Raw genomic sequence first — 144,179 nt, 5'->3', positions numbered from 1 at the left:
CCGCCTCAGCTGGAGAGGCGTCCCAATTGCCCTGCCAAGCCTCGAGGAGAATCCCGAGTTATCCCTTGCAACTAGGCCGGAGTCCTGACGTCGCTGAACAAACACGTGTGTGGAAGGGAAATCCCCGTCGTAACTCGAGAATATACCCCAGGTTCCAGCCGCAACTCGAGAAAAACCATGAGACTTCCCCATCGACGCGAGATCAGGCCCGATTCCCCTGCACTGCGTGCAGAGCAATGCCGTGTTGCACATCACACAGGAAAGGAGCCTTGATTTCCTTGATGACACTCCAGAGAATGCCCAAGAACACTGTTTCAAGGCTAGAGGGATCCTGAGGTCACTGTAGCAACACGAAAGAGCTCCGTGGACCAAAAATCAACTCGAGATGAGAGGTTAGTCCCTGGCTTCGACTCCAGAGGAATACCACCTTACCACAAGCACCTCAAGAGGAGGCTTCTCTCAGCTCTAGGTATGTGAGAGGCACCCTGAGTTTGCGGCCTCAAGTGGAATGGACACTGCGATGCTCTGACTCGAAATAAGGCCTGATACCCCTGCAGTGACTTGAATGCAGGCTCGTCTTGCATCTCCCAATACGAAAGGATGTCTGAATCCCCTGTGGAGACCACAGAGAAAGACCTAGTTCTCCACCTCATCCCGACCGGAGGCCTCACATTCTTTGAAAACCCCAGAGGTATGCGTAGATCAGTGCCTCCAAAGGAGACGATGCCTGACTCCTTGTGAAACTTGATAGGAGTCCCAGGATTCCTGTGGCACGTGGAAAGGGACACTTGCTCTCTGGCCTCAGCTGAAGAGGGGTCCCAATTGCCCTGCAAAGCCTCGAGGAGAATCCCGAGTTGTCCCTCGCAACTAGGCAGGAGTCCTGATGTCGCTGAACAAACACGTGCGAGGAAGGGCCACCCCGGCGTAACTCTAGAATATACCACAGGTTCCCGCCGCAACTCGAGAAAAACCAGGAGACTTCCCCCTCGCCGCGAGATGAGGCCCGATTCCCCTGCACTGCGTGCAGAGCAATGCCGTGTTGCACATCACACAGGAAAGGAGCCTTGATTTCCTTGATGGCACTCCAGAGAAAGCCCAAGAACACTGTTTCAAGGCTAGAGGGATCCTGAGGTCACTGTAGCAACACGAAAGAGCTCCGTGGACCAAAAATCAACTCGAGATGAGAGGTTAGTCAGTGGCTTCGACTCCAGAGGAATACCACCTTACCACAAGCACCTCAAAAGGAGGCTTCTCTCAGCTCTAGGTATGTGAGAGGGACCCTGAGTTTGCGGCCTCAAGTGGAATGGACACCATGATGCCCTGACTCGAAATAAGGCCGGATATGCCTCCAGTGACTTGAATGCAGGCTCGTCTTGCATCTCCCAAGACGAAAGGATGTCTGAATCCCCTGTGGAGACCACAGAGAAAGACCTAGTTCCCCACCTCATCGCGACCGGAAGCCTCACATCCTTTGAAAACTCCAGAGGGACGCGGAGATCAGTGCCTCCAAAGGAGACGATGCCTGACTCCTCGTGAAACTTGATAGGAGTCCCAGGATTCCTGTGGCACGTGGAAAGGGACCCTTGGTCTCCCGCCTCAGCTGGAGAGCCGTCCCAATTGCCCTGCCAAGCCTCGAGGAGAATCCCGAGTTGTCCCTCGCAACTAGGCAGGAGTCCTGACGTCGCTGAACAAACACGTGTGTGGAAGGGCCATCCCCGTCGTAACTCCAGAATATACCCCAGGTTCCCGCCGCAACTCGAGAAAAACCATGAGACTTCCCCCTCGCCGCGAGATGAGGCCCGATTCCCCTGCACTGCGTGCAGAGCAATGCCGTGTTGCACATCACACAGGAAAGGAGCCTTGATTTCCTTGATGGCACTCCAGAGAACGCCCAAGAACACTGTTTCAAGGCTAGAGGGATCCTGACGTCACTGTAGCAACAAGAAAGAGCTCCGTGGACCACAAATCAACTCGAGATGAGAGGTTAGTCCCTGGCTTCGACTCCAGAGAAATACCACCTTACCGCAAGCACCTCAAGAGGAGGCTTCTCTCAGTTCTAGGTATGTGAGAGGGACCCTGAGTTTACAGCCTCAAGTGGATTGGACACCACGATGCCCTGACTTGAAATAAGGCCGGCTATGCCTGCAGTGACTTGAATGCAGGCTCGTCTTGCATCTCCCAAGACGAAAGGATGTCTGAATCCCCTGTGGAGACCACAGAGAAAGACCTAGTTCCCCACCTCATCGCGATAGGAGGCCTCACATTCTTTGAAAACTCCAGAGGGACGCAGAGATCAGTGCCTCCAAAGGAGACGATGCCTGACTCCTCGTGAAACTTGATAGGAGTCCCAGGATTCCTGTGGCACGTGGAAAGGGACCCTTGGTCTCCCGCCTCAGCTGGAGAGGCGTCCCAATTACCCTGCCAAGCCTCGAGGAGAATCACGAGTTGTCCCTCGCAACTAGGCAGAAGTCCTGACGTCGCTGAACAAACACGTGTGTGGAAGGGCATCCCCGTCGTAACTCGAGAATATACCCCAGGTTCCCGCCGCAACTCGAGAAAAACCATGAGACTTCCCCCTCGCCACGAGATGAGGCCCGATTCCCCTGCACTGCGTGCAGAGCAATGCCGTGTTGCGCATCACACAGGAAAGGCGCCTTGATTTCCTTGATGGCACTCCAGAGAAACCCCATGAACACTGTTTCAAGGCTAGAGGGATCCTGAGGTCACTGTAGCAAGACGAAAAAGCTCCGTGGATCACAAATCAACTCGAGATGAGAGGTTAGTCCCTGGCTTCGACTCCAGAGGAATACCACCTTACCACAAGCACCTCAAGAGGAGGCTTCTCTCAGCTCTAGGTATGTGAGAGGGACCCTGAGTTTGCGGCCTCAAGTGGAATGGACACCGCGATGCACTGACTCGAAATAAGGACGGATATCCCTGCAGTGACGTGAATGCAGGCTCGTCTTGCATCTCCCAAGAAGAAAGGATGTCTGAATCCCCTGTGGAGACCACAGAGAAAGACCTAGTTCCCCACCACATCGCGACCGGAGGCCTCACACCCTTTGAAAACTCCAGAGGGAAGCGGAGATCAGTGCCTCCAAAGGAGACGATGCCTGACTCCTCGAGAAACTTGATAGGAGTCCCAGGATTCCTGTGGCACGTGGAAAGGGACCCTTGGTCTCCCGACTCAGCTGGAGAGCCGTCCCAATTGCCCTGCCAAGCCTCGAGGAGAATCCCGAGTTGTCCCTTGCAACTAGGCAGGAGTCCTGACGTCGCTGAACAAACACGTGTGTGGAAGGGCCATCCCCGTCGTAACTCGAGAATATACCCCAGGTTCCCGCCGCAACTCGAGAAAAACCATGAGACTTCCCCCTCGCCGCGAGATGAGGCCCGATTCCCCTGCACTGCGTGCAGAGCAATGCGTGTTGCACATCACACAGGAAAGGAGCCTTGATTTCCTTGATGGCACTCCAGAGAAACCCCAAGAACACTGTTTCAAGGCTAGAGGGATCCTGAGGTGACTGAAGCAACACGAAAAAGCTCCGTGGACCAAAAATTAACTCGAGATGAGAGGTTAGTCCCTGGCTTCGACTCCAGAGGAATACCACCTTACCACAAGCACCTCAAGAGGAGGCTTCTCTCAGCTCTAGGTATGTGAGAGGGACCCTGTGTTTACAGCCTCAAGTGGAATGGACACCGAGATGGCCTGACTCGAAATAAGGCCGGCTATGCCTGCAGTGACTTGAATGCAGGCTCGTCGTGCATCTCCCAAGACGAAAGGATGTCTGAATCCCCTGTGGAGACCACAGAGAAAGACCTAGTTCCCCACCTCATCGCGACCGGAGGCCTCACATCTTTTCAAAGTTCCAGAGGGACGCGGAGATCAGTGCCTCCAAAGGAGACGATGCCTGACTCCTCGAGAAACTTGATAGGAGTCCCAGGATTCCTGTGGCACGTGGAAAGGGACCCTTGGTCTCCCGCCTCAGCTGGAGAGGGGTCCCAATTGCCCTGCCAAGCCTCGAGGAGAATCCCGAGTTGTCCCTCGCAACTAGGCAGGAGTCCTGACGTCGCTGAACAAACACGTGTGTGGAAGGGCCATCCCCGTCGTAACTCGAGAATATACCCCAGGTTCCCGCCGCAACTCGAGAAAAACCATGAGACTTCCCCCTCGCCGCGAGATGAGGCCCGATTCCCCTGCACTGCGTGCAGAGCAATGCGTGTTGCACATCACACAGGAAAGGAGCCTTGATTTCCTTGATGGCACTCCAGAGAAACCCCAAGAACACTGTTTCAAGGCTAGAGGGATCCTGAGGTGACTGAAGCAACAAGAAAAAGCTCCGTGGACCAAAAATTAACTCGAGATGAGAGGTTAGTCCCTGGCTTCGACTCCAGAGGAATACCACCTTACCACAAGCACCTCAAGAGGAGGCTTCTCTCAGCTCTAGGTATGTGAGAGGGACCCTGTGTTTACAGCCTCAAGTGGAATGGACACCGAGATGCCCTGACTCGAAATAAGGCCGGCTATGCCTGCAGTGACTTGAATGCAGGCTCGTCGTGCATCTCCCAAGACGAAAGGATGTCTGAATCCCCTGTGGAGACCACAGAGAAAGACCTAGTTCCCCACCTCATCGCGACCGGAGGCCTCACATTTTTTCAAAGTTCCAGAGGGACGCGGAGATCAGTGCCTCCAAAGGAGACGATGCCTGACTCCTCGTGAACCTTGATAGGAGTCCCAGGATTCCTGTGGCACGTGGAAAGGGACCCTTGGTCTCCCGCCTCAGCTGGAGAGGCGTCCCAATTGCCCTGCCAAGCCTCGAGGAGAATCCCGAGTTGTCCCTTGCAACTAGGCCGGAGTCCTGACGTCGCTGAACAAACACGTGTGTGGAAGGGAAATCCCCGTCGTAACTCGAGAATATACCCCAGGTTCCCGCCGCAACTCGAGAAAAACCATGAGACTTCCCCCTCGACGCGAGATCAGGCCCGATTCCCCTGCACTGCGTGCAGAGCAATGCCGTGTTGCACATCACACAGGAAAAGAGCCTTGATTTCCTTGATGGCACTCCAGAGAAACCCCAAGAACACTGTTTCAAGGCTAGAGGGATCCTGAAGTGACTGAAGCAACAAGAAAAAGCTCCGTGGACCAAAAATTAACTCGAGATGAGAGGTTAGTCCCTGGCTTCGACTCCAGAGGAATACCACCTTACCACAAGCACCTCAAGAGGAGGCTTCTCTCAGCTCTAGGTATGTGAGAGGCACCCTGAGTTTGCGGCCTCAAGTGGAATGGACACTGCGATGCCCTGACTCGAAATAAGGCCTGATACCCCTGCAGTGACTTGAATGCAGGCTCGTCTTGCATCTCCCAATACGAAAGGATGTCTGAATCCCCTGTGGAGACCACAGAGAAAGACCTAGTTCCCCACCTCATCCCGACCGGAGGCCTCACATCCTTTGAAAACCCCAGAGGTATGCGTAGATCAGTGCCTCCAAAGGAGACGATGCCTGACTCCTCGTGAAACTTGATAGGAGTCCCAGGATTCCTGTGGCACGTGGAAAGGGACACTTGCTCTCTGGCCTCAGCTGGAGAGGGATCCCAATTGCCCTGCAAAGCCTCGAGGAGAATCCCGAGTTGTCCCTCGAAACTAGGCAGGAGTCCTGATGTCGCTGAACAAACACGTGCGAGGAAGGGCCGTCCCCGTCGTAACTCGAGAATATACCCCAGGTTCCCGCCGCAACTCGAGATAAACCATGAGACTTCCCCCTCGACGCGAGATGAGGCCCGATTCCCCTGCACTGCGTGCAGAGCAATGCCGTGTTGCACATCACACAGGAAAGGAGCCTTGATTTCCTTGATGGCACTCCAGAGAAACCCCAAGAACACTGTTTCAAGGCTAGAGGGATCCTGAGGTCACTGTAGCAACACGAAAGAGCTCCGTGGACCACAAATCAACTCGAGATGAGAGGTTAGTCCCTGGCTTCGACTCCAGAGGAATACCACCTTACCACAAGCACCTCAAAAGGAGGCTTCTCTCAGCTCTAGGTATGAGAGAGGGACCCTGAGTTTGCGGCCTCAAGTGGAATGGACACCATGATGCCCTGACTCGAAATAAGACCGGATATGCCTCCAGTGACTTGAATGCAGGCTCGTCTTGCATCTCCCAAGACGAAAGGATGTCTGAATCCCCTGTGGAGACCACAGAGAAAGACCTAGTTCCCCACCTCATCGCGACCGGATGCCTCACATCCTTGGAAAACTAAAGAGGGATGCGGAGATCAGTGCCTCCAAAGGAGACGATGCCTGACTCCTCGTGAAACTTGATAGGAGTCCCAGGATTCCTGTGGCACGTGGAAAGGGACCCTTGGTCTCCCGCCTCAGCTGGAGAGGCGTCCGAATTGCCCTGCCAAGCCTCGAGGAAAATCCCGATTTGTCCCTCGCAACTAGGCAGAAGTCCTCACGTCGCTGAACAAACACGTGTGTGGAAGGGCCATCCCCGTCGTAACTCGAGAATATACCCGAGGTTCCCGCCGCAACTCGAGAGAAACCATGAGACTTCCCCCTCGCCGCGAGATGAGGCCCGATTCCCCTGCACTGCATGCAGAGCAATGCCGTGTTGCACATCACACAGGAAAGGAGCCTTGATTTCCTTGATGGCACTCCAGTGAAAGCCCAAGAACACTGTTTCAAGGCTAGAGGGATCCTGAGGTCACTGTAGCAAGACGAAAAAGCTCCGTGGACCACAAATCAACTCGAGATGAGAGGTTAGTCCCTGGCTTTGACTCCAGAGGAATACCACCTTACCACAAGGACCTCAACAGGAGGCTTCTCTCAGCTCTATGTATGTGAGAGTGACCCTGAGTTTGCGGCCTCAAGTGGAATGGACACCGCGATGCCCTGACTCGAAATAAGGCCGGATATCCCAGCAGTGACTTGAATGCAGGCTCGTCTTGCTACTCCCAAGATGAAAGGTTGTCTGAATCCCCTGTGGAGACCACAGAGAAAGACCTAGTTCCCCACCTCATTGCAACCGGAAGCCTCACATCCTTTGAAAACTCCAGAGGGACGCGGAGATCAGTGCCTCCAAAGGAGACGATGCCTGACTCCTCGAGAAACTTGATAGGAGTCCCAGGATTCCTGTGGCACGTGGAAAGGGACCCTTGGTCTCCCGCCTCAGCTGGAGAGCCGTCCCAATTGCCCTGCCAAGCCTCGAGGAGAATCCCGAGTTGTCCCTCGCAACTAGGCAGGAGTCCTGATGTCGCTGAACAAACACGTGCGAGGAAGGGCCACCCCGGCGTAACTTTAGAATATACCCCAGGTTCCCGCTGCAACTCGTGAAAAACCATGAGACTTCCCCCTCGCCGCGAGATGAGGCCCGATTCCCCTGCACTGCGTGCAGAGCAATGCCGTGTTGCACATCACACAGTAAAGGAGCCTTGATTTCCTTGATGGCACTCCAGAGAAACCCCATGAACACTGTTTCAAGGCTAGAGGGATCCTGAGGTCACTGTAGCAACACGAAAAAGCTCCGTGGACCACAAATCAACTCGAGATGAGAGGTTAGTCCCTGGCTTCGACTCCAGAGGAATACCACCTTACCACAAGCACCTCAAGAGGAGGCTTCTCTCAGCTCTAGGTGTGTGAGAGGGACCCTGAGTTTGCGGCCTCAAGTGGAATGGACACCGCGATGCACTGACTCGAAATAAGGCCGGATATCCCTGCAGTGACGTGAATGCAGGCTCGTCTTGCATCTCCCAAGACGAAAGGATGTCTGAATCCCCTGTGGAGACCACAGAGAAAGACCTAGTTCCCCACCACATCGCGACCGGAGGCCTCACACCCTTTGAAAACTCCAGAGGGAAGCGGAGATCAGTGCCTCCAAAGGAGATGATGCCTGACTCCTCGAGAAACTTGATAGGAGTCCCAGGATTCCTGTGGCACGTGGAAAGGGACTCTTGGTCTCCCGCCTCAGCTGGAGAGGGGTCCCAATTGCCCTGCCAAGCCTCGAGGAGAATCCCGAGTTGTCCCTCGCAACTAGGCAGGAGTCCTGACGTCGCTGAACAAACACGTGTGTGGAAGGGCCATCCCCGTCGTAACTCGAGAATATACCCCAGGTTCCCGCCGCAACTCGAGAAAAACCATGAGACTTCCCCCTCGCCGCGAGATGAGGCCCGATTCCCCTGCACTGCGTGCAGAGCAATGCGTGTTGCACATCACACAGGAAAGGAGCCTTGATTTCCTTGATGGCACTCCAGAGAAACCCCAAGAACACTGTTTCAAGGCTAGAGGGATCCTGAAGTGACTGAAGCAACACGAAAAAGCTCCATGGACCAAAAATTAACTCGAGATGAGTGGTTAGTCCCTGGCTTCGACTCCAGAGGAATACCACCTTACCACAAGCACCTCAAGAGGAGGCTTCTCTGAGCTCTAGGTATGTGAGAGGGACCCTGAGTTTACAGCCTCAAGTGTAATGGACACCGAGATGCCCTGACTCGAAATAAGGCCGGCTATGCCTGCAGTGACTTGAATGCAGGGTGGTCGTGCATCTCCCAAGACGAAAGGATGTCTGAATCCCCTGTGGAGACCACAGAGAAAGACCTAGTTCCCCACCTCATCCCGACCGGAGGCCTCACATCTTTTCAAAATTCCAGAGGGACGCAGAGATCAGTGCCTCCAAAGGAGACGATGCCTGACTCCTCGCGAAACTTGATAGGAGTCCCAGGATTCCTGTGGCACGTGGAAAGGGACCCTTGGTCTCCCGCCTCAGCTGGAGAGGCGTCCCAATTGCCCTGCCAAGCCTCGAGGAGAATCGCGAGTTATCCCTTGCAACTAGGCCGGAGTCCTGACGTCGCTGAACAAACACGTGTGTGGAAGGGAAATCCCCGTCGTAACTCGAGAATATACCCCAGGTTCCAGCCGCAACTCGAGAAAAACCATGAGACTTCCCCCTCGACGCGAGATCAGGCCCGATTCCCCTGCACTGCGTGCAGAGCAATGCCGTGTTGCACATCACACAGGAAAGGAGCCTTGATTTCCTTGATGGCACTCCAGAGAATGCCCAAGAACACTGTTTCAAGGCTAGAGGGATCCTGAGGTCACTGTAGCAACACGAAAGAGCTCCGTGGACCACAAATCAACTCGAGATGAGAGGTTAGTCCCTGGCTTCGACTCCAGAGGAATACCACCTTACCACAAGCACCTCAAGAGGAGGCTTCTCTCAGCTCTAGGTATGTGAGAGGCAGCCTGAGTTTGCGGCCTCAAGTGGAATGGACACTGCGATGCTCTGACTCGAAATAAGGCCTGATACCCCTGCAGTGACTTGAATGCAGGCTCGTCTTGCATCTCCCAATACGAAAGGATGTCTGAATACCCTGTGGAGACCACAGAGAAAGACCTAGTTCCCCACCTCATCCCGACCGGAGGCCTCACATTCTTTGAAAACCCCAGAGGTATGCGTAGATCAGTGCCTCCAAAGGAGACGATGCCTGACTCCTCGTGAAACTTGATAGGAGTCCCAGGATTCCTGTGGCACGTGGAAAGGGACACTTGCTCTCTGGCCTCAGCTGGAGAGGGATCCCAATTGCCCTGCAAAGCCTCGAGGAGAATCCCGAGTTGTCCCTCGCAACTAGGCAGGAGTCCTGATGTCGCTGAAGAAACACGTGCGAGGAAGGGCCGTCCCCGTCGTAACTCGAGAATATACCCCAAGTTCCCGCCGCAACTCGAGATAAACCATGAGACTTCCCCCTCGCCGCGAGATGAGGCCCGATTCCCCTGCACTGCGTGCAGAGCAATGCCGTGTTGCACATCACACAGGAAAGGAGCCTTGATTTCCTTGATGGCACTCCAGAGAAACCCCAAGAACACTGTTTCAAGGCTAGAGGGATCCTGAGGTCACTGTAGCAACACGAAAGAGCTCCGTGGACCACAAATCAACTCGAGATGAGAGGTTAGTCCCTGGCTTCGACTCCAGAGGAATACCACCTTACCACAAGCACCTGAAAAGGAGACTTCTCTCAGCTCTAGCTATGTGAGAGGGACCCTGAGTTTGCGGCCTCAAGTGGAATGGACACCATGATGCCCTGACTCGAAATAAGACCGGATATGCCTCCAGTGACTTGAATGCAGGCTCGTCTTGCATCTCCCAAGACGAAAGGATGTCTGAATCCCCTGTGAAGACCAGAGAGAAAGACCTAGTTCCCCACCTCATCGCGACCGGAGGCCTCACATCCTTTGAAAACTAAAGAGGGACGCGGAGATCAGTGCCTCCAAAGGAGACGATGCCTGACTCCTCGTGAAACTTGATAGGAGTCCCATGATTCCTGTGGCACGTGGAAAGGGACCCTTGGTCTCCCGCCTCAGCTGGAGAGCCGTCCCAATTGCCCTGCCAAGCCTCGAGGAGAATCCCGAGTTGTCCCTCGCAACTAGGCCGGAGTCCTGACGTCGCTGAACAAACACGTGTGTGGAAGGGCCATCCCCGTCGTAACTCGAGAATATACCCCAGGTTCCCGCCGCAACTCGAGAAAAACCATGAGACTTCCCCCTCACCGCGAGATGAGGCCCGATTCCCCTGCACTGCGTGCAGAGCAATGCGTGTTGCACATCACACAGGAAAGGAGCCTTGATTTCCTTAATGGCACTCCAGAGAAACCCCAAGAACACTGTTTCAAGGCTAGAGGGATCCTGAAGTGACTGAAGCAACACGAAAAAGCTCCATGGACCAAAAATTAACTCGAGATGAGAGGTTAGTCCCTGGCTTCGACTCCAGAGGAATACCACCTTACCACAAGCACCTCAAGAGGAGGCTTCTCTCAGCTCTAGGTATGTGAGAGGGACCCTGAGTTTACAGCCTCAAGTGTAATGGACACCGAGATGCCCTGACTCGAAATAAGGCCGGCTATGCCTGCAGTGACTTGAATGCAGGCTCGTCGTGCATCTCCCAAGACGAAAGGATGTCTGAATCCCCTGTGGAGACCACAGAGAAAGACCTAGTTCCCCACCTCATCGCGACCGGAGGCCTCACATCTTTTCAAAATTCCAGAGGGACGCGGAGATCAGTGCCTCCAAAGGAGACGATGCCTGACTCCTCGTGAAACTTGATAGGAGTCCCAGGATTCCTGTGGCACGTGGAAAGGGACCCTTGGTCTCCCGCCTCAGCTGGAGAGGCGTCCCAATTGCCCTGCCAAGCCTCGAGGAGAATCCCGAGTTATCCCTTGCAACTAGGCCGGAGTCCTGACGTCCCTGAACAAACACGTGTGTGGAAGGGAAATCCCCTTCGTAACTCGAGAATATACCCCAGGTTCCAGCCGCAACTCGAGAAAAACCATGAGACTTCCCCTCGACGCGAGATCAGGCCCGATTCCCCAGCACTGCGTGCAGAGCAATGCCGTGCTGCACATCACACAGGAAAGGAGCCTTGATTTCCTTGATGGCACTCCAGAGAATGCCCAAGAACACTGTTTCAAGGCTAGAGGGATCCTGAGGTCACTGTAGCAACACGAAAGAGCTCCGTGGACCACAAATCAACTCGAGATGAGAGGTTAGTCCCTGGCTTCGACTCCAGAGGAATACCACCTTACCACAAGCACCTCAAGAGGAGGCTTCTCTCAGCTCTAGGTATGTGAGAGGCACCCTGAGTTTGCGGCCTCAAGTGGAATGGACACTGCGATGCTCTGACTCGAAATAAGGCCTGATACCCCTGCAGTGACTTGAATGCAGGCTCGTCTTGCATCTCCCAATACGAAAGGATGTCTGAATCCCCTGTGGAGACCACAGAGAAAGACCTAGTTCCCCACCTCATCGCTACCGAAGGAATCACATCATTTGAAAACTCCAGAGGGACGTGGAGATCAGTGCCTCCAAAGGAGACGATGCCTGACTCCTCGTGAAACTTGATAGGAGTCCCAGGATTCCTGTGGCACGTGGAAAGGGACCCTTGGTCTCCCGCCTCAGCTGGAGATGCGTCCCAATTGCCCTGCCAAGCCTCGAGGAGAATCCCGAGTTGTCCCTCGCAACTAGGCAGGAGTCCTGACGTCGCTGAACAAACACGTGTGTGGAACGGCCATCCACGTCGTAACTCGAGAATATACCCCAGGTTCCCGCCGCAACTCGAGAAAAACCATGAGACTTCCCCCTCGCCGCGAGATGAGGCCCGATTCCCCTGCAGTGCGTGCAGAGCAATGCCGTGTTGCACATCACACAGGAAAGGAGCATTGATTTCCTTGATGGCACTCCAGAGAAAGCCCAAGAATACTGTTTCAAGGCTAGAGGGACCCTGAGGTCACTGTAGCAACACGAAAGAGCTCCGTGGACCACAAATCAACTCGAGATGAGAGGTTAGTCCCTGGCTTCGACTCCAGAGGAATACCACCTTACCACAAGCACCTCAACAGGAGGCTTCTCTCAGTCCTTGGTATGTGAGAGGGACCCTGAGTTTGCGGCCTCAAGTTGAATGGACACCGCGATGCCCTGACTCGAAATAAGGCCGGATATGCCTGCAGTGACTTGAATGCAGGCTCGTCTTGCATCTCCCAAGACGAAAGGATGTCTGAATCCCCTGTGGAGACCACAGAAAAAGACCTAGTTCCCCACCTCATCGCGACCGGAGGCCTCACATCCTTTGAAAACTCCAGAGGGACGCGGAGATCATTGCCTCCAAAGGAGACGATGCCTGACTCCTCGTGAAACTTGATAGGAGTCCAAGGATTCCTGTGGCACGTGGAAAGGGACTCTTGGTCTCCCGCCTCAGCTGGAGAGGCGTCCCAATTGCCCTGCCAAGCCTCGAGGAGAATCCCGAGTTGTCCCTCGCAACTAGGCCGGAGTCCTGACGTCGCTGAACAAACACGTGTGTGGAAGGGCCATCTCCGTCGTAACTCGAGAATATACCCCAGGTTCCCGCCGCAACTCGAGAAAAACCATGAGACTTCCCCCTCGCCGCGAGATGAGGCCCGATTTCCCTGCACTGCGTGCAGAATAATACCGTGTTGCACATCACACAGGAAAGGAGCATTGATTTCCTTGATGGCACTCCAGAGAAACCCCAAGAACACTGTTTCAAGGCTAGAGGGATCCTGAGGTCACTGTAGCAACACGAAAGAGCTCCGTGGACCAAAAATCAACTCGAGATGAGAGGTTAGTCCCTGGCTTCGACTCCAGAGGAATACCACCTTACCACAAGCACCTCAAGAGGTGGCTTCTCTCAGCTCTAGGTATGTGAGAGGGACCCTGAGTTTGCGGCCTCAAGTGGAATGGACACCATGATGCCCTGACTCGAAATAAGGCCGGCTATGCCTGCAGTGACTTGAATGCAGGCTCGCCTTGCATCTCCCAAGACGAAAGGATGTCTGAATCCCCTGTGGAGACCACAGAGAAAGACCTAGTTCCCCACCTCATCGCGATCGGAGGCCTCACATCCTTTGAAAACTCCAGAGGTACGCGGAGATCAGTGCCTCCAAAGGAGACGATGCCTGACTCCTCGTGAAACTTGATAGGAGTCCCAGGATTCCTGTGGCACGTGGAAAGGGACCCTTGGTCTCCCGCCTCAGCTGGAGAGGCGTCCCAATTGCCCTGCCAAGCCTCGAGGAGAATCCCGAGTTGTCCCTCGCAACTAGGCAGGAGTCCTGACGTCGCTGAACAAACACGTGTGTCGAAGGGCCATTCCCGTCGTAAATCGAGAATATACCACAGGTTCCCGCCGCAACTCGAGAAAAACCATGAGACTTCCCCCTCGCCACGAGATGAGGCCCGATTCCCCTGCACTGCGTGCAGAGCAATGCCGTGTGGCACATCACACAGGAAAGGAGCCTTGATTTCCTTGATGGCACTCCAGAGAAAGCCCAAGAACACTGTTTCAAGGCTAGAGGGATCCTGAGGTCATTGTAGCAACACGAAAGAGCTCTGTGGACCACAAATCAACTCGACATGAGAGGTTAGTCCCTGGCTTCGACTCCAGAGGAATACCACGTTACCACAAGCACCTCAAGAGGAGGCTTCTCTCAGCTCTAGGTATGTGAGAGGGACCCTGAGTTTGCGGCCTCAAGTGGAATGTACACCGCGATGCCCTGACTCGAAATCAGGCCAGATATGCCTGCAGTGACTTGAATGCAGGCTCGTTTTGCATCTCTAAAGACGAAAGGATGTCTGAATCCCCTGTGGAGACCACAGAGAAAGACCTAGTTCCCCACCTCATCGCGACCGGAGGCCTCACATCCTTTGAAAACTCCAGAGGGACGCGGAGATCAGTGCCTCCAAAGGAGACGATGCCTGACTCCTCGAGAAACTTGATACGAGTCCCAGGATTCCTGTGGCACGTGGAAAGGGACCCTTGGTCTCCCGCCTCAGCTGGAGAGGGGTCCCAATTGCCCTGCCAAGCCTCGAGGAGAATCCCGAGTTGTCCCTCGCAACTAGGCAGGAGTCCTGACGTCGCTGAACAAACACGTGTGTGGAAGGGCCATCCCCGTCGTAACTCGAGAATATACCCCAGGTTCCCACCGCAACTCGAGAAAAACCACGAGACTTCCCCTTCGGCGCGAGATGAGGCCCGATTCCCCTGCACTGCGTGAAGAGCAATTCACTGTTCCACATCACACAGGAAAGGAGCCTTGATTTCCTTGATGGCACTCCAGAGAAACCCCAGAACACTGTTTCAAGGCTAGAGGGATCCTGAGGTCACTGTAGCAACACGAAAGAGCTCCGTGGACCAAAAATCAACTCGAGATGAGAGGTTAGTCCCTGGCTTCGACTCCAGAGGAATACCACCTTACCAAAAGCACCTCAAGAGGAGGCTTCTCTCAGCTCTAGGTATGTGAGAGGGACCCTGAGTTTGCGGCCTCAAGTGGAATGGACACCGCGATGCCCTGACTCGAAACAAGGCCGGATATCCCAGCAGTGACTTGAATGCAGGCTCGTCTTGCATCTCCCAAGATGAAAGGATGTCTGAATCCCCTGTGGAGACCACAGAGAAAGACCTAGTTCCCCACCTCATCGCAACCGAAGGAATCACATCATTTGAAAACTCCAGAGGGACGTGGAGATCAGTGCCTCCAAAGGAGACGATGCCTGACTCCTCGTGAAACTTGATAGGAGTCCCAGGATTCCTGTGGCACGTGGAAAGGGACCCTTGGTCTCCCGCCTCAGCTGGAGATGCGTCCCAATTGCCCTGCCAAGCCTCGAGGAGAATCCCGAGTTGTCCCTCGCAACTAGGCAGGAGTCCTGACGTCGCTGAACAAACACGTGTGTGGAACGGCCATCCCCATCCTAACTCGAGAATATGCCCCAGGTTCCCGCCGCAACTCGAGAAAAACCATGAGACTTCCCCCTCGCCGCGAGATGAGGCCCGATTCCCCTGCAGTGCGTGCAGAGTAATACCGTGTTGCACATCACACAGGAAAGGAGCCTTGATTTCCTTAATGGCACTCCAGAGAAAGCCCAAGAATACTGTTTCAAGGCTAGAGGGACCCTGAGGTCACTGTAGCAACACGAAAGAGCTCCGTGGACCACAAATCAACTCGAGATGAGAGGTTAGTCCCTGGCTTCGACTCCAGAGGAATACCACCTTACCACAAGCACCTCCAGAGGAGGCTTCTCTCAGTCCTTGGTATGTGAGAGGGACCCTGAGTTTGCGGCCTCAAGTGGAATGGACACCGGGATGCCCTGACTCGAAATAAGGCCGGATATGCCTGCAGTGACTTGAATGCAGGCTCGTCTTGCATCTCCCAAGACGAAAGGATGTCTGAATCCCCTGTGGAGACCACAGAAAAAGACCTAGTTCCCCACCTCATCGCGACCGGAGGCCTCACATCCTTTGAAAACTCCAGAGGGACGCGGAGATCATTGCCTCCAAAGGAGACGATGCCTGACTCTTCGTGAAACTTGATAGGAGTCCAAGGATTCCTGTGGCACGTGGAAAGGGACTCTTGGTCTCCCGCCTCAGCTGGAGAGGCGTCCCAATTGCCCTGCCAAGCCTCGAGGAGAATCCCGAGTTGTCCCTCGCAACTAGGCCGGAGTCCTGACGTCGCTGAACAAACACGTGTCTGGAAGGGCCATCTCCGTCGTAACTCGAGAATATACCCCAGGTTCCCGCCGCAACTCGAGAAAAACCATGAGACTTCCCCCTCGCCGCGAGATGAGGCCCGATTTCCCTGCACTGCGTGCAGAGTAATACCGTGTTGCACATCACACAGGAAAGGAGCATTGATTTCCTTGATGGCACTCCAGAGAAACCCCAAGAACACTGTTTCAAGGCTAGAGGGATCCTGAGGTCACTGTAGCAACACGAAAGAGCTCCGTGGACCACAAATCAACTCGAGATGAGAGGTTAGTCCCTGGCTTCGACTCCAGAGGAATACCACCTTACCACAAGCACCTCAAGAGGAGGCTTCTCTCAGCTCTAGGTATGTGAGAGGGACCCTGAGTTTGCGGCCTCAAGTGGAATGGACACCATGATGCCCTGACTCGAAATAAGGCCGGCTATGCCTGCAGTGACTTGAATGCAGGCTCGCCTTGCATCTCCCAAGACGAAAGGATGTCTGAATCCCCTGTGGAGACCACAGAGAAAGACCTAGTTCCCCACCTCATCGCGATCGGAGGCCTCACATCCTTTGAAAACTCCAGAGGGACGCGGAGATCAGTGCCTCCAAAGGAGACGATGCCTGACTCCTCGTGAAACTTGATAGGAGTCCCAGGATTCCTGTGGCACGTGGAAAGGGACCCTTGGTCTCCCGCCTCAGCTGGAGAGGCGTCCCAATTGCCCTGCCAAGCCTCGAGGAGAATCCCGAGTTGTCCCTCGCAACTAGGCAGGAGTCCTGATGTCGCTGAAGAAACACGTGCGAGGAAGGGCCGTCCCCGTCGTAACTCGAGAATATACCCCAAGTTCCCGCCGCAACTCGAGATAAACCATGAGACTTCCCCCTCGCCGCGAGATGAGGCCCGATTCCCCTGCACTGCGTGCAGAGCAATGCCGTGTTGCACATCACACAGGAAAGGAGCCTTGATTTCCTTGATGGCACTCCAGAGAAACCCCAAGAACACTGTTTCAAGGCTAGAGGGATCCTGAGGTCACTGTAGCAACACGAAAGAGCTCCGTGGACCACAAATCAACTCGAGATGAGAGGTTAGTCCCTGGCTTCGACTCCAGAGGAATACCACCTTACCACAAGCACCTCAAAAGGAGACTTCTCTCAGCTCTAGCTATGTGAGAGGGACCCTGAGTTTGCGGCCTCAAGTGGAATGGACACCATGATGCCCTGACTCGAAATAAGACCGGATATGCCTCCAGTGACTTGAATGCAGGCTCGTCTTGCATCTCCCAAGACGAAAGGATGTCTGAATCCCCTGTGAAGACCAGAGAGAAAGACCTAGTTCCCCACCTCATCGCGACCGGAGGCCTCACATCCTTTGAAAACTAAAGAGGGACGCGGAGATCAGTGCCTCCAAAGGAGACGATGCCTGACTCCTCGTGAAACTTGATAGGAGTCCCATGATTCCTGTGGCACGTGGAAAGGGACCCTTGGTCTCCCGCCTCAGCTGGAGAGCCGTCCCAATTGCCCTGCCAAGCCTCGAGGAGAATCCCGAGTTGTCCCTCGCAACTAGGCCGGAGTCCTGACGTCGCTGAACAAACACGTGTGTGGAAGGGCCATCCCCGTCGTAACTCGAGAATATACCCGAGGTTCCCGCCGCAACTCGAGAAAAACCATGAGATTTCCCCTCGCCGCGAGATGAGGCCCGATTCCCCTGCACTGCATGCAGAGCAATGCCGTGTTGCACATCACACAGGAAAGGAGCCTTGATTTCCTTTATGGCACTCCAGAGAAACCCCATGAACACTGTTTCAAGGCTAGAGGGATCCTGAGGTCACTGTTGCAAGACGAAAAAGCTCCGTGGACCACAAATCAACTCGAGATGAGAGTTTAGTCCCTGGCTTCGACTCCAGAGGAATACCACCTTACCACAAGCACCTCAAGAGGAGGCTTCTCTCAGCTCTAGGTATGTGAGAGGGACCCTGAGTTTGCGGCCTCAAGTGGAATGGACACCGCGATGCACTGACTCGAAATAAGGCCGGATATCCCTGCAGTGACGTGAATGCAGACTCGTCTTGCATCTCCCAAGACGAAAGGATGTCTGAATACCCTGTGGAGACCACAGAGAAAGACCTAGTTCCCCACCACATCGCGACCGGAGGCCTCACACCCTTTGAAAACTCCAGAGGGAAGCGGAGATCAGTGCCTCCAAAGGAGATGATGCCTGACTCCTCGAGAAACTTTATAGGAGTCCCAGGATTCCTGTGGCACGTGGAAAGGGACTCTTGGTCTCCCGCCTCAGCTGGAGAGGGGTCCCAATTGCCCTGCCAAGCCTCGAGGAGAATCCCGAGTTGTCCCTCGCAACTAGGCAGGAGTCCTGACGTCGCTGAACAAACACGTGTGTGGAAGGGCCATCCCCGTCGTAACTCGAGAATATACCCCAGGTTCCCGCCGCAACTCGAGAAAAACCATGAGACTTCCCCCTCACCGCGAGATGAGGCCCGATTCCCCTGCACTGCGTGCAGAGCAATGCGTGTTGCACATCACACAGGAAAGGAGCCTTGATTTCCTTAATGGCACTCCAGAGAAACCCCAAGAACACTGTTTCAAGGCTAGAGGGATCCTGAAGTGACTGAAGCAACACGAAAAAGCTCCATGGACCAAAAATTAACTCGAGATGAGAGGTTAGTCCCTGGCTTCGACTCCAGAGGAATACCACCTTACCACAAGCACCTCAAGAGGAGGCTTCTCTCAGCTCTAGGTATGTGAGAGGGACCCTGAGTTTACAGCCTCAAGTGTAATGGACACCGAGATGCCCTGACTCGAAATAAGGCCGGCTATGCCTGCAGTGACTTGAATGCAGGCTCGTCGTGCATCTCCCAAGACGAAAGGATGTCTGAATCCCCTGTGGAGACCACAGAGAAAGACCTAGTTCCCCACCTCATCGCGACCGGAGGCCTCACATCTTTTCAAAATTCCAGAGGGACGCGGAGATCAGTGCCTCCAAAGGAGACGATGCCTGACTCCTCGTGAAACTTGATAGGAGTCCCAGGATTCCTGTGGCACGTGGAAAGGGACCCTTGGTCTCCCGCCTCAGCTGGAGAGGCGTCCCAATTGCCCTGCCAAGCCTCGAGGAGAATCCCGAGTTATCCCTTGCAACTAGGCCGGAGTCCTGACGTCGCTGAACAAACACGTGTGTGGAAGGGAAATCCCCTTCGTAACTCGAGAATATACCCCAGGTTCCAGCCGCAACTCGAGAAAAACCATGAGACTTCCCCTCGACGCGAGATCAGGCCCGATTCCCCAGCACTGCGTGCAGAGCAATGCCGTGCTGCACATCACACAGGAAAGGAGCCTTGATTTCCTTGATGGCACTCCAGAGAATGCCCAAGAACACTGTTTCAAGGCTAGAGGGATCCTGAGGTCACTGTAGCAACACGAAAGAGCTCCGTGGACCACAAATCAACTCGAGATGAGAGGTTAGTCCCTGGCTTCGACTCCAGAGGAATACCACCTTACCACAAGCACCTCAAGAGGAGGCTTCTCTCAGCTCTAGGTATGTGAGAGGCACCCTGAGTTTGCGGCCTCAAGTGGAATGGACACTGCGATGCTCTGACTCGAAATAAGGCCTGATACCCCTGCAGTGACTTGAATGCAGGCTCGTCTTGCATCTCCCAATACGAAAGGATGTCTGAATCCCCTGTGGAGACCACAGAGAAAGACCTAGTTCCCCACCTCATCGCTACCGAAGGAATCACATCATTTGAAAACTCCAGAGGGATGTGGAGATCAGTGCCTCCAAAGGAGACGATGCCTGACTCCTCGTGAAACTTGATAGGAGTCCCAGGATTCCTGTGGCACGTGGAAAGGGACCCTTGGTCTCCCGCCTCAGCTGGAGATGCGTCCCAATTGCCCTGCCAAGCCTCGAGGAGAATCCCGAGTTGTCCCTCGCAACTAGGCAGGAGTCCTGACGTCGCTGAACAAACACGTGTGTGGAACGGCCATCCACGTCGTAACTCGAGAATATACCCCAGGTTCCCGCCGCAACTCGAGAAAAACCATGAGACTTCCCCCTCGCCGCGAGATGAGGCCCGATTCCCCTGCAGTGCGTGCAGAGCAATGCCGTGTTGCACATCACACAGGAAAGGAGCATTGATTTCCTTGATGGCACTCCAGAGAAAGCCCAAGAATACTGTTTCAAGGCTAGAGGGACCCTGAGGTCACTGTAGCAACACGAAAGAGCTCCGTGGACCACAAATCAACTCGAGATGAGAGGTTAGTCCCTGGCTTCGACTCCAGAGGAATACCACCTTACCACAAGCACCTCAACAGGAGGCTTCTCTCAGTCCTTGGTATGTGAGAGGGACCCTGAGTTTGCGGCCTCAAGTTGAATGGACACCGCGATGCCCTGACTCGAAATAAGGCCGGATATGCCTGCAGTGACTTGAATGCAGGCTCGTCTTGCATCTCCCAAGACGAAAGGATGTCTGAATCCCCTGTGGAGACCACAGAAAAAGACCTAGTTCCCCACCTCATCGCGACCGGAGGCCTCACATCCTTTGAAAACTCCAGAGGGACGCGGAGATCATTGCCTCCAAAGGAGACGATGCCTGACTCCTCGTGAAACTTGATAGGAGTCCAAGGATTCCTGTGGCACGTGGAAAGGGACTCTTGGTCTCCCGCCTCAGCTGGAGAGGCGTCCCAATTGCCCTGCCAAGCCTCGAGGAGAATCCCGAGTTGTCCCTCGCAACTAGGCCGGAGTCCTGACGTCGCTGAACAAACACGTGTGTGGAAGGGCCATCTCCGTCGTAACTCGAGAATATACCCCAGGTTCCCGCCGCAACTCGAGAAAAACCATGAGACTTCCCCCTCGCCGCGAGATGAGGCCCGATTTCCCTGCACTGCGTGCAGAGTAATACCGTGTTGCACATCACACAGGAAAGGAGCATTGATTTCCTTGATGGCACTCCAGAGAAACCCCAAGAACACTGTTTCAAGGCTAGAGGGATCCTGAGGTCACTGTAGCAACACGAAAGAGCTCCGTGGACCAAAAATCAACTCGAGATGAGAGGTTAGTCCCTGGCTTCGACTCCAGAGGAATACCACCTTACCACAAGCACCTCAAGAGGTGGCTTCTCTCAGCTCTAGGTATGTGAGAGGGACCCTGAGTTTGCGGCCTCAAGTGGAATGGACACCATGATGCCCTGACTCGAAATAAGGCCGGCTATGCCTGCAGTGACTTGAATGCAGGCTCGCCTTGCATCTCCCAAGACGAAAGGATGTCTGAATCCCCTGTGGAGACCACAGAGAAAGACCTAGTTCCCCACCTCATCGCGATCGGAGGCCTCACATCCTTTGAAAACTCCAGAGGTACGCGGAGATCAGTGCCTCCAAAGGAGACGATGCCTGACTCCTCGTGAAACTTGATAGGAGTCCCAGGATTCCTGTGGCACGTGGAAAGGGACCCTTGGTCTCCCGCCTCAGCTGGAGAGGCGTCCCAATTGCCCTGCCAAGCCTCGAGGAGAATCCCGAGTTGTCCCTCGCAACTAGGCAGGAGTCCTGACGTCGCTGAACAAACACGTGTGTCGAAGGGCCATCCCCGTCGTAAATCGAGAATATACCACAGGTTCCCGCCGCAACTCGAGAAAAACCATGAGACTTCCCCCTCGCCACGAGATGAGGCCCGATTCCCCTGCACTGCGTGCAGAGCAATGCCGTGTGGCACATCACACAGGAAAGGAGCCTTGATTTCCTTGATGGCACTCCAGAGAAAGCCCAAGAACACTGTTTCAAGGCTAGAGGGATCCTGAGGTCATTGTAGCAACACGAAAGAGCTCTGTGGACCACAAATCAACTCGACATGAGAGGTTAGTCCCTGGCTTCGACTCCAGAGGAATACCACGTTACCAGAAGCACCTCAAGAGGAGGCTTCTCTCAGCTCTAGGTATGTGAGAGGGACCCTGAGTTTGCGGCCTCAAGTGGAATGTACACCGCGATGCCCTGACTCGAAATAAGGCCAGATATGCCTGCAGTGACTTGAATGCAGGCTCGTTTTGCATCTCTAAAGACGAAAGGATGTCTGAATCCCCTGTGGAGACCACAGAGAAAGACCTAGTTCCCCACCTCATCGCGACCGGAGGCCTCACATCCTTTGAAAACTCCAGAGGGACGCGGAGATCAGTGCCTCCAAAGGAGACGATGCCTGACTCCTCGAGAAACTTGATACGAGTCCCAGGATTCCTGTGGCACGTGGAAAGGGACCCTTGGTCTCCCGCCTCAGCTGGAGAGGGGTCCCAATTGCCCTGCCAAGCCTCGAGGAGAATCCCGAGTTGTCCCTCGCAACTAGGCAGGAGTCCTGACGTCGCTGAACAAACACGTGTGTGGAAGGGCCATCCCCGTCGTAACTCGAGAATATACCCCAGGTTCCCACCGCAACTCGAGAAAAACCACGAGACTTCCCCTTCGGCGCGAGATGAGGCCCGATTCCCCTGCACTGCGTGAAGAGCAATTCACTGTTCCACATCACACAGGAAAGGAGCCTTGATTTCCTTGATGGCACTCCAGAGAAACCCCAGAACACTGTTTCAAGGCTAGAGGGATCCTGAGGTCACTGTAGCAACACGAAAGAGCTCCGTGGACCAAAAATCAACTCGAGATGAGAGGTTAGTCCCTGGCTTCGACTCCAGAGGAATACCACCTTACCAAAAGCACCTCAAGAGGAGGCTTCTCTCAGCTCTAGGTATGTGAGAGGGACCCTGAGTTTGCGGCCTCAAGTGGAATGGACACCGCGATGCCCTGACTCGAAACAAGGCCGGATATCCCAGCAGTGACTTGAATGCAGGCTCGTCTTGCATCTCCCAAGATGAAAGGATGTCTGAATCCCCTGTGGAGACCACAGAGAAAGACCTAGTTCCCCACCTCATCGCAACCGAAGGAATGACATCATTTGAAAACTCCAGAGGGACGTGGAGATCAGTGCCTCCAAAGGAGACGATGCCTGACTCCTCGTGAAACTTGATAGGAGTCCCAGGATTCCTGTGGCACGTGGAAAGGGACCCTTGGTCTCCCGCCTCAGCTGGAGATGCGTCCCAATTGCCCTGCCAAGCCTCGAGGAGAATCCCGAGTTGTCCCTCGCAACTAGGCAGGAGTCCTGACGTCGCTGAACAAACACGTGTGTGGAACGGCCATCCCCGTCGTAACTCGAGAATATGCCCCAGGTTCCCGCCGCAACTCGAGAAAAACCATGAGACTTCCCCCTCGCCGCGAGATGAGGCCCGATTCCCCTGCAGTGCGTGCAGAGTAATACCGTGTTGCACATCACACAGGAAAGGAGCCTTGATTTCCTTAATGGCACTCCAGAGAAAGCCCAAGAATACTGTTTCAAGGCTAGAGGGACCCTGAGGTCACTGTAGCAACACGAAAGAGCTCCGTGGACCACAAATCAACTCGAGATGAGAGGTTAGTCCCTGGCTTCGACTCCAGAGGAATACCACCTTACCACAAGCACCTCCAGAGGAGGCTTCTCTCAGTCCTTGGTATGTGAGAGGGACCCTGAGTTTGCGGCCTCAAGTGGAATGGACACCGGGATGCCCTGACTCGAAATAAGGCCGGATATGCCTGCAGTGACTTGAATGCAGGCTCGTCTTGCATCTCCCAAGACGAAAGGATGTCTGAATCCCCTGTGGAGACCACAGAAAAAGACCTAGTTCCCCACCTCATCGCGACCGGAGGCCTCACATCCTTTGAAAACTCCAGAGGGACGCGGAGATCATTGCCTCCAAAGGAGACGATGCCTGACTCCTCGTGAAACTTGATAGGAGTCCAAGGATTCCTGTGGCACGTGGAAAGGGACTCTTGGTCTCCCGCCTCAGCTGGAGAGGCGTCCCAATTGCCCTGCCAAGCCTCGAGGAGAATCCCGAGTTGTCCCTCGCAACTAGGCCGGAGTCCTGACGTCGCTGAACAAACACGTGTCTGGAAGGGCCATCTCCGTCGTAACTCGAGAATATACCCCAGGTTCCCGCCGCAACTCGAGAAAAACCATGAGACTTCCCCCTCGCCGCGAGATGAGGCCCGATTTCCCTGCACTGCGTGCAGAGTAATACCGTGTTGCACATCACACAGGAAAGGAGCATTGATTTCCTTGATGGCACTCCAGAGAAACCCCAAGAACACTGTTTCAAGGCTAGAGGGATCCTGAGGTCACTGTAGCAACACGAAAGAGCTCCGTGGACCAAAAATCAACTCGAGATGAGAGGTTAGTCCCTGGCTTCGACTCCAGAGGAATACCACCTTACCACAAGCACCTCAAGAGGAGGCTTCTCTCAGCTCTAGGTATGTGAGAGGGACCCTGAGTTTGCGGCCTCAAGTGGAATGGACACCATGATGCCCTGACTCGAAATAAGGCCGGCTATGCCTGCAGTGACTTGAATGCAGGCTCGCCTTGCATCTCCCAAGACGAAAGGATGTCTGAATCCCCTGTGGAGACCACAGAGAAAGACCTAGTTCCCCACCTCATCGCGATCGGAGGCCTCACATCCTTTGAAAACTCCAGAGGGACGCGGAGATCAGTGCCTCCAAAGGAGACGATGCCTGACTCCTCGTGAAACTTGATAGGAGTCCCAGGATTCCTGTGGCACGTGGAAAGGGACCCTTGGTCTCCCGCCTCAGCTGGAGAGGCGTCCCAATTGCCCTGCCAAGCCTCGAGGAGAATCCCGAGTTGTCCCTCGCAACTAGGCAGGAGTCCTGACGTCGCTGAACAAACACGTGTGTCGAAGGGCCATCCCCGTCGTAAATCGAGAATATACCCCAGGTTCCCGCCGCAACTCGAGAAAAACCATGAGACTTCCCCCTCGCCGCGAGATGAGGCCCGATTCCCCTGCACTGCGTGCAGAGCAATGCGCGTTGCACATCACACAGGAAAGGAGCCTTGATTTCCTTGATGGCACTCCAGAGAAAGCCCAAGAACACTGTTTCAAGGCTAGAGGGATCCTGAGGTGACTGTAGCAACACGAAAAAGCTCCGTGGACCAAAAATCAACTCGAGATGAGAGGTTAGTCCCTGGCTTCGACTCCAGAGGAATACCACCTTACCACAAGCACCTCAAGAGGAGGCTTCTCTGAGCTCTAGGTATGTGAGAGGGACCCTGAGTTTACAGCCTCAAGTGGAATGGACACCGCGATGCCCTGACTCGAAATAAGGCCGGCTATGCCTGCAGTGACTTGAATGCAGGCTCGTCTTGCATCTCCCAAGACGAAAGGATGTCTGAATCCCCTGTGGAGACCACAGAGAAAGACCTAGTTCCCCACCTCTTCGCGACCGGAAGCCTCACATCCTTTGAAAACTCCAGAGGGACGCGGAGATCAGTGCCTCCAAAGGAGACGATGCCTGACTCCTCGTGAAACTTGATAGGAGTCCCAGGATTCCTGTGGCACGTGGAAAGGGACCCTTGGTCTCCCGCCTCAGCTGGAGAGGCGTCCCAATTGCCCTGCCAAGCCTCGAGGAGAATCCCGAGTTGTCCCTCGCAACTAGGCAGGAGTCCTGACGTCGCTGAACAAACACGTGTGTCGAAGGGCCATCCCCGTCGTAAATCGAGAATATACCCCAGGTTCCCGCCGCAACTCGAGAAAAACCATGAGACTTCCCCCTCGCCGCGAGATGAGGCCCGATTCCCCTGCACTGCGTGCAGAGCAATGCGCGTTGCACATCACACAGGAAAGGAGCCTTGATTTCCTTGATGGCACTCCAGAGAAAGCCCAAGAACACTGTTTCAAGGCTAGAGGGATCCTGAGGTGACTGTAGCAACACGAAAAAGCTCCGTGGACCAAAAATCAACTCGAGATGAGAGGTTAGTCCCTGGCTTCGATTCCAGAGGAATACCACCTTACCACAAGCACCTCAAGAGGAGGCTTCTCTCAGCTCTAGGTATGTGAGAGGGACCCTGAGTTTACAGCCTCAAGTGGAATGGACACCGCGATGCCCTGACTCGAAATAAGGCCGGCTATGCCTGCAGTGACTTGAATGCAGGCTCGTCTTGCATCTCCCAAGACGAAAGGATGTCTGAATCCCCTGTTTAGACCACAGAGAAAGACCTAGTTCCCCACCTCTTCGCGACCGGAAGCCTCACATCCTTTGAAAACTCCAGAGGGACGCGGAGATCAGTGCCTCCAAAGGAGACGATGCCTGACTCCTCGTGAAACTTGATAGGAGTCCCAGGATTCCTGTGGCACGTGGAAAGGGACCCTTGGTCTCCCGCCTCGGCTGGAGAGGCGTCCCAATTGCCATGCCAAGCCTCGAGGAGAATCCCGAGTTGTCCCTCGCAACTAGGCAGGAGTCCTGCCATCGCTGAACAAACACGTGTGTGGAAGGGCCATCCCCATCGTAAGTCGAGAATATACCCCAGGTTCCCGCCGCAACTCGAGAAAAACCATGAGACTTCCCCCTCGCCGCGAGATGAGGCCCGATTCCCCTGCACTGCGTGCAGAGCAATGCGCGTTGCACATCACACAGGAAAGGAGCCTTGATTTCCTTGATGGCACTCCAGAGAAAGCCCAAGAACACTGTTTCAAGGCTAGAGGGATCCTGAGGTGACTGTAGCAACACGAAAAAGCTCCGTGGACCAAAAATCAACTCGAGATGAGAGGTTAGTCCCTGGCTTCGACTCCAGAGGAATACCACCTTACCACAAGCACCTCAAGAGGAGGCTTCTCTGAGCTCTAGGTATGTGAGACGGACCCTGAGTTTGCGGCCTCAAGTGGAATGGACACCGCGATGCCCTGACTCGAAATAAGGCCGGATATGCCTGCAGTGACTTGAATGCAGGCTCGTCTTGCATCTCCCAAGACGAAAGGATGTCTGAATCCCCTGTGGAGACCACAGAAAAAGACCTAGTTCCCCACCTCATCGCGACCGGAGGCCTCACATCCTTTGAAAACTCCAGAGGGACGCGGAGATCATTGCCTCCAAAGGAGACGATGCCTGACTCCTCGTGAAACTTGATAGGAGTCCAAGGATTCCTGTGGCACGTGGAAAGGGACTCTTGGTCTCCCGCCTCAGCTGGAGAGGCGTCCCAATTGCCCTGCCAAGCCTCGAGGAGAATCCCGAGTTGTCCCTCGCAACTAGGCCGGAGTCCTGACGTCGCTGAACAAACACGTGTCTGGAAGGGCCATCTCCGTCGTAACTCGAGAATATACCCCAGGTTCCCGCCGCAACTCGAGAAAAACCATGAGACTTCCCCCTCGCCGCGAGATGAGGCCCGATTTCCCTGCACTGCGTGCAGAGTAATACCGTGTTGCACATCACACAGGAAAGGAGCATTGATTTCCTTGATGGCACTCCAGAGAAACCCCAAGAACACTGTTTCAAGGCTAGAGGGATCCTGAGGTCACTGTAGCAACACGAAAGACCTCCGTGGACCAAAAATCAACTCGAGATGAGAGGTTAGTCCCTGGCTTCGACTCCAGAGGAATACCACCTTACCACAAGCACCTCAAGAGGAGGCTTCTCTCAGCTCTAGGTATGTGAGAGGGACCCTGAGTTTGCGGCCTCAAGTGGAATGGACACCATGATGCCCTGACTCGAAATAAGGCCGGCTATGCCTGCAGTGACTTGAATGCAGGCTCGCCTTGCATCTCCCAAGACGAAAGGATGTCTGAATCCCCTGTGGAGACCACAGAGAAAGACCTAGTTCCCCACCTCATCGCGATCGGAGGCCTCACATCCTTTGAAAACTCCAGAGGGACGCGGAGATCAGTGCCTCCAAAGGAGACGATGCCTGACTCCTCGTGAAACTTGATAGGAGTCCCAGGATTCCTGTGGCACGTGGAAAGGGACCCTTGGTCTCCCGCCTCAGCTGGAGAGGCGTCCCAATTGCCCTGCCAAGCCTCGAGGAGAATCCCGAGTTGTCCCTCGCAACAAGGCAGGAGTCCTGACGTCGCTGAACAAACACGTGTGTCGAAGGGCCATCCCCGTCGTAAATCGAGAATATACCCCAGGTTCCCGCCGCAACTCGAGAAAAACCATGAGACTTCCCCCTCGCCGCGAGATGAGGCCCGATTCCCCTGCACTGCGTGCAGAGCAATGCGCGTTGCACATCACACAGGAAAGGAGCCTTGATTTCCTTGATGGCACTCCAGAGAAAGCCCAAGAACACTGTTTCAAGGCTAGAGGGATCCTGAGGTGACTGTAGCAACACGAAAAAGCTCCGTGGACCAAAAATCAACTCGAGATGAGAGGTTAGTCCCTGGCTTCGACTCCAGAGGAATACCACCTTACCACAAGCACCTCAAGAGGAGGCTTCTCTGAGCTCTAGGTATGTGAGAGGGACCCTGAGTTTACAGCCTCAAGTGGAATGGACACCGCGATGCCCTGACTCGAAATAAGGCCGGCTATGCCTGCAGTGACTTGAATGCAGGCTCGTCTTGCATCTCCCAAGACGAAAGGATGTCTGAATCCCCTGTTTAGACCACAGAGAAAGACCTAGTTCCCCACCTCTTCGCGACCGGAAGCCTCACATCCTTTGAAAACTCCAGAGGGACGCGGAGATCAGTGCCTCCAAAGGAGACGATGCCTGACTCCTCGTGAAACTTGATAGGAGTCCCAGGATTCCTGTGGCACGTGGAAAGGGACCCTTGGTCTCCCGCCTCAGCTGGAGAGGCGTCCCAATTGCCCTGCCAAGCCTCGAGGAGAATCCCGAGTTGTCCCTCGCAACTAGGCAGGAGTCCTGACGTCGCTGAACAAACACGTGTGTCGAAGGGCCATCCCCGTCGTAAATCGAGAATATACCCCAGGTTCCCGCCGCAACTCGAGAAAAACCATGAGACTTCCCCCTCGCCGCGAGATGAGGCCCGATTCCCCTGCACTGCGTGCAGAGCAATGCGCGTTGCACATCACACAGGAAAGGAGCCTTGATTTCCTTGATGGCACTCCAGAGAAAGCCCAAGAACACTGTTTCAAGGCTAGAGGGATCCTGAGGTGACTGTAGCAACACGAAAAAGCTCCGTGGACCAAAAATCAACTCGAGATGAGAGGTTAGTCCCTGGCTTCGATTCCAGAGGAATACCACCTTACCACAAGCACCTCAAGAGGAGGCTTCTCTCAGCTCTAGGTATGTGAGAGGGACCCTGAGTTTACAGCCTCAAGTGGAATGGACACCGCGATGCCCTGACTCGAAATAAGGCCGGCTATGCCTGCAGTGACTTGAATGCAGGCTCGTCTTGCATCTCCCAAGACGAAAGGATGTCTGAATCCCCTGTTTAGACCACAGAGAAAGACCTAGTTCCCCACCTCTTCGCGACCGGAAGCCTCACATCCTTTGAAAACTCCAGAGGGACGCGGAGATCAGTGCCTCCAAAGGAGACGATGCCTGACTCCTCGTGAAACTTGATAGGAGTCCCAGGATTCCTGTGGCACGTGGAAAGGGACCCTTGGTCTCCCGCCTCGGCTGGAGAGGCGTCCCAATTGCCATGCCAAGCCTCGAGGAGAATCCCGAGTTGTCCCTCGCAACTAAGCAGGAGTCCTGCCATCGCTGAACAAACACGTGTGTGGAAGGGCCATCCCCATCGTAAGTCGAGAATATACCCCAGGTTCCCGCCGCAACTCGAGAAAAACCATGAGACTTCCCCCTCGCCGCGAGATGAGGCCCGATTCCCCTGCACTGCGTGCAGAGCAATGCCGTGTTGCACATGACACAGGAAAGGACCCTTGATTTCCTTGATGGCACTCCAGAGAAAGCCCAAGAACACTGTTTCAAGGCTAGAGGGATCCTGAGGTCACTGTAGCAACACGAAAGAGCTCCGTGGACCAAAAATCAACTCGAGATGAGAGGTTAGTCCCTGGCTTCGACTCCAGAGGAATACCACCTTACCACAAGCACCTCAAGAGGAGGCTTCTCTCAGCTCTAGGTATGTGAGAGGGACCCTGAGTTTGCGGCCTCAAGTGGAATGGACACCGCGATGCCCTGACTCGAAATAAGGCCGGATATCCCTGCAGTGACTTGAATGCAGGCTCGTCTTGCATCTCCCAAGATGAAAGGTTGTCTGAATCCCCTGTGGAGACCACAGAGAAAGACCTAGTTCCCCACCTCATCCCGACCGGAGGCCTCACATCCTTTGAAAACTCCAGAGGGATGCGGAGATCACTGCCTCCAAAGGAGACGATGTCTGACTCCTCGTGAAACTTGATAGGAGTCCCAGGATTCCTGTGGCACGTGGAAAGGGACCCTTGGTCTCCCGCCTCAGCTGGAGAGGCGTCCCAATTGCCCTGCCAAGCCTCGAGGAGAATCCCGAGTTGTCCCTCGCAACTAGGCAGGAGTCCTGACGTCGCTGAACAAACACGTGTGTGGAAGGGCCATCCCCGTCGTAACTCGAGAATATACACCAGGTTCCCGCCGCAACTCGAGAAAAACCATGAGACTTCCCCCTCGCCGCGAGATGAGGCCCGATTCCCCTGCACTGCGTGCAGAGCAATGCGCGTTGCACATCACACAGGAAAGGAGCCTTGATTTCCTTGATGGCACTCCAGAGAAAGCCCAAGAACACTGTTTCAAGGCTAGAGGGATCCTGAGGTGACTGTAGCAACACGAAAAAGCTCCGTGGACCAAAAATCAACTCGAGATGAGAGGTTAGTCCCTGGCTTCGACTCCAGAGGAATACCACCTTACCACAAGCACCTCAAGAGGAGGCTTCTCTGAGCTCTAGGTATGTGAGAGGGACCCTGAGTTTACAGCCTCAAGTGGAATGGACACCGCGATGCCCTGACTCGAAATAAGGCCGGCTATGCCTGCAGTGACTTGAATGCAGGCTCGTCTTGCATCTCCCAAGACGAAAGGATGTCTGAATCCCCTGTGGAGACCACAGAGAAAGACTTAGTTCCCAACCTCTTCGCGACCGGAAGCCTCACATCCTTTGAAAACGCCAGAGGGACGCGGAGATCAGTGCCTCCAAAGGAGACGATGCCTGACTCCTCGTGAAACTTGATAGGAGTCCCAGGATTCCTGTGGCACGTGGAAAGGGACCCTTGGTCTCCCGCCTCGGCTGGAGAGGCGTCACAATTGCCATGTCAAGCCTCGAGGAGAATCCCGAGTTGTCCCTCGCAACTAGGCAGGAGTCCTGCCATCGCTGAACAAACACGTGTGTGGAAGGGCCATCCCCATCGTAAGTCGAGAATATACCCCAGGTTACCGCCGCAACTCGAGAAAAACCATGAGACTTCCCCCTCGCCGCGAGATGAGGCCCGATTCCCCTGCACTGCGTGCAGAGCAATGCCGTGTTGCACATCACACAGGAAAGGAGCCTTGATTTCCTTGATGGCACTCCAGAGAAAGCCCAAGAACACTGTTTCAAGGCTAGAGGGATCCTGACGTCACTGTAGCAACACGAAAGAGCTCCGTGGACCAAAAATCAACTCGAGATGAGAGGTTAGTCCCTGGCTTCGACTCCAGAGGAATACCACCTTACCACAAGCACCTCAAGAGGAGGCTTCTCTCAGCTCTAGGTATGTGAGAGGGACCCTGAGTTTGCGGCCTCAAGTGGAATGGACACCGCGATGCCCTGACTCGAAATAAGGCCGGATATCCCTGCAGTGACTTGAATGCAGGCTCGTCTTGCATCTCCCAAGATGAAAGGTTGTCTGAATCCCCTGTGGAGACCACAGAGAAAGACCTAGTTCCCCACCTCATTGCAACAGGAAGCGTCACATCCTTTGAAAACTCCAGAGGGATGCGGAGATCACTGCCTCCAAAGGAGACGATGCCTGACTCCTCGTGAAACTTGATAGGAGTCCCAGGATTCCTGTGGCACGTGGAAAGGGACCCTTGGTCACCAGCCTCAGCTGGAGAGGCGTCCCAATTGCCCTGCCAAGCCTCGAGGAGAATCCCGAGTTGTCCCTCGCAACTAGGCAGGAGTCCTGACGTCGCTGAACAAACACGTGTGTGGAAGGGCCATCCCCGTCGTAACTCGAGAATATACCCCAGGTTCCCGCCGCAACTCGAGAAAAACCATGAGACTTCCCCCTCGCCGCGAGATGAGGCCCGATTCCCCTGCACTGCGTGCAGAGCAATGCGTGCTGTACATCACACAGGAAAGGAGCTTTGATTTCCTTGATGGCACTCCAGAGAAACCCCAAGAACACTGTTTCAAGGCTAGAGGGATTCTGAGGTGACTGTAGCAACACGAAAAAGCTCCGTGGACCAAAAATCAACTCGAGATGAGAGGTTAGTCCCTGGCTTCGACTCCAGAGGAATACCACCTTACCACAAGCACCTCAAGAGGAGGCTTCTCTCAGCTCTAGGTATGTGAGAGGGACCCTGAGTTTACAGCCTCAAGTGGAATGGACACCGCGATGCCCTGACTCGAAATAAGGCCGGCTATGCCTGCAGTGACTTGAATGCAGGCTCGTCTTGCATGTCCCAAGACGAAAGGATGTCTGAAACCCCTGTTTAGACCACAGAGAAAGACCTAGTTCCGCATCTCATCGCGACCGGAAGCCTCACATCCTTTGAAAACTCCAGAGGGACGCGGGGATCAGTGCCTCCAAAGGAGACGATGCCTGACTCCTCGTGAAACTTGATAGGAGTCCCAGGATTCCTGTGGCACGTGGAAAGGGACCCTTGGTCTCCCGCCTCAGCTGGAGAGCCGTCCCAATTGCCCTGCCAAGCCTCGAGGAGAATCCCGAGTTGTCCCTCGCAACTAGGCAGGAGTCCTGACGTCGCTGAACAAACACGTGTGTGGAAGGGCCATCCCCGTCGTAACTCGAGAATATACCCCAGGTTCCCGCCGCAACTCGAGAAAAACCATGAGACTTCCCCCTCGCCGCGAGATGAGGCCCGATTCCCCTTCACTGCGTGCAGAGCAATGCCGTGTTGCACATCACACAGGAAAGGAGCCTTGATTTCCTTGATGGCACTCCAGAGAAAGCCCAAGAACACTGTTTCAAGGCTAGAGGGATCCTGAGGTCACTGTAGCAACACGAAAGAGCTCCATGGACGAAAAATCAATTCGAGATGAGAGGTTAGTCCCTGGCTTCGACTCCAGAGGAATACCACCTTACCACAAGCACCTCAAGAGGAGGCTTCTCTCAGCTCTAGGTATGTGAGAGGGACCCTGAGTTTGCGGCCTCAAGTGGAATGGACACCGCGATGCCCTGACTCGAAATAAGGCCGGATATGCCTGCAGTGACTTGAATGCAGGCTCGTCTTGCATCTACCAAGATGAAAGGTTGTCTGAATCCCCTGTGGAGACCACAGAGAAAGACCTAGTTCCCCACCTCATCGCGACCGGAGGCCTCACATCCTTTGAAAACTCCAGAGGGATGCGGAGATCAGTGCCTCCAAAGGAGACGATGCCTGACTCCTCGTGAAACTTGATAGGAGTCCCAGGATTCCTGTGGCACGTGGAAAGATACCCTTGGTCTCCCGCCTCAGCTGGAGAGGCGTCCCCATTGCCCTGCCAAGCCTCGAGGAGAATCCCGAATTGTCCCTCGCAATTAGGCAGGAGTCCTGACGTCGCTGAAAAAACACGTGTGTGGAAGGGCCATCCCCGTCGTAACTCGAGAATATACCAGAGGTTCCCGCCGCAACTCGAGAAAAACCATGAGACTTCCCCCTCGCCGCGAGATGAGGCCCGATTTCCCTGCACTGCGTGCAGAGTAATACCGTGTTGCACATCACACAGGAAAGGAGCCTTGATTTCCTTGATGGCACTCCAGAGAAACCCCAAGAACACTGTTTCAAGGCTAGAGGGATCCTGAGGTCACTGTAGCAACACGAAAGAGCTCCGTGGACCACAAATCAACTCGAGATGAGAGGTTAGTCCCTGGCTTCGACTCCAGAGGAATACCACCTTACCACAAGCACCTCAAGAGGAGGCTTCTCTCAGCCCTAGGTATGTGACAGGGACCCTGAGTTTGCGGCCTCAAGTGGAATGGACACCGCGATGCCCTGGCTCGAAATAAGGCCGGATATGCCTCCAGTGACTTGAATGCAGGCTCGTCTTGCATCTCCCAAGACGAAAGGTTGTCTGAATCCCCTGTGGAGACCACAGAGAAAGACCTAGTTCCCCACCTCATCGCGACCGGAGGCCTCACATCCTTTGAAAACTCCAGAGGGTCGTGGAGATCAGTGCCTCCAAAGGAGACGATGCCTGACTCCACGTGAAACGTGATAGGATTCCCAGGATTGCTGTGGCACGTGGAAAGGGACCCTTGGTCTCCCGCCTCAGCTGGAGAGGCGTCCCAATTGCCCTGCCAAGCATCGAGGAGAATCCCGAGTTGTCCCTCGCAACTAGGCAGGAGTCCTGACGTCGCTGAACAAACACGTGTGTGGAAGGGCCATCCCCGTCGTAACTCGAGAATATACCCCAGGTTCCCGCGCAACTCGAGAAAAACCACGAGACTTCCCCGTCGCCGCGAGATGAGGCCCGATTCCCCTGCACTGCGTGCAGAGCAATGCCTTGTTGCACATCACACAGGAAAGGAGCCTTGATTTCCTTGATGGCACTCCAGAGAAACCCCAAGAACACTGTTTCAAGGCTAGAGGGATCCTGAGGTCACTGTAGCAAGACGAAAGAGCTCCGTGGACCACAAATCAACTCGAGATGAGAGGTTAGTCCCTGGCTTCGACTCCAGAGGAATACCACCTTACCACAAGCACCTCAAGAGGAGGCTTCTCTCAGCTCTAGGTATGTGAGAGGGACCCTGAGTTTGCGGCCTCAAGTGGAATGGACACCGCGATGCCCTGACTCGAAATAAGGCCAGATATGCCTGCAGTGACCTGAATGCAGGCTCGTCTTGCATCTCTAAAGACGAAAGGATGTCTGAATCCCCTTTGGATACCACAGAGAAAGACCTAGTTCCCCAACTCATCGCGACCGGAGGCCTCACATCCTTTGAAAACTCCAGAGGGACACGGAGATCAGTGCTTCCAAAGGAGACGATGCCTGACTCCTCGTGAAACTTGATAGGAGTCCCAGCATTCCTGTGGCACGTGGAAAGGGACCCTTGGTCTCCCGCCTCAGCTGGAGAGGCGTCCCAATTGCCCTGCCAAGCCTCGAGGAGAATCCCGAGTTGTCCCTCACAACTAGGCAGGAGTCCTGACGTCGCTGAACAAACACGTGTGTGGAAGGGCCATCCCCGTCGTAACTCGAGAATATACCCCAGGTTCCCGCCGCAACTCGAGAAAAACCACGAGACTTCCCCTTCGGCGCGAGATGAGGCCCGATTCCCCTGCACTGCGTGCAGAGCAATTCCGTGTTGCACATCACACAGGAAAGGAGCCTTGATTTCCTTGATGGCACTCCAGAGAAACCCCAGAACACTGTTTCAAGGCTAGAGGGATCCTGAGGTCACTGTAGCAACACGAAAGAGCTCCATGGACCACAAATCAACTCGAGATGAGAGGTTAGTCCCTGGCTTTGACTCCAGAGGAATACCACCTTACCAAAAGCACCTCAAGAGGAGGCTTCTCTCAGCTCTAGGTATGTGAGAGGGACCCTGAGTTTGCGGCCTCAAGTGGAATGGACACCGCGATGCCCTGACTCGAAATAAGGCCGGATATCCCAGCAGTGACTTGAATGCAGGCTCGTCTTGCATCTCCCAAGATGAAAGGATGTCTGAATCCCCTGTGGAGACCACAGAGAAAGACCTAGTTCCCCACCTCATCGCGACCGGAAACCTCACATCCTTTGAAAACTCCAGAGGGACGTGGAGATCAGTGCCTCCAAAGGAGACGATGCCTGACTCCTTGTGAAACTTGATAGGAGTCCCAGGATTCCTGTGGCACGTGGAAAGGGACCCTTGGTCTCCCGCCTCAGCTGGAGAGGGGTCCCAATTGCCCTGCCAAGCCTCGAGGAGAATCCCGAGTTGTCCCTCGCAACTAGGCAGGAGTCCTGACGTCGCTGAACAAACACGTGTGTGGAAGGGCCATCCCCGTCGTAACTCGAGAATATACCCCAGGTTCTTGCCGCAACTCGAGAAAAACCATGAGACTTCCCCCTCACCGCGAGATGAGGCCCGATTCCCCTGCACTGCGTGCAGAGCAATGCCGTGTTGCACATCACACAGGAAAGGAGACTTGATTTCCTTGATGACACTCCAGAGAAAGCCCAAGAACACTGTTTCAAGGCTAGAGGGATCCTGAGGTCACTGTAGCAACACGAAAGAGCTCCGTGGACCACAAATCAACTCAAGATGAGAGGTTAGTCCCTGGCTTCGACTCCAGAGGAATACCACCTTACCACAAGCACCTCAACAGGAGGCTTCTCTCAGTCCTTGGTATGTGAGAGGGACCCTGAGTTTGCGGCCTCAAGTGGAATGGACACCGCGATGCCCTGACTCGAAATAAGGCCGGATATGCCTGCAGTGACTTGAATGCAGGCTCGTCTTGCATCTCTAAAGACGAAAGGGTGTCTGAATCCCCTGTGGAGACCACAGAGAAAGACCTAGTTCCCCACCTCATCGCGACCGGAAACCTCACATCCTTTGAAAACTCCAGAGGGACGCGGAGATCAGTGCCTCCAAAGGAGACGATGCCTGACTCCTCGAGAAACTTGATAGGAGTCCCAGGATTCCTGTGGCACGTGGAAAGCGACCCTTGGTCTCCCGCCTCAGCTGGAGAGCCGTCCCAATTGCCCTGCCAAGCCTCGAGGAGAATCCCGAGTTGTCCCTCGCAACTAGGCAGGAGTCCTGACGTCGCTGAACAAACACGTGTGTGGAAGGGCCATCCCCGTCGTAACTCGAGAATATACCCCAGGTTCCCGCCGCAACTCGAGAAAAACCATGAGACTTCCCCCTCGCCGCGAGATGAGGCCCGATTCCCCTGCACTGCGTGCAGAGCAATGCCGTGTTGCACATCACACAGGAAAGGAGCCTTGATTTCCTTGATGGCACTCCAGAGAAAGCCCAAGAACACTGTTTCAAGGCTAGAGTGATCCTGAGGTCACTGTAGCAACACGAAAGAGCTCCATGGACGAAAAATCAATTCGAGATGAGAGGTTAGTCCCTGGCTTCGACTCCAGAGGAATACCACCTTACCACAAGCACCTCAAGAGGAGGCTTCTCTCAGCTCTAGGTATGTGAGAGGGACCCTGAGTTTGCGGCCTCAAGTGGAATGGACACCGCGATGCCCTGACTCGAAATAAGGCCGGATATGCCTGCAGTGACTTGAATGCAGGCTCGTCTTGCATCTCTAAAGACGAAAGGATGTCTGAATCCCCTGTGGAGACCACAGAGAAAGACCTAGTTCCCTACCTCATCGCGACCGGAAACCTCACATCCTTTGAAAACTCCAGAGGGACGCGGAGATCAGTGCCTCCAAAGGAGACGATGCCTGACTCCTCGAGAAACTTGATAGGAGTCCCAGGATTCCTGTGGCACGTGGAAAGCGACCCTTGGTCTCCCGCCTCAGCTGGAGAGCCGTCCCAATTGCCCTGCCAAGCCTCGAGGAGAATCCCGAGTTGTCCCTCGCAACTAGGCAGGAGTCCTGACGTCGCTGAACAAACACGTGTGTGGAAGGGCCATCCCCGTCGTAACTCGAGAATATACCCCAGGTTCCCGCCGCAACTCGAGAAAAACCATGAGACTTCCCCCTCGCCGCGAGATGAGGCCCGATTCCCCTGCACTGCGTGCAGAGCAATGCCGTGTTGCACATCACACAGGAAAGGAGCCTTGATTTCCTTGATGGCACTCCAGAGAAAGCCCAAGAACACTGTTTCAAGGCTAGAGGGATCCTGAGGTCACTGTAGCAACACGAAAGAGCTCCATGGACGAAAAATCAATTCGAGATGAGAGGTTAGTCCTTGGCTTCGACTCCAGAGGAATACCACCTTACCACAAGCACCTCAAGAGGAGGCTTCTCTCAGCTCTAGGTATGTGAGAGGGACCCTGAGTTTGCGGCCTCAAGTGGAATGGACACCGCGATGCCCTGACTCGAAATAAGGCCGGATATCCCAGCAGTGACTTGAATGCAGGCTCGTCTTGCATCTCCCAAGACGAAAGCTTGTCTGAATCCCCTGTGGAGACCACAGAGAAAGACCTAGTTCCCCACCTCATCGCGACCGGAGGCCTCACATCCTTTGAAAACTCCAGAGGGACGCGGAGATCAGTGCCTCCAAAGGAGACGATGCCTGACTCCTCGTGAAACTTGATAGGAGTCCCAGGATTCCTGTGGCACGTGGAAAGGGACCCTTGGTCTCCCGCCTCAGCTGGAGAGGCGTCCCAATTGCCCTGCCAAGCCTCGAGGAGAATCCCGAGTTGTCCCTCGCAACTAGGCAGGAGTCCTGACGTCGCTGAACAAACACGTGTGTGGAAGGGCCATCCCCGTCGTAACTCGAGAATATACCCCAGGTTACCGCCGCAACTCGAGAAAAACCCCGAGACGTCCCCTTTGGCGCGAGATGAGGCCCGATTCCCCTGCACTGCATGCAGAGCAATTCACTGTTCCACATCACACAGGAAAGGAGCCTTGATTTCCTTGATGGCACTCCAGAGAAACCCCAGAACACTGTTTCCAGGCTAGAGGGATCCTGAGGTCAATGTAGCAACACGAAAGAGCTCTGTGGACCACAAATCAACTCGAGATGAGAGGTTAGTCCCTGGCTTCGACTCCAGAGGAATACCACCTTACCAAAAGCACCTCAAGTGGAGGCTTCTCTCAGCTCTAGGTATGTGAGAGGGACCCTGAGTTTGCGGCCTCAAGTGGAATGGACACCGCGATGCCCTGACTCGAAATAAGGCCGCATATCCCAGCAGTGACTTGAATGCAGGCTCGTCTTGCATCTCCCAAGACGAAAGCTTGTCTGAATCCCCTTTGGAGAGCACAGAGAAAGACCTAGTTCCCCACCTCATCGCGACCGGAGGCCTCACATCCTTTGAAAACTCCAGAGGGACGCGGTGATCAGTGCCTCCAAAGGAGACGATGCCTGACTCCTCGAGAAACTTGATAGGAGTCCCAGAATTCCTGTGGCACGTGGAAAGGGACCCTTGGTCTCCCGCCTCAGCTGGAGAGGGGTCCCAATTGCCCTGCCAAGCCTCGAGGAGAATCCCGAGTTGTCCCTCGCAACTAGGCAGGAGTCCTGACGTCGCTGAACAAACACGTGTGTGGAAGGGCCATCCCTGTCGTAACTCGAGAATATACCCCAGGTTCCCGCCGCAACTCGAGAAAAACCACGAGACTTCCCCTTCGGCGCGAGATGAGGCCCGATTCCCCTGCACTGCATGCAGAGCAATTCACTGTTCCACATCACACAGGAAAGGAGCCTTGATTTCCTTGATGGCACTCCAGAGAAACCCCATGAACACTGTTTCAAGGCTAGAGGGATCCTGAGGTCACTGTAGCAACATGAAAGAGCTCCGTGGACCAAAAATCAACTCGAGATGAGAGGTTAGTCCCTGGCTTCGACTCCAGAGGAATACCACCTTACCAAAAGCACCTCAAGAGGAGGCTTCTCTCAGCTCTAGGTATGTGAGACGGACCCTGAGTTTGCGGCCTCAAGTGGAATGGACACCGCGATGCCCTGACTCGAAATAAGGCCGGATATCCCTGCAGTGACTTGAGCGCAGGCTCATCTTGCATCTCTCAAGATGAAAGGATGACTGAATCCCCTGTGGAGACCTCAGGGAAAGACCTAGTTCCCCACCTCATCGCAACCGAAGGAATCACATCATTTGAAAACTCCAGAGGGACGTGGAGATCAGTGCCTCTAAAGGAGACGATGCCTGACTCCTCGTGAAACTTGATAGGAGTCCCAGGATTCCTGTGGCACGTGGAAAGGGACCCTTGGTCTCCCGCCTCAGCTGGAGATGCGTCCCAATTGCCCTGCCAAGCCTCGAGGAGAATCCCGAGTTGTCCCTCGCAACTAGGCAGGAGTCCTGACGTCGCTGAACAAACAAGTGTGTGGAACGGCCATCCCCATCGTAACTCGAGAATATACCCCAGGTTCCCGCCGCAACTCGAGAAAAACCATGAGACTTCCCCCTCGCCGCGAGATGAGGCCCGATTCCCCTGTACAGCGTGCAGAGCAATGCCGTGTTGCACATCACACAGGAAAGGAGCCTTGATTTCCTTGATGGCACTCCAGAGAAACCCCAAGAACACTGTTTCAAGGCTAGACGGATCCTGAGGTCACTGTAGCAACACGAAAGAGCTCCGTGGACCAAAAGTCAACTCGAGATGAGAGGTTAGTCTCTGGCTTCGACTCCAGAGGAATACCACCTTACCTCGAGCACCTCACGCGGAGGCTTCTCTAAGCTCTAGGTATGTGAGAGGGACCCTGCGTTTGCGGCCTCAAGTGGAATGGAGACCGCGATGCCCTGACTCGAAATAAGGCCGGATATGTCTGCAGTGACTTGAATGCAGGGTCGTCTTGCATCTCCCAAGACGAAAGGATGTCTGAATCCCCTGTGGAGACCACAGAGAAAGACCTAGTTCCCCACCTCATCGCGACCGGAGGCCTCACATCCTTTGAAAACTCCAGAGGGACATGGAGATCAGTGCCTCCAAAGGAGACGATGCCTGACTCCTCGTGAAACTTGATAGGAGTCCCAGGATTCCTGTGGCACGTGGAAAGGGACTCTTGGTCTCCCGCCTCAGCTGGAGATGCGTCCCAATTGCCCTGCCAAACTTCGAGGAGAATCCCGAATTGTCCCTCGCAACTAGGCAGGAGTCCTGACGTCGCTGAACAAACACGTGTGTGGAAGGGCCATCCCCGTCGTAACTCGAGAATATACCCCAGCTTCCCGCCGCAACTCGAGAAAAACCATGAGACTTCCCCCTCGCCGCGAGATGAGGCCCGATTCCCCTGCACTGCGTGCAGAGCAATGCCGTGTTGCACATCACACAGGAAAGGAGCCTTGATTTCCTTGATGGCACTCCAGAGAAACCCCAAGAACACTGTTTCAAGGCTAGAGGGATCCTGAGGTCACTGTAGCCACACGAAAGAGCTCCGTGGACCCCAAATCAACTCGACATGAGAGGTTAGTCCCTGGCTTCGACTCCAGAGGAATACCACCTTACCACAAGCACCTCAAGACGAGGCTTCTCTCAGCTCTGGGTATGTGAGAGGGACCTTGAGTTTGCGGCCTCAAGTGGAATGGACACGGCGATGCCCTGACTCGAAATAAGGCCGTATATGCCTCCAGTGACTTGAATGCAGGCTCGTCTTGCATCTCCCAAGACGGAAGGATGTCTGAATCCCCTGTTTAGACCACAGAGAAAGACCTAGTTCCCCACATCATCGCGACCGGAAGCCTCACATCCTTTGAAAACTCCAGAGGGACGCGGAGACCAGTGCCTCCAAAGGAGACGATGCCTGACTCCTCGTGAAACTTGATAGGAGTCCCAGGATTCCTGTGGCACGTGGAAAGGGACCCTTGGTCTCCCGCCTCAGCTGGAGAGGCGTCCCAATTGCCCTGCCAAGCCTCGAGGAGAATCCCGAGTTGTCCCTCGCAACAAGGCAGGAGTCCTGACGTCGCTGAACAAACACATGTGTGGAAGGGTCATCCCCGTCGTAACTCGAGAATATACCCCAGCTTCCCACCGCAACTCTAGAAAAACCATGAGACTTCCCCCTCGCCGCGAGATGAGGCCCGATTCCCCTGCACTGCGTGCAGAGCAATGCCGTGTTGCACATCACACAGGAAAGGAGCCTTGATTTCCTTGATGGCACTCCAGAGAAACCCCAAGAACACTGTTTCAAGGCTAGAGGGATCCTGAGGTCACTGTAGCCACACGAAAGAGCTCCGTGGACCCCAAATCAACTCGACATGAGAGGTTAGTCCCTGGTTTCGACTCCAGAGGAATACCACCTTACCACAAGCACCTCAAGAAGAGGCTTCTCTCAGCTCTAGGTATGTGAGAGGGACCCTGAGTTTGCGGCCTCAAGTGGAATGGACACCGCGATGCCCTGACTCTAAATAAGGCCGGATATGCCTGCAGGGACTTGAATGCAGGCTCGTCTTGCATCTCCCAAGACGAAAGGATGTCTGAATCCCCTGTGGAGACCACAGAGAGAGACTTCGTTCCCCACCTCATCGCGACCGGAGGCCTCACATCCTTTGAAAACTCCAGAGGGACGCGGGGATCAGTGCCTCCAAAGGAGACGATGCCTGACTCCTCGTGAAACTTGATAGGAGTCCCAGGATTCCTGTGGCACGTGGAAAGGGACCCTTGGTCTCCCGCCTCAGCTGGAGAGGCGTCCCAATTGCCCTGCCAAGCCTCGAGGAGAACCCCGAGTTGTCCCTCATAACTAGGCAAGAGTCCTGACGTCGCTGAACAAACACGTTTTTGGAAGGGCCATCCCCGTCGTAACTCGAAATATACCCCAGGTTCCCGCCACAACTCGAGAAAAACCATGAGACTTCCCCCTCGCCGCGTGATGAGGCCCGATTCCCCTGCACTGCATGCAGAGCAATGCCGTGTTGCACATCACACAGGAAAGTAGCCTTGATTTCCTTGATGGCACTACAGAGAAAGCCCTAGAACACTGTTTCAAGGCTAGAGGGATCCTGAGGTCACTGTAGCAACACAAAAGAGCTCCGTGGACCAATAATCAACTCGAGATGAGAGGTTAGTCCCTGGCTTCGACTCCAGAGGAATACCACCTTACCACAAGCACCTCAAGAGGAGGCTTCTCTCAGCTCTTGGTATGTGAGAGGGACCCTGAGTTTGCGGCCTCAAGTGGAATGGACACCGCGATGCCCTGACTCGAAATAAGGCCGGATATGCCCTGCAGTGACTTGAATTCAGGCTCGTCTTGCATCTCCCAAGATGAAAGGATGTCTGAATACCCTCTGGAGACCACAGAGAAAGACCTAGTTCCCCACCTCATCGCGACCGGAGGCCTCACATCCTTGGAAAACTCCAGAGGGACGCGGAGATCAGTGCCTCCAAAGGAGACGATGCCTGACTCCTCGTGAAAGTTGATAGGAGTCCCAGGATTCCTGTGGCATGTGGAAAGGGACCCTTGGTGTCCCGCCTCAGCTGGAGAGGCGTCCCAATTGCCCTGCCAAGGTTCGAGGAGAATCCGGATTTGTCCCTCGCAACTAGGCAGGAGTCCTGACGTCGCTGAACAAACACGTGTGTGGAAGGGCCATCCCCGTCGTAACTCGAGAATATACCCCAGGTTCCCGCCGCAACTCGAGAAAAACCATGAGATTTCCCCCTCGCCGCGAGATGAGGGCCGATTCCCCTGCACTGCGTGCAGAGCAATGCCGTGTTGCACATCACACAGGAAAGGAGCCTTGATTTCCTTGATGGCACTCCAGAGAAACCCCAAGAACACTGTTTCAAGGTTAGAGGGATCCTGAGGTCACAGTAGCAACACGAAAGAGCTCCGTGGACCACAAATAATCTCGAGATAAGAGGTTAGTCCCTCTCTTCGACTCCAGAGGAATACCACCTTACCACAAGCACCTCAAGAGGAGGCTTCTCTTACCTCTAGGTATGTGAGAGGTACCCTAAGTTTGCGGCCTCAAGTGGAATGGACACCGCGATGCCCTGACTCGAAATAAGGCCGGATATCCCTGCAGTGACTTGAATGCAGGCTCGTCTTGCATCTCCCAAGATGAAAGGATGTCTGAATCCCCTGTGGAGACCACAGAGAAAGACCTAGTTCCCCACCTCATCGCGACCGGAGGCCTCACATCCTTTGAAAACTCCAGAGGGACGCGGAGATCAGTGCCTCCAAAGGAGACGATGCCTGACTCCTCGTGAAACTTGATAGGAGTCCCAGGATTCCTGTGGAACGTCGAAAGGGACACTTTGTCTCCCGCCTCAGCGCATCCCAATTTCCCTGCCAAGCCTCGAGGAGAATCCCGAGTTGTCCCTCGCAACTTGGCAGGAGTCCTGACGTCGCTGAAAAAAGACATGTGTCGAAGGGTCATCCCCGTCGTAACTCGAAAATATACCCCAGGTTCCCGCCGCAACTCGAGAAAAACCATGAGACTTCCCCCTCGCCGCGAGATGAGGCCCGATTCCCCTGCACTGCGTGCAGAGCAATGCGTGTTGCACATCACACAGGAAAGGAGCCTTGATTTCCTTGATGGCACTCCAGAGAATGCCCAAGAACACTGTTTCAAGGCTAGAGGGATCCTGAGGTCACTGTAGCAACACAAAATAGCTCCGTTCGCCAATAATCAACTCGAGATGCGAGGTTAGTCCCTGGCTTCGACTCCAGAGGAATACCACCTTACCACAAGCACCTCAAGAGGAGGCTTCTCTCAGCTCTAGGTATGTGAGAGGGACCCTGAGTTTGCGGCCTCAAGTGGAATGGACACCGCGATGCCCTGACTCGAAATAAGGCCGGATATCCCTGCAGTGACTAGAATGCAGGCTCGTCTTGCATCTCCCAAGACGAAAGAATGTCTGAATCCCTTGTGGAGACCACAGAGAAAGACCTAGTTCCCCATCTCATCGCGACCGGAGGCCTCACATCCTTTGAAAACTCCAGAGAGACGCGGAGATCAGTGCCTCCAACGGAGATGATGCCTGACTCCTCGTGAAACTTGATAGGAGTCCCAGGATTCCTGTGGCACGTGGAAAGGGACCCTTGGTCTCCCGCCTCAGCTGGAGAGGCGTCCCAATTGCCCTGCCAAGCCTCGAGGAGAATCCCGAGTTGTCCCTCATAACTAGGCAGGAGTCCTGACGTCGCTGAACAAACACGTGTGTGGAAGGGCCATCCCCGTCGTAACTCGAGAATATACCCCAGGTTCCCGCCGCAACTCGAGAAAAACCATGAGACTTCCCCCTCGCCGTGAGATGAGGCCCGATTCCCCTGCACTGCGTGCAGAGCAATGCCGTGTTGCACATCACACAGGAAAGGAGCCTTGATTTCCTTGATGGCACTCCAGAGAAACCCCAAGAACACTGTTTCAAGGCTGGAGGGATCCTGAGGTCACTGTAGCAACACGAAAGAGCTCCGTGGACCAAAAATCAACTCGAGATGAGAGGCTAGTCCCTGGCTTTGACTCCAGAGGAATACCACCTTACCACAAGCACCTCAAGAGGAGGCGTCTGTGCGCACTAGGTATGTGAGAGGGACCCTGAGTTTGTGGCCGCAAGTGGAATGGACACCGCGATGCCCTGACTCGAAATAAGGCCGAATATGCCTGCAGTGACTTGAATGCAGGCTCGTCTTGCATCTCCCAAGATGAAAGGATGTCTGAATCCCCTGTGGAGGCCACAGAGAAAGACCTAGTTCCCCACCTCATCGCGACCGGAGGCCTCACATCCTTTGAAAATTCCAGAGAGACGCGGAGATCAGTGCCTCCAAAGGAGACGATGCCTGACTCCTCGTGAAACTTGATAGGAGTCCCAGGATTCCTGTGGCACGTGGAAAGGGACCCTTGGTCTCCCGCCTCAGCTGGAGAGGCGTCCCAATTGCCCTGCCAAGCCTCGAGGAGAATCCCGAGTTGTCCCTCGCAACCAGGCAGGAGTCCTGACTCGCTGAATAAACACGTGTGTTGAAGAGCCATACCCGTCGTAACTCGAGAATATACCCCAGGTTCCCGCCGCAACTCGAGAAAAACCATGAGACTTCCCCCTCGCCGTGAGATGAGGCCCGATTCCCCTGCACTGCGTGCAGAGCAATGCCGTGTTGCACATCACACAGGAAAGGAGCCTTGATTTCCTTGATGGCACTCCAGATAAACCCCAAGAACACTGTTTCAAGGCTGGAGGGATCCTGAGGTCACTGTAGCAACACGAAAGAGCTCCGTGGACCAAAAATCAACTCGAGATGAGAGGCTAGTCCCTGGCTTTGACTCCAGAGGAATACCACCTTACCACAAGCACCTCAAGAGGAGGCGTCTCTGCGCACTAGGTATGTGAGAGGGACCCTGAGTTTGTGGCCGCAAGTGGAATGGACACCGCGATGCCCTGACTCGAAATAAGGCCGAATATGCCTGCAGTGACTTGAATGCAGGCTCGTCTTGCATCTCCCAAGACGAAAGGATGTCTGAATCCCCTGTGGAGGCCACAGAGAAAGACCTAGTTCCCCACCTCATCGCGACCGGAGGCCTCACATCCTTTGAAAATTACAGAGATACGCGGAGATCAGTGCCTCCAAAGGAGACGATGCCTGACTCCTCGTGAAACTTGATAGGAGTCCCAGGATTCCTGTGGCACGTGGAAAGGGACCCTTGGTCTCCCGCCTCAGCTGGAGAGGCGTCCCAATTGCCCTGCCAAGCCTCGAGGAGAATCCCGAGTTGTCCCTCGCAACCAGGCAGGAGTCCTGCCGTCGCTGAACTAACACGTGTGTTGAAGGGGCATCCCCGACGTAACTCGAGAATATACCCCAGGTTCCCGCCGCAACTCGAGAAAAACCATGAGACTTCCCCCTCGCCGCGAGATGAGGCCCGATTCCCCTGCCCTGCGTGCAGAGCAATGCCGTGTTGCACATCACACAGGAAAGGAGCCTTGATTTCCTTGATGGCACTCCAGAGAAAGCCCAAGTACACTGTTTCAAGGCTAGAGGGATCCTGAGGTCACTGTAGCAACAACAAAGAGCTCCGTGGACCACAAATCATCTCGAGATAAGAGGTTAGTCCTTGGGTTCGACTCCAGAGGAATACCACCTTACCACAAGCACCTCAAGAGGAGGCTTCTCTCAGCTCTAGGTATGTGAGAGGGACCCTGAGTTTGCGGCCTCAAGTGGAATGGACACCGCGATGGCCTGACTCGAAATAAGGCCGGATATGCCTGCAGTGACTTGAATGCAGACTCGTCTTGCATCTCCCAAGATGAAAGGATGTCTGAATCCCCTGTGGAGACCACAGAGAAAGACCTAGTTCCCCACCTCATCGCGACCGCAGGCCTCACATCCTTTGAAAACTCCAGAGGGCCGCGGAGATCAGTTCCTCCAAAGGACACGATGCCTGACTCCTCGTGAAACTTGATAGGAGTCCCAGGATTCCTGTGGCACGTGGAAAGGGACCCTTGGTCTCCCGCCTCAGCTGGAGAGGCGTCCCAATTGCCCTGTCAAGCCTCGAGGAGAATCCCGAGTTGTCCATCGCAACCAGGCAGGAGTCCTGACTCGCTGAATAAACACGTGTGTTGAAGGGCCATCCCCGACGTAACTCGAGAATATACCCCAGGTTCCCGCCGCAACTCGAGAAAAACCAAGAGACTTCCCCCTCCCCGCGAGATGAGGCCCGATTCCCCTGCCCTGCGTGCAGAGCAATGCCGTGTTGCACATCACACAGGAAAGGAGCCTTGATTTCCTTGATGGCACTCCAGAGAAAGCCCAAGTACACTGTTTCAAGGCTAGAGGGATCCTGAGGTCACTGTAGCAACAACAAAGAGCTCCGTGGACCACAAATCATCTCGAGATAAGAGGTTAGTCCTTGGGTTCGACTCCAGAGGAATACCACCTTACAACAAGCACCTCAAGAGGAGGCTTCTCTCAGCTCTAGGTATGAGAGAGGGACCCTGAGTTTGCGGCCTCAAGTGGAATGGACACCGCGATGCCCTGACTCGAAATAAGGCCGGATATGCCTGCAGTGACTTGAATGCAGACTCGTCTTGCATCTCCCAAGACGAAAGGATGTCTGAATCCCCTGTGGAGACCACAGAGAAAGACCTAGTTCCCCACCTCATCGCGACCGGAGGCCTCACATCCTTTGAAAACTCCAGAGGGACGCGGGGATCAGTGCCTCCAAAGGAGACGATGCCTGACTCCTCGTGAAACTTGATAGGAGTCCCAGGATTCCTGTGGCACGTGGAAAGGGACACTTGGTCTCCCGTCTCAGCTGAAGAGGCGTCCTAACTGCCCTGCCAAGCCTCGAGGAGAATCCCGAGTTGTCCCTCGCAACTAGGCATGAGTCCAGACGTCGCTGAACGAACACTTGGGTGGAAGGGCCATCCCCGTCGTAACTCGAGAATATACCCCAGGTTCCCGCCGCAACTCGAGAAAAACCATGAGACTTCCCCCTCGCAGTGAGATGAGGCCCGATTCCCCTGCACTGCGTGCAGAGCAATGCCGTGTTGCACATCACACAGGAAAGGAGCCTTGATTTCCTTGATGGCACTGAAGAGAAACCCCAAAAACACTGTTTCAAGGCTAGAGGTATCCTGAGGTCACTGTAGCAACAAGAAAGAGTTCCGGGGACCAAAAATCAACTCGAGATGAGAGGTTAGTCCCTGGCTTCGACTCCAGAGGAATACCACCTTACCACAAGCACCTCAAGAGGAGGCTTCTCTCACCTCTAGGTATGTGAGAGGGACCCTGAGTTTGCGGCCTCAAGTGGAATGGACACCGCGATGCCCTGACTCGAAATAAGGCCGGATATGCCTGCAGTGACTTGAATGCAGGCTCGTCTTGCATCTCCCAAGATGAAAGGATGTCTGAATCCCCTGTGGAGACCACAGAGAAAAACCTAGTTCCCCACCTCATCGCGACCGGAGGCCTCACATCCTTTGAAAACTCCAGAGGGACGAGGAGATCAGTGCCTCCAAAGGAGACGATGCCTGACTCCTCGTGAAACTTGATAGGAGTCCCAGTATTCCTGTGGCACGTGGAAAGGGACCCTTGGTCTCCCGCCTCAGCTGGAGAGGCGTCCCAATTGCCCTGCCAAGCCTCGAGGAGAATCCCGAGTTGTCCCTCGCAACTAGGCAGGAGTCCTGACGTCGCTGAAAAAACACATGTGTGAAGGGTCATCCCCGTCGTAACTCGAGAATATACCCCAGGTTCCCGCCGCAACTCGAGAAAAACCATGAGACTTCCCCCTCGCCGCGAGATGAGGCCCGATTCCCCTGCACTGCGTGCAGAGCAATGCCGTGTTGCACATCACACAGGAAAGGAGCCTTGATTTCCTTGATGGCACTCCAGAGAATGCCCAAGAACACTGTTTCAAGGCTAGAGGGATCCTGAGGTCACTGTAGCAACACGAAAGAGCTCCGTGGACCACAAATCAACTCGACATGAGAGGTTAGTCCCTGGCTTCGACTCCAGAGGAATACCACCTTACCACAAGCACCTCAAGAGGAGGCTTCTCTCAGCTCTAGGTATGTGAGAGGGACCCTGAGTTTGCGGCCTCAAGTGGAATGGACACCGCGATGCCCTGACTCGAAATAAGGCCGGATATCCCTGCAGTGACTTGAATGCAGGCTCGTCTTGCATCTCCCAAGACGAAAGGATGTCTGAATCTCCTGTGGAGACCACAGAGAAAGACCTAGTTCCGCACCTCATCGCGACCGGAGGCCTCACATCCTTTGAAAACTCCAGCGGGACGCGGAGATCAGTGCCTCCAAAGGAGACGATGCCTGACTCCTCGTGAGACTTGATAGGAGTCCCAGGATTCCTGTGGCACGTGGAAAGGGACCCTTGGTCTCCCGCCTCAGCTGGACAGGCTTCCCAATTGCCCTGCCAAGCCTCGAGGAGAATCCCGAGTTGTCCCTCGCAACTAGGCAGGAGTCTTGACGTCGCTGAACAAACACGTGTGTGGAAGGTTCATACTCCTCGTAACTCGAGAATATACCACAGGTTCCCGCCGCAACTCCAGAAAAACCATGAGACTTCCCCCTCGCCGTGAGATGAGGCCCGATTCCCCTGCACTGCGTGCAGAGCAATTCCGTGTTGCACATCACACATGAAAGGAGCCTTGATTTCCTTGATGGCACTCCAGAGAAACCCCAAGAACACTGTTTCATGGCTAGAGGGATCCTGAGGTCCCTGTAGCAACAGTAAAGAGCTCCGTGGACCACAAATCAACTCGAGATGAGAGGTTAGTCCCTGGCTTCGACTCCAGAGGAATACCACCTTACCACAAGCACCTCAAGAGGAGGCTTCTCTCAGCTCTAGGTATGTGAGAGTGACCCTGAGTTTGCGGCCTCAAGTGGAATGGACACCGCGATGCCCTGACTCGAAATAAGGCCGGATATCCCTGCAGTGACTTGAATGCAGGCTCGTCTTGCATCTCCCAAGACGAAAGGATGTCTGAATCCCCTGTGGAGACCACAGAGAAAGACCTAGTTCCCCACCTCATCGCGACCGGAGGCCTCACATCCTTTGAAAAATCCAGAGGGACGCAGAGATCAGTGCCTCCAAAGGAGAAGATGCCTGACTCCTCGTGAAAATTGATAGGAGTCCCAGGATTCCTGTGGCACGTGGAAAGGGACCCTTGGTCTCCCGCCTCAGCTGGAGAGGGGTCCCAATTGCCCTGCCAAGCCTCGAGGAGAATCCCGAGTTATCCCTCGCAACTAAGCAGGAGTCCTGACGTCGCTGAACAAACACGTGTGTGGAAGAACCATCCATGTCGTAACTCGAGAATATACCCCATGTTCCCGCCGCAACTCGAGAAAAACCATGAGACTTCCCCCTCGCCGCGAGATGAGGCCCGATTCCCCTGCACTGCGTGCAGAGCAATGCCGTGTTGCACATCACACAGGAAAGGAGCCTTGATTTCCTTGATGGCACTCCACAGAAACCGCAAGAACACTGTTTCAAGGCTCGAGGGATCCTGAGGTCACTGTAGCAACACGAAAGAGCTTCGTGGACCAAAAATCAACTCGAGATGAGAGGATAGACCCTGGCTTCGACTCCAGAGTAATAGCACCTTACCACAAGCACCTCAAGAGGAGGCTTCTCTCAGCTCTAGGTATGTGAGAGGGACCCTGAGTTTGCGGCCCCAAGTGGAATGGACACCGCGATGCTATGACTCGAAATAAATCCGGATATCCCTGCAGTGACTTGAATGCAGGCTCGTCTTGCATCTCCCAAGACGAAAGGATGTCTGAATCCCCTGTGGAGGCCACAGAGAAAGACCTAGTTCCCCACCTCATTGCGACCTGAGGCCTCACATCCTTTGAAAATTCCAGAGGGACGCGGAGATCAGTGCCTCCAAAGGAGACGATGCCTGACTCCTCGTGAAACTTGATAGGAGTCCCAGAATTCCTGTGGCACGTGGAAAGGGAAACTTGGTCTCCCAACTCAGCTGGAGAGGCGTCCCATTTGCCCTGCCAAGCCTCGAGGAGAATCCCGAGTTGTCCCTCACAACTAGGCAGGAGTCCTGACGTCGCTGAAGAAACACGTGTGTGGAAGGGCCATCCCCGTCGTAACTCGAGAATATACTCCAGGTTCCCGGCGCAACTCGAGAAAAACCATGAGACTTCCCCCTCGCTGCGAGATGAGGCCCGATTCCCCTGTACTGCGTGCAGAGCATTGCCGTGTTGCACCTTACACAGGAAAGGAGCCTTGATTTCATTGATGGCACTCCAGAGAAACCCCAAGAACACTGTTTCAATGCTAGAGTGATCCTGAGGTCACTGTAGCAACACGAAAGAGCTCCGTGGACCAAAAATCAACTCGAGATGAGAGGTTAGTCCCTGGCTTCGACTCCAGAGGAATACCACCTTACCACAAGCACCTCAAGAGGAGGCTTCTCTCAGCTCTAGGTATGTGAGAGGGACCCTGAGTTTGCGGCCTCAAGTGGAATGGACACCGCGATGCCCTGACTCGAAATAAGGCCGGATATCCCTGCAGTGACTTGAATGAAGGCTCGTCTTGCATCTCCCAAGACGAAAGGATGTCTGAATCCCCTGTGGAGACCACAGAGAAAGACCTAGTTCCCCACCTCATCGCGGCCGGATGCCTCACATAGTTTGAAAATTCCAGAGGTACGGGGAGATCAGTGCCTCCAAAGGAGACGATGCCTGACTCCTCGTGAAACTTGACAGGAGTCCCAGGATTCCTGTGGCACTTGGAAAGGGACCCTTGGTCTCCCGCCTCAGCTGGAGAGGCGTCCCAATTGCCCTGCCAAGCCTCCTAGAGAATCCCGAGTTGTCCCTCGCAACTAGGCAGGAGTCCTGACGTCGCTGAACAAACACGTGTGTGGAAGGGCCATCCCCGTCGTAACTCGAGAATATACCCCAGGTTCCCGCCGCAACTCGAGAAAAACCATGAGACTTCCCCCTCGCCACGAGATGAGGCCCGATTCCCCTGCACTGCGTGCAGAGCAATGGGGTGTTGCACAACACACAGGAAAGGAGCCTTGATTTCCTTGATGGCACTCCAGAGAAACCCCAAGAACACTGTTTCAAGGCTAGAGGGATCCTGAGGTCACTGTAGCAACACGCAAGTGCTCCGTGGCCAAAAATTAACTCGAGATGAAAAGTTAGTCCCTGGCTTCGACTCCAGAGGAATACCACCTTACCAGAAGCACCTCAAGAGGAGGCTTCTCTCAGCTCTAGGTATGTGAGAGGGACCCTGATTTTGCGGCCTCAAGTGGAATGGACACCGCGATGCCCTGACTCGAAATAAGGCCGGATATCCCTGCAGTGACTTGAATGCAGGCTCGTCTTGCATCTCCCAAGACGAAAGGATGTCTGAATCTCCTGTGGAGACCACAGAGAAAGACCTAGTTCCGCACCTCATCGCGACCGGAGGCCTCACATCCTTTGAAAACTCCAGCGGGACGCGGAGATCAGTGCCTCCAAAGGAGACGATGCCTGACTCCTCCTGAGACTTGATAGGAGTCCCAGGATTCCTGTGGCACGTGGAAAGGGACCCTTGGTCTCCCGCCTCAGCTGGACAGGCTTCCCAATTGCCCTGCCGAGCCTCGAGGAGAATCCCGAGTTGTCCCTCGCAACTAGGCAGGAGTCCTGACGTCGCTGAACAAACACGTGTGTGGAAGGTTCATACTCCTCGTAACTCGAGAATATACCACAGGTTCCCGCCGCAACTCGAGAAAAACCATGAGACTTCCCCCTCGCCGCGAGATGAGGCCCGATTCCCCTGCACTGCGTGCAGAGCAATGCCGTGTTGCACATCACACATGAAAGGAGCGTTGATTTCCTTGATGGCACTCCAGAGAAACCCCAAGAACACTGTTTCAAGGCTAGAGGGATCCTGAGGTCACGGTAGCAAGACGAAAGATCTCCGTGGACCAAAAATCAACTCGAGATGAGAGGTTAGTCCCTGGCTTCGACTCCAGAGGAATACCACCTTACCACAAGCACCTCAAAAGGAGGCTTCTCTCAGCTCTAGGTATGTGAGAGGGACCCTGAGTTTGCGGCCTCAAGTGGAATGGACACCGCGATGCCCTGACTCGAAACAAGGCCGGATATGCCTGCAGTGACTTGAATGCAGGCTCGTCTTGCATCTCCCAAGACGAAAGGATGTCTGAATCCCCTGTGAAGACCACAGAGAAAGAGCTAGTTCCCCACCTCATCGCGACCGGAGGCCTCACATCCTTGGGAAACTCCAGAGGGACGCAGAGATCAGTGCCTCCAAAGGAGACGATGCCTGACTCCTCGTGAAACTTGATAGGAGTCCCAGGATTCCTGTGGCACGTGGAAAGGGACCCTTGGTCTCCCGCCTCAGCTGGAGAGGCGTCCCAATTGCCCTGCCAAGCCTCGAGGAGAATCCGTAGTTGTCCCTCGCAACTAGGCAGGAGTCCTGACGTTGCTGAACAAACACGTGTGTGGAAGGGCCATCCCCGTCGTAACTCGAGAATATACCCCAGGTTTCCAAATCAACTCGAGAAAAACCATGAGACTTCCCCCTCGCCGCGAGATGAGGCCCGATTCCCCTGCACTGCATGCAGAGCAATGCCGTGTTGCACATCACACAGGAAAGGAGCCTTGATTTCCCTGATGGCACTCCAGAGAAACCCCAAGAACACTGTTACAAGGCTAGAGGGATCCTGAGGTCACTGTATCAACATGAAAGAGCTCCGTGGACCAAAAATCAACTCGAGATGAGAGGTTATTCCCTGGCTTCGACTCCAGAGGAATACCACCTTACCACAAGTACCTCAAGAGGAGGCTTCTCTCAGCTCTAGGTATGTGAGAGGGACCCTGAGTTTGCGGCCTCAAGTGGAATGGACACCGCGATGCCCTGACTTGAAATAAGGCCGGATATCCCTGCAGTGACTTGAATGCAGGCTCGTCTTGCATCTCCCAAGACGAAAGGATGTCTGAATCCCCTGTGGAGACCACAGAGAAAGACCTAGTTCCCCAACTCATCGCGACCGGAGGCCTCACATCCTTTGAAAACTCGACAGGGACGTGAAGATCAGTGCCTCCAAAGGAGATGATGCCTGATTCCTCGTGAAACTTGATAGGAGTACCAGGATTCCTGTGGCACGTGGAAAGGGACCCTTGGTCTCCCGCCTCAGCTGGAGAGGAGTCCCATTTGCCCTGCCAAGCGTCGAGGAGAATCCCGAGTTGTCCCTCGCAACTAGGCAGGAGTCCTGACGTCGCTGAACAAACACGTGTGTGGAAGGGCCATCCCCGTAGTAACTCGAGAATATACCCCAGGTTCCCGCCGCAACTCGAGAAAAACCATGTGACTTCCCCCTCGCCGCGAGATAAGGCCCGATACACTGCACTGCGTGCAGATCAATTCCGTGTTGCACATCACACATGAAAGGTGCCTTGATTTCCTTGATGGCACTCCAGTGAAACCCCAAGAACACTGTTTCAAGGCTAGAGGGATCCTGAGGTCACTGGAGCAACACGAAAGAGCTCCGTGGACCAAAAATCAACTCGAGATGAGAGGTTAGTCCCTGGCTTCGACTCCAGAAGAATACCACCTTACCACAAGCACCTCAAGAGAAGGCTTCTCTCAGCTCTATGTATGTGAGAGGGACCCTGAGTGTGCGGCCTCAAGTGGAATGGACACCGCGATGCCCTCACTCGAAATAAGGCCGGATATGCCTGCAGTGACTTGAATGCAGGCTCGTCTTGCATCTCCCAATATGAAAGGATGTCTGAATCCCCTGTGGAGACCACAGAGAAAGACCTAGTTCCCCACCTCATCGCCACCGGAGGCCTCACATCCTTTGAAAACTCCAGAGGGACGCGGAGATCAGTGCCTCCAACGGAGACGATGCCTGACTCCTCGTGAAACTTGATAGGAGTCCCAAGATTCCTGTGGCACTTGGAAAGGGACCCTTGGTCTCCTGCCTCAGCTGGAGAGGCGTCCCAATTGCCCTGCCAAGCCTCGAGGAGAATCCCGAGTTGTCCCTCCCAACTAGGCAGGAGTCCTGACGTCGCTGAACAAACACGTGTGTGGAAGGGCCATCCCCGTCGTAACTCGAGAATATACCCCAGGTTCCCACCGCAACTCGAGAAAAACCATGAGACTTCCCCCTCGCCGCGAGATGAGGCCCGATTCCCCTGCACTGCGTGCAGAGCAATGCCGTGTTGCACATCACACATGAAAGGAGCCTTGATTTCCTTGATGGCACTCCAGAGAAACCCCAAGAACACTGTTTCAAGGCTAGAGGGATCCTGAGGTCACTGTAGCAAGACGAAAGATCTCCGTGGACCAAAAAAAACTCGAGATGAGAGGTTAGTCCCTGGCTTCGACTCCAGAGGAATACCACCTTACCACAAGCACCTCAAGAGGAGGCTTCTCTCAGCTCTAGGTATGTGGGAGGGACCCTGAGTTTGCGGCCTCAAGTGGAATGGACACCGCGATGCCCTGACTCGAAATAAGGCCGGATATGCCTGCAGTGACTTGAATGCAGGCTCGTCTTGCATCTCCCAAGACGAAAGGATGTCTGAATCCCCTGTGGAGACCACAGAGAAAGAGCTAGTTCCCCACCTCATCGCGACCGGAGGCCTCACATCCTTGGAAAACTCCAGAGGGACGCGGAGATCAGTGCCTCCAAAGGAGACGATGCCTGACTCCTCGTGAAACTTGATAGGAGTCCCAGGATTCCTGTGGCACGTGGAAAGGGACACTTGGTCTCCCGCCTCAGCTGGAGAGGCGTCCCAATTGACCTGCCAAGCCTCGAGGAGAATCCCGAGTTGTCCCTCGCAACTAGGCAGGAGTCCTGACGTCGCTGAACAAACACGTGTCTGTAAGGGCCATCCCCGTGGTAACTCGAGATTATACCCTGGTTCCCGCCGCAACTCGAGAAAAACCATGAGACTTCCCCCTCGCCGCGAGATGAGGCCCGATTCCCCTGCACTGCGTGCAGAGCAATGCCGTGTTGCACATCACACAGGAAAGAAGCCTTGATTTCCTTGATGGCACTCCAGAGAAACCCCAAGAACACTGTTTCAAGGATAGAGGGATCCTGAGGTCACTGTAGCAACAGGAAAGAGCTCCGTGAACCGAAAGTCAAGTCGAGATGAGAGGTTAGTCCCTGGCTTCGACTCCAGAGGAATACCACCTTACCACAAGCACCTCCAGAGGAGGCTTCTCTCAGCTCTAGGTATGTGAGAGGGACCCTGAGTTTGCGGCCTCAAGTGGAATGGACACCGCGATGCCCTGACTCGAAATAAGGCCGGATATGCCTGCAGTGACTTAAATGCAGGCTCTTCTTGCATCTCCCAAGACGAAAGGATGTCTGAATCCCCTGTGGAGACCACAGAGAAAGACCTAGTTCCCCACCTCATCGCGACCGGAGGCCTCACATCCTTTGAAAACTCCAGAAGGACGCGGAGATCAGTGCCTCCGAAGGAGACGATGCCTGACTCCTCGTGAAACTTGATAGGAGTCCCAGGATTCCTGTGGCACGTGGAAAGGGACGCTTGGTCTCCCGCCTCAGCTGGAGAGGCGTCCCAATTGCCCTGCCAAGCCTCGAGGAGAATCCGTAGTTGTCCCTCGCAACTAGGCAGGAGTCCTGACGTCGCTGAACAAACACGTGTGTGGAAGGGCCATCCCCGTCGTAACTCGAGAATATACCCCAGGTTTCCAAATCAACTCGAGAAAAACCATGAGACTTCCCCCTCGCCGCGAGATGAGGCCCGATTCCCCTGCACTGCATGCAGAGCAATGCCGTGTTGCACATCACACAGGAAAGGAACCTTGATTTCCTTGATGGCACTCCAGAGAAACCCCAAGAACACTGTTTCAAGGCTAGAGGGATCCTGAGGTCACTGTATCAACATGAAAGAGCTCCGTGGACCAAAAATCAACTCGAGATGAGAGGTTATTCCCTGGCTTCGACTCCAGAGGAATACCACCTTACCACAAGTACCTCAAGAGGAGGCTTCTCTCAGCTCTAGGTATGTGAGAGGGACCCTGAGTTTGCGGCCTCAAGTGGAATGGACACCGCGATGCCCTGACTTGAAATAAGGCCGGATATCCCTGCAGTGACTTGAATGCAGGCTCGTCTTGCATCTCCCAAGACGAAAGGATGTCTGAATCCCCTGTGGAGACCACAGAGAAAGACCTAGTTCCCCACCTCATCGCGACCGGAGGCCTCACATCCTTTGAAAACTCCACAGGGACGTGAAGATCAGTGCCTCCAAAGGAGATGATGCCTGATTCCTCGTTAAACTTGATAGGAGTACCAGGATTCCTGTGGCACGTGGAAAGGGACTCTTGGTCTCCCGCCTCAGCTGGAGAGGCGTCCCAATTGCCCTGCCAAGCCTCGAGGAGAATCCCGAGTTGTCCCTCGCAACTAGGCAGGAGTCCTGACGTCGCTGAACAAACACGTGTGTGGAAGGGCCATCCCCGTCGTAACTCGAGAATATACCCCAGGTTCCCGCTGCAACTCGAGAAAAACCATGAGACTTCCCCCTCGCCACGAGATGAGGCCCGATTCCCCTGCACTGCGTGCAGAGCAATGGGGTGTTGCACAACACACAGGAAAGGAGCCTTGATTTCCTTGATGGCACTCCAGAGAAACCCCAAGAACACTGTTTCAAGGCTAGAGGGATCCTGAGGTCACTGTAGCAACACGCAAGTGCTCCGTGGCCAAAAATTAACTCGAGATGAAAATTTATTCCCTGGCTTCGACTCCAGAGGAATACCACCTTACCAGAAGCACCTCAAGAGGAGGCTTCTCTCAGCTCTAGGTATGTGAGAGGGACCCTGATTTTGCGGCCTCAAGTGGAATGGACACCGCGATGCCCTGACTCGAAATAAGACCGGATATCCCTGCAGTGACTTGAATGCAGGCTCGTCTTGCATCTCCCAAGACGAAAGGATGTCTGAATCTCCTGTGGAGACCACAGAGAAAGACCTAGTTCCGCACCTCATCGCGACCGGAGGCCTCACATCCTTTGAAAACTGCAGCGGGATGCGGAGATCAGTGCCTCCAAAGGAGACGATGCCTGACTCCTCGTGAGACTTGATAGGAGTCCCAGGATTCCTGTGGCAAGTGGAAAGGGACCCTTGGTCTCCCGCCTCAGCTGGACAGGCTTCCCAATTGCCCTGCCAAGCCTCGAGGAGAATCCCGAGTTGTCCCTCGCAACTAGGCAGGAGTCCTGACGTCGCTGAACAAACACGTGTGTGGAAGGTTCATACTCCTCGTAACTCGAGAATATACCACAGGTTCCCGCCGCAACTCCAGAAAAACCATGAGACTTCCCCCTCGCCGCGAGATGAGGCCCGATTCCCCTGCACTGCGTGCAGAGCAATTCCGTGTTGCACATCACACATGAAAGGAGCCTTGATTTCCTTGATGGCACTCCAGAGAAACCCCAAGAACACTGTTTCATGGCTAGAGGGATCCTGAGGTCCCTGTAGCAACAGTAAAGAGCTCCGTGGACCACAAATCAACTCGAGATGAGAGGTTAGTCCCTGGCTTCGACTCCAGAGGAATACCACCTTACCACAAGCACCTCAAGAGGAGGCTTCTCTCAGCTCTAGGTATGTGAGAGTGACCCTGAGTTTGCGGCCTCAAGTGGAATGGACACCGCGATGCCCTGACTCGAAATAAGGCCGGATATCCCTGCAGTGACTTGAATGCAGGCTCGTCTTGCATCTCCCAAGACGAAAGGATGTCTGAATCCCCTGTGGAGACCACAGAGAAAGACCTAGTTCCCCACCTCATCGCGACCGGAGGCCTCACATCCTTTGAAAAATCCAGAGGGACGCAGAGATCAGTGCCTCCAAAGGAGAAGATGCCTGACTCCTCGTGAAAATTGATAGGAGTCCCAGGATTCCTGTGGCACGTGGAAAGGGACCCTTGGTCTCCCGCCTCAGCTGGAGAGGGGTCCCAATGGCCCTGCCAAGCCTCGAGGAGAATCCCGAGTTATCCCTCGCAACTAAGCAGGAGTCCTGACGTCGCTGAACAAACACGTGTGTGGAAGAACCATCCATGTCGTAACTCGAGAATATACCCCATGTTCCCGCCGCAACTCGAGAAAACCCATGAGACTTCCCCCTCGCCGCGAGATGAGGCCCGATTCCCCTGCACTGCGTGCAGAGCAATGCCGTGTTGCACATCACACAGGAAAGGAGCCTTGATTTCCTTGATGGCACTCCACAGAAACCCCAAGGACACTGTTTCAAGGCTCGAGGGATCCTGAGGTCACTGTAGCAACACGAAAGAGCTTCGTGGACCAAAAATCAACTCGAGATGAGAGGTTAGACCCTGGCTTCGACTCCAGAGTAATAGCACCTTACCACAAGCACCTCAAGAGGAGGCTTCTCTCAGCTCTAGGTATGTGAGAGGGACCCTGAGTTTGCGGCCCCAAGTGGAATGGACACCGCGATGCTATGACTCGAAATAAATCCGGATATCCCTGCAGTGACTTGAATGCAGGCTCGTCTTGCATCTCCCAAGACGAAAGGATGTCTGAATCCCCTGTGGAGGCCACAGAGAAAGACCTAGTTCCCCACCTCATTGCGACCTGAGGCCTCACATCCTTTGAAAATTCCAGAGGTACGCGGAGATCAGTGCCTCCAAAGGAGACGATGCCTGACTCCTCGTGAAACTTGATAGGAGTCCCAGAATTCCTGTGGCACGTGGAAAGGGAAACTTGGTCTCCCAACTCAGCTGGAGAGGCGTCCCATTTGCCCTGCCAAGCCTCGAGGAGAATCCCGAGTTGTCCCTCACAACTAGGCAGGAGTCCTGACGTCGCTGAAGAAACACGTGTGTGGAAGGGCCATCCCCGTCGTAACTCGAGAATATACTCCAGGTTCCCGGCGCAACTCGAGAAAAACCATGAGACTTCCCCCTCGCTGCGAGATGAGGCCCGATTCCCCTGTACTGCGTGCAGAGCATTGCCGTGTTGCACCTTACACAGGAAAGGAGCCTTGATTTCATTGATGGCACTCCAGAGAAACCCCAAGAACACTGTTTCAATGCTAGAGTGATCCTGAGGTCACTGTAGCAACACGAAAGAGCTCCGTGGACCAAAAATCAACTCGAGATGAGAGGTTAGTCCCTGGCTTCGACTCCAGAGGAATACCACCTTACCACAAGCACCTCAAGAGGAGGCTTCTCTCAGCTCTAGGTATGTGAGAGGGACCCAGAGTTTGCGGCCTCAAGTGGAATGGACACTGCGATGCCCTGACTCGAAATAAGGCCGGATATCCCTGCAGTGACTTGAATGAAGGCTCGTCTTGCATCTCCCAAGACGAAAGGATGTCTGAATCCCCTGTGGAGACCACAGAGAAAGACCTAGTTCCCCACCTCATCGCGGCCGGATGCCTCACATCGTTTGAAAATTCCAGAGGTACGGGGAGATCAGTGCCTCCAAAGGAGACGATGCTTGACTCCTCGTGAAACTTGACAGGAGTCCCAGGATTCCTGTGGCACTTGGAAAGGGACCCTTGGTCTCCCGCCTCAGCTGGAGAGGCGTCCCAATTGCCCTGCCAAGCCTCCTAGAGAATCCCGAGTTGTCCCTCGCAACTAGGCAGGAGTCCTGACGTCGCTGAACAAACACGTGTGTGGAAGGGCCATCCCCGTCGTAACTCGAGAATATACCCCAGGTTCCCGCCGCAACTCGAGAAAAACCATGAGACTTCCCCCTCGCGACGAGATGAGGCCCGATTCCCCTGCACTGCGTGCAGAGCAATGGGGTGTTGCACAACACACAGGAAAGGAGCCTTGATTTCCTTGATGGCACTCCAGAGAAACCCCAAGAACACTGTTTCAAGGCTAGAGGGATCCTGAGGTCACTGTAGCAACACGCAAGTGCTCCGTGGCCAAAAATTAACTCGAGATGTAAAGTTAGTCCCTGGCTTCGACTCCAGAGGAATACCACCTTACCAGAAGCACCTCAAGAGGAGGCTTCTCTCAGCTCTAGGTATGTGAGAGGGACCCTGATTTTGCGGCCTCAAGTGGAATGGACACCGCGATGCCCTGACTCGAAATCAGGCCGGATATCCCTGCAGTGACTTGAATGCAGGCTCGTCTTGCATCTCCCAAGACGAAAGGATGTCTGAATCTCCTGTGGAGACCACAGAGAAAGACCTAGTTCCGCACCTCATCGCGACCGGAGGCCTCACATCCTTTGAAAACTGCAGCGGGACGCAGAGATCAGTGCCTCCAAAGGAGACGATGCCTGACTCCTCGTGAGACTTGATAGGAGTCCCAGGATTCCTGTGGCACGTGGAAAGGGACCCTTGGTCTCCCGCCTCAGCTGGACAGGCTTCCCAATTGCCCTGCCAAGCCTCGAGGAGAATCCCGAGTTGTCCCTCGCAACTAGGCAGGAGTCCTGACGTCGCTGAACAAACACGTGTGTGGAAGGTTCATACTCCTCGTAACTCGAGAATATACCACACGTTCCCGCCGCAACTCCAGAAAAACCATGAGACTTCCCCCTCGCCGCGAGATGAGGCCCGATTCCCCTGCACTGCGTGCAGAGCAATTCCGTGTTGCACATCACACATGAAAGGAGCCTTGATTTCCTTGATGGCACTCCAGAGAAACCCCAAGAACACTGTTTCATGGCTAGAGGGATCCTGAGGTCCCTGTAGCAACAGTAAAGAGCTCCGTGGACCACAAATCAACTCGAGATGAGAGGTTAGTCCCTGGCTTCGACTCCAGAGGAATACCACCTTACCACAAGCACCTCAAGAGGAGGCTTCTCTCAGCTCTAGGTATGTGAGAGGGACCCTGAGTTTGCGGCCTCAAGTGGAATGGACACCGCGATGCCCTGACTCGAAATAAGGCCGGATATCCCTGCAGTGACTTGAATGCAGGCTCGTCTTGCATCTCCCAAGACGAAAGGATGTCTGAATCCCCTGTGGAGACCACAGAGAAAGACCTAGTTCCCCACCTCATCGCGACCGGAGGCCTCACATCCTTTGAAAAATCCAGAGGGACGCAGAGATCAGTGCATCCAAAGGAGAAGATGCCTGACTCCTCGTGAAAATTGATAGGAGTCCCAGGATTCCTGTGGCACGTGGAAAGGGACCCTTGGTCTCCCGCCTCAGCTGGAGAGGGGTCCCAATGGCCCTGCCAAGCCTCGAGGAGAATCCCGAGTTATCCCTCGCAACTAAGCAGGAGTCCTGACGTCGCTGAACAAACACGTGTGTGGAAGAACCATCCATGTCGTAACTCGAGAATATACCCCATGTTCCCGCCGCAACTCGAGAAAAACCATGAGACTTCCCCCTCGCCGCGAGATGAGGCCCGATTCCCCTGCACTGCGTGCAGAGCAATGCCGTGTTGCACATCACACAGGAAAGGAGCCTTGATTTCCTTGATGGCACTCCACAGAAACCGCAAGAACACTGTTTCAAGGTTCGAGGGATCCTGAGGTCACTGTAGCAACACGAAAGAGCTTCGTGGACCAAAAATCAACTCGAGATGAGAGGTTAGACCCTGGCTTCGACTCCAGAGTAATAGCACCTTACCACAAGCACCTCAAGAGGAGGCTTCTCTCAGCTCTAGGTATGTGAGAGGGACCCTGAGTTTGCGGCCCCAAGTGGAATGGACACTGCGATGCTATGACTCGAAATAAATCCGGATATCCCTGCAGTGACTTGAATGCAGGCTCGTCTTGCATCTCCCAAGACGAAAGGATGTCTGAATCCCCTGTGGAGGCCACAGAGAAAGACCTAGTTCCCCACCTCATTGCGACCTGAGGCCTCACATCCTTTGAAAATTCCAGAGGGACGCGGAGATCAGTGCCTCCAAAGGAGACGATGCCTGACTCCTCGTGAAACTTGAGAGGAGTCCCAGGATTCCTGTGGCACGTGGAAAGGGACCCTTGGTCTCCCACCTCAGCTGGAGAGGCGTCGCAATTGCCCTGCCAAGCCTCGAGGAGAATCCCGAGTTGTCCCTCGCACATAGGCAGGAGTCCTGACGTCGCTGAACAAACAGGTGTGTGGAAGGGCCATCCCCGTCGTAACTCGAGAATATACCCCAGGTTCCCGCCGCAACTCCAGAAAAACCATGAGACTTTACCCTTGCCGCGAGATGAGGCCCGATTCCCCTGCAATGCGTGCAGAGCAATGCCGTGTTGCACATCACACATGAAAGGAGCGTTGATTTCCTTGATGGCACTCCAGAGAAACCCCAAGAACACTGTTTCAAGGCTAGAGGGATCCTGAGGTCACTGTAGCAAGACGAAAGAGCTCCGTGGACCAAAAATCAACTCGAGATGAGAGGCTAGTCCCTGGCTTCGACTCCAGAGGAATACCACCTTACCACAAGCACCTCAAAAGGAGGCTTCTCTCAGCTCTAGGTATGTGAGAGGGACCCTGAGTTTGCGGCCTCAAGTGGAATGGACACCGCGATGCCCTGACTCGAAATAAGGCCGGATATGCCTGCAGTGACTTGAATGCAGGCTCGTCTTGCATCTCCCAAGACGAAAGGATGTCTGAATCCCCTGTGAAGACCACAGAGAAAGAGCTAGTTCCCCACCTCATCGCGACCGGAGGCCTCACATCCTTGGGAAACTCCAGAGGGACGCAGAGATCAGTGCCTCCAAAGGAGACGATGCCTGACTCCTCGTGAAACTTGATAGGAGTCCCAGGATTCCTGTGGCACGTGGAAAGGGACCCTTGGTCTCCCGCCTCAGCTGGAGAGGCGTCCCAATTGCCCTGCCAAGCCTCGAGGAGAATCCGTAGTTGTCCCTCGCAACTAGGCAGGAGTCCTGACGTTGCTGAACAAACACGTGTGTGGAAGGGCCATCCCCGTCGTAACTCGAGAATATACCCCAGGTTTCCAAATCAACTCGAGAAAAACCATGAGACTTCCCCCTCGCCGCGAGATGAGGCCCGATTCCCCTGCACTGCATGCAGAGCAATGCCGTGTTGCACATCACACAGGAAAGGAGCCTTGATTTCCTTGATGGCACTCCAGAGAAACCCCAAGAACACTGTTACAAGGCTAGAGGGATCCTGAGGTCACTGTATCAACATGAAAGAGCTCCGTGGACCAAAAATCAACTCGAGATGAGAGGTTATTCCCTGGCTTCGACTCCAGAGGAATACCACCTTACCACAAGTACCTCAAGAGGAGGCTTCTCTCAGCTCTAGGTATGTGAGAGGGACCCTGAGTTTGCGGCCTCAAGTGGAATGGACACCGCGATGCCCTGACTTGAAATAAGGCCGGATATCCCTGCAGTGACTTGAATGCAGGCTCGTCTTGCATCTCCCAAGACGAAAGGATGTCTGAATCCCCTGTGGAGACCACAAGAAAGACCTAGTTCCCCACCTCATCGCGACCGGAGGCCTCACATCCTTTGAAAACTCCACAGGGACGTGAAGATCAGTGCCTCCAAAGGAGATGATGCCTGATTCCTCGTGAAACTTGATAGGAGTACCAGGATTCCTGTGGCACGTGGAAAGGGACCCTTGGTCTCCCGCCTCAGCTGGAGAGGCGTCCCATTTGCCCTGCCAAGCGTCGAGGAGAATCCCGAGTTGTCCCTCGCAACTAGGCAGGAGTCCTGACGTCGCTGAACAAACACGTGTGTGGAAGGGCCATCCCCGTCGTAACTCGAGAATATTCCCCAGGTTCCCGCCGCAACTCGAGAAAAACCATGAGACTTCCCCCTCGCCGCGAGATGAGGCCCGATTCCCTGCACTGCGTGCAGAGCAATGCCGTGTTGCACATCACACAGGAAAGGAGCCTTGATTTCCTTGATGGCACTCCAGTGAAACCCCAAGAACACTGTTTCAAGGCTAGAGGGATCCTGAGGTCACTGGAGCAACATGAAAGAGCTCCGTGGACAAAAAGTCAACTCGAGATGAGAGGTTAGTCCCTGGCTTCCACTCCAGAGGATTACCACCTTACCACAAGCACCTCAAGAGGAGGCTTCTCTCAGCTCTAGGTATGTGAGAGGGACCCTGAGTTTGCGGCCTCAAGTGGAATGGACACCGCGATGCCCTGACTCGAAATAAGGCCGGATATCCCTGCAGTGACTTGAATGCAGGCTCGCCTTACATCTCCGAAGACGAAAGGATGTCTGAATGCCCTGTGGAGACCACAGAGAAAGACCTAGTTCCCCACCTCATCGCGACCGGAGGCCTCACATCCTTTGAAAACTCCAGAGGGACGCGGAGATCAATGCCTCCAAAGGAGACGATGCCTGACTCCTCGTCAAACTTGATAGGAGTCCCAGGATTCCTGTGGCACGTGGAAAGGGACCCTTGGTCTCCCGCCTCAGCTGGAGAGGCGTCCCAATTGCCCTGCCAAGCCTCGAGGAGAATCCCGAGTTGTCCCTCGCAACTAGGCAGGAGTCCTGACGTCGGTGAACAAACAGGTGTGTGGAAGGGCCATCCCCGTCGTAACTCGAGAATATACCCCAGGTTCCAGGCGCAACTCGAGAAAAACCATGAGACTTCCCCCTCGCCGCGAGATGAGGCCCGATTCCCCTGCACTGCGTGCAGAGCAATGCCGTGTTGCACATCACACAGGAAAGGAGCCTTGATTTCCTTGATGGCAATCCAGAGAAAGCCAAAGAACACTGTTTCAAGGCCAGAGGGATCCTGAGGTCACTGTAGCAACACGAAAGAGCTCCGTGGACCAAAAATCAACTCGAGATGAGAGGTTAGTACCTGGCTTCGACTCCAGAAGAATACCACCTTACCACAAGCACCTCAAGAGAAGGCTTCTCTCAGCTCTATGTATGTGAGAGGGACCCTGAGTGTGCGGCCTTAAGTGGAATGGACACCGCGATGCCCTCACTCGAAATAAGGCCGGATATGCCTGCAGTGACTTGAATGCAGGCTCGTCTTGCATCTCCCAATATGAAAGGATGTCTGAATCCCCTGCGGAGACCACAGAGAAAGACCTAGTTCCCCACCTCATCGCCACCGGAGGCCTCACATCCTTTGAAAACTCCAGAGGGACGCGGAGATCAGTGCCTCCAACGGAGACGATGCCTGACTCCTCGTGAAACTTGATAGGAGTCCCAAGATTCCTGTGGCACTTGGAAAGGGACCCTTGGTCTCCTGCCTCAGCTGGAGAGGCGTCGCAATTGCCCTGCCAAGCCTCGAGGAGAATCCCGAGTTGTCCCTCGCACATAGGCAGGAGTCCTGACGTCGCTGAACAAACAGGTGTGTGGAAGGGCCATCCCCGTCGTAACTCGAGAATATACCCCAGGTTCCCCGCCGCAACTCGAGAAAAACCATGAGACTTTACCCTTGCCAGGAGATGAGGCCCGATTCCCCTGCAATGCGTGCAGAGCAATGCCGTGTTGCACATCACACATGAAAGGAGCGTTGATTTCCTTGATGGCACTCCAGAGAAACCCCAAGAACACTGTTTCAAGGCTAGAGGGATCCTGAGGTCACTGTAGCAAGACGAAAGAGCTCCGTGGACCAAAAATCAACTCGAGATGAGAGGTTAGTCCCTGGCTTCGACTCCAGAGGAATACCACCTTACCACAAGCACCTCAAAAGGAGGCTTCTCTCAGCTCTAGGTATGTGAGAGGGACCCTGAGTTTGCGGCCTCAAGTGGAATGGACACCGAGATGCCCTGACTCGAAATAAGGCCGGATATGCCTGCAGTGACTTGAATGCAGGCTCGTCTTGCATCTCCGAAGACGAAAGGATGTCTGAATCCCCTGTGAAGACCACAGAGAAAGAGCTAGTTCCCCACCTCATCGCGACCGGAGGCCTCACATCCTTGGGAAACTCCAGAGGCACGCAGAGATCAGTGCCTCCAAAGGAGACGATGCCTGACTCCTCGTGAAACTTGATAGGAGTCCCAGGATTCCTGTGGCACGTGGAAAGGGACCCTTGGTCTCCCGCCTCAGCTGGAGAGGCGTCCCAATTGCCCTGCCAAGCCTCGAGGAGAATCCGTAGTTGTCCCTCGCAACTAGGCAGGAGTCCTGACGTCGCTGAACAAACACGTGTGTGGAAGGGCCATCCCCGTCGTAACTCGAGAATATACCCCAGGTTTCCAAATCAACTCGAGAAAAACCATGAGACTTCCCCCTCGCCGCGAGATGAGGCCCGATTCCCCTGCACTGCATGCAGAGCAATGCCGTGTTGCACATCACACAGGAACGGAGCCTTGATTTCCTTGATGGCAATCCAGAGAAAGCCAAAGAACACTGTTTCAAGGCCAGAGGGATCCTGAGGTCACTGTAGCAACACGAAAGAGCTCCGTGGACCAAAAATCAACTCGAGATGAGAGGTTAGTCCCTGGCTTCGACTCCAGAAGAATACCACCTTACCACAAGCACCTCAAGAGAAGGCTTCTCTCAGCTCTATGTATGTGAGAGGGACCCTGAGTGTGCGGCCTCAAGTGGAATGGACACCGCGATGCCCTCACTCGAAATAAGGCCGGATATGCCTGCAGTGACTTGAATGCAGGCTCGTCTTGCATCTCCCAATATGAAAGGATGTCTGAATCCCCTGTGCAGACCACAGAGAAAGACCTAGTTCCCCACCTCATCGCCACCGGAGGCCTCACATCCTTTGAAAACTCCAGAGGGACGCGGAGATCAGTGCCTCCAACGGAGACGATGCCTGACTCCTCGTGAAACTTTATAGGAGTCCCAAGATTCCTGTGGCACTTGGAAAGGGACCCTTGGTCTCCTGCCTCAGCTGGAGAGGCGTCCCAATTGCCCTGCCAAGCCTCGAGGAGAATCCCGAGTTGTCCCTCCCAACTAGGCAGGAGTCCTGACGTCGCTGAACAAACACGTGTGTGGAAGGGCCATCCCCGTCGTAACTCGAGAATATACCCCAGGTTCCCGCCGAAACTCGAGAAAAACCATGAGACTTCCCCCTCGCCGCGAGATGAGGCCCGATTCCCCTGCACTGCGTGCAGAGCAATGCCGTGTTGCACATCACACAGGAAAGGAGCCTTGATTTCCTTGATGGCACTCCAGAGAAACCCCAAGAACACTGTTTCAAGGCTAGAGGGATCCTGAGGTCACTGGAGCAACACGAAAGAGCTCCGTGGACCACAAATCAACTCGAGATGAGAGGTTAGTCCCTGGCTTCAACTCCAGAGGAATACCACCTTACCACAAGCACCTCAAGAGGAGGCTTCTCTCAGCTCTAGGTATGTGAGAGGGACCCTGAGTTTGCGGCCTCATGTGGAATGGACACCACGATGCCCTGACTCGAAATAAGGCCGGATATGCCTGCAGTGACTTGAATGCAGGCTCGTCTTGCATCTCCCAAGACGAAAGGATGTCTGAATCCCCTGTGGAGACCACAGAGAAAGACCTGATTCCCCACCTCATCGCGACCGGAGGCCTCACATCCTTTGAAAACTCCAGAGGGACGCGGAGATCAGTGCCTCCAAAGAAGACGATGCCTGACTCCTCGTGAAACTTGATAGGAGTCCCAGGATTCCTGTGGCACGTGGAAAGGGACTCTTGGTCTCCCGCCTCAGCTGGAGAGGCGTCCCAATTGCCCTGCCAAGCCTCGAGGAGAATCCCGAGTTGTCCCTCGCAACTAGGCAGGAGTCCTGACGTCGCTGAACAAACAGGTGTGTGGAAAGGCCATCCGCGTCGTAACTCGAGAATATACCCCAGGTTCCCCGCCGCAACTCGAGAAAAACCATGAGACTTCACCCTTGCCGCGAGATGAGGCCCGATTCCCCTGCACTGTGTGCAGAGCAATGCCATGTTGCACATCACACATGAAAGGAGCCTTGATTTCCTTGATGGCACTCCAGAGAAACCCCAAGAACACTGTTTCAAGGCTAGAGGGATCCTGAGGTCACTGTAGCAAGACGAAAGAGCTCCGTGGACCAAAAATAAACTCGAGATGAGAGGTTAGTCCCTGGCTTCGACTCCAGAGGAATACCACCTTACCACAAGCACCTCAAGAGGAGGCTTCTCTCAGCTCTAGGTATGTGGGAGGGACCCTGAGTTTGCGGCCTCAAGTGGAATGGACACCGCGATGCCCTGACTCGAAATAAGGCCGGATATTCCTGCAGTGACTTGAATGCAGGTCGTCTTGCATCTCCCATTGCAAAAGGATGTCTGAATCCCCTGTGGAGACCACAGAGAAAGACCTAGTTCCCCACCTCATTGCGACCGGAGGCCTCACATCCTTTGAAAACTCCAGAGGGACGCAGAGATCAGTGCCTCCAAAGGAGACGATGCCTGACTCCTCGTGAAACTTGATAGGAGTCCCAGGATTCCTGTGGCACGTGGAAAGGGACCCTTGGTCTCCCGCCTCAGCTGGAGAGGCGTCCCAATTGCCCTGCCAAGCCTCGAGGAGAATCCGTAGTTGTCCCTCGCAACTAGGCAGGAGTCCTGACGTCGCTGAACAAACACGTGTGTGGAAGGGCCATCCCCGTCGTAACTCGAGAATATACCCCAGGTTTCCAAATCAACTCGAGAAAAACCATGAGACTTCCCCCTCGCCGCGAGATGAGGCCCGATTCCCCTGCACTGCATGCAGAGCAATGCCGTGTTGCACATCACACAGGAAAGGAGCCTTGATTTCCTTGATGGCACTCCAGAGAAACCCCAAGAACACTGTTTCAAGGCTAGAGGGATCCTGAGGTCACTGTATCAACATGAAAGAGCTCCGTGGACCAAAAATCAACTCGAGATGAGAGGTTATTCCCTGGCTTCGACTCCAGAGGAATACCACCTTACCACAAGCACCTCAAGAGGAGGCTTCTCTCAGCTCTAGGTATGTGAGAGGGACCCTGAGTTTGCGGCCTCAAGTGGAATGGACACCGCGATGCCCTGACTCGAAATAAGGCCGGATATGACTGCAGTGACTTAAATGCAGGCTCTTCTTGCATCTCCCAAGACGAAAGGATGTCTGAATCCCTTGTGGAGACCACAGAGAAAGACCTGGTTCCCCACCTCATCGCGACCGGAGGCCTCACATCCTTTGAAAACTCCAGAGGGACGCGGAGATCAGTGCCTCCAAAGGAGACGATGCCTGACTCCTCGTGAAACTTGATAGGAGTCCCAGGATTCCTGTGGCAGGTGGAAAGGGAACCTTGGTCTCCCTTCTCAGCTGGAGAGGCGTCCCAATTGCCCTGCCAAGCCTCGAGGAGAATCCCGAGTTGTCCCTCGCAACTAGTCAGGAGTCCTGACGTTGCTGAACCAACACGTGTGTGGAAGGGCCATCCCCGTCGTAACTCGAGAATATACGCCAGGTTCCCGCCGCAACTCGAGAAAAACCATGAGACTTCCCCCTCGCCGGAGATGAGGCCCGATTCCCCTGCACTGCGTGCAGAGCAATGCCGTGTTGCACATCACACAGGAAAGGAGCCTTGATTTCCTTGATGGCACTCCAGAGAAAGCCCAAGAACACTGTTTCAAGGCTAGAGGGATCCTGAGGTCACTGTAGCAACACGAAAGAGCTCCATGGACCAAAAGTCAACACGAGATGAGAGGTTATTCCCTGGCTTCGACTCCAGAGGAATACCACCTTACCACAAGCACCTCAAGAGGAGGCTTCTCTCAGCTCTAGGTATGTGAGAGGGACCCTGAGTTTGCGGCCTCAAGTGGAATGGACACCACGATGCCCTGACTCGAAATAAGGCCGGATATTCCTGCAGTGACTTGAATGCAGGTCGTCTTGCATCTCCCATTGCAAAAGGATGTCTGAATTCCCTGTGGAGACCACAGAGAAAGACCTAGTTCCCCACCTCATCGCGACCGGAGGCCTCATATACTTTGAAAACTCCAGAGGTACGCGGAGGTCAGTGCCTCCAAAGGAGACGATGCCTGACTCCTCGTGAAACTTGATAGGAGTCCCAGGATTCCTGTGGCACGTGGAAAAGGACCCTTGGTCTCCCGCCTCAGCTGGAGAGGCGTCCCAATTGCCCTGCCAAGCCTCGAGGAGAATCCATAGTTGTCCCTCGCAACTAGGCAGGAGTCCTGACGTCGCTGAACAAACACGTGTGTGGAAGGGCCATCCCCGTCGTAACTCGAGAATATACCCCAGGTTTCCAAATCAACTCGAGAAAAACCATGAGACTTCCCCCTCGCCGCGAGATGAGGCCCGATTCCCCTGCACTGCATGCAGAGCAATGCCGTGTTGCACATCACACAGGAAAGGAGCCTTGATTTCCTTGATGGCACTCCAGAGAAACCCCAAGAACACTGTTTCAAGGCTAGAGGGATCCTGAGGTCACTGTATCAACATGAAAGAGCTCCGTGGACCAAAAATCAACTCGAGATGAGAGGTTATTCCCTGGCTTCGACTCCAGAGGAATACCACCTTACCACAAGTACCTCAAGAGGAGGCTTCTGTCAGCTCTAGGTATGTGAGAGGGACCCTGAGTTTGCGGCCTCAAGTGGAATGGACACCGCGATGCCCTGACTTGAAATAAGGCCGGATATCCCTGCAGTGACTTGAATGCAGGCTCGTCTTGCATCTCCCAAGACGAAAGGATGTCTGAATCCCCTGTGGAGACCACAGAGAAAGACCTAGTTCCCCACCTCATAGCGACCGGAGGCCTCACATCCTTTGAAAACTCCACAGGGACGTGAAGATCAGTGCCTCCAAAGGAGATGATGCCTGATTCCTCGTTAAACTTGATAGGAGTACCAGGATTCCTGTGGCACGTGGAAAGGGACTCTTGGTCTCCCGCCTCAGCTGGAGAGGCGTCCCATTTGCCCTGCCAAGCCTCGAGGAGAATCCCGAGTTGTCCCTCGCAACTAGGCAGGAGTCCTGACGTCGCTGAACAAACACGTGTGTGGAAGGGCCATCCCCGTCGTAACTCGAGAATATACCCCAGGTTCCCGCCGCAACTCGAGAAAAACCATGAGACTTCCCCCTCGCCGCGAGATGAGGCCCGATTCCCTGCACTGCGTGCAGAGCAATGCCGTGTTGCACATCACACAGGAAAGGAGCCTTGATTTCCTTGATGGCACTCCAGTGAAACCCCAAGAACACTGTTTCAAGGCTAGAGGGATCCTGAGGTCACTGGAGCAACACGAAAGAGCTCCGTGGAAAAAAAGTCAACTCGAGATGAGAGGTTAGTCCCTGGCTTCCACTCCAGAGGATTACCACCTTACGACAAGCACCTCAAGAGGACGCTTCTCTCAGCTCTAAGTATGTGAGAGGGACCCTGAGTTTGCGGCCTCAAGTGGAATGGTCACCGTGATGCCCTGACGCGAAATAAGGCCGGATATGCCAGCAGTGACTTGAATGCAGGCTCGTCTTGCATCTCCCAAGACGAAAGGATGTCTGACTCCCCTGTGGAGACCATAGAGAAAGACCTAGTTCCCCACCTCATCGCGACCGGAGGCCTCACATCCTTTGAAAACTCCAGAGGGACGAGGAGATGAGTGCCTCCAAAGAAGACGATGCCTGACTCTTCGTGAAACTTGATAGGAGTCCCAGGATTCCTGTGGCACGTGGAAAGGGACCCTTGGTCTCTCGCCTCAGCTGGAGAGGCGTCCCAATTGCCCTGCCAAGCCTCGAGGAGAATCCCGAGTTGTCCCTCGCAACTAGCCAGGAGTCCTGACGTTGCTGAACAAACATGTGTGTGGAAGGGCCATCCCCGTCGTAACTCGAGAATATACCCCAGGTTCCTGTCGCAACTCGAGAAAAACCATGAGACTTCCCCCTCGCCGCGAGATGAGGCCCGATTCCCCTGCACTGCGTGCAGAGCAATGCCGTGTTGCACATCACACAGGAAAGGAGCCTTGATTTCCTTGATGGCACTCCAGAGAAAGCCCAAGAACACTGTTTCAAGGCTAGAGGGATCCTGAGGTCACTGTAGCTACACGAAAGAGCTCCGTGGACCACAAATCAACTCGAGATGAGAGGTTAGTGCCTGGCTTCAACTCCACAGGAATACCACCTTACCACAAGCACCTCAAGAGGAGGCTTCTCTCAGCTCTAGGTATGTGAGAGGGACCCTGAGTTTGCGGCCTCAAGTGAAATGGACACCGCGATGCCCTGACTCGAAATAAGGCCGGATATCCCTGCAGTGACTTGAATGCAGGCTCGTCTTGCATCTCCCAAGAGGAAAGGATGTCTGAATCCCCTGTGGAGACCACAGAGAAAGACCTAGTTCCCCACCTCATCGCGACCGGAGGCCTCACATACTTTGAAAACTCCAGAGGGACACGGAGATCAGTGCCTCCAAAGGAGACGATGCCTGACTCCTCGTGAAACTTGATAGGAGTCCCAGGATTCCTGTGGCACGTGGAAAGGGACACTTGGTCTCCCGCCTCAGCTGGAGAGGTGTCCCAATTGCCCTGCCAAGCCTCGAGGAGAATCCCGAGTTGTCCCTCGCAACTAGGCAGGAGTCCTGACGTCGCTGAACAAACACGTGTGTGGAAGGGCCATCCCCGTGACAAGTCGAGAATATACCCCACATTCCCGCCGCAAGTCGAGAAAAACCATGAGACTTCCCCCTCGCCGCGAGATGAGGCCTGATTCCCCTGCACTGCGTGCAGAGCAATGCCGTGTTGCACATCACACAGGAAAGGAGCCTTGATTTCCTTGATGGCACTCCAGAGAAACCCCAAGAACAGTGTTTCAAGGCTAGAGGGATCCTGAGGTCACTGCAGCAACACGATAGAGCTCCGTGGACCAAAACTCAACTCGAGATGAGAGGTGAGGCCTTGGCTTCGACTCCAGAGGAATAGCACCTTACCACAAGCACCTCAAGAGGAGGCTTCTGTCAGCTCTAGGTAAGTGAGAGGGACCCTGAGTTTGCGGCCTCAAGTGGAATGGACACCACGATGCCCTGACTCGAAATAAGGCCGGATATCCCTGCAGTGACATGAATGCCGGCTCGTCTTGCATCTCGCAAGACGAAAGGATGTCTGAATTCCCTGTGGAGACCACAGAGAAAGACCTAGTTCCCCACCTCATCGCGACCGAAGGCCTCACATCCTTTGAAAACTCCAGAGGGACACGGAGATCAGTGCCTCCAAAGGAGACGATGCCTGACTCCTCGTGAAACTTGATAGGAGTCCCAGGATTCCTGTGGCACGTAGAAAGGGACCCTTGGTCTCCCACCTCAGCTGCAGAGGCGTCCCAATTGCCTGCCAAGCCTCGAGGAGAATCCCGAGTTGTCCCTCGCAACTAGGCAGGAGTCCAGACGTCGCTGAACAAACACGTGTGTGGAAGGGCCATCCCCGTCGTAACTCGACAATATACCCCAGGTTCCCGCCGCAACTCGAGAAAAACCATGAGACTTCCCCATCGCCGTGAGATGAGGCTCGATTCCCCTGCACTGCGTGCAGAGCAATGGCGTGTTGCACATCACACAGGAAAGGAGCCTTGATTTCCTTGATGGAACTCCAGAGAAAGCCCAAGAACACTGTTTCAAGGCTAGAGGGATCCTGAGGTCACTGTAGCAACACAAAAGAGCTCTGTGGACCCCAAATCAACACAAGATGAGAGGTTAGTCCCTGGCTTCGACTCAAGAGGAATACCACCTTACCACAAGCACCTCAAGAGGAGGCTTCTCTCAGCTCTAGGTATGTGAGAGGGACCCTGAGTTTGGGGACTCAAGTGGAATGGACACCGCGATGCCCTGATTCGAAATACGGCTGGATATCCCTGCAGTGACTTGAATGCAGGCTCGTCTTGCATCTCCCAAGACGAAAGGATGTCTGAATCCCCTGTGGAGACCACAGAGAAAGACCTAGTTCCCCACCTCAACGCGACCGGAGGCCTCACATCATTTGAAATCTCCAGAGGGACGCGGAGATCAGTGCCTCCAAAGGAGACGATGCCTCACTCCTCTTGAAACTTGATAGGAGTCCCAGGATTCCTGTGGCACGTGGAAAGGGACCCTTGGTCTCCCGCCTCAGCTGGAAAGGCGTCCCAATTGCCCTGCCAAGCCTCGAGGAGAATCCCGAGTTGTCCCTCGCAAATAGGCAGGAGTCCTGACGTCGCTGAACAAACACGTTGGTGGAAGGGCCATTCCCGTCGTAACTCGAGAATATACCCCAGGTTCTCGCCGCAACTCGAGTAAAACCATGAGACTTCCCCCTCGCCGCGAGATGAGGCCTGATTCCCCTGCACTGCGTGCAGAGCAATGCCGTGTTGCACATCACACAGGAAAGGAGCCTTGATTTCCTTGATGGTACTCCAGAGAAACCCCAAGAACACTGTTTCAAGGCTAGAGGGATCCTGAGGTCACTGTATCAAAACGAAAGAGCTCCGTGGACCAAGAATCAACTCGAGATGAGAGGTTAGTCCCTAGCTTCGACTCCAGAGGAATACCACCTTACCACAAGCACCTCAAGAGGAGGCTTCTCTCAGCTCTAGGTATGTGAGAGGGACCCTGAGTTTGCGGCCTCAAGTTGAATGGACTCCGCGATGCCCTGACTCGAAATAAGGCCGGATATGCCTGCAGTGACTTGAATGCAGGCTCGTCTTGCATCTCCCAAGACGAAAAAATATCTGAGTCCCCTGTGGAGACCACAGAGAAAAACCTAGTTCCCCACCTCATCGCGACCGGAGGCCTCACATCCTTTGAAAACTCCAGAGGGACGCGGAGATCAGTGCCTCCAAAGGAGACGATGCCTGACTCCTCGTGAAACTTGATAGGAGCCCCAGGAATCCTGTGGCACGTTTAAAGGGACCCTTGGTCTTCCGCCTCAGCTGGACACGTGTCCCAATTGCCCTGCCAAGCCTCGAGGAGAATCCCGTGTTGTCCCTCGCAACTAGGCAGGAGTCCTGACGTCGCTGAACAAACACGTGTGTGGAAGGGCCATCCCCGTCGTAAATAGAGAAATATACCCAGGTTCCAGCCACAACTCGAGAAAAACCATGAGACTTCCCCCTCGCCGCGAGATGAGGCCCGATTCCCCTGCACGGCGTACAGAGCAATGCCGTGTTGCACATCACACAGGAAAGGAGGCTTGATTTCCTTGATGGCACTCCAGAGAAAGCCAAAGAACACTGTTTCAAGGCTAAAGGGATCCTGAGGTCACTGTAGCAACAAGAAAGAGCTCCGTGGACCAAAAATCAACTCGAGATGAGAGGTTAGTCCCTGGCTTCGACTCCAGAGGAATACCACCTTACCACAAGCACCTCAAGAGAAGGTTTCTCTCAGCTCTATTTATGTGAGAGGGACCCTGAGTTTGCGGCCTGAAGTGGAATGGACACCGCGATGCCCTGACTCGAAATAAGGCCGGATATCCCTGCAGTGACTTGAATGCATGCTCGTCTTGCATCTCCCAAGACGAAAGGATGTCTGAATCCCCTGTGGAGAACACAGAGAAAGACCTAGTTCCCCACCTCATCGCGACCGGAGACCTGACATCCTTTGAAAACTCCAGAGGGACGCGGAGATCAGTGCCTCCAAAGGAGACGATGCCTGACTACTCGTGAAACTTGATAGGAGTCCCAGGATTCCTGTGGCACGTGGAAAGAGACCCTTGGTCTCCCGCCTCAGCTGGAGAGGCGGCCCAATTGCCCTGCCAAGCCTCGAGGAGAATCCCGAGTTGTCCCTCGCAACTAGGCAGGAGTCCTGACGTCGCTGAACAAACACGTGTGTGGAAGGGCCATCCCCGTCGTAACTCGAGAATATACCACAGGTTCCCGCCGCAACTCGAGAAAAACCATAAGACTTCCCCCTCGCCGCGAGATGAGGCCCGATTCCCCTGCACAGCGTGCAGAGCAATGCCGTGTTGCACATCACACAGGAAAGGAGCCTTGATTTCCTTGATGACACTCCAGAGAAACCCCAACAACACTGTTTCAAGGCTACTGGGATCCTGAGGTCACGGTAGCAACACGAAAGAGCTCCGTGGACCACCAATCAACTCGAGATGAGAGGTTAGTCCCTGGCTTCGACTCCAGAGGAATACCACCTTACCACGAGCACCTCAAGAGGAGGCTTCTCTCAGCTCTAGGTATGGGAGACTGACCCTGAGTTTGCGGCCTGAAGTGGAATGGACACCGCGATGCCGTGACTCGAAATACGGCCGGATATCCCTGCAGTGACTTGAATGCAGGCTCGTCTTGCATCTGGCAAGATGAAAGGTTGTCTGAACCCCCTGTGGAGACCACAGAGAAAGACCTAGTTCCCCACCTCATCGCGACCGGAGGCCTCATATTCTTTGAAAACTCCAGAGGGACGCGGAGATCAGTGCCTCCCAAGGAGAAGATGCCTGACTCCTCGTGAAACTTGATAGGAGTCCCAGGATTCCTGTGGCACGTGGAAAGGGACCCTTGGTCTCCCGCCTCAGCTGGACAGGCATCCCAATTGCCCTGCCAAGCCTCGAGGAGAATCCCGAGTTGTCCCTCGCAACTAGGCAGGAGTCCTGACATCGCTGAACAAACACGTGTGTGGAAGGGCCATCCCCGTCGTAACTCGAGAATATACCCCAGGTTCCCGCCGCAACTCGAGAAAAACCATGAGACTTCCCCCTCGCCGCGAGATGAGGCCCGATTCCCTGCACTGCGTGCAGAGCAATGCCGTGTTGCACATCACACAGGAAAGGAGCCTTGATTTCCTTGATGGCACTCCAGTGAAACCCCAAGAACACTGTTTCAAGGCTAGAGGGGTCCTAAGGTCATTGTAGCAACCCGAAAGAGCTCCGCGGACCACTAATCAACTCGAGATGAGAGGTTAGTCCCTGGCTTCGACTCCAGAGGAATACCACCTTACCACAAGCACCACAAGAGGAGGCTTCTCTCAGCTCTAAGTATGTGAGAGGGACCCTGATTTTGTGGCCTCAAGTGGAATGGACACCGCGATGCCCTGACTCGAAATAAGGCCGGATATGCCTGCAGTGTCTTGAATGCAGGCTCGTCTTGCATCTCCCAAGACGAAAGGATGTCTGAATCCCCTCTGGAGACCACAGAGAAAGACCTAGTTCCCCACCTCATCGCGAACGGAGGCCTCACATCCTTTGAAAACTCCAGAGGGACGCGGAGCTCAGTGCCTCCAAAGGAGACGATGCCTGACTCCTCGTGAAACTTGATAGGAGTCCCAGGATTCCTGTGGCACGTGGAAAGGGACCCTTGGTCTCCCGCCTCAGCTGGAGAGGCGCCCCAATTGCCCTGCCAAGCTTCGAGGAGAATCCCGAATTGTCCCTCGCAACTAAGCAGGACTCCTGACGTCGCTGAACAAACACGTGTGTGGAAGGGCCATCCCCGTCGTAAGTAGAGAATATACCCCAGGTTCCCGCCGCAATTCGAGAAAAACCATGAGACTTCCCCCTCGCCACGAGATGAGGCCCGATTCCCCTGCCCTGCGTGCAGAGCAATGCCGTGTTGCACATCACACAGGAAAGGAGCCTTGATTTCCTTGATGGCACTCCAGAGAAAGCCCAAGAACACTGTTTCAAGGCTAGAGGGATCCTGAGTCACTGTAGCAACACGAAAGAGCTCCGTGGACCAAAAATCAACTCGAGCTGAGAGGTTAGTCCCTGGCTTCGACTCCAGAGGAATACCACCTTACCACAAGCACCTCAAGAGGAGGCTTCTCTCAGCTCTAGGTATGTGAGAGGGACCCTGAGTTTGCGGCCTCAAGTGGAATGGACACCGCCATGCCCTGACTTGAAATAAGGCCGGATATGCCTGCAGTGACTTGAATGCAGGCTCGTCTTGCATCTCCCAAGGCGAAAGGATGTCTGAATCCCCTGTGGAGACCACACAGAAAGACCTAGTTCCCCACCTCATGGCGACCGGAGGCCTCACATCCTTGGAAAACTCCAGTGGGATGCCGAGATCAGTGCCTCCAAAGGAGACGATGCCTGACTCCTCGTGAACCTTGATAAGAGGCCCAGGATTCCTTTGGCAGGTGGAAAGTGACCCTTGGTATCCCGCCTCAGCTGGAGAGGCGTCCCAATTGCCCTGCCAAGCGTGGAGGAGAATCCCGAGTTGTCCCTCGCAACTAGGCAGGAGTCCTGACGTCGCTGAAGAAACACGTGTGTGGAAGGGCCATCCCCGTCCTAACTCGAGAATATACCCCAGGTTCCCGCCGCAACTCGAGAAAAACCATGAGACTTCCCCCTCGCCGCGAGATGAGGCTCGATTCCCCTGCACTGCGTGCAGAGCAATGCCGTGTTGCACATCACACATGAAAGGAGCCTTGATTTCCTTGATGGCACTCCAGAGAAACCCCAAGAACACTGTTTCAAGGCTAGAGGGATCCTGAGGTCACTGTAGCAACACAAAAGAGTTCCGTGGACCCCAAATCAACACGAGATGAGAGGTTAGTCCCTGGCTTCGACTCCAGAGGAATACCACCTTACCACAAGCACCTCAAGAGGAGGCTTCTCTCAGCTCTAGGTATGTGAGAGGGACCCTGAGTTTGGGGACTCAAGTGGAATGGACACCGCGATGCCCTGATTCGAAATACGGCTGGATATGCCAGCAGTGACTTGAATGCAGGCTCGTCTTGCAACTCCCAAGACGAAAGGATGTCTGAATCCCCTGTGGAGACCACAGAGAAAGACCTAGTTCCCCACCTCATCGCGACCGGAGGCCTCACATCCTTTGAAAACTCCAGAGGGACGCGGAGATCAGTGCCTCCAAAGGAGACGATGCCTCACTCCTCTTGAAACTTGATAGGAGTCCCAGGATTCCTGTGGCACGTGGAAAGGGACCCTTGGTATCCCGCCTCAGCTGGAGAGGCGGCCCAATTGCCCTGCCAAGCCTCGAGGAGAATCCCGAGTTGTCCCTCGCAACTAGGCAGGAGTCCTGACGTCGCTGAACAAACACGTGGGTGGAAGAGCCATCCCCGTCTCAACTCGAGAATATACCCCAGGTTCCCACCGCAACTCGAGAAAAACCATGAGACTTCCCCCTCGCCGCGAGATGAGGCCCGATTCCCCTGCACTGCGTGCAGAGCAATGCCGTGTTGCACATCACACAGGAAAGGAGCCTTGATTTCCTTGATGACACTCCAGAGAAATCCCAAGAACACTGTTTCAAGGCTACTGGGATCCTGAGGTCACGGTAGCAACATGAAAGAGCTCCGGGGACCAAAAATCAACTCGAGATGAGAGGTAAGTCCCTGTCTTCGACTCCAGAGGAATACCACCTTACCACGAGCACCTCAAGAGGAGGCTTCTCTCAGCTCTAGGTATGTGAGAGGGACCCTGAGTTTGCGGCCTCAAGTGGAATGGACACCGCGATGCCCTGACTCGAAATAAGGCCGGATATCCCTGCAGTGACTTATATGCAGGCTCGTCTTGCCTCTCCCAAGACGAAAAGATGTCTGAATCCCATGTGGAGACCACAGAGAAAGACCTTGTTCCCCACTTCATCACGACCGGAGGCCTCACATCATTTGAAAACTCCAGAGGGACACGGAGATCAGTGCCTCCAAAGGAGACGATGCTTGACTCCTCGTGAAACTTGATAGGAGTCCCAGGATTCCTGTGGCACATGGAAAGGGACCCTTGGTCTCCCGCCTCAGCTGGAGAGGCGTCCCAAATGGCCTGCCAAGCCTCGAGGAGAATCCCGAGTTGTCCCTCGCAACTAGGCAGGAGTCCTGACATCGCTGAACAAACACGTGTGTGGAAAGGCCATCCCCGTCGTAACTCGAGAATATACCCCAGGTTCCCGCCGAAACTCGAGAAAAACCATGAGACTTCCCCCTCTCTGCGAGATGAGGCCCGATTCCCCTGCACTGCATGCAGGGCAATGCCGTGTTGCACATCACACAGGAAAGGAGCCTTGATTTCCTTGATGGCACTCCAGAGAAACCCCAAGAACACTGTTTCAAGGCTAGAGGGATCCTGAGGTCACTGTAGCAACACGAAGGAGCTCCATGGACCAAAAATCAACCCGAGATGAGAGGTTAGTCCCTGGCTTCGACTCCAGAGGAATACCACCTTAGCACAAGCAACTCAAGAGGAGGCTTCTCTCAGCTCTAGGTATGTGAGAGGGACCCTGAGTTTGCGGCCTCAAGTGGAATGGACACCGCGATGCCCTGACGCGAAATAAGGCCGGATATCCCTGCAGTGACTTGAATGCAGGATCGTCTTGCATCTCCCAAGACGAAAGGATGTCTGAATCCCCTGTGGAGACCACAGAGAAAGACCTAGTTCCCCACCTCATCGCGACCGGAGGTCTCACATCCTTTGAAAACTCCAGAGGGTCGCGGAGATCAGTGCCTCCAAAGGAGACGATGCCTGACTCCTCGTGAAACTTGATAGGAGTCCCAGGATTCCTGTGGCACGTGGAAAGGGACACTTGGTCTCCCGCCTCAGCTGGAGAGGCGTCCCAATTTCCCTGCCAAGCCTCGAGGAGAATCCCGAGTTGTCCCTCGCAACTAGGCAGGAGTCCTCACGTCGCTGAACAAACACGTGTGTGGAAGGGCCATCCCCGTCGTAACTCGAGAATATACCCCAGGTTCCCGCCGCAACTCGAGAAAAACCATGAGACATCCCCCTCGCCGCGAGATGTGGCCCAATTCCCCTGCACTGCGTGCAGAGCAATTCCGTGTTGCACATCAAACATGAAAGGAGCCTTGATTTCATTGATGGCACTCCAGAGAAACCCCAAGAACACTGTTACAAGGCTAGAGGGATCCTGAGGTCACTGTAACAACACGAAAGAGCTCCGTGGGCAACAAATCAACTCGAGATGAGAGGTTAGTCCCTGGCTTCGACTCCAGAGGAATACCACCTTACCACAAGCACCTCAAGAGGAGGCTTCTCTCAGCTCTAGGTATGTGAGAGGGACCATGAGTTTGCGGCCTCAAGTGGAATGGACACCGCGATGCCCTGACTCGAAATAAGGCCGGATATCCCTGCAGTGACTTGAATGCAGGCTAGTCTTGCATCTCCCAAGACGAAAGGATGTCTGAATCCCCTGTGGAGACCACAGAGAAAGACCTAGTTCCCCACCTCATCGCGACCGGAGGCCTCACATCCTTTGAAAACTTCAGAGGTACGCGGAGATCAGTGCCTCCAAAGGAGACGATGCCTGACTCCTCGTGAAACTTGATAGGAGTCCCAAAATTCCTGTGGAACGTGGAAAGGGATCCTTGGTCTCCCGCCTCAGCTGGAGAGGCATCCCAATTGCCCTGCCAAGCCTCGAGGAGAATCCCGAGTTGTCCCTTGCAACTAGGCAGGAGTCCTGACATCGCTGAACAAACATGTGTGTGGAAGGGCCATCCCCGTCGTAACTCGAGAATATACCCCAGGTTCCCGCCGCAACACAAGAAAAACAATGAGACTTCCCCCTCGCCGCGAGATGAGGCCCGATTCCCCTGCACTGCGTGCAGAGCAATTCCGTGTTGCACATCAAACATGAAAGGAGCCTTGATTTCCTTGATGGCACTCCAGAGAAACCCCAAGAACACTGTTACAAGGCTAGAGGCATCCTGAGGTCATTGTAGCAACACGAAAGAGCTCCGTGGCCCAAAAATCAACTCGAGATGAGAGGTTAGTCCCTGGCTTCGACTCCAGAGGAATACCACATTACCACAAGCACCTCAAGAGGAGGCTTCTCTCAGCTCTAGGTATGTGAGAGGGACCCTGAGTTTGCGGCCTCAAGTGGAATGGACACTGTGATGCCTTGACTCGAAATAAGGCCGGATATCCCTGCAGTGAGTTGAATGCAGGCTCGTCTTGCATCTGCCAAGATGAAAGGATGTCTGAATCCCCTGTGGAGACCACAGAGAAAGACCTAGTTCCCCATCTCATCGCGACCGGAGGCCTCACATCCTTTGAAAACTCCAGAGGTACGCGGAGATCAGTGCCTCCAAAGGAGACGATGCCTGACTCCTCGTGAAACTGGATAGGAGTCCCAGGATTCCTGTGGCACGTGAAAAGGGACCCTTGGTCTCCCGCCTCAGCTGGAGAGGCGTCCCAATTGCCCTGCGAAGCCTCGAGGAGAATCCCGAGCTGTCCCTCGCAACTAGGCAGGAGTCCTGACATCGCTGAACAAACACGTGGGTGGAAAGGCCATCCCCATCGTAACTTGAGAATATACCCCAGGTTCCCGCCGCAACTCGAGAAAAACCATGAGACTTCCCCCTCGCCGCGAGATGAGGCCCGATTCCCCTACACTGCGTGCAGAGCAATTCCGTGTGGCACATCACACATGAAAGGAGCCTTGATTTCCTTGATGGCACTCCAGAGAAACCCCAAGAACACTGTTTCAAGGCTAGAGGGATCCTGAGGTCACTGTAGCAACACGAAAGAGCTCCGTGGACCAAAAATAAACTCGAGATGAGGTGTTAGTCCCTGGCTTCGACTCCAGAGGAATACCACCTTACCACAAGCACCTCAAGAGGAGGCTTCTCTGAGCTCTAGGTATGTGAGAGGGACCCTGAATTGCGGCACAAAGTGGAATGGACACCGCGATGCCCTGACTCGAAATAAGGCCGGATATCCCTGCAGGGACGAGAATGAAGGATCGTCTTGCATCTCCCAAGATGAAAGGATGTCTGAATCCCCTGTGGAGACCACAGAGAAAGAGCTAGTTCCCCACCTCATCGCGACCGGAGGCCTCACATCCTTTGAAAACTCCAGAGGTATGCGGAGATCAGTGCCTCCAAAGGAGACGATGCCTGACTCCTCGTGAAACTTGATAGGAGTCCCAGGATTCTTGTGGCACGTGGAAAGGGACACTTGGTCTATCGCCTCAGATGGAGAGGCGTCCCAATTGCCCTGCCAAGCCTCGAGGAGAATCCCGAGTTGTCCCTCGCAACTAGGCAGGAGTCCTGACGTCGCTGAAAAAACACGTGTGTGGAAGGGCCATCCCGGTCGTAACTCGAGAATATACCCCAGGTTCCCGCCACAACTCGAGAAAAACCTTGAGATTTCCCCCTCGCCGCGAAATGAGGCCCGTTTCCCCAGCACTGCGTGCGGAGCCATACCGTGTTGCAGATCACACATGAAAGGAGCCTTGATTTCCTTGATGGCATTCCAGCGAAACCCCAAGAGCACTGTTTCAAGGCTAGAGGGATCCTGAGGTCACTGTAGCAACACGAAAGAGCTCCGTGGCCCAAAAATCAACTCGAGATGAGAGGTTAGTCCCTGGCTTCGACTCCAGAGGACTACCACCTTACCACAAGCACCTCAAGAGGAGGCTTCTCTCAGCTCTAGGTATGTGAGAGGGACCCTGAGTTTGCGGTCCCAAATGGAATGGACACCGCGATGCCCTGACTCGAAATAAGGCCGGATATCCCTGCGGTGACTTGAATGCAGGCTCGTCTTGCATCTCCCAAGACGAAAGGATGTCTGAATCCCCTGTGGAGACCACAGAGAAAGACCTAGTTCCCCACCTCATCGCGACAGGAGGCCTCACATCCTTTGAAAACTCCAGAGGTACGTGGAGATCAGTGCCTACAAAGGAGACGATGCCTGACTCCTCTGGAACTTGATAGGAGTCCCAGGATTCCTGTGGAACGTGGAAAGGGACTCTTGGTCTCCTGCCTCAGCTGGAGAGGCGTCCCAATTGCCCTGCCAAGCCTGGAGGAGAATCCCCAGTTGTCCCTCGGAACTAGGCAGGAGTCCTGACATTGCTGAACAAACACGTGGGTGGAAGGGCCATCCCCATCGTAACTCGAGAATATACCCCAGCTTCCCGCCGCAACTCGAGAAAAACCATGAGACTTTCCCCTCGCCGGGAGATGAGCCCCGATTCCCCTACACTGCTTGCAGAGCAATTCCGTGTTGCACATCACACATGAAAGGAGCCCTGATTTCCTTGATGGCACTCCAAAGAAACCCCAAGAACACTGTTTCAAGGCTAGAGGGATCCTGAGGTCACTGTAGCAACACGAAAGAGCTCCGTGGACCAAAAATCAACGCGAGATGAGGTGTTAGTCCCTGGCTTCGACTCCAGAGGAATACCACCTTACCACAAGCACCTAAAGAGGAGGCTTCTCTGAGCTCTAGGTATGTGAGAGGGACCCTGAATTGCGGCACAAAGTGGAATGGACACCGCGATGCCCTGACTCGAAATAAGGCCGGATATCCCTGCAGTGACTAGAATGAAGGATCGTCTTGCATCTCCCAAGATGGAAGGATGTCTGAATCCCCTGTGGAGGCCACAGAGAAAGACCTGGTTCCCCACCTCATCGAGACCGGAGGCCTCACATCCTTTGAAAACTCCAGAGGTATGCGGAGATCAGTGCCTCCAAAGGAGACGATGCCTGACTCCTCGTGAAACTTGATAGGAGTCCCAGGATTCTTGTGGCACGTGGAAAGGGACACTTGGTCTATCGCCTCAGATGGAGAGGCGTCCCAATTGCCCTGCCAAGCCTCGAGGAGAATCCCGAGTTGTCCCTCGCAACTAGGCAGGAGTCCTGACGTCGCTGAAAAAACACGTGTGTGGAAGGGCCATCCCGGTCGTAACTCGAGAATATACCCCAGGTTCCCGCCGCAACTCGAGAAAAACCATGAGACGTCCCCCTCGCCGCGAGATGAGGCCAGATTCCCCTGCAGTGCGTGCAGAGCAATTCCGTGCTGCACATCACACATGAAAGGATCCTTGATTTCCTTGATGGCACTCCAGAGAAACCCCAAGAACACTGTTTCAAGGCTAGAGGGATCCTGAGGTCACTGTAGCTACACGAAAGAGCTCCGTGGACCAAAAATCAACTCGAGATGAGAGGTTAGTCCCTGGCTTCGACTCCAGAGGAAACCACCTTAACAAAAGCACCTCAAGAGGAGACTTCTCTCAGCTCGAGGTATGTGAGAGGGACCCTGAGTTTGCGGCCTCAAGTGGAATGGACACCGCGATGCCCTGACTCGAAATAAGGCCGGATATCCCTGCAGTGACTTGAATGCAGGCTTGTCTTGCTTCTCCCAAGACGAAAGGATGTCTGAATCCCCTGTGGAGACCACAGAGAAAGCCCTAGTTCCCCACCTCATCGCGACCGGAGGCCTCACATACTTTGAAAACTCCAGAGGTACGGGGAGATCAGTGCCTACAAAGGAGACGATGCCTGACTCCTCGTGAAACTTGATAGGAGTCCCAGGATTCCTGTGGCACGTGGAAAGGGACCCTTGGTCTCCCGCTTCAGCTGGGGAGGCGTCCCAATTGCCCTGCCAAGCCTCGAGGAGAATCCCGAGTTGTCCCTCGCAACTAGGCAGGAGTCCTGACGTCGTTGAACAAACACGTGTGTGGAAGGGCCATCCCCGTCGTAACTCGAGAATATACCCCAGGTTCCCAACGCAACTCGAGAAAAACCATGAGACTTCCCCCTCGCCGTGAGATGAGGCCCGATTCCCCTGCACTGCGTGCAGAGCAATTCCGTGTTGCACATCACACTTGAAAGGAGCCTTGATTTCCTTGATGGCACTCCAGAGAAACCCCAAGAACACTGTTTCAAGCCTAGAGGGATCCTGAGGTCACTGTAGCAACACGAAAGAACTCCGTGGACCAAAAATCAACTCGAAATGAGAGGTTAGTCCCTGGCTTTGACTCCAGAGAAATACCACCTTACCACAAGCACCTCAAGAGGAGGCTTCTCTCAGCTCTAGGTATGTGAGAGGGACCCTGAGTTTGCGGCCTCAAGTGGAATGGACACCGCAATGCCCTGACTCGAAATAAGGCCGGATATCCCTACAGTGACTTGAATGCAGGCTCGTCTTGCATCTCCCAAGACGAAAGGATGTCTGAATCCCCTGTGGAGACCACAGAGAAAGACCTAGTTCCCCACCTCATCGCGACTGGAGGCCTCATATCTTTTGAAAACTCCAGAGGTACGCGGAGGTCAGTGCCTCCAAAGGAGACGATGCCTGACTCCTCGTGAAACTTGTTAGGAGTCCCAGGATTCCTGTGGCACGTGGAAAGGGACCCTTGGTCTCCCGCCTCAGCTGGAGAGGCGTTCGAATTGCCCTGGCAAGCCTCGAGGAGAATCCCAAGTTGTCCCTCACAACTAGGCAGGAGTCCTGACGTCGCTGAACAAACACGTGGGTGGAAGGGCCATCCCCGTCGTAACTCGAGAATATACCCCAGGTTCCCGCCGCACCTCGAGAAAAACCATGAGACTTCCCCCTCGCCGCAAGATGAGGCCTGATTCCCCTGCACTGCGTGCAGAGCAATTCCGTGTTGCACACCACACATGAAAGGAGCCTTGATTTCCTTGATGGCACTCCAGAGAAACCCCAAGAGCAGTGTTTCAAGGCTAGAGGGATCCTGAGGTCACTGTAGCAACACGAAAGAGCTCCGTGGACCAAAAATCAACTCGAGATGAGAGGTTAGTCCCTGGCTTCGACTCCAGAGGAATACCACCTTACCACAAGCACCTCAAGAGGAGGCTTCTCTCAGCTCTAGGTATGTGAGAGGGACCCTGAGTTTGCGGCCTCAAGTGGAATGGACACTGCGATGCCCTGACTCGATATAAGGCTGGATATCCCTGCAGTGAGTTGAATGCAGACTCATCTTGCATCTCTCAAGAAGAAAGGATGTCTGAATCCCCTGTGGAGATCACAGAAAAGACCTAGTTCCCCACCTCATCGCGACCAGAGTCATCACATGCTTTGAAAACTCCAGAGGTACTCGGAGAACAGTGCCTCCAAAGGAGACGATGCCTGACTCCTCGTGAAACTTGATAGGAGTCCCAGGATTCCTGTGGCACGTGGAAAGGGCCCCTTAATCTCCCGACTCAGCTGGAGAGGCGTCCCAATTGCCCTGGCAAGCCTCGAGGAGAATCCCGAGTTGTCCCTCGCAACTAGGCAGGAGTCCTGACGTCGCTGAACAAACACGTGTGTGGAAGGGCCATCCCCGTCGTAACTCGAGAATATACCCCAGGTTCCCGCCGCAACTCGAGAATAACCATGAGACTTCCCCCTCGCCGCGAGATGATGCCCGATTCACCTGCACTGCGTGCAGAGCAATTCCGTGTTGCACATCACACATGAAAGGAGCCTTGATTTTCTTGATGGCACTCCAGAGAAACCCCAAGAACACTGTTTCAAGGCTAGAGGGATCCTGAGGTCACTGTAGCAACACGAAAGAGTTCCGTGGACCAAAAATCAACTCGAGATGAGAGGTTAGTCCCTGGCTTCGACTCCAGAGGAATACCACCTTACCACAAGCACCTCAAGAGGAGGCTTCTCTCAGCTCTAGGTATGTGAGAGGGACCCTGAGTTTGCGGCCTCAAGTGGAATGGACACCGCGATGCCCTGACTCGAAATAAGGCCGGATATCCCTGCAGTGACTTGAATGCAGGCTTGTCTTTCATCTCCCAAGATGAAAGGATGTCTGAATCCCCTGTGGAGACCACAGAGAAAGACTTAGTTCCCCACCTCATCGCGACCGGAGGCCTCACATCCTTTGAAAACTCCAGAGGTACACGGAGATCAGTGCCTCCAAAGGAAACGATGACTGACTCCTCGTGAAACTTGATAGGAGTCCCAGGATTCCTGTGGCACGTGGAAAGGGACCCTTGGTCTCCCGCCTCAGCTGGAGAGGCGTCCCAATTGCCCTGCCAAGCCTCGAGGAGAATCCCGAGTTGTCCCTCGCAACTAGGCAGGAGTCCTGCCGTCGCTGAACAAACACGTGGGTGGAAGGGCCATCCCCGTCGAAAATCGAGAATATACTCCAGGTTCCTGCCGCAACGCGAGAAAAACCATAAGACTTCCCCCTCGCCGCGAGATGAGGCCCGATACCCTGCACTGCGTGCCGAGCAATTCCGTGTTGCACATCACACATGAAAGGAGCCTTGATATCCTTGGTGGCACTCCAGAGAAACCCCAAGAACACTGTTTCAAGGCTAGAGGGATCCTGAGGTCACTGTAGCAACAGGAAAGAGCTCCGTGGACCAAAAATCAACTCGAGATGAGAGGTTAGTCCCTGGCTTCGACTTCAGAGGAATACCACCTTACCACAAGCACCTCAAGAGGAGGCTTCTCTCAGCTCTAGGTATGTGAGAGGGACCCTGAGTTTGCGGCCTCAAGTGGAATGGACACTGCGATGCTCTGACTCGAAATAAGGCCGGATATCCCTGCAGTGACTTGAATGCAGGCTCGTCTTGCATCTCCCAAGACGAAAGGATGTCTGAATCACCTGTGTAGACCACAGAGAAAGACCTAGTTCCCCACCTCATCGCGACCGGAGGCCTCACATCCTTTGAAAACTCCAGAGGGACGCGGAGATCAGTGCCTCCAAAGGAGACGATGCCTGAGTCCTCGTGAAACTTGATAGGAGTCCCAGGATTCCTGTGGCACGTGGAAAGGGACCCTTCGTCTCCCGCCTCAGCTGGAGAGGCGTCCCAATTGCCCTGCCAAGCCTCGAGGAGAATCCCGAGTTGTCCCTCGCAACTAGGCAGGAGTCTTGACGTGGCTGAACATACACGTGGGTGGAAGGGCCATCCCCGTCATAACTCGAAAATATACCCCAGGTTCCCGCCGCAACTCGAGAAAAACCATGAGACTTCCCCCTTGCCGCGAGATGAGGCCCGATTCCCCTGCACTGCGTGCAGAGCAATTCCATGTTGCACATCACACATGAAAGGAGCCTTGATTTTCTTGATGGCACTCCAGAGAAACCCCAAGAACACTGTTTCAAGGCTAGAGGGATCCTGAGGTCACTGTAGCAACACGAAAGAGTTCCGTGGACCAAAAATCAACTCGAGATGAGAGGTTAGTCCCTGGCTTCGACTCCAGAGGAATACCACCTTACCACAAGCACCTCAAGAGGCGGCTTCTCTCAGCTCTATGTATGTGAGAGGGACCCTGAGTTTGCGGTCTCAAGTGGAATGGACACCGCGATGCCCTGACTCGAAATAAGGCCGGATATCCCTGCAGTGACTTGAATGCGGGCTCGTCTTGCAACTCCCAAGACTAAAGGATGTCTGAATCCCCTGTGGAGACCACAGAGAAAGACCTAGTTCCCCACTTCATCGCGACCGGAGTCCTCACATCCTTTGAAAACTCCAGAGGGACGCGGAGAACTGTGCCTCCAAAGGAGTTGATGACTGACTCCTCGTGAAACTTGATAGGAGTCCCAGGATCCCTGTGGCACGTGGAAAGGGACCCTTGGTCTCCCGCCTCAGCTGGAGAGGCGTCCCAATTGCCCTGCCAAGCCTCAAGGAGAATCCCGAATTGTCCTTCGCAACTAGGCAGGAGTCCTGACGTCGCTGAACAAACACGTGGGAGGAAGGGCCATCCCCGTCGTAACTCGAGAATATACCCCAGGTTTCCGCCGCAACTCGAGAAAAACCATGAGACTTCCCCCTCGTCGCAAGATGAGGCCTGATTCCCCTACACTGCGTGCAGAGCAATTCCGTGTTGCACATCACACAGGAAAGGAGCCTTGATTTCCTTGATGGCTCTCCAGAGAAACCCCAAGAACACTGTTTCAAGGTTCGAGGAATCCTGAGGTCACTGTAGCAACACGAAAGAGCTTAGTGGACCAAAAATCAACCCGAGATGAGAGGTTAGTCCCTGGCTTCGACTCCAGAGGAATACCACCTAACCACAAGCACCTCAAGAGGAGGCTTCTCTCAGCTCTAGGTATGTGAGAGGGACCCTGAGTTTGTGGCTTCAAGTGGAATGGACACCGCGATGCCCTGACGCGAAATAAGGCCGCATATCCCTGCAGTGACTTGAATGCAGGCTCGTCTTACATCTCCCAAGACGAAAGGATGTCTGAATCCCCTGTGGAGACCACAGAGAAAGACCTAGTTCCCCACCTCATCGCGACCGGAGGCCTCACATCCTTTGAAAACTCCAGAGGTACACGGAGATCAGTGCCTCCAAAGGAGACGATGCCTGACTCCTCGTGAGACTTGATAGGAGTCCCAGGATTCCTGTGGCATGTGGAAAGGGACCCTTGGTCTCCCGCCTCAGCTGTAGAGGCGTCCCAATTGCCCTGCCAAGCCTCGAGGAGAATCCCTAGTTGCCCCTCGCAACTAGGCAGGAGTCCTGACGTCGCTGAAGAAACACGTGTGTGGAAGGACCATCCCCGTCGTAACTCGAGAATATACCCCAGGTTCCCGCCGCAACTCGAGAAAAACCATGAGACTTCCCCCTCGCCGCGAGATGAGGCCCGATTCCCCTGCACTGCGTGCAGAGCAATTCCGTGTTGCACATCACACATGAAAGGAGCCTTGATTTCCTTGAAGGCAATCCAGAGAAACCCCAAGGACACTGTTTCAAGGCTAGAGGGATCCTGAGGTCACTGTAGCCACACGAAAGAGCTCCGTGGACCAAAAATCAACACGAGATGAGAGGTTAGTCCCTGGCTTCGACTCCAGAGGAATACCACCTTACCACAAGCACCTCAAGAGGAGGCTTCTTTCAGCTCTAGGTATGTGAGAGGGACCCTGAGTTTGCGTCCTCAAGTGGAATGGACACCGCGATGCCCTGTCTCGAAATAAGGCCGGATATCCCTGCAGTGACTTGAATGCAGGCTCGTCTTGCATTTCCCAAGACGAACGGATGTCTAAGTCCCCTGTGGAGACCACAGAGTAAGACCTAGTTCCCCATATCATTGCAACCGGAGGCCTCACATCCTTTGAAAACTCCAGAGGTACGCGGAGATCAGTGCCTCCAAAGGAGACGATGCCTGACTCCTCGTGAAACTTGATTCGAGTCCCAGGATTCCTGTGACACGTGGAAAGGGAAATTTGGTCTCCCGCCTCAGCTGGAGAGGCGTCCCAATTGCCCTGCCAAGCCTCGAGGAGAATCCCGAGTTGTCCCTCGCAACTAGGCAGGAGTCCTGACGTCACTGAACAAACACGTGTGTGGAAGGGCCATCCCCGTCGTAACTCGAGAATATACCCCAGGTTCCCGCCGAAACTCGAGAAAAACCATGAGACTTCCCCCTCGCCGCGAGATGAGGCCCGATTCCCCTGCACTGCGTGCAGAGTAATTCCGTGTTGCACATCACACATGAAAGGAGCCTTGATTTCCTTGATGGCACTCCAGAGAAACCCCAAGAACACTGTTTCAAGGCTAGAGGGATCCTGAGGTCACTGTAGCAACACGAAAGAGCTCCGTGGACCAAAAATCAACTCGAGATGAGAGGTTAGTCCCTGGCTTCGACTCCAGAGAAATACCACCTTACCACAAGCACCTCAAGCGGAGGCTTCTCTCAGCTCTAGGTATGTGAGAGGGACCCTGAGTTTGCGGCCTCAAGTGGAATGGACACCGCGATGCCCTGTCTCGAAATAAGGCCGGATATCCCTGCAGTGACTTGAATGCAGGCTCGTCTTGCATCTCCCAAGACGAAAGGATGTCTGAATCCCCTGTGGAGACCACAGAGAAAGACCTAGTTCCCCACCTCATGGCGACCGGAGGCCTCACATCCTTTGAAAACTCCAGAGGTACGCGGAGATCAGTGCCTCCAAAGGAGACGATGCCTGAATCCTCGTGAAACTTGATAGGAGTCCCAGGATTGCTGTGGCACGTGGAAAGGGACCCTTGGTCTCCCGCCTCAGCTGGAGAGGCGTCCCAATTGCCCTGCCAAGCCTCGAGGAGAATCCCGAGTTATCCCTGGCAACTAGGCAGGAGTCCTGACGTCGCTGGATGAACACGTGTGTGGAAGGGCCATCCCGGTCGTAACTTGAGAATATACCCCAGGTTCCCGCCGCAATTCGAGAAAAACCATGAGACTTCCCGCTCGCCGCGAGATGAGGCCCGATTCCCCTGCACTGCGTGCAGAGTAATTCCGTGTTGCACATCACACATGAAAGGAGCCTTGATTTCCTTGATGGCACTCCAGAGAAACCCCAAGAACACTGTTTCAAGGCTAGAGGGATCCTGAGGTCACTGTAGCAACACGAAAGAGCTCCGTGGACCAAAAATCAACTCGAGATGAGAGGTTAGTCCCTGGCTTCGACTCCAGAGAAATACCACCTTACCACAAGCACCTCAAGAGGAGGCTTCTCTCAGCCTTAGGTATGTGAGAGGGACCCTGAGTTTGCGGCCTCAAGTGAAATGGACACCGCGATGCCCTGACTCGAAATAAGGCCGGATATCCCTGCAGTGACTTGAATGCAGGCTCGTCTTGCATCTCCCAAGACGAAAGGATGTCTGAATCCCCTGTGGAGACCACAGAGAAAGACCTAGTTCCCCACCTCATGGCGACCGGAGGCCCCACATCCCCTGAGAACTCCAGAGGTACGCGGAGATCAGTGCCTCCAAATGAGACGATGCCTGACTCCTCGTGAAACTTGATAGGAGTCCCAGGATTCCTGTGGCACGTGGAAAGGGAACCTTGGTCTCCCGCCTCAGCTGGAGAGGGGTTCCAATTGCCCTGCCAAGCCTCGAGGAGAATCCCGAGTTGTCCCTCGCAACTAGAAAGGAGTCCTGATGTCGCTGAATAAACACGTGGGTGGAAGGGCCATCGCCGTCGTAACTCGAGAATATACCCCAGGTTCTCGCCGCAACTCGAGAAAAACCATGAGACTTCCCCCTCGCCGTGAGATGAGGCCCGATTCCCCTGCACTGCATGCAGAGCAATTCCGTGTTGCACATCAAACATGAAAGAAGCCTTGATTTCCTTGATGGCACTCCAGAGAATCCCCAAGAACACTGTTTCAAGGCTAGAGGGATCCTGAGGTCACTGTATCAACACGAAAGAGCTCCGTGGACCAAAAATCAACTCGAGATGAGAGGTTAGTCCCTGGCTTCGACTCCAGAGGAATACCACCTTACCACAAGCACCTCAAAAGGAGGCTTCTCTCAGCTCTAGGTATGTGAGAGGGACCCTGAGTTTGCGGCCTCAAGTGGAATGGACACTGCGATGCCCTGAAGCGAAATAAGGCCGGATATCCCTGCAGTGCCTTGAATGCAGGCTCGTCTTGCATCTCCCAAGATGAAAGGATGTCTGAATCCCCTGTGAAGACCACAGAGAAAGCCCTAGTTCCACACCTCATCGTGACCGGAGGCCTCACATCCTTTGAAAACTCCAGAGGTACGCAGAGATCAGTGCCTCCAAAGGAGACGATGCCTGACTCCTCGTGAAACTTGATAGGAGTCCCAGGATTCCTGTGGCAGGTGGAAAGGGACCCTTGGTCTCCCGCCTCAGCTGGAGAGGCGTCCCAATTGCCCTGCCAAGCCTCGAGGAGAATCCCGAGTTGTCCCTCTGAACTAGGCAGGAGTCCTGACATCGCTGAAGAAACACGTGTGTGGAAGGGCCATCCCTGCCGTAACTCGAGAATATACCCCAGGTTCCCGCTGTAACTCGAGAAAAACCATGAGACGTCCCCCTCGCCGCGAGATGAGGCCCGATTCCCCTGCACTGCGTGCAGAGCAATTCCGTGTTGCACATCACACATGAAAGGAGCCTTGATTTCCTTGAAGGCAATCCAGAGAAAGCCCAAGAACACTGTTTCAAGGCTAGAGGGATCCTGAGGTCACTGTAGCTACACGAAAGAGCTCCGTGCACCAGAAATCACCTCGAGATGAGAGGTTAGTCCCTGACTTCGACTCCAGAGGAAACCACCTTAACAAAAGCACCTCAAGAGGAGGCTTCTCTCAGCTCTAGGTATGTGAGAGGGACCCTGAGTTTGCGGCCTTAAGTGGAATGGACACTGCGATGCCCTGCCTCAAAATAAGGCCGGATATCCCTGCAGTGACTTGAATGCAGGCTCGTCTTGCATTTCCCAAGACGAAAGGATGTCTGAATCCCCTGTGGAGACCACAGAAAAAGACCTAGTTCCCCACCTCATCGCGACCGAAGGCCTCACATCCTTTGACAACTCCAGAGGGACGCGGAGATCAGTGCCTCCAAAGGAGACGATGCCTGACTCCTCGTGAAACTTGATAGGAGTCCCAGGATTCCTGTGGCACGTGGAAAGGGACTCTTGGTCTCCCGCCTCAGTTGAAGAGGCGTCCCAATTCCCCTGCCAAGCCTCGAGGAGAATCCCGAGTTATCCCTGGCAACTAGGCAGGAGTCCTGACGTCGCTGAACAAACACGTGTGTGGAAGGGCCATCCCCGTCGTAACTTGAGAATATACCCCAGGTTCCCGCCGCAACTCGAGAAAAACCATGAGACTTCCCCCTCGCCGCGAGATGAGGCCCGATTCCCCAGCACTGCGTGCAGAGCAATTCCGTGTTGCACATCACACATGAAAGGAGCCTTGATTTCCTTGATGGCACTCCAGAGAAACCCCAAGAACACTGTTTCAAGGCTAGAGGGATCCTGAGGTCACTGTAGCTACACGAAAGAGCTCCGTGGACCAAAAATCAACACGAGCTGAGAGTTTAGTCCCTGGCTTCGACTCCAGAGGAAACCACCTTACCACAAGCACCTCAAGAGGAGACTTCTCCCAGCTCTAGGTATGTGAGAGGGACCCTGAGTTTGCGGCCTCAAGTGGAATGGTCACCGCGATGCCATGACTCGAAATAAGGCCGGATATCCCTGAAGTGACTTGAATGCAGGCTCGTCTTGCATCTTCCAAGACGAAAGGATGTCTGAATCCCCTGTGGAGACCACAGAGAAAGACCTAGTTCCACACCTCATCGTGACCGGAGGCTTCACATCCTTTGAAAACTCCAGTGGTACCCGAAGATCAGTGTCTTCAAAGGAGACGATGCCTGACTCCTCGTGAAACTTGATAGGAGTCCCAGGATTCCTGTGGCACGTTGAAAGGGACCCTTGGTCTCCTGCCTCAGCTGGAGAGCCGTCCCAATTGCCCTGCCAAGCCTCGATGAGAATCCCGAGTTTTCCCTGGCAACTAGGCAGGAGTCCTGACGTCGCTGGATGAACACGTGTGTGGAAGAGCCATCCCCGTCGTAACTTGAGAATATACCCCAGGTTCCCGCCGCAACTCGAGAAAAACCATGAGACTTCCCCCTCGCCGCGAGATGAGGCCCGATTCCCCTGCACTGCGTGCAGAGTAATTCCGTGTTGCACATCACACATGAAAGGAGCCTTGATTTCCTTGATGGCACTCCAGAGAAACCCCAAGAACACTGTTTCAAGGCTAGAGGGATCCTGAGGTCACTGTAGCAACACGAAAGAGCTCCGTGGACCAAAAATCAACTCGAGATGAGAGGTTAGTCCCTGGCTTCGACTCCAGAGAAATACCACCTTACCACAAGCACCTCAAGAGGAGGCTTCTCTCAGCCTTAGGTATGTGAGAGGGACCCTGAGTTTGCGGCCTCAAGTGAAATGGACACCGCGATGCCCTGACTCGAAATAAGGCCGGATATCCCTGCAGTGACTTGAATGCAGGCTCGTCTTGCATCTCCCAAGACGAAAGGATGTCTGAATCCCCTGTGGAGACCACAGAGAAAGACCTAGTTCCCCACCTCATGGCGACCGGAGGCCCCACATCCCCTGAAAACTCCAGAGGTACGCGGAGATCAGTGCCTCTAAAGGAGACGATGCCTGACTCCTCGTGAAACTTGATAGGACTCCCAGGATTCCTGTGGCACGTGGAAAGGGACCCTTGGTCTCCCGCCTCAGCTGGAGAGGGGTTCCAATTGCCCTGCCAAGCCTCGAGGAGAATCCCGAGTTGTCCCTCGCAACTAGGAAGGAGTCCTGATGTCGCTGAATAAACACGTGGGTGGAAGGGCCATCGCCGTCGTAACTCGAGAATATACCCCAGGTTCTCGCCGCAACTCGAGAAAAACCATGAGACTTCCCCCTCGCCGTGAGATGAGGCCCGATTCCCCTGCACTGCATGCAGAGCAATTCCGTGTTGCACATCAAACATGAAAGAAGCCTTGATTTCCTTGATGGCACTCCAGAGAATCCCCAAGAACACTGTTTCAAGGCTAGAGGGATCCTGAGGTCACTGTATCAACACGAAAGAGCTCCGTGGACCAAAAATCAACTCGAGATGAGAGGTTAGTCCCTGGCTTCGACTCCAGAGGAATACCACCTTACCACAAGCACCTCAAAAGGAGGCTTCTCTCAGCTCTAGGTATGTGAGAGGGACCCTGAGTTTGCGGCCTCAAGTGGAATGGACACTGCGATGCCCTGAAGCGAAATAAGGCCGGATATCCCTGCAGTGCCTTGAATGCAGGCTCGTCTTGCATCTCCCAAGATGAAAGGATGTCTGAATCCCCTGTGAAGACCACAGAGAAAGCCCTAGTTCCACACCTCATCGTGACCGGAGGCCTCACATCCTTTGAAAACTCCAGAGGTACGCAGAGATCAGTGCCTCCAAAGGAGACGATGCCTGACTCCTCGTGAAACTTGATAGGAGTCCCAGGATTCCTGTGGCAGGTGGAAAGGGACCCTTGGTCTCCCGCCTCAGCTGGAGAGGCGTCCCAATTGCCCTGCCAAGCCTCGAGGAGAATCCCGAGTTGTCCCTCTGAACTAGGCAGGAGTCCTGACATCGCTGAAGAAACACGTGTGTGGAAGGGCCATCCCCGCCTTAACTCGAGAATATACCCCAGGTTCCCGCTGTAACTCGAGAAAAACCATGAGACGTCCCCCTCGCAGCGAGATGAGGACAGATTCCCCTGCAGTGCGTGCAGAGCAATTCCGTTCTGCACATCACACATGAAAGGAGCCTTGATTTCCTTGATGGCACTCCAGAGAAACCCCAAGAACACTGTTTAAAGGCTAGAGGGATCCTGAGGTCACTGTAGTTACACGAAAGAGCTCCGTGGACCAAAAATCAACTCGAGATGAGAGGTTAGTCCCTGGCTTCGTCTCCAGAGGAAACCACCTTACCACAAGCACCTCAAGAGGAGGCTTCTCTCAGCTCTAGGTATGTGAGAGGGACCCTGAGCTTGCGGCCTCAAGTGGAATGGACACCGCGATGCCCTGACTCGAAATAAGGCCGGATATCCCTGCAGTGCCTTGAATGCAGGCTCGTCTTGCATCTCCCAAGACGAAAGGATGTCTGAATCCCCTGGGGAGACCACAGAAAAAGACCTAGTTCCCCACTTCATGGCGACCGGAGGCCTCACATCCTTTGAAAACTCCAGAGGTACGCGGAGATCAGTGCCTCCAAAGGAGACGATGCCTGACTCCTCGTGAAACTTGATAGGAGTCCCAGGATTCCTGTGGCACGTGGAAAGGGAACCTTGGTCTCCCGCCTCAGCTGGAGAGGCGTCCCAATTGCCCTGCAAAACCTCGAGGAGAATCCCGAGTTGTCCCTCGCAACTAGGCAGGAGTCCTGACGTCGCTGAACAAACACGTGGGTGGAGGGACCATCCCCGTCGTAACTCGAGAATATACCCCAGGTTCCCGCCGCAACTCGAGAAAAACCATGAGACGTCCCGCTCGCCGCGAGATGAGGCCCGATTCCCCTGCACTGCGTGCAGAGCAATTCCGTGTTGCACATCACACATGAAAGGAGCCTTGATTTCCTTGAAGGCAATCCAGAGAAAGCCCAAGAACACTGTTTCAAGGCTAGAGGGATCCTGAGGTCACTGTAGCTACACGAAAGAGCTCCGTGCACCAGAAATCACCTCGAGATGAGAGGTTAGTCCCTGACTTCGACTCCAGAGGAAACCACCTTAACAAAAGCACCTCAAGAGGAGGCTTCTCTCAGCTCTAGGTATGTGAGAGGGACCCTGAGTTTGCGGCCTTAAGTGGAATGGACACTGCGATGCCCTGCCTCAAAATAAGGCCGGATATCCCTGCAGTGACTTGAATGCAGGCTCGTCTTGCATTTCCCAAGACGAAAGGATGTCTGAATCCCCTGTGGAGACCACAGAAAAAGACCTAGTTCCCCACCTCATCGCGACCGAAGGCCTCACATCCTTTGACAACTCCAGAGGGACGCGGAGATCAGTGCCTCCAAAGGAGACGATGCCTGACTCCTCGTGAAACTTGATAGGAGTCCCAGGATTCCTGTGGCACGTGGAAAGGGACTCTTGGTCTCCCGCCTCAGTTGAAGAGGCGTCCCAATTCCCCTGCCAAGCCTCGAGGAGAATCCCGAGTTATCCCTGGCAACTAGGCAGGAGTCCTGACGTCGCTGAACAAACACGTGTGTGGAAGGGCCATCCCCGTCGTAACTTGAGAATATACCCCAGGTTCCCGCCGCAACTCGAGAAAAACCATGAGACTTCCCCCTCGCCGCGAGATGAGGCCCGATTCCCCAGCACTGCGTGCAGAGCAATTCCGTGTTGCACATCACACATGAAAGGAGCCTTGATTTCCTTGATGGCACTCCAGAGAAACCCCAAGAACACTGTTTCAAGGCTAGAGGGATCCTGAGGTCACTGTAGCTACACGAAAGAGCTCCGTGGACCAAAAATCAACACGAGCTGAGAGTTTAGTCCCTGGCTTCGACTCCAGAGGAAACCACCTTACCACAAGCACCTCAAGAGGAGACTTCTCCCAGCTCTAGGTATGTGAGAGGGACCCTGAGTTTGCGGCCTCAAGTGGAATGGTCACCGCGATGCCATGACTCGAAATAAGGCCGGATATCCCTGAAGTGACTTGAATGCAGGCTCGTCTTGCATCTTCCAAGACGAAAGGATGTCTGAATCCCCTGTGGAGACCACAGAGAAAGACCTAGTTCCACACCTCATCGTGACCGGAGGCTTCACATCCTTTGAAAACTCCAGTGGTACCCGAAGATCAGTGTCTTCAAAGGAGACGATGCCTGACTCCTCGTGAAACTTGATAGGAGTCCCAGGATTCCTGTGGCACGTTGAAAGGGACCCTTGGTCTCCTGCCTCAGCTGGAGAGCCGTCCCAATTGCCCTGCCAAGCCTCGATGAGAATCCCGAGTTTTCCCTGGCAACTAGGCAGGAGTCCTGACGTCGCTGGATGAACACGTGTGTGGAAGAGCCATCCCCGTCGTAACTTGAGAATATACCCCAGGTTCCCGCCGCAACTCGAGAAAAACCATGAGACTTCCCCCTCGCCGCGAGATGAGGCCCGATTCCCCTGCACTGCGTGCAGAGTAATTCCGTGTTGCACATCACACATGAAAGGAGCCTTGATTTCCTTGATGGCACTCCAGAGAAACCCCAAGAACACTGTTTCAAGGCTAGAGGGATCCTGAGGTCACTGTAGCAACACGAAAGAGCTCCGTGGACCAAAAATCAACTCGAGATGAGAGGTTAGTCCCTGGCTTCGACTCCAGAGAAATACCACCTTACCACAAGCACCTCAAGAGGAGGCTTCTCTCAGCCTTAGGTATGTGAGAGGGACCCTGAGTTTGCGGCCTCAAGTGAAATGGACACCGCGATGCCCTGACTCGAAATAAGGCCGGATATCCCTGCAGTGACTTGAATGCAGGCTCGTCTTGCATCTCCCAAGACGAAAGGATGTCTGAATCCCCTGTGGAGACCACAGAGAAAGACCTAGTTCCCCACCTCATGGCGACCGGAGGCCCCACATCCCCTGAAAACTCCAGAGGTACGCGGAGATCAGTGCCTCTAAAGGAGACGATGCCTGACTCCTCGTGAAACTTGATAGGACTCCCAGGATTCCTGTGGCACGTGGAAAGGGACCCTTGGTCTCCCGCCTCAGCTGGAGAGGGGTTCCAATTGCCCTGCCAAGCCTCGAGGAGAATCCCGAGTTGTCCCTCGCAACTAGGAAGGAGTCCTGATGTCGCTGAATAAACACGTGGGTGGAAGGGCCATCGCCGTCGTAACTCGAGAATATACCCCAGGTTCTCGCCGCAACTCGAGAAAAACCATGAGACTTCCCCCTCGCCGTGAGATGAGGCCCGATTCCCCTGCACTGCATGCAGAGCAATTCCGTGTTGCACATCAAACATGAAAGAAGCCTTGATTTCCTTGATGGCACTCCAGAGAATCCCCAAGAACACTGTTTCAAGGCTAGAGGGATCCTGAGGTCACTGTATCAACACGAAAGAGCTCCGTGGACCAAAAATCAACTCGAGATGAGAGGTTAGTCCCTGGCTTCGACTCCAGAGGAATACCACCTTACCACAAGCACCTCAAAAGGAGGCTTCTCTCAGCTCTAGGTATGTGAGAGGGACCCTGAGTTTGCGGCCTCAAGTGGAATGGACACTGCGATGCCCTGAAGCGAAATAAGGCCGGATATCCCTGCAGTGCCTTGAATGCAGGCTCGTCTTGCATCTCCCAAGATGAAAGGATGTCTGAATCCCCTGTGAAGACCACAGAGAAAGCCCTAGTTCCACACCTCATCGTGACCGGAGGCCTCACATCCTTTGAAAACTCCAGAGGTACGCAGAGATCAGTGCCTCCAAAGGAGACGATGCCTGACTCCTCGTGAAACTTGATAGGAGTCCCAGGATTCCTGTGGCAGGTGGAAAGGGACCCTTGGTCTCCCGCCTCAGCTGGAGAGGCGTCCCAATTGCCCTGCCAAGCCTCGAGGAGAATCCCGAGTTGTCCCTCTGAACTAGGCAGGAGTCCTGACATCGCTGAAGAAACACGTGTGTGGAAGGGCCATCCCCGCCTTAACTCGAGAATATACCCCAGGTTCCCGCTGTAACTCGAGAAAAACCATGAGACGTCCCCCTCGCAGCGAGATGAGGACAGATTCCCCTGCAGTGCGTGCAGAGCAATTCCGTTCTGCACATCACACATGAAAGGAGCCTTGATTTCCTTGATGGCACTCCAGAGAAACCCCAAGAACACTGTTTAAAGGCTAGAGGGATCCTGAGGTCACTGTAGTTACACGAAAGAGCTCCGTGGACCAAAAATCAACTCGAGATGAGAGGTTAGTCCCTGGCTTCGTCTCCAGAGGAAACCACCTTACCACAAGCACCTCAAGAGGAGGCTTCTCTCAGCTCTAGGTATGTGAGAGGGACCCTGAGCTTGCGGCCTCAAGTGGAATGGACACCGCGATGCCCTGACTCGAAATAAGGCCGGATATCCCTGCAGTGCCTTGAATGCAGGCTCGTCTTGCATCTCCCAAGACGAAAGGATGTCTGAATCCCCTGGGGAGACCACAGAAAAAGACCTAGTTCCCCACTTCATGGCGACCGGAGGCCTCACATCCTTTGAAAACTCCAGAGGTACGCGGAGATCAGTGCCTCCAAAGGAGACGATGCCTGACTCCTCGTGAAACTTGATAGGAGTCCCAGGATTCCTGTGGCACGTGGAAAGGGAACCTTGGTCTCCCGCCTCAGCTGGAGAGGCGTCCCAATTGCCCTGCAAAACCTCGAGGAGAATCCCGAGTTGTCCCTCGCAACTAGGCAGGAGTCCTGACGTCGCTGAACAAACACGTGGGTGGAGGGACCATCCCCGTCGTAACTCGAGAATATACCCCAGGTTCCCGCCGCAACTCGAGAAAAACCATGAGACGTCCCGCTCGCCGCGAGATGAGGCCCGATTCCCCTGCACTGCGTGCAGAGCAATTCCGTGTTGCACATCACACATGAAAGGAGCCTTGATTTCCTTGAAGGCAATCCAGAGAAAGCCCAAGAACACTGTTTCAAGGCTAGAGGGATCCTGAGGTCACTGTAGCTACACGAAAGAGCTCCGTGCACCAGAAATCACCTCGAGATGAGAGGTTAGTCCCTGACTTCGACTCCAGAGGAAACCACCTTAACAAAAGCACCTCAAGAGGAGGCTTCTCTCAGCTCTAGGTATGTGAGAGGGACCCTGAGTTTGCGGCCTTAAGTGGAATGGACACTGCGATGCCCTGCCTCAAAATAAGGCCGGATATCCCTGCAGTGACTTGAATGCAGGCTCGTCTTGCATTTCCCAAGACGAAAGGATGTCTGAATCCCCTGTGGAGACCACAGAAAAAGACCTAGTTCCCCACCTCATCGCGACCGAAGGCCTCACATCCTTTGACAACTCCAGAGGGACGCGGAGATCAGTGCCTCCAAAGGAGACGATGCCTGACTCCTCGTGAAACTTGATAGGAGTCCCAGGATTCCTGTGGCACGTGGAAAGGGACTCTTGGTCTCCCGCCTCAGTTGAAGAGGCGTCCCAATTCCCCTGCCAAGCCTCGAGGAGAATCCCGAGTTATCCCTGGCAACTAGGCAGGAGTCCTGACGTCGCTGAACAAACACGTGTGTGGAAGGGCCATCCCCGTCGTAACTTGAGAATATACCCCAGGTTCCCGCCGCAACTCGAGAAAAACCATGAGACTTCCCCCTCGCCGCGAGATGAGGCCCGATTCCCCAGCACTGCGTGCAGAGCAATTCCGTGTTGCACATCACACATGAAAGGAGCCTTGATTTCCTTGATGGCACTCCAGAGAAACCCCAAGAACACTGTTTCAAGGCTAGAGGGATCCTGAGGTCACTGTAGCTACACGAAAGAGCTCCGTGGACCAAAAATCAACACGAGCTGAGAGTTTAGTCCCTGGCTTCGACTCCAGAGGAAACCACCTTACCACAAGCACCTCAAGAGGAGACTTCTCCCAGCTCTAGGTATGTGAGAGGGACCCTGAGTTTGCGGCCTCAAGTGGAATGGTCACCGCGATGCCATGACTCGAAATAAGGCCGGATATCCCTGAAGTGACTTGAATGCAGGCTCGTCTTGCATCTTCCAAGACGAAAGGATGTCTGAATCCCCTGTGGAGACCACAGAGAAAGACCTAGTTCCACACCTCATCGTGACCGGAGGCTTCACATCCTTTGAAAACTCCAGTGGTACCCGAAGATCAGTGTCTTCAAAGGAGACGATGCCTGACTCCTCGTGAAACTTGATAGGAGTCCCAGGATTCCTGTGGCACGTTGAAAGGGACCCTTGGTCTCCTGCCTCAGCTGGAGAGCCGTCCCAATTGCCCTGCCAAGCCTCGATGAGAATCCCGAGTTTTCCCTGGCAACTAGGCAGGAGTCCTGACGTCGCTGGATGAACACGTGTGTGGAAGAGCCATCCCCGTCGTAACTTGAGAATATACCCCAGGTTCCCGCCGCAACTCGAGAAAAACCATGAGACTTCCCCCTCGCCGCGAGATGAGGCCCGATTCCCCTGCACTGCGTGCAGAGTAATTCCGTGTTGCACATCACACATGAAAGGAGCCTTGATTTCCTTGATGGCACTCCAGAGAAACCCCAAGAACACTGTTTCAAGGCTAGAGGGATCCTGAGGTCACTGTAGCAACACGAAAGAGCTCCGTGGACCAAAAATCAACTCGAGATGAGAGGTTAGTCCCTGGCTTCGACTCCAGAGAAATACCACCTTACCACAAGCACCTCAAGAGGAGGCTTCTCTCAGCCTTAGGTATGTGAGAGGGACCCTGAGTTTGCGGCCTCAAGTGAAATGGACACCGCGATGCCCTGACTCGAAATAAGGCCGGATATCCCTGCAGTGACTTGAATGCAGGCTCGTCTTGCATCTCCCAAGACGAAAGGATGTCTGAATCCCCTGTGGAGACCACAGAGAAAGACCTAGTTCCCCACCTCATGGCGACCGGAGGCCCCACATCCCCTGAAAACTCCAGAGGTACGCGGAGATCAGTGCCTCTAAAGGAGACGATGCCTGACTCCTCGTGAAACTTGATAGGACTCCCAGGATTCCTGTGGCACGTGGAAAGGGACCCTTGGTCTCCCGCCTCAGCTGGAGAGGGGTTCCAATTGCCCTGCCAAGCCTCGAGGAGAATCCCGAGTTGTCCCTCGCAACTAGGAAGGAGTCCTGATGTCGCTGAATAAACACGTGGGTGGAAGGGCCATCGCCGTCGTAACTCGAGAATATACCCCAGGTTCTCGCCGCAACTCGAGAAAAACCATGAGACTTCCCCCTCGCCGTGAGATGAGGCCCGATTCACCTGCACTGCATGCAGAGCAATTCCGTGTTGCACATCAAACATGAAAAAAGCCTTGATTTCCTTGATGGCACTCCAGAGAATCCCCAAGAACACTGTTTCAAGGCTAGAGGGATCCTGAGGTCACTGTATCAACACGAAAGAGCTCCGTGGACCAAAAATCAACTCGAGATGAGAGGTTAGTCCCTGGCTTCGACTCCAGAGGAATACCACCTTACCACAAGCACCTCAAAAGGAGGCTTCTCTCAGCTCTAGGTATGTGAGAGGGACCCTGAGTTTGCGGCCTCAAGTGGAATGGACACTGCGATGCCCTGAAGCGAAATAAGGCCGGATATCCCTGCAGTGACTTGAATGCAGGCTCGTCTTGCATCTCCCAAGATGAAAGGATGTCTGAATCCCCTGTGAAGACCACATAGAAAGCCCTAGTTCCACACCTCATCGTGACCGGAGGCCTCACATCCTTTGAAAACTCCAGAGGTACGCAGAGATCAGTGCCTCCAAAGGAGACGATGCCTGACTCCTCGTGAAACTTGATAGGAGTCCCAGGATTCCTGTGGCAGGTGGAAAGGGACCCTTGGTCTCCCGCCTCAGCTGGAGAGGCGTCCCAATTGCCCTGCCAAGCCTCGAGGAGAATCCCGAGTTGTCCCTCTGAACTAGGCAGGAGTCCTGACATCGCTGAAGAAACACGTGTGTGGAAGGGCCATCCCCGCCTTAACTCGAGAATATACCCCAGGTTCCCGCTGTAACTCGAGAAAAACCATGAGACGTCCCCCTCGCAGCGAGATGAGGCCAGATTCCCCTGCAGTGCGTGCAGAGCAATTCCGTTCTGCACATCACACATGAAAGGAGCCTTGATTTCCTTGATGGCACTCCAGAGAAACCCCAAGAACACTGTTTAAAGGCTAGAGGGATCCTGAGGTCACTGTAGCTACACGAAAGAGCTCCGTGGACCAAAAATCAACTCGAGATGAGAGGTTAGTCCCTGGCTTCGTCTCCAGAGGAAACCACCTTACCACAAGCACCTCAAGAGGAGGCTTCTCTCAGCTCTAGGTATGTGAGAGGGACCCTGAGCTTGCGGCCTCAAGTGGAATGGACACCGCGATGCCCTGACTCGAAATAAGGCCGGATATCCCTGCAGTGCCTTGAATGCAGGCTCGTCTTGCATCTCCCAAGACGAAAGGATGTCTGAATCCCCTGTGGAGACCACAGAAAAAGACCTAGTTCCCCACTTCATGGCGACCGGAGGCCTCACATCCTTTGAAAACTCCAGAGGTACGCGGAGATCAGTGCCTCCAAAGGAGACGATGCCTGACTCCTCGTGAAACTTGATAGGAGTCCCAGGATTCCTGTGGCACGTGGAAAGGGAACCTTGGTCTCCCGCCTCAGCTGGAGAGGCGTCCCAATTGCCCTGCAAAGCCTCGAGGAGAATCCCGAGTTGTCCCTCGCAACTAGGCAGGAGTCCTGACGTCGCTGAACAAACACGTGGGTGATAGGGCCATCCCCGTCGTAACTCGAGAATATACCCCAGGTTCCCGCCGCAACTCGAGAAAAACCATGAGACTTCCCCCTCGCCGCGAGATGAGGCCCGATTCCCCTGCACTGCGTGCAGAGCAATTCCGTGTTGCACATCACACATGAAAGGAGCCTTGATTTCCTTGAAGGCAATCCAGAGAAACCCCAAGAACACTGTTTCAAGGCTAGAGGGATCCTGAGGTCACTGTAGCAACATGAAAGAGCTGCGTGGACCAAAAATCAACTCGAGATGAGAGGGTAGTCCCTGGCTTCGACTCCAGAGGAATACCACCTTACCACAAGCACCTCAAGAGGAGGCTTCTCTCAGCTCTAGGTATGTGAGAGGGACCCTGAGTTTGCGGCCTCAAGTGAAATGGACACCGCGAAGCCCTGACTCGAAATAAGGCCGGATATCCCTGCAGTGACTTGAATGCAGGCTCGTTCTGCATCTCCCAAGACGAAAAGATCTCTGAATCCCCTGTGGACACCACAGAGAAACACCTAGTTCCCCACTTCATGGCGACCGGAGGCCTCACATCCTTTGAAAACTCCAGAGGTACGCGAAGATCAGTGCCTCCAAAGGAGACGATGCCTGACTCCTCGTGAAACTTGATAGGAGTCCCAGGATTCCTGTGGCACATGGAAAGGGACCCTTGGTCTCCCGCCTCAGCTGGAGAGGGGTTCCAATTGCCCTGCCAAGCCTCGAGGAGAATCCCGAGTTGTCCCTCGCAACTAGGAAGGAGTCCTGATGTCGCTGAATAAACACGTGGGTGGAAGGGCCATCGCCGTCGTAACTCGAGAATATACCCCAGGTTCTCGCCGCAACTCGAGAAAAACCATGAGACTTCCCCCTCGCCGTGAGATGAGGCCCGATTCCCCTGCACTGCATGCAGAGCAATTCCGTGTTGCACATCAAACATGAAAGAAGCCTTGATTTCCTTGATTGCACTCCAGAGAATCCCCAAGAACACTGTTTCAAGGCTAGAGGGATCCTGAGGTCACTGTATCAACACGAAAGAGCTCCGTGGACCAAAAATCAACTCGAGATGAGAGGTTCGTCCCTGGCTTCGACTCCAGAGGAATACCACCTTACCACAAGCACCTCAAAAGGAGGCTTCTCTCAGCTCTAGGTATGTGAGAGGGACCCTGAGTTTGCGGCCTCAAGTGGAATGGACACTGCGATGCCCTGAAGCGAAATAAGGCCGGATATCACTGCAGTGACTTGAATGCAGGCTCGTCTTGCATCTCCCAAGATGAAAGGATGTCTGAATCCCCTGTGAAGACCACAGAGAAAGCCCTAGTTCCACACCTCATCGTAACCGGAGGCCTCACATCCTTTGAAAACTCCAGAGGTACGCAGAGATCAGTGCCTCCAAAGGAGACGATGCCTGACTCCTCGTGAAACTTGATAGGAGTCCCAGGATTCCTGTGGCACGTGGAAAGGGACCCTTGGTCTCCCGCCTCAGCTGGAGAGGCGTCCCAATTGCCCAAATGCATGCAGAGCAATTCCGTGTTGCACATCACACATGAAAGGAGTCTTGATTTCCTTGATGACACTCCAGAGAAACCCCAAGAACACTGTTTCAAGGCTAGAGGGATCCTGAGGTCACTGTAGCTACACGAAAGAGCTCCGTGGACCACAAATCAACTCGAGATGAGAGGTTAGTCCCTGGCTTCAACTCCAGAGGAATACCACCTTACCACAAGCACCTCAAGAGGAGGCTTCTCTCAGCTCTAGGTATGTGAGAGGGACCCTGAGTTTGCGGCCTCAAGTGGAATGGACACCGCGATGCCCTGACTCGAAATAAGGCAGGATATCCCTGCAGTGACTTGAATGCAGGCTCGTCTTGCATCTCCCAAGATGAAAGGATGTCTGAATCCCCTGTGGAGACCACAGAGAAAGACCTAGTTCCCCACCTCATCGCGATCTGAGGCCTCAAATCCTTTGAAAACTCCAGAGGTACGCGGAGATCAGTGCCTCCAAAAGGGACGATGCCTGACTCCTCGTGAAACTTGATAGGAGTCCCAGGATTCCTGTGGCACGTGGAAAGGGACCGTTGGTTTCCCGTCTCAGCTGGAAAGGCGTCCCAATTGCCCTGCCAAGCCTCGAGGAGAATCCCGATTTGTCCCTCGCAACTAGGCAGGAGTCCTGACGTCGCTGAACAAACACGTGGGTGGAAGGGCCATCCCCGTCGTAACTCGAGAATATACCCCAGGTTCCCGCCGCAACTCGAGAAAAACCATGAGACTTCCCCCTCGCCGCAAGATGAGGCCCGATTCCCCTGCACTGCATTCAAAGCATTTCCGTATTGCACATCAAACATGAAAGGAGCCTTGATTTCCTTGATGGCACTCCAGAGAAACCCCAAGAACACTGTTTCTATGCTAGAGGGATCCTGAGGTCACTGTAGCAACACGAAAGAGCTCCGTGGACCAAAAATCAACTCGAGATGAGAGGTTAGTCCCTGGCTTCCACTCCAGAGGAATACCACCTTACCAAAAGCACCTCAAGAGAAGGCTTCTCTCAGCTCTAGGTATGTGAGAGAGACCCTGATTTTGCGGCCTCAAGTGGAATGAACACCGCGATGCCCTGACTGGAAATAAGGCCGGATATCCCTGCAGTGACTTGAATGCAGGCTCGTCTTGCATCTCCCAAGACGAAAGGATGTCTGAATCCCCTGTGGAGACCACAGAGAAAGACCTAGTTCCCCACCTCACCGCGACAGGAGGCCTCACATACTTTGAAAACTCCAGAGGTACGCAGAGATCAGTGCCTCCAAAGGAGACGATGCCTGACTCCTCGTGAAACTTCATAGGAGTCCCAGGATTCCTGTGGCACGTGGAAAGGGACCCTTGGTCTCCCGCCTCAGCTGGAGAGGCGTCCCAATTGCCCTGCCAACCCTCGAGGTGAATCCCGAGTTGTCCCTCGAAACTTGGCAGGAGTCCTGACGTCGCTGAACAAACACGTGTGTGGAAGGGCCATCCCCGTGGCAACTCGGGAATATACCCCAGGTTCCTGCCGCAACTCGAGAAAAACCATGAGACTTCAACCTCGCCGCGAGATGAGGCCCGATTCCCCTGCACTGCGTGCTGAGCAATTCCGTGTTGCACATCACACATGAAAGGAGCCTTGATTTCCTTGATGGCACTCCAGAGAAACCCCAAGAACACTATTTCAAGGCTAGAGGGATCCTGAGGTCACTGTAGCAACATGAAAGAGCTCCGTGGACCAAAAATCAACTCGAGATGAGAGGGTAGTCCCTGGCTTCGACTCCAGAGGAATACCACCTTACCACAAGCACCTCAAGAGGAGGCTTCTCTCAGCTCTAGCTATGTGAGAGGGACCCTGAGTTTGCGGCCTCAAGTGAAATGGACACCGCGACGCCCTGACTCGAAATAAGGCCGGATATCCCTGCAGTGACTTGAATGCAGGCTCGTCTTGCATCTCCCAAGACGAAAGGATGTCTGAATCCCCTGTGGAGACCACAGAGAAAGACCTAGTTCCCCACCTCATCGCGACCGGAGGCCTCACATACTTTGAAAAATCCACAGGTACACTGAGATCAGTGCCTCCAAAGGAGACGTTGCCTGACTCCTCGTGAAAATTGATAGGAATCCCAGGATTCCTGTGGCACGTGGAAAGGGACCCTTGGTCTCCGGCCTCAGCTGGAGAGGCGTCCCAATTGCCTTGCCAAGCCTCGAGGAGAATCCCGAGTTTTCCCTCGCAACTAAGCAGGAGTCCTGCCGTCGCTGAAGAGACACGTGGGTGGAAGAGCCATCCCCGTCGTAACTCGAGAATATACCCCAGGTTCCCGCCGCAACTCGAGAAAAACCATGAGACTTCCCCCTCGCGGTGAGATGAGGCCCGATTCCCCTGCACTGCGTGCAGAGCAATTCCGTGTTGCACATTACACATGAAAGGAGCCTTGATTTCCTTGATGGCACTCCAGAGAAACCCCAAGAACACTGTTTCAAGGCTAGAGAGACCCTGAGGTCACTGTAGCAACACGAAAGAGCTCCGTGGACCACAAATCAACTGGAGATGAGAGGTTAGTCCCTGGCTTCAACTCCAGAGGAATACCACCTTACCACAAGCACCTCAAGAGGAGGCTTCTCTCAGCTCTAGGTATGTGAGAGGGACCCTGAGTTTGCGGCCTCAAGTGGAATTGACACCGCGACGCCCTGACTCGAAATAAGGCCGGATATCCCTGCAGTGACTTGAATGCAGGCTCGTCTTGCATCTCCCAAGACGAAAGGAAGTCTGAATCCCCTGTGGAGACCACAGAGAAAGACCAAGTTCCCCACCTCATCGCGATCGGAGGCCTCACATACTTTGAAAACTCCAGAGGTACACAGAGATCAGTGCCTCCAAAGGAGACGATGCCTGACTCCTCGTGAAACTTGATAGGAGTCCCAGGATTCCTGTAGCACGTGGAAAGGGACCCTTGCTCTCCCGCCTCAGCTGGAGAGGCGTCCCAATTGCCCTGCCAAGCCTCGAGGAGAATCCCGAGTTGTCCCTCGCAACTAGGCAGGAGTCCTGACGTCGTTGAACAAACACGGGGGTGGAAGGGCCATCCCCGTCGTAACTCGAGAATATACCCCAGGTTCCCGCCGCAAGTTGAGAAAAACCATGAGACTTCCCCCTCACCGCAAGATGAGGCCCGATTCCCCTGCACTGCGTGCAGAGCAATTCCGTGTTGCACATCAAACATGAAAGGAGCCTTGATTTCCTTGATGGCACTCCAGAGAAAGCCCAAGAACACTGTTTCAAGGCTAGAGGGATCCTGAGGTCACTGTAGCTACACGAAAGAGCTCCGTGGACCAAAAATCAACTCGAGATGAGAGGTTAGTCCCTGGCTTCGACTCCAGAGGAATACCACCTTACCACAAGCACCTCAAGAGGAGGCTTCTCTCAGCGCTAAGTATGTGAGAGGGACCCTGAGTTTGCGGCCTCAAGTGGAATGGACACCGCGATGCCCTGACTCGAAATAAGGTCATATATCCCTGCAGTGACTTGAATGCAGGCTCGTCTTGCATCTCACAAGATGAAAGGATGTCTGAATCCCCTGTGGAGACCACAGAGAAAGACCTAGTTCCCCACTTCATGGCGACCGGAGGCTTCACATCTTTTGAAAACTCCAGAGGTACGCGGAGATCAGTGCCTCCAAAGGAGAGGATGCCTGACTCCTCGGGAAAATTGATAGGAGTCCCAGGATTCCTGTGGCACGTGGAAAGGGACCCTTGGTCTCCCGCCTCAGCTGGAGAGGTGTCCCAATTGCCCTGCCAAGCCTCGAGGAGAATCCCGAGTTGTCCCTCGCAACTAGGCAGGAGTCCTGACGTCGCTGAACAAACACGTGGGTGGATGGGCCATTCCCATCGTTACTCGATAATATAGAACAGGTTCCCGCCGCAACTCGAGATAAACCATGAAACTTCCCCCTCGCCGCGAGATGTGTTCCGATTCCCCTACACTGCGGGCAGAGAAATTCCGTGTTGCACATCACACATGAAAGGAGCCTTGATTTCCTTCATGGCACTCCAGAGAAACCCCAAGAACACTGTTTCAAGGCTAGAGGGATCCTGAGGTCACTGTAGCAACAAGAAAGAACTCTGTGGACCAAAAATCATCTCGAGATGAGAGGTTAGTCCCTAACTTCGACTCCAGAGGAATACCGCCTAACCACAAGCACCTCAAGAGGGGGCTTCTCGCAGCTTTAGGTATGTGAGGGGGATCCTGAGATTGCAGCCTCTAGTGGAATGGACACCGCAATGCCCTGACTCGAAATAAGGCCGGATAACCCTGCATTGACATAAATGCAGGCTCGTCTTGCATCTCCCAAGACGAAAGGATTTCTGAATCCTCTGTGGAGACCACAGAGAAAGACCTAGTTCCCCACCTCATCGCGACCGGAGGCCTCACATCCTTTGAAAACTCCAGAGGTACGCGGAGATCAGTGCCTCCAAAGGAGACGATGCCTGACTCCTCCTGAAACTTGATAGGAGTCCCAGGATTCCTGTGGCACGTGGAAAGGGACCCTTGGTCTCCCGCCTCAGCTGGAGAGGCGTCCCAATTGCCCTGCCAAGCCTCGAGGAGAATCCCGAGTTGTCCCTCGCAACTAGGCAGGAGTCCTGACGTCGCTGAACAAACACGTGGGTGGAAAGGCCATCCCCGTCGTAACTCGAGAATATACCCCAGGTTCCCGCCGCAACTCGAGAAAAACCATGAGACTTCCCCCTCGCCGCGAGATGAGGCCCGATTCCCCTACACTGCGTGCAGAGCAATTCCGTGTTGCACATCACACATGAAAGGAGCCTTGATTTCCTTGATGGCACTCCAGACAAACCCCAAGAACACTGTTTCAAGGCTAGAGGGATCCTGAGGTCACTGTAGCAACACGAAAGAGCTCCGTGGTCCAAGAATCAACTCGAAATGAGAGGATAGTCCCTGGCTTCGACTCCAGAGGAATACCACCTTACCACAAGCACCTCAAGAGGAGGCTTCTCTCAGCTCTAGGTATGTGAGAGGGACCCTGAGTTTGCGACTTCAAGTGGAATGGACACTGTGATGCCCTGACGCGAAATAAGGCCGGATATCCCTGCAGTGACTTGAATGCAGGCTCGTCTTGCATCTCCCAAGACGAAAGGATGTCTGAATCCCCTGTGGAGACCACAGAGAAAGACCTAGTTCCCCACCTCATCGCGACCGGAGGCCTCACATCCTTTGAAAACTCCAGAGGTACGCGGAGATCAGTGCCTCCAAAGGAGACGATGCCTGACTCCTCGTGAAACTTGATAGGAGTCCCAGGATTCCTGTGGCACGTGGAAAGGGACCCTTGGTCTCCCGCCTCAGCTGGAGAGGCGTCCCAATTGCCCTGCCAAGCCTCGAGGAGAATCCCGAGTTGTCCCTCGCAACTAGGCAGGAGTGCTGACGTCGCTGAACAAACACGTGGTTGGAAGCGGCATCCCCGACTTAACTCGAGAATATACCCCAGGTTCCCGCCGCAACTCGAGAAAAACCATGAGACTTCCCCCTCGCCGCGAGATGAGGACCGATTCCCCTGCAGTGCGTGCAGAGCAATTCCGTGTTGCACATCACACATGAAAGGAGCCTTGACTTCCTTGATGGCACTCCAGAGAAACCCCAAGAACACTGTTTTAAGGCTAGAGGGATCCTGAGGTCACTGTAGCAACACGAAAGAGCTCCGTGGACCAAGAATCAACTCGAGATGAGAGGTTAGTCCCTGGCTTCGACTCCAGAGGAATACCACCTTACCACAAGCACCTCAAGAGCAGGCTTCTCTCAGCTCTAGGTATCTGAGAGGGACCCTGATTTTGCGGCCTCAAGTGGAATGGACACTGCGATGCCCTGACGCGAAATAAGGCCGCATATCCCTGCAGTGACTTGAATGCAGGCTCGTCTTGCATCTCTTAAGACGAAAGGATGTCTGAATCCCCTGTGCAGACCACAGAGAAAGACCTAGTTCCCCACATCATCGCGACCGAAGGCCTCACATCCTTTGAAACCTCCAGAGGTACGCGGAGATCAGTTCCTCCAAAGGAGACGATGCCTGACTCCTCGTGAAACTTGATTGGAGTCCCAGGATTCCTGTGGCACGAGGAAAGGGACCCTTGGTCTTCCGCCTCAGTTGGAGAGGCGTCCCAATTGCCCTGCCAAGCCTCGAGGAGAATCCCGAGTTGTCCCTCGCAACTAGGCAGGAGTCCTGACGTCGCTGAACAAACACGTGTGTGGAACGGCCATCCCCGTCGTAACTCGAGAATATACCCCAGGTTCCCGCCGCAACTCGAGAAAAACCATGAGACTTCCCCCTCGCCGCGAGATGAGGCCGGATCCCCTACACTTCGTACAGAGCAATATCGTGTGGCACATCACACATGAAAGGAGCCTTGATTTCCTTGATGGCACTCCAGAGAAACCCCAAGAACACTGTTTCAAGGCTAGAGGGAACCTGAGGTCACTGTAGCAACACGAAAGAGCTCCGTGGACCAAAAATCAACTCGAGATGAGAGGTTAGTCCCTGGCTTCGACTCCAGAGCAATACCACCTTACCACAAGCACCTCAAGAGGAGGCTTCCCTCAGCTCTAGGTATGTGAGAGGGACCCTGAGTTTGGGGCCTCAAGTGGAATGGACACTGCGATGCCCTGACTCGAAATAAGGCCGGATATCCCTGCAGTGACTTGAATGCAGGCTCGTCTTGCATCTCCCAGGACGAAAGGATGTCTGAATACCCTGTGGAGACCACAGAGAAAGACCTAGTTCCCCACCTCATCGCGACCGGAGGCCTCACATCCTTTGAAAACTTCAGAGGTATGCAGAGATCAGTGCCTCCAAAGGAGACGATGCCTGACTCCTCATGAAACTTGATAGGAGTCACAGCATTCCTGTGGCACGTGGAAAGGGACCCTTGGTCTCCCGCCTCAGCTGGAGAGGCGTCCCAATTGCCCTGCCAAGCCTCGAGGAGAATCCCGAGTTGTCCCTCGCAACTAGGTAGGAGTCCTGACGTCGCTGAACAAACACGTGGGTGATAGGGCCATCCCCGTCGTAACTCGAGAATATACCCCAGGTTCCCGCCGCAACTCGAGAAAAACCATGAGACTTCCCCCTCGCCGCGAGATGAGGCCCGATTCCCCTGCACTGCGTGCAGAGCAATTCCGTGTTGCACATCACACATGAAAGGAGCCTTGACTTCCTTGATGGCACTCCAGACAAACCCCAAGAACACTGTTTTAAGGCTAGAGGGATCCTGAGGTCACTGTAGCAACACGAAAGAGCTCCGTGGACCAAGAATCAATTCGAGATGAGAGGATAGTCCCTGGCTTCGACTCCAGAGGACTACCACCTTACCACAAGCACCTCAACAGGAGGCTTCTCTCACCCCTAAGTATGTGAGAGGGACCCTGAGTTTGCGGCCTCAAGTGGAATGGACACCGCGATGCCCTGACTCAAAATAAGGCCGGATATCCCTGCAGTGACTTGAATGCAGGCTCGTCTTGCATCTCCCAAGACGAAAGGATGTCTGAATCCTCTGTGGAGACCACAGAGAAAGACCTAGTTCCCCACCTCATCGCGACCGGAGGCCTCACATCCTTTGAAAACTCCAGAGGTACGCGGAGATCAGTGCCTCCAAAGGAGATGATGCCTGACTCCTCGGGAAAATTGATAGGAGTCCCAGGATTCCTGTGGCACGTGGAAAGGGACCCTTGGTCTCCCGCCTCAGCTGGAGAGGTGTCCCAATTGCCCTGCCAAGCCTCGAGGAGAATCCCGAGTTGTCCCTCGCAACTAGGCAGGAGTCCTGACGTCGCTGAACAAACACGTGGGTGGAAGGGCCATTCCCATCGTAACTCGATAATATAGCCCAGGTTCCCGCCGCAACTCGAGATAAACCATGAAACTTCCCCCTCGCCGTGAGATGTGTTCCGATTCCCCTACACTGCGGGCAGAGAAATTCCGTGTTGCACATCACACATGAAAGGAGCCTTGATTTCCTTCATGGCACTCCAGAGAAACCCAAAGAACACTGTTTCAAGGCTAGAGGGATCCTGAGGTCACTGTAGCAACAAGAAAGAACTCTGTGGACCAAAAATCATCTCGAGATGAGAGGTTAGTCCCTAACTTCGACTCCAGAGGAATACCACCTAACCACAAGCACCTCAAGAGGGGGCTTCTCGCAGCTTTAGGTATGTGAGGGGGATCCTGAGATTGCAGCCTCAAGTGGAATGGACACCGCAATGCCCTGACTCGAAATAAGGCTGGATAACCCTGCATTGACATAAATGCAGGCTCGTCTTGCATCTCCGAAGACGAAAGGATTTCTGAATCCTCTGTGGAGACCACAGAGAAAGACCTAGTTCCCCACTTCATCGCGACCGGAGGCCTCACATCCTTTGAAAACTCCAGAGGTACGCGGAGATCAGTGCCTCCAAAGGAGACGATGCCTGACTCCTCGTGAAACTTGATAGGAGTCCCAGGATTCCTGTGGCACGTGGAAAGGGACCCTTGGTCTCCCGCCTCAGCTGGAGAGGCGTCCCAATTGCCCTGCCAAGCCTCGAGGAGAATCCCGAGTTGTCCCTCGCAACTAGGCAGGAGTCCTGACGTCGCTGAACAAACACGTGGGTGGAAGGGCCATCCCCGTCGTAACTCGAGAATATACCCCAGGTTCCCGCCGCAACTCGAGAAAAACCATGAGACTTCCCCCTCGCCGCGAGATGAGGCCCGATTCCCCTACACTGCGTTCAGAGCAATTCCGTGTTGCACATCACACATGAAAGGAGCCTTGATTTCCTTGATGGCACTCCAGACAAACCCCAAGAACACTGTTTCAAGGCTAGAGGGATCCTGAGGTCACTGTAGCAACACGAAAGAGCTCCGTGGTCCAAGAATCAACTCGAAATGAGAGGATAGTCCCTGGCTTCGACTCCAGAGGAATACCACCTTACCACAAGCACCTCAAGAGGAGGCTTCTCTCAGCTCTAGGTATGTGAGAGGGACCCTGAGTTTGCGACTTCAAGTGGAATGGACACTGTGATGCCCTGACGCGAAATAAGGCCGGATATCCCTGCAGTGACTTGAATGCAGGCTCGTCTTGCATCTCCGAAGACGAAAGGATGTCTGAATCCCCTGTGGAGACCACAGAGAAAGACCTAGTTCCCCACCTCATCGCGACCGGAGGCCTCACATCCTTTGAAAACTCCAGAGGTACGCGGAGATCAGTGCCTCCAAAGGAGACGATGCCTGACTCCTCGTGAAACTTGATAGGAGTCCCAGGATTCCTGTGGCACGTGGAAAGGGACCCTTGGTCTCCCGCCTCAGCTGGAGAGGCGTCCCAATTGCCCTGCCAAGCCTCGAGGAGAATCCCGAGTTGTCCCTCGCAACTAGGCAGGAGTGCTGACGTCGCTGAACAAACACGTGGTTGGAAGCGGCATCCCCGACGTAACTCGAGAATATACCCCAGGTTCCCGCCGCAACTCGAGAAAAACCATGAGACTTCCCCCTCGCCGCGAGATGAGGACCGATTCCCCTGCAGTGCGTGCAGAGCAATTCCGTGTTGCACATCACACATGAAAGGAGCCTTGACTTCCTTGATGGCACTCCAGAGAAACCCCAAGAACACTGTTTTAAGGCTAGAGGGATCCTGAGGTCACTGTAGCAACACGAAAGAGCTCCGTGGACCAAGAATCAACTCGAGATGAGAGGTTAGTCCCTGGCTTCGACTCCAGAGGAATACCACCTTACCACAAGCACCTCAAGAGCAGGCTTCTCTCAGCTCTAGGTATCTGAGAGGGACCCTGATTTTGCGGCCTCAAGTGGAATGGACACTGCGATGCCCTGACGCGAAATAAGGCCGCATATCCCTGCAGTGACTTGAATGCAGGCTCGTCTTGCATCTCCTAAGACGAAAGGATGTCTGAATCCCCTGTGCAGACCACAGAGAAAGACCTAGTTCCCCACATCATCGCGACCGAAGGCCTCACATCCTTTGAAACCTCCAGAGGTACGCGGAGATCAGTGCCTCCAAAGGAGACGATGCCTGACTCCTCGTGAAACTTGATTGGAGTCCCAGGATTCCTGTGGCACGAGGAAAGGGACCCTTGGTCTTCCGCCTCAGTTGGAGAGGCGTCCCAGTTACCCTGCCAAGCCTCGAGGAGAATCCCGAGTTGTCCCTCGCAACTAGGCAGGAGTCCTGACGTCGCTGAACAAACACGTGTGTGGAACGGCCATCCCCGTCGTAACTCGAGAATATACCCCAGGTTCCCGCCGCAACTCGAGAAAAACCATGAGACTTCCCCCTCGCCGCGAGATGAGGCCGGATCCCCTACACTTCGTACAGAGCAATATCGTGTGGCACATCACACATGAAAGGAGCCTTGATTTCCTTGATGGCACTCCAGAGAAACCCCAAGAACACTGTTTCAAGGCTAGAGGGAACCTGAGGTCACTGTAGCAACACGAAAGAGCTCCGTGGACCAAAAATCAACTCGAGATGAGAGGTTAGTCCCTGGCTTCGACTCCAGAGCAATACCACCTTACCACAAGCACCTCAAGAGGAGGCTTCTCTCAGCTCTAGGTATGTGAGAGGGACCCTGAGTTTGGGGCCTCAAGAGGAATGGACACTGCGATGCCCTGACTCGAAATAAGGCCGGATATCCCTGCAGTGACTTGAATGCAGGCTCGTCTTGCATCTCCCAGGACGAAAGGATGTCTGAATCCCCTGTGGAGACCACAGAGAAAGACCTAGTTCCCCACCTCATCGCGACCGGAGGCCTCACATCCTTTGAAAACTTCAGAGGTATGCGGAGATCAGTGCCTCCAAAGGAGACGATGCCTGACTCCTCATGAAACTTGATAGTAGTCCCAGCATTCCTGTGGCACGTGGAAAGGGACCCTTGGTCTCCCGCCTCAGCTGGAGAGGCGTCCCAATGGCCCTGCCAAGCCTCGAGGAGAATCCCGAGTTGTCCCTCGCAACTAGGTAGGAGTCCTGACGTCGCTGAACAAACACGTGGGTGGAAGGGCCATCCCCGTCATAACTCGAGAATATACCCCAGGTTCCCGCCGCAACTCGAGAAAAACCATGAGACTTCCCCCTCGCCACGAGATGAGGCCCGATTCCCCTGCACTGCGTGCAGAGCAATTCCGTGTTGCACATCACACATGAAAGGAGCCTTGATTTCCTTGATGGCACTCCAGAGAAACCCCAAGAACACTGTTTTAAGGCTAGAGGGATCCTGAGGTCACTGTAGCAACACGAAAGAGCTCCGTGGACCAAGAATCAATTCGAGATGAGAGGATAGTCCTTGGCTTCGACTCCAGAGGAATACCACCTTACCACAAGCACCTCAACAGGAGGCTTCTCTCACCCCTAAGTATGTGAGAGGGACCCTGAGTTTGCGGCCTCAAGTGGAATGGACACCGCGATGCCCTGACTCAAAATAAGGCCGGATATCCCTGCAGTGACTTGAATGCAGGCTCGTCTTGCATCTCCCAAGACGAAAGGATGTCTGAATCCTCTGTGGAGACCACAGAGAAAGACCTAGTTCCCCACCTCATCGCGACCGGAGGCCTCACATCCTTTGAAAACTCCAGAGGTACGCGGAGATCAGTGCCTCCAAAGGAGAGGATGCCTGACTCCTCATGAAACTTGATAGGAGTCCCAGGATTCCTGTGGCACGTGGAAAGGGACCCTTGGTCTCCCGCCTCAGCTGGAGAGGTGTCCCAATTGCCCTGCCAAGCCTCGAGGAGAATCCCGAGTTGTCCCTCGCAACTAGGCAGGAGTCCTGACGTCGCTGAACAAACACGTGGGTGGATGGGCCATTCCCATCGTAACTCGATAATATAGCCCAGGTTCCCGCCGCAACTCGAGATAAACCATGAAACTTCCCCCTCGCCGCGAGATGTGTTCCGATTCCCCTACACTGCGGGCAGAGAAATTCCGTGTTGCACATCACACAGGAAAGGAGCCTTGATTTCCTTCATGGCACTCCAGAGAAACCCCAAGAACACTGTTTCAAGGCTAGAGGTATCCTGAGGTCACTGTAGCAACAAGAAAGAACTCTGTGGACCAAAAATCATCTCGAGATGAGAGGTTAGTCCCTAACTTCGACTCCAGAGGAATACCACCTAACCACAAGCACCTCAAGAGGGGGCTTCTCGCAGCTTTAGGTATGTGAGGGGGATCCTGAGATTGCAGCCTCAAGTGGAATGGACACCGCAATGCCCTGACTCGAAATAAGGCCGGATAACCCTGCATTGACATAAATGCAGGCTCGTCTTGCATCTCCCAAGACGAAAGGATTTCTGAATCCTCTGTGGAGACCACAGAGAAAGACCTAGTTCCCCACCTCATCGCGACCGGAGGCCTCACATCCTTTGAAAACTCCAGAGGTACGCGGAGATCAGTGCCTCCAAAGGAGACGATGCCTGACTCCTCGTGAAACTTTACAGGAGTCCCAGGATTCCTGTGGCACGTGGAAAGGGACCCTTGGTCTCCCGCCTCAGCTGGAGAGGCGTCCCAATTGCCCTGCCAAGCCTCGAGGAGAATCCCGAGTTGTCCCTCGCAACTAGGCAGGAGTCCTGACGTCGCTGAACAAACACGTGGGTGGAAGGGCCATCCCCGTCGTAACTCGAGAATATACCTCAGGTTCCCGCCGCAACTCGAGGAAAACCATGAGACTTCCCCCTCGCCGCGAGATGAGGCCCGATTCCCCTACACTGCGTGCAGAGCAATTCCGTGTTGCACATCACACATGAAAGGAGCCTTGATTTCCTTCATGGCACTCCAGACAAACCCCAAGAACACTGTTTCAAGGCTAGAGGGATCCTGAGGTCACTGTAGCAACACGAAAGAGCTCCGTGGTCCAAGAATCAACTCGAAATGAGAGGATAGTCCCTGGCTTCGACTCCAGAGGAATACCACCTTACCACAAGCACCTCAAGAGGAGGCTTCTGTCAGCTCTAGGTATGTGAGAGGGACCCTGAGTTTGCGACTTCAAGTGGAATGGACACTGTGATGCCCTGACGCGAAATAAGGCCGGATATCCCTACAGTGACTTGAATGCAGGCTCGTCTTGCATCTCCGAAGACGAAAGGATGTCTGAATCCCCTGTGGAGACCACAGAGAAAGACCTAGTTCCCCACCTCATGGCGACCGGAGGCCTCACATCCTTTGAAAATTCCAGAGGTACGCGGAGATCAGTGCCTCCAAAGGAGACGATGCCTGACTCCTCGTGAAACTTGATAGGAGTCCCAGGATTCCTGTGGCACGTGGAAAGGGACCCTTGGTCTCCCGCCTCAGCTGGAGAGGCGTCCCAATTGCCCTGCCAAGCCTCGAGGAGAATCCCGAGTTGTCCCTCGCAACTAGGCAGGAGTCCTGACGTCGCTGAACAAACACGTGGTTGGAAGCGTCATCCCCGACGTAACTCGAGAATATACCCCAGGTTGCCGCCGCAACTCGAGAAAAACCATGAGACTTCCCCCTCGCCGCGAGATGAGGACCGATTCCCCTGCAGTGCGTGCAGAGCAATTCCGTGTTGCACATCACACATGAAAGGAGCCTTGACTTCCTTGATGGCACTCCAGACAAACCCCAAGAACACTGTTTTAAGGCTAGAGGGATCCTGAGGTCACTGTAGCAACACGAACGAGCTCCGTGGACCAAGAATCAACTCGAGATGAGAGGTTAGTCCCTGGCTTCGACTCCAGAGGAATACCACCTTACCACAAGCACTTCAAGAGGAGGCTTCTCTCAGCTCTAGGTATCTGAGAGGGACCCTGATTTTGCGGCCTCAAGTGGAATGGACACTGCGATGCCCTGACGCGAAATAAGGCCACATATCCCTGCAGTGACTTGAATGCAGGCTCGTCTTGCATCTCCTAAGACGAAAGGATGTCTGAATCCCCTGTGGAGACCACAGAGAAAGACCTAGTTCCCCACCTCATCGCGACCGGAGGCCTCACATCCTTTGAAACCTCCAGAGGTACGCGGAGATCAGTGCCTCCAAAGGAGACGATGCCTGACTCCTCGTGAAACTTGATAGGAGTCCCAGGATTCCTGTGGCACGAGGAAAGGGACCCTTGGTCTTCCGCCTCAGTTGGAGAGGCGTCCCAGTTGCCCTGCCAAGCCTCGAGGAGAATCCCGAGTTGTCCCTCGCAACTAGGCAGGAGTTCTGACATCGCTGAACAAACACGAGTGTGGAAGGGCCTTCCCCGTCGTAACTCGAGAATATACCCCAGGTTCCCGCCGCAACTCGAGAAAAACCATGAGACTTCCCCCTCGCCGCGAGTTGAGGCCGGATCCCCTACACTTCGTACAGAGCAATATCGTGTGGCACATCACACATGAAAGGAGCCTTGATTTCCTTGATGGCACTCCAGAGAAACCCCAAGAACACTGTTTCAAGGCTAGAGGGAACCTGAGGTCACTGTAGCAACACGAAAGAGCTCCGTGGACCAAAAATCAACTCGAGATGAGAGGTTAGTCCCTGGCTTCGACTCCAGAGGAATACCACCTTACCACAAGCACCTCAAGAGGAGGCTTCTCTCAGCTCTAGGTATGTGAGAGGGACCCTGAGTTTGGGGCCTCAATGGAATGGACACTGCGATGCCCTGACGCGAAATAAGGCCGCATATCCCTGCAGTGACTTGTATGCAGGCTCGTCTTGCATCTCCCAAGACGAAAGGATGTCTGAATCCCCTGTGCAGACCACAGAGAAAGACCTAGTTCCCCACATCATCGCGACCGAAGGCCTCACATCCTTTGAAACCTCCAGAGGTACGCGGAGATCAGTGCCTCCAAAGGAGACGATGCCTGACTCCTCGTGAAACTTGATAGGAGTCCCAGGATTCCTGTGGCACGAGGAAAGGGACCCATGGTCTTCCGCCTCAGTTGGAGAGGCGTCCCAGTTGACCTGCCAAGCCTCGAGGAGAATCCCGAGTTGTCCCTCGCAACTAGGCAGGAGTCCTGACGTCGCTGAACAAACACGTGTGTGGAACGGCCATCCCCGTCGTAACTCGAGAATATACCCCAGGTTCCCGCCGCAACTCGAGAAAAACCATGAGACTTCCCCCTCGCCGCGAGATGAGACCGGATCCCCTACACTTCGTACAGAGCAATATCGTGTGGCACATCACACATGAAAGAAGCCTTGATTTCCTTGATGGCACTCCAGAGAAACCCCAAGAACACTGTTTCAAGGCTAGACGGAACCTGAGGTCACTGTAGCAACACGAAAGAGCTCCGTGGACCAAAAATCAACTCGAGATGAGAGGTTAGTCCCTGGCTTCGACTCCAGAGGAATACCACCTTACCACAAGCACCTCAAGAGGAGGCTTCTCTCAGCTCTAGGTATGTGAGAGGGACCCTGAGTTTGGGGCCTCAAGTGGAATGGACACTGCGATGCCCTGACTCGAAATAAGGCCGGATATCGCTGCAGTGACTTGAATGCAGGCTCGTCTTGCATCTCCCAGGACGAAAGGATGTCTGAATACCCAGTGGAGACCACAGAGAAAGACCTAGTTCCCCACCTCATCGCGACCGGAGGCCTCACATCCTTTGAAAACTTCAGAGGTACGCGGAGATCAGTGCCTCCAAAGGAGACGATGCCTGACTCCTCATGAAACTTGATAGGAGTCACAGCATTCCTGTGGCACGTGGAAAGGGACCCTTGGTCTCCCGCCTCAGCTGGAGAGGCGTCCCAATGGCCCTGCCAAGCCTCGAGGAGAATCCCGAGTTGTCCCTCGCAACTAGGTAGGAGTCCTGACGTCGCTGAACAAACACGTGGGTGGAAGGGCCTTCCCCGTCATAACTCGAGAATATACCCCAGGTTCCCGCCGCAACTCGAGAAAAACCATGAGAGTTCCCCCTCGCCGCGAGATGAGGCCCGATTCCCCTGCACTGCGTGCAGAGCAATTCCGTGTTGCACATCACACATGAAAGGAGCCTTGATTTCCTTCATGGCACTCCAGAGAAACCCCAAGAACACTGTTTCAAGGCTAGAGGGATCCTGAGGTCACTGTAGCAACAAGAAAGAACTCTGTGGACCAAAAATCATCTCGAGATGAGTGGTTAGTCCCTAACTTCGACTCCAGAGGAATACCACCTAACCACAAGCACCTCAAGAGGGGGCTTCTTGCAGCTTTAGGTATGTGAGGGGGATCCTGAGATTGCAGCCTCAAGTGGAATGGACACCGCAATGCCCTGACTCGAAATAAGGCCGGATAACCCTGCATTGACATAAACGCAGGCTCGTCTTGCATCTCCCAAGACGAAAGGATTTCTGAATCCTCTGTGGAGACCACAGAGAAAGACCTAGTTCCCCACCTCATCGCGACCGGAGGCCTCACATCCTTTGAAAACTCCACAGGTACGCAGAGATCAGTGCCTCCAAAGGTGACGATGCCTGACTCCTCGTGAAACTTTACAGGAGTCCCAGGATTCCTGTGGCACGTGGAAAGGGACCCTTGGTCTCCCGCGTCAGCTGGAGAGGCGTCCCAATTGCCCTGCCAAGCCTCGAGGAGAATCCCGAGTTGTCCCTCGCAACTAGGCAGGAGTCCTGACGTCGCTGAACAAACACTAGGGTGGAAGGGCCATCCCCGTCGTAACTCGAGAATATACCCCAGGTTCCCGCCGCAACTCGAGAAAAACCATGAGACTTCCCCCTCGCCGCGAGATGAGGCCCGATTCCCCTACACTGCGTGCAGAGCAATTCCGTGTTGCACATCACACATGAAAGGAGCCTTGATTTCCTTGATGGCACTCCAGACAAACCCCAAGAACACTGTTTCAAGGCTAGAGGGATCCTGAGGTCACTGTAGCAACACGAAAGAGCTCCGTGGTCCAAGAATCAACTCGAAATGAGAGGATAGTCCCTGGCTTCGCCTCCAGAGGAATACCACCTTACCACAAGCACCTCAAGAGGAGGCTTCTGTCAGCTCTAGGTATGTGAGAGGGACCCTGAGTTTGCGACTTCAAGTGGAATGGACACTGTGATGCCCTGACGCGAAATAAGGCCGGATATCCCTGCAGTGACTTGAATGCAGGCTCGTCTTGCATCTCCGAAGACGAAAGGATGTCTGAATCCCCTGTGGAGACCACAGAGAAAGACCTAGTTCCCCACCTCATCGCGACCGGAGGCCTCACATCCTTTGAAAACTCCAGAGGTACGCAGAGATCAGTGCCTCCAAAGGAGACGATGCCTGACTCCTCGTGAAACTTGATAGGAGTCCCAGGATTCCTGTGGCACGTGGAAAGGGACCCTTGGTCTCCCGCCTCAGCTTGAGAGGCGTCCCAATTGCCCTGCCAAGCCTCGAGGAGAATCCCGAGTTGTCCCTCGCAACTAGGCAGGAGTCCTGACGTCGCTGAACAAACACGTGGTTGGAAGGGTCATCCCCGACGTAACTCGAGAATATACCCCAGGTTGCCGCCGCAACTCGAGAAAAACCATGAGACTTCCCCCTCGCCGCGAGATGAGGACCGATTCCCCTGCAGTGCGTGCAGAGCAATTCCGTGTTGCACATCACACATGAAAGGAGCCTTGACTTCCTTGATGGCACTCCAGACAAACCCCAAGAACACTGTTTTAAGGCTAGAGGGATCCTGAGGTCACTGTAGCAACACGAAAGAGCTCCGTGGACCAAGAATCAATTCGAGATGAGAGGATAGTCCCTGGCTTCGACTCCAGAGGACTACCACCTTACCACAAGCACCTCAACAGGAGGCTTCTCTCACCCCTAAGTATGTGAGAGGGACCCTGAGATTGCGGCCTCAAGTGGAATGGACACCGCGATGCCCTGACTCAAAATAAGGCCGGATATCCCTGCAGTGACTTGAATGCAGGCTCGTCTTGCATCTCCCAAGACGAAAGGATGTCTGAATCCTCTGTGGAGACCACAGAGAAAGCCCTAGTTCCCCACCTCATCGCGACCGGAGGCCTCACATCCTTTGAAAACTCCAGAGGTACGCGGAGATCAGTGCCTCCAAATGAGAGGATGCCTGACTCCTCGGGAAAATTAATAGGAGTCCCAGGATTCCTGTGGCACGTGGAAAGGGACCCTTGGTCTCCCTCCTCAGCTGGAGAGGTGTCCCAATTGCCCTGCCAAGCCTCGAGGAGAATCCCGAGTTGTCCCTCGCAACTAGGCATGAGTCCTGACGTCGCTGAACAAACACGTGGGTGGATGGGCCATTCCCATCGTTACTCGATAATATAGCCCAGGTTCCCGCCGCAACTCGAGATAAACCATGAAACTTCCCCCTCGCCGCGAGATGTGTTCCGATTCCCCTACACTGCGGGCAGAGAAATTCCGTGTTGCACATCACACATGAAAGGAGCCTTGATTTCCTTCATGGCACTCCAGAGAAACCCCAAGAACACTGTTTCAAGGTTAGAGGGATCCTGAGGTCACTGTAGCAACAAGAAAGAACTCTGTGGACCAAAAATCATCTCGAGATGAGAGGTTAGTCCCTAACTTCGACTCCAGAGGAATACCACCTAACCACAAGCACCTCAAGAGGGGGCTTCTCGCAGCTTTAGGTATGTGAGGGGGATCCTGAGATTGCAGCCTCAAGTGGAATGGACACCGCAATGCCCTGACTCGAAATAAGGCCGGATAACCCTGCATTGACATAAATGCAGGCTCGTCTTGCATCACCCAAGACGAAAGGATGTCTGAATCCTCTGTGGAGACCACAGAGAAAGAGCTAGTTCCCCACCTCATCGCGACCGGAGGCCTCACATCCTTTGAAAACTCCAGAGGTACGCGGAGATCAGTGCCTCCAACGGAAACGATGCCTGACTCCTCATGAAACTTGATAGGAGTCCCAGGATTCTTGTGGCACGTGGAAAGGGACACTTGGTCTCCCACCTCAGCTGGAGAGGCGTCCCAATTGCCCTGCCAAGCCTCGAGGAGAATCCCAAGTTGTCCCTCGCAACTAGGCAGGAGTCCTGACGTCGTTGAACAAACACGTGTGTGGAACGGCCATCCCCGTCGTAACTCGAGAATATACCCCAGGATCCTGCCGCAACTCGAGAAAAACCATGAGACTTCCCCCTCGCCGCGAGATGAGGCCCGATTCCCCTGCACTGCGTGCAGAGCAATTCCGTGTTGCACATCACACATGAAAGAAGCCTTGGATTCCTTGATGGCACTCCAGAGAAACCCCAAGAACACTGTTTCAAGGCTAGAGGGATCCTGAGGTCACTGTAGCAACACAAAAGTTCTCCGTGGACCAAAAATCAACTCGAGATGAGAGGTTAGTCCCTGGCTTCGACTCCAGAGGAATACCACCTTACCACAAGCACCTCAAGAGGAGGCTTCTCTCAGCTCTAGGTATGTGAGAGGGACCCTGAGTTTGCGGCCTCAGGTGGAATGGACACTGTGATGCCCTGACGCGAAATAAGGCCGGATATCCCTGCAATGACTTGAATGCAGGCTCGTCTTGCATCTCCCAAGACGAAAGGATGTCTGAACCCCTGTGGAGACCACAGAGAAAGACCTAGTTCCCCACCTCATCGTGACCGGAGGCCTCACATCCTTTGAAAACTCCAGAGGGATGCGGAGATCAGTGCCTCCAAAGGAGACGATGCCTGACTCCTCGTGAAACTTGATATGAGTCCGAGGATTCCTGTGGCACATGGATAGGACCCTTGGTCTACCGCCACAGATGGAGAGCCGTCCCAATTGCCCTGCCCAGCCTCGAGGAGAATCCCGAGTTATCCCTCGCAACTAGGCAGGAGTCCTGACGTGGCTGAACATACACGTGGGTGGAAGGGCCATCCCCGTCGTAACTCGAGAGTATACCCCAGGTTCCCGCCGCAACTTGAGAAAAACAATGAGACTTCCACCTCGCCGCGAGATGAGGCCAGATTCCCCTGCACTGCGTGCAGAGCAATACGGTGTTGCACATCACACATGAAAGGAGCCTTGATTTCCTTGATGGCACTCCAGAGAAACCCCAAGAACACTATTTCAAGGCTAGAGGGATCCTGAGGTCACTGTAGCAACACGAAAGAGCTCCGTGGACCAAGAATCAACTCGAGATGAGAGGTTAGTGCCTGGCTTCGACTCCAGAGGACTACCACCTAACCACAAGCACCTCAACAGGAGGCTTCTCTCAGCTCTAAGTATGTGAGAGGGACCCTGAGTTTGCGGCGTCACGTGGAATGGACACCGCGATGCCCTGACTCGAAATAAGGCCGGATATCCCTGCAGTGACTTGAAGGCAGGCTCGTCTTGCATCTCCCAAGACGAAAGGATGTCTGAATCCCCTGTGGAGACCACAGAGAAAGACCTAGTTCCCCACCTCATCGCGACCGGAGGCCTCACATCCTTTGAAAACTCCAGAGGTACGCGGAGATCAGTGCCTCCAAAGGAGCCAATGCCTGACTCCACTTCAAACTTGATAGGAGTCCCAGGATTCCTGTGGCACGTGGAAAGGGACCCTTGGTCTCCCGCCTCAGCTGGAGAGGCGTCCCAATTGCCCTGCCAAGCCTCGAGGAGAATCCCGAGTTGTCCCTCGCAACTAGGCAGGAGTCCTGACGTCGCTGAACCAACACGTGGGTGGAAGGGCCATCCCCATCGTAACTCGATAATATACCCCAGGTTCCCGCCACAACTCGAGAAAAACCATGAGACTTCCCCCTCGCCGCGAGATGAGGCCCGATTCCCCTACACTGCGTGCAGAGCAATTCCGTGTTGCACAACACACATGAAAGGAGCCTTGATTTCCTTGATGGCACTCCAGAGAAACCCCAAGAACACTGTTTCAAAGCTAGATGGATCCTGAGGTCACTGTAGCCACACGAAAGAGCTCCGTGGACCAAAAATCAACTCGAGATGAGAGGTTAGTCCCTAACTTCGACTCCAGAGGAATACCACCTTACCACAAGCACCTCAAGAGGAGGCTTCTCTCAGCTCTAGGTATGTGAGAGGGACCCTGAGTTTGCGGCCTCAAGTGGAATGGACAATGCGATTCCCTGACACGAAATAAGGCCGGATATCCCTGCAGTGACTTGAATGCAGGCTCGTCTTGCATCTCCCAAGACGAAAGGATGTCTGAATCCCCTGTGGAGACCACAGATAAAGACCTAGTTCCCCACCTCTTCGCGACCGGAGGCCTCACATCCTTTGAAAACTTCAGAGGTACGCGGAGATCAGTGCCTCCAAAAGAGACGATGCCTGACTCCTCATGAAACTTGATAGGAGTCCCAGGATTCCTGTGGCACGTGGAAAGGGACCCTTGGTCTCCCGCCTCAGCTGGAGAGGCGTCGCAATTGCCCTGCCAAGCCTCGAGGAGAATCCCGAGTTGTCCCTCGCAACAAGGCAGGAGTCCTGACGTCGCTGAACAAACTCGTGGGTGGATGGGCCATTCCCATCGTAACTCGACAATATAGCCCAGCTTCCCGCCGCAATTCGAGATAAACCAAGAAACTTCCCCCTCGCCACGAGATGAGGCCCGATTCCCCTACACTGCGGGCAGAGAAATTCCGTGTTGCACATCACACATGAAAGGAGCCTTGATTTCCTTCATGGCACTCCAGAGAAACCCCAAGAACACTGTTTCAAGGCTAGAGGGATCCTGAGGTCACTGTAGCAACATGAAAGAACTCTGTGGACCAAAAATCATTTCGAGATGAGAGGTTAGCCCCTAACTTCGACTCCAGAGGAATACCACCTAACCACAAGCACCTCAAGAGGAGGCTTCTCGCAGCTTTAGGTATGTGAGAGGGATCCTGAGATTGCAGGCTCAAGTGGAATGGACAACGCGATGCCCTGACTCGAAATAAGGCCGGATAACCCTGCATTGACATAAATGCAGGCTCGTCTTGCATCTCCCAAGACGAAAGGATGTCTGAATCCTCTGTGGAGACCACAGAGAAAGACCTAGTTCCCCACCTCATCGCGACCGGAGGCCTCACATCCTTTAAAAACTCCAGAGGTACGCGGAGATCAGTGCCTCCAAAGGAGACGATGCCTGACTCCTCGTGAAACTTGATAGGAGTCCCAGGATTCCTGTGGCATTTGGAAAGGGACTCTTGGTCTCCCGCCTCAGCTGGAGAGGCGTCCCAATTGCCCTGCCAAGCCTCGAGGAGAATCCCGAGTTGTCCCTCGCAACAAGGCAGGAGTCCTGACGTCGCTGAACAAACCCGTGGGTGGATGGGCCATTCCCATCGTAACTCGAGAATATACCCCAGGTTCCCGCCGCAACTCGAGAAAAACCATGAGACTTCCCCCTCGCCGCGAGATGAGGCCCGATTCCCCTGCACTGCGTGCAGAGCAATTCCGTGTTGCACATCACACATGAAAGGAGCCTTGATTTCCTTGATGGCACTCCAGAGAAACCCCAAGAACACTGTTTCAAGGCTAGAGGGATCATGAGGTCACTGTAGCAAGACGAAAGAGCTCCGTGGACCAAGAATCAACGCGAGATGAGAGGTTAGTCCCTGGCTTCGACTCCAGAGAAATACCACCTTACCACAAGCACCTCAAGAGGAGGCTTCTCTCAGCTCTAGGTATGTGAGAGGGACCCTGAGTTTGCGGCCTCAAGTGGAATGGACACCGCGAAGGCCTGACTCGAAATAAGGCCGGATATCCCTGCAGTGACTTGAATGCAGGCTCGTCTTGCATCTCCCAAGATGAAAGGATGTCTGAATCCCCTGTGGAGACCACAGAGAAAGACCTAGTTCCCCACCTCATCGCGACCGGAGGCCTCACATTCTTTGAAAACTCCAGAGGTACGCGGAGATCAGTGACTCCAAAGGAGACGATGCCTGACTCCTCATGAAACTTGATAGGAGTCCCAGGATTCCTGTGGCACGTGGAAAGGGACCCTTGGTCTCCCGCCTCAGCTGGAGAGGCGTCCCAATTGCCCTGCCAAGCCTCGAGGAGAATCCCGAGTTGTCCCTCGCAACTAGGCAGGAGTCCTGACGTCGCTGAACAAACACGTGGTTGGAAGCGTCATCCCCGACGTAACTCGAGAATATACCCCAGGTTCCCGCCGCAACTCGAGAAAAACCATGAGACTTCCCCCTCGCCCCGAGATGAGGACCGATTCCCCTGCAGTGCGTGCAGAGCAATTCCGTGTTGCACATCACACATGAAAGGAGCCTTGACTTCTTTGATGGCACTCCAGACAAACACCAAGAACACTGTTTTAAGGCTAGAGGGATCCTGAGGTCACTGTAGCAACACGAAAGAGCTCCGTGGACCAAGAATCAACTCGAGATGAGAGGTTAGTCCCTGGCTTCGACTCCAGAGGAATACCACCTTACCACAAGCACCTCAAGAGGAGGCTTCTCTCAGCTCTAGGTATCTGAGAGGGACCCTGATTTTGCGGCCTCAAGTGGAATGGACACTGCGATGCCCTGACGCGAAATAAGGCCGCATATCCCTGCAGTGACTTGAATGCAGGCTCGTCTTGCATCTCCCAAGATGAAAGGATGTCTGAATCCCCTGTGCAGACCACAGAGAAAGACCTAGTTCCCCACATCATCGCGACCGAAGGCCTCACATCCTTTGAAACCTCCAGAGGTACGCGGAGATCAGTGCCTCCAAAGGAGACGATGCCTGACTCCTCGTGAAACTTGATAGGAGTCCCAGGATTCCTGTGGCACGAGGAAAGGGACCCTTGGTCTTCCGCCTCAGTTGGAGAGGCGTCCCAACTGCCCTGCCAAGCCTCGAGGAGAATCCCGAGTTGTCCCTCGCAACTAGGCAGGAGTCCTGACGTCGCTGAACAAACACGTGTGTGGAACGGCCATCCCCGTCGTAACTCGAGAATATACCCCAGGTTCCCGCCGCAACTCGAGAAAAACCATGAGACTTCCCCCTCGCCGCGAGATGAGACCGGATCCCCTACACTTCGTACAGAGCAATATCGTGTGGCACATCACACATGAAAGGAGCCTTGATTTCCTTGATGGCACTCCAGAGAAACCCCAAGAACACTGTTTCAAGGCTAGAGGGAACCTGAGGTCACTGTAGCAACACGAAAGAGCTCCGTGGACCAAAAATCAACTCGAGATGAGAGGTTAGTCCCTGGCTTCGACTCCAGAGGAATACCACCTTACCACAAGCACCTCAAGAGGAGGCTTCTCTCAGCTCTAGGTATGTGAGAGGGACCCTGAGTTTGGGGCCTCAAGTGGAATGGACACTGCGATGCCCTGACTCGAAATAAGGCCGGATATCGCTGCAGTGACTTGAATGCAGGCTCGTCTTGCATCTCCCAGGACGAAAGGATGTCTGAATACCCAGTGGAGACCACAGAGAAAGACCTAGTTCCCCACCTCATCGCGACCGGAGGAGTCACATCCTTTGAAAACTTCAGAGGTATGCGGAGATCAGTGCCTCCAAAGGAGACGATGCCTGACTCCTCATGAAACTTGATAGGAGTCACAGCATTCCTGTGGCACGTGGAAAGGGACCCTTGGTCTCCCGCCTCAGCTGGAGAGGCGTCCCAATGGCCCTGCCAAGCCTCGAGGAGAATCCCGAGTTGTCCCTCGCAACTAGGTAGGAGTCCTGACGTCGCTGAACAAACACGTGGGTGGAAGGGCCATCCCCGTCATAACTCGAGAATATACCCCAGGTTCCCGCCGCAACTCGAGAAAAACCATGAGACTTCCCCCTCGCCGCGAGATGAGGCCCGATTCCCCTGCACTGCGTGCAGAGCAATTCCGTGTTGCACATCACACATGAAAGGAGCCTTGATTTCCTTGATGGCACTCCAGAGAAACCCCAAGAACACTGTTTTAAGGCTAGAGGGATCCTGAGGTCACTGTAGCAACACGAAAGAGCTCCGTGGACCAAGAATCAATTCGAGATGAGAGGATAGTCCCTGGCTTCGACTCCAGAGGACTACCACCTTACCACAAGCACCTCAACAGGAGGCTTCTCTCACCCCTAAGTATGTGAGAGGGACCCTGAGTTTGCGGCCTCAAGTGGAATGGACACCGCGATGCCCTGACTCAAAATAAGGCCGGATATCCCTGCAGTGACTTGAATGCAGGCTCGTCTTGCATCTCCCAAGACGAAAGGATGTCTGAATCCTCTGTGGAGACCACAGAGAAAGACCTAGTTCCCCACCTCATCGCGACCGGAGGCCTCACATCCTTTCAAAACTCCAGAGGTACGCGGAGATCAGTGCCTCCAAAGGAGAGGATGCCTGACTCCCCGGGAAAATTGATAGGAGTCCCAGGATTCCTGTGGCACGTGGAAAGGGACCCTTGGTCTCCCGCCTCAGCTGGAGAGGTGTCCCAATTGCCCTGCCAAGCCTCGAGGAGAATCCCGAGTTGTCCCTCGCAACTAGGCAGGAGTCCTGACGTCGCTGAACAAACACGTGGGTGGATGGGCCATTCCCATCGTAACTCGATAATATAGCCCAGGTTCCCGCCGCAACTCGAGATAAACCATGAAACTTCCCCCTCGCCGCGAGATGTGTTCCGATTCCCCTACACTGCGGGCAGAGAAATTCCGTGTTGCACATCACACAGGAAAGGAGCCTTGATTTCCTTCATGGCACTCCAGAGAAACCCCAAGAACACTGTTTCAAGGCTAGAGGGATCCTGAGGTCACTGTAGCAACAAGAAAGAACTCTGTGGACCAAAAATCATCTCGAGATGAGAGGTTAGTCCCTAACTTCGACTCCAGAGGAATACCACCTAACCACAAGCACCTCAAGAGGGGGCTTCTCGCAGCTTTAGGTATGTGAGGGGGATCCTGAGATTGCAGCCTCAAGTGGAATGGACACCGCAATGCCCTGACTCGAAATAAGGCCGGATAACCCTGCATTGACATAAATGCAGGCTCGTCTTGCATCTCCCAAGACGAAAGGATTTCTGAATCCTCTGTGGAGACCACAGAGAAAGACCTAGTTCCCCACCTCATCGTGACCGGAGGCCTCACATCCTTTGAAAACTCCAGAGGTACGCAGAGATCAGTGCCTCCAAAGGTGACGATGCCTGACTCCTCGTGAAACTTTACAGGAGTCCCAGGATTCCTGTGGCACGTGGAAAGGGACCCTTGGTCTCCCGCGTCAGCTGGAGAGGCGTCCCAATTGCCCTGCCAAGCCTCGAGGAGAATCCCGAGTTGTCCCTCGCAACTAGGCAGGAGTCCTGACGTCGCTGAACAAACACGTGGGTGGAAGGGCCATCCCCGTCGTAACTCGAGAATATACCCCAGGTTCCCGCCGCAACTCGAGAAAAACCATGAGACTTCCCCCTCGCCGCGAGATGAGGCCCGATTCCCCTACACTGCGTGCAGAGCAATTCCGTGTTGCACATCACACATGAAAGGAGCCTTGATTTCCTTGATGGCACTCCAGACAAACCCCAAGAACACTGTTTCAAGGCTAGAGGGATCCTGAGGTCACTGTAGCAACACGAAAGAGCTCCGTGGTCCAAGAATCAACTCGAAATGAGAGGATAGTCCCTGGCTTCGACTCCAGAGGAATACCACCTTACCACAAGCACCTCAAGAGGAGGCTTCTGTCAGCTCTAGGTATGTGAGAGGGACCCTGAGTTTGCGACTTCAAGTGGAATGGACACTGTGATGCCCTGACGCGAAATAAGGCCGGATATCCCTGCAGTGACTTGAATGCAGGCTCGTCTTGCATCTCCGAAGACGAAAGGATGTCTGAATCCCCTGTGGAGACCACAGAGAAAGACCTAGTTCCCCACCTCATCGCGACCGGAGGCCTCACATCCTTTGAAAACTCCAGAGGTACGCGGAGATCAGTGCCTCCAAAGGTGACGATGCCTGACTCCTCGTGAAACTTGATAGGAGTCCCAGGATTCCTGTGGCACGTGGAAAGGGACCCTTGGTCTCCCGCCTCAGCTGGAGAGGCGTCCCAATTGCCCTGCCAAGCCTCGAGGAGAATCCCGAGTTGTCCCTCGCAACTAGGCAGGAGTCCTGACGTCGCTGAACAAACACGTGGTTGGAAGCGTCATCCCCGACGTAACTCGAGAATATACCCCAGGTTCCCGCCGCAACTCGAGAAAAACCATGAGACTTCCCCCTCGCCGCGAGATGAGGACCGATTCCCCTGCAGTGCGTGCAGAGCAATTCCGTGTTGCACATCACACATGAAAGGAGCCTTGACTTCCTTGATGGCACTCCAGACAAACCCCAAGAACACTGTTTTAAGGCTAGAGGGATCCTGAGGTCACTGTAGCAACACGAAAGAGCTCCGTGGACCAAGAATCAACTCGAGATGAGAGGTTAGTCCCTGGCTTCGACTCCAGAGGAATACCACCTTACCACAAGCACCTCAAGCGGAGGCTTCTCTCAGCTCTAGGTATGTGAGAGGGACCCTGAGTTTGCGGCCTCAAGTGGAATGGACACCGCGATGCCCTGACTCGAAATAAGGCCGGATATCCCTGCAGTGACTTGAATGCAGGCTCGTCTTGCATCTCCCAAGACGAAAGGATGTCTGAATCCTCTGTGGAGACCACAGAGAAAGACCTAGTTCCCCACCTCATGGCGACCGGAGGCCTCACATCCTTTGAAAACTCCAGAGGTACGCGGAGATCAGTGCCTCCAAAGGAGACGATGCCTGACTCCTCGTGAAACTTGATAGGAGTCCCAGGATTCCTGTGGCACGTGGAAAGGGACCCTTGGTCTCCCGCCTCAGCTGGAGAGGCGTCCCAATTGCCCTGCCAAGCCTCGAGGAGAATCCCGAGTTGTCCCTCGCAACTAGGCAGGAGTCCTGACGTCGCTGAACAAACACGTGGGTGGAAGGGCCATCCCCGTCATAACTCGAGAATATACCCCAGGTTCCCGCCGCAACTCGAGAAAAACCATGAGACTTCCCCCTCGCCACGAGATGAGGACCGATTCCCCTGCACTGCGTGCTGACCAATTCCGTGTTTCACATTACACATGAAAGGAGCCTTGATTTCCTTGATGGCAATCCAGAGAAATCCCAAGAACACTGTTTCAAGGCTAGAGGGATCCTGACGTCACTGTAGCAACACAAAAGAGCTCCGTGGACCAAAAATCAACTCGAGATGAGAGGTTAGTCCCTGGCTTCGACTCCAGAGGAGTACCACCTTACCACAAGCACCTCAAGAGGAGGCTTCTCTCAGCTCTAGGTATGTGAGAGGGACCCTGATTTTGCGGCCTCAAGTGGAATGGACACTGCGATGCCCTGACGTGAAATAAGGCCGGATTTCCCGGCAGTGACTTGAATGCAGGCTCGTCTTGCATCTCCCAAGACGAAAGGATGTCTGAATCCCCTGTGGAGACCACAGAGAAAGACCTAGTTCCCCACCTCATCGCGACCGGAGGCCTCACATCCTTTGAAAACTCCAGAGGTACGCGGAGATCAGTGCCTCCAAAGGAGACGATGCCTGACTCCTCGTGAAACTTGATAGGAGTCCCAGGATTCCTGTGGCACGTGGAAAGGGACCCTTGGTCTCCCGCCTCAGCTGGAGAGGCGTCCCAATTGCCCTGCCAAGCCTCGAGGAGAATCCCGAGTTGTCCCTCGCAACTAGGCAGGAGTCCTGACGTCGCTGAACAAACACGTGGTTGGAAGCGTCATCCCCGACGTAACTCGAGAATATACCCCAGGTTCCCGCCGCAACTCGAGAAAAACCATGAGACTTCCCCCTCGCCCCGAGATGAGGACCGATTCCCCTGCAGTGCGTGCAGAGCAATTCCGTGTTGCACATCACACATGAAAGGAGCCTTGACTTCTTTGATGGCACTCCAGACAAACACCAAGAACACTGTTTTAAGGCTAGAGGGATCCTGAGGTCACTGTAGCAACACGAAAGAGCTCCGTGGACCAAGAATCAACTCGAGATGAGAGGTTAGTCCCTGGCTTCGACTCCAGAGGAATACCACCTTACCACAACCACCTCAAGAGGAGGCTTCTCTCAGCTCTAGGTATCTGAGAGGGACCCTGATTTTGCGGCCTCAAGTGGAATGGACACTGCGATGCCCTGACGCGAAATAAGGCCGCATATCCCTGCAGTGACTTGAATGCAGGCTCGTCTTGCATCTCCCAAGACGAAAGGATGTCTGAATCCCCTGTGCAGACCACAGAGAAAGACCTAGTTCCCCACATCATCGCGACCGAAGGCCTCACATCCTTTGAAACCTCCAGAGGTACGCGGAGATCAGTGCCTCCAAAGGAGACGATGCCTGACTCCTCGTGAAACTAGATAGGAGTCCCAGGATTCCTGTGGCACGAGGAAAGGGACCCTTGGTCTTCCGCCTCAGTTGGAGAGGCGTCCCAGTTGCCCTGCCAAGCCTCGAGGAGAATCCCGAGTTGTCCCTCGCAACTAGGCAGGAGTCCTGACGTCGCTGAACAAACACGTGTGTGGAACGGCCATCCCCGTCGTAACTCGAGAATATACCCCAGGTTCCCGCCGCAACTCGAGAAAAACCATGAGACTTCCCCCTCGCCGCGAGATGAGACCGGATCCCCTACACTTCGTACAGAGCAATATCGTGTGGCACATCACACATGAAAGGAGCCTTGATTTCCTTGATGGCACTCCAGAGAAACCCCAAGAACACTGTTTCAAGGCTAGAGGGAACCTGAGGTCACTGTAGCAACACGAAAGAGCTCCGTGGACCAAAAATCAACTCGAGATGAGAGGTTAGTCCCTGGCTTCGACTCCAGAGGAATACCACCTTAACACAAGCACCTCAAGAGGAGGCTTCTCTCAGCTCTAGGTATGTGAGAGGGACCCTGAGTTTGGGGCCTCAAGTGGAATGGACACTGCGATGCCCTGACTCGAAATAAGGCCGGATATCGCTGCAGTGACTTGAATGCAGGCTCGTCTTGCATCTCCCAGGACGAAAGGATGTCTGAATACCCAGTGGAGACCACAGAGAAAGACCTAGTTCCCCACCTCATCGCGACCGGAGGAGTCACATCCTTTGAAAACTTCAGAGGTATGCGGAGATCAGTGCCTCCAAAGGAGACGATGCCTGACTCCTCATGAAACTTGATAGGAGTCACAGCATTCCTGTGGCACGTGGAAAGGGACCCTTGGTCTCCCGCCTCAGCTGGAGAGGCGTCCCAATGGCCCTGCCAAGCCTCGAGGAGAATCCCGAGTTGTCCCTCGCAACTAGGTAGGAGTCCTGACGTCGCTGAACAAACACGTGGGTGGAAGGGCCATCCCCGTCATAACTCGAGAATATACCCCAGGTTCCCGCCGCAACTCGAGAAAAACCATGAGACTTCCCCCTCGCCGCGAGATGAGGCCCGATTCCCCTGCACTGCGTGCAGAGCAATTCCGTGTTGCACATCACACATGAAAGGAGCCTTGATTTCCTTGATGGCACTCCAGAGAAACCCCAAGAACACTGTTTTAAGGCTAGAGGGATCCTGAGGTCACTGTAGCAACACGAAAGAGCTCCGTGGACCAAGAATCAATTCGAGATGAGAGGATAGTCCCTGGCTTCGACTCCAGAGGATTACCACCTTACCACAAGCACCTCAACAGGAGGCTTCTCTCACCCCTAAGTATGTGAGAGGGACCCTGAGTTTGCGGCCTCAAGTGGAATGGACACCGCGATGCCCTGACTCAAAATAAGGCCGGATATCCCTGCAGTGACTTGAATGCAGGCTCGTCTTGCATCTCCCAAGACGAAAGGATGTCTGAATCCTCTGTGGAGACCACAGAGAAAGACCTAGTTCCCCACCTCATCGCGACCGGAGGCCTCACATCCTTTGAAAACTCCAGAGGTACGCGGAGATCAGTGCCTCCAAAGGAGAGGATGCCTGACTCCTCGGGAAAATTGATAGGAGTCCCAGGATTCCTGTGGCACGTGGAAAGGGACCCTTGGTCTCCCGCCTCAGCTGGAGAGGTGTCCCAATTGCCCTGCCAAGCCTCGAGGAGAATCCCGAGTTGTCCCTCGCAACTAGGCAGGAGTCCTGACGTCGCTGAACAAACACGTGGGTGGATGGGCCATTCCCATCGTAACTCGATAATATAGCCCAGGTTCCCGCCGCAACTCGAGATAAACCATGAAACTTCCCCCTCGCCGCGAGATGTGTTCCGATTCCCCTACACTGCGGGCAGAGAAATTCCGTGTTGCACATCACACAGGAAAGGAGCCTTGATTTCCTTCATGGCACTCCAGAGAAACCCCAAGAACACTGTTTCAAGGCTAGAGGGATCCTGAGGTCACTGTAGCAACAAGAAAGAACTCTGTGGACCAAAAATCATCTCGAGATGAGAGGTTATTCCCTAACTTCGACTCCAGAGGAATACCACCTAACCACAAGCACCTCAAGAGGGGGCTTCTCGCAGCTTTAGGTATGTGAGGGGGATCCTGAGATTGCAGCCTCAAGTGGAATGGACACCGCAATGCCCTGACTCGAAATAAGGCCGGATAACCCTGCATTGACATAAATGCAGGCTCGTCTTGCATCTCCCAAGACGAAAGGATGTCTGAATCCCCTCTGCAGACCACAGAGAAAGACCTAGTTCCCCACCTCATCCCGACAGGAGGCCTCACATCCTTTGAAAACTCCAGAGGTACGCAGAGATCAGTGCCTCCAAAGGTGACGATGCCTGACTCCTCGTGAAACTTTACAGGAGTCCCAGGATTCCTGTGGCACGTGGAAAGGGACCCTTGGTCTCCCGCGTCAGCTGGAGAGGCGTCCCAATTGCCCTGCCAAGCCTCGAGGAGAATCCCGAGTTGTCCCTCGCAACTAGGCAGGAGTCCTGACGTCGCTGAACAAACACGTGGGTGGAAGGGCCATCCCCGTCGTAACTCGAGAATATACCCCAGGTTCCCGCCGCAACTCGAGAAAAACCATGAGACTTCCCCCTCGCCGCGAGATGAGGCCCGATTCCCCTACACTGCGTGCAGAGCAATTCCGTGTTGCACATCACACATGAAAGGAGCCTTGATTTCCTTGATGGCACTCCAGACAAACCCCAAGAACACTGTTTCAAGGCTAGAGGGATCCTGAGGTCACTGTAGCAACACGAAAGAGCTCCGTGGTCCAAGAATCAACTCGAAAAGAGAGGATAGTCCCTGGCTTCGACTCCAGAAGAATACCACCTTACCACAAGCACCTCAAGAGGAGGCTTCTGTCAGCTCTAGGTATGTGAGAGGGACCCTGAGTTTGCGACTTCAAGTGGAATGGACACTGTGATGCCCTGACGCGAAATAAGGCCGGATATCCCTGCAGTGACTTGAATGCAGGCTCGTCTTGCATCTCCGAAGACGAAAGGATGTCTGAATCCCCTGTGGAGACCACAGAGAAAGACCTAGTTCCCCACCTCATCGCGACCGGAGGCCTCACATCCTTTGAAAACTCCAGAGGTACGCGGAGATCAGTGCCTCCAAAGGTGACGATGCCTGACTCCTCGTGAAACTTGATAGGAGTCCCAGGATTCCTGTGGCACGTGGAAAGGGACCCTTGGTCTCCCGGCTCAGCTGGAGAGGCGTCCCAATTGCCCTGCCAAGCCTCGAGGAGAATCCCGAGTTGTCCCTCGCAACTAGGCAGGAGTCCTGACGTCGCTGAACAAACACGTGGTTGGAAGCGTCATCCCCGACGTGACTCGAGAATATACCCCAGGTTCCCGCCGCAACTCGAGAAAAACCATGAGACTTCCCCCTCGCCGCGAGATGAGGACCGATTCCCCTGCAGTGCGTGCAGAGCAATTCCGTGTTGCACATCACACATGAAAGGAGCCTTGACTTCCTTGATGGCACTCCAGACAAACCCCAAGAACACTGTTTTAAGGCTAGAGGGATCCTGAGGTCACTGTAGCAACACGAAATAGCTCCGTGGACCAAGAATCAACTCGAGATGAGAGGTTAGTCCCTGGCTTCGACTCCAGAGGAATACCACCTTACCACAAGCACCTCAAGCGGAGGCTTCTCTCAGCTCTAGGTATGTGAGAGGGACCCTGAGTTTGCGGCCTCAAGTGGAATGGACACCGCGATGCCCTGACTCGAAATAAGGCCGGATATCCCTGCAGTGACTTGAATGCAGGCTCGTCTTGCATCTCCCAAGACGAAAGGATGTCTGAATCCTCTGTGGAGACCACAGAGAAAGACCTAGTTCCCCACCTCATGGCGACCGGAGGCCTCACATCCTTTGAAAACTCCAGAGGTACGCGGAGATCAGTGCCTCCAAAGGAGACGATGCCTGACTCCTCGTGAAACTTGATAGGAGTCCCAGGATTCCTGTGGCACGTGGAAAGGGACCCTTGGTCTCCCGCCTCAGCTGGAGAGGCGTCCCAATTGCCCTGCCAAGCCTCGAGGAGAATCCCGAGTTGTCCCTCGCAACTAGGCAGGAGTCCTGACGTCGCTGAACAAACACGTGTGTGGAAGGGCCATCCCCGTCATAACTCGAGAATATACCCCAGGTTCCCGCCGCAACTCGAGAAAAACCATGAGACTTCCCCCTCGCCACGAGATGAGGACCGATTCCCCTGCACTGCGTGCTGACGAATTCCGTGTTTCACATTACACATGAAAGGAGCCTTGATTTCCTTGATGGCAATCCAGAGAAATCCCAAGAACACTGTTTCAAGGCTAGAGGGATCCTGACGTCACTGTAGCAACACAAAAGAGCTCCGTGGACCAAAAATCAACTCGAGATGAGAGGTTAGTCCCTGGCTTCGACTCCAGAGGAGTACCACCTTACCACAAGCACCTCAAGAGGAGGCTTCTCTCAGCTCTAGGTATGTGAGAGGGACCCTGATTTTGCGGCCTCAAGTGGAATGGACACTGCGATGCCCTGACGCGAAATAAGGCCGGATTTCCCGGCAGTGACTTGAATGCAGGCTCGTCTTGCATCTCCCAAGACGAAAGGATGTCTGAATCCCCTGTGGAGACCACAGAGAAAGACCTAGTTCCCCACCTCATCGCGACCGGAGGCCTCACATCCTTTGAAAACTCCAGAGGTACGCGGAGATCAGTGCCTCCAAAGGAGACGATGCCTGACTCCTCGTGAAACTTGATAGGAGTCCCAGGATTCCTGTGGCACGTGGAAAGGGACCCTTGGTCTCCCGCCTCAGCTGGAGAGGCGTCCCAATTGCCCTGCCAAGCCTCGAGGAGAATCCCGAGTTGTCCCTCACAACTAGGCAGAAGTCCTGCCGTTTCTGAACAAACACGTGGGTGGAAGGGCCATCCCCGTCGTATCTCGAGAATATACCCCAGGTTCCCGCCACAACTCGAAAAAAACCATGAGACTTCCCCCTCGCCGCGAGATGAGGCCCGATTCCCCTGCACTGCGTGCAGAGCAATTCCGTGTTGCACATCACACAGGAAAGGAGCCTTGATTTCCTTGATGGCACTCCAGAGAAACCCCAAGAACACTGTTTCAAGGCTAGAGGGATCTTGAGTCACTGTAGCAACATGAAAGAGCTCCGTGGACCAAGAATCAACTCGAGATGAGAGGTTAGTCCCTGGCTTCCACTCCAGAGGAATACCACCTTACCACAAGCACCTCAAGAGGAGGCTTCTCTCAGCTCTAGGTATGTGAGAGGGACCCTGAGTTTGCGACCTGAAGTGGAATGGACACTGTGATGCCCTGACGCGAAATAAGGCCGGATATCCCTGCAGTGACTTGAATGCAGGCTCGTCTTGCATCTCCGAAGACGAAAGGATGTCTGAATCCCCTGTGGAGACCACAGAGAAAGACCTAGTGCCCGACCTCATCGCAACCGGAGGCCTCACATCCTTTGATAACTCCAGAGGTACGCAGAGATCAGTGCCTCCAAAGGAGACGATGCCTGACAGCTCGTGAAACTTGATAGAAGTCCCAGGATTCCTGTGGCACGTGGAAAGGAACCCTTGGTGTCCCGCCTCAGCTGGAGAGGCATCCCAATTTCCCTGCCAAGCCTCGAGGAAAATACCGAGTTGTCCCTCGCAACTAGGCAGGAGTCCTGACATCGCTGAACAAACACGTGTGTGGAAGGGCCATCCCCGTCGTAACTCGAGAATATACCCCAGGTTCCCGCCGCAACTCGAGAAAAACCATGAGACTTCCCCCTCGCCGCGAGATGAGGCCGGATCCCCTACATTTCGTACAGAGCAATATCGTGTGGCACATCACACATGAAAGGAGCCTTGATTTCCTTGATTGCACTCCAGAGAAATCCCAAGAACACTGTTTCAAGGCTAGAGGGAACCTGAGGTCACTGTAGCAACACGAAAGAGCTCCGTGGACCAAAAATCAACTCGAGATGAGAGGTTAGTCCCTGGCGTCGACTCCAGAGGAATACCACCTTACCACAAGCACCTCAAGAGGAGGCTTCTCTCAGCTTTAGGTATGTGAGAGGGACCCTGAGTTTGGGGCCTCAAGTGGAATGGACACTGCGATGCCCTGACTCGAAATAAGGACGGATATCCCTGCAGTGACTTGAATGCAGGCTCGTCTTGCATCTCCCAAGACGAAAGGATGTCTGAATCCTCTGTGGAGACCACAGAGAAAGACCTAGTTCCCCACCTCATCGCGACCGGAGGCCTCACATCCTTTGAAAACTCCAGAGGTACGCGGAGATCAGTGCCTCCAAAGGAGAGGATGCCTGACTCCTCGGGAAACTAGATAGGAGTCCCAGGATTCCTGTGGCATTGGAAAGGGACCCTTGGTCTCCCGCCTCAGCTGGAGAGGTGTCCCAATTGCCCTGCCAAGCCTCGAGGAGAATCCCGAGTTGTCCCTCGCAACTAGGCAGGAGTCCTGACGTCGCTGAACAAACACGTGGGTTGATGGGCCATTCCCATCGTAACTCGATACTATAGCCCAGGTTCCCGCCGCAACTCGAGATAAACCATGAAACTTCCCCCTCGCCGCGAGATGTGTTCCGATTCCCCTACACTGCGGGCAGAGAAATTCCGTGTTGCACATCACACATGAAAGGAACCTTGACTTCCTTGATGGCACTCCAGAGAAACCCCAAGAACACTGTTTCAAGGCTAGAGGGATCCTGAGGTCACTGTAGCAAAACGAAAGAGCTCCGTGGACCAAGAATCAACTCGAGATGAGAGGTTAGTCCCTGGCTTCGACTCCAGAGGAATACCACCTTACCACAAGCACCTCAAGAGGAGGCTTCTCTTAGCTCTAGGTATGTGAGAGGGACCCTGAGTTTGCGGCCTCAAGTGGAATGGACACTGCTATGCCCTGACGCGAAATAAGGCCGGATATCCCTGCAGTGACTTGAATGCACACTCGTCTTGCATCTCCCAAGACAAAAGGATGTCTGAATCCCCTGTGGAGACCACAGAGAAAGACCTAGTTCCCAACCTCATCGCGACCGGAGGCCTCACATCCTTTGAAAATTCCAGAGGTACGCGGAGATCAGTGCCTCCAAAGGAGACGATGCCTGACTCCTCGTGAAACTTGATAGGAGTCCCAGGATTCCTGTGGCACGTGGAAAGGGACCCTTGGTCTCCCGCCTCAGCTGGAGAGGCGTCCCAATTGCCCTGCCAAGCCTCGAGGAGAATCCCGAGTTGTCCCTCGCAACAAGGCAGGAGTCCTGACGTCGCTGAACAAACACGTGGGTGGAAGGGCCATCCCTGTCATAACTCGAGAATATACCCCAGGTTCCCACCGCAACTCGAGAAAAACCATGAGACTTCCCCCTCGCCGTAACATGAGGCCCGATATCCTGCACTGCGTGCAGAGAAATTCCGTGTTGCACATCACACATAAAAGGAGCCTTGATTTCCTTCATGGCACTCCAGAGAAAACCCAAGAACCCTGTTTCAAGGCTAGAGAGATCCTGAGGTCACTGTAGCAACACGAAAGAACTCCGTG

The sequence above is a fragment of the Cervus elaphus genome, chromosome 26 (assembly GCF_910594005.1).
Source record: "Cervus elaphus chromosome 26, mCerEla1.1, whole genome shotgun sequence".
NCBI lineage: Eukaryota > Metazoa > Chordata > Mammalia > Artiodactyla > Cervidae > Cervus > Cervus elaphus.
Note: the sequence above shows the minus strand (reverse complement) of the source record.